The following is a 118,576-nucleotide window of genomic DNA, read 5'->3' on the forward strand; positions in this document are numbered from 1 at the left end:
CGGATTAGCACTACTATATCACTCCTGCAAGCGAACTATGATTCTTAGCACAATGAGAGAAGTCGCAAAATCAACTGGAATGTTCAAGCAAAGTATAAAAAAAAAAAAGATCTAAATCCATTAAGTAGTTCTCTCGTTCCCTAACTAAGCAGAGTTAAGGTTATGCCCTGAGGCAGACTCGTGAGTGAGGATTGTCCCATCCCCCCTCCCCACAGCTCGATGAGTTTCTCTAATGCTAATAAATCGTTACCGCAAGCAAACTATGATACTTAGCGCGATGAGAAAGTTGCAAAATCAACGGAATGTTCAAGCAAATTATAGAAAATAATACAATCTAAGTCCGTTAAGTAGTTCTATCGTGAAAAGTGGACCCAAATATAAATGGGTCTAAAAAACTATAAGAAATTTCGCGCTTGGACCTCAAACTTTTTAAAACTGTTTCTTAACGAGCAGCTATGGGCCAAAGGTAACCTACATTTCAAATTTCAAGTCCCAAGTCCTCATGATTCGGGAGATTTCGTGATGGGTGAGTCAGTGGTATTTAGCTTTTATATATATATATATATATATATATATATATATATATATATATATATATATATATATATTTAGTCGTACATGGCTGGGGGTCAGACCCGGCTGGGAAGCCTGGAAGGACTAGGTGGTGGCATATTTATTCTCCGGGCCACGAGGGGGCAACCGCCCTGGAGCAGAAGAGGCCCACGGAAGGAGAGCAGGGAGGCTGAAGACCGTTGGGGCCTCTGGTCACTGCCAGGGGGTGCCCCGAGCCTCATGGAGCCCGGGACTTATTTACTTCCGCCACAACCATGGAGGACGATCCTTCCAGGGTCACCTGGAGTGCTTCCGGGTGCTCTCCTGATGCTTCCGCCACACCAGGATGTGACGTCAGGTAGAGGTAAAGGGGGCCGCCTCCCTCCTGTCAGTGAGCTGGAGTCGGGAGCAGGAGCAGGACGAAGCTCCTGGAAAGAGAAACTCGGTGGCCCAGGGACAAGGAGAGAGAAGGCCCAGGAGAAGGGAGACTGGGGCTAGAAGCACTGTGGGAGTTGTGCGGGACTGACTTGTGTGTTGTGGAGAAGAGAAAATAAAGGTATTTGGATAAAGATGTGGTCTCCGACTGGTGGTGTCCGGGAAAATATCACAATATATATATATATATATATATATATATATAATATATATTGTTTTTGCTGTTGCTTCTTTTGGCTCATTTGGAGATTACATGGGTTTTTTGAGATCAAGGATTCAATTCCTGTCATTATTTGCTTGATTTTTCTGTAGTTCAGCAGTTGATTTTGTGCTTTCTCTTTTTTCTTTTTTTTAACATCTTGGATGCCATTTTAGGTCCTTCAAGTGCCGCTTTTCTGAGTACAAGTCATTAGGTCCGTGTCCCACGTTTCTAGGGGTGTGGCCTCAGAGGTTGTGAACTAATTGTAGTAGTCATGATAGGTTAAAAAAAATCAGCTATGGTTCTCTTCCTAGTCTGACCTGCCTATACCAAAAAACCTCAAAACCTTTGATAATATTCTTCTCGCAAGTTTTGTTTGGTTTTGACCGTTTAGCTTGATTACAAATTTTTGGCTTTGATTTCTATTTTTAATATTCCAGCTTTGACTTTTTCTTGCTGTCTTTACGCATATGTCCCACTTTTGTTCAAAAGTACCACAACTTGGTAGCTTGTCCTACTATATATATACTGTACATATATATATATATATATATATATATAGTGGAATTCATCCCTGCCAATACCCCCAGGCCGCCAGATGGAGCCCTCCCTGCAACATGGAGGTGCCCCAAATTCCAGCAGGACCTCATGGACAGTGGAGTTTTAATGCAGAGCCCTGCTGGATACCAATGGGGCCGCCAGGAGTCGCTGCAGGGAGGCCCAGTGATTTATATTGTCCATATAGCCCGGAAGTATTTCCAAGTCATGGGAATGGAAGAAATGATGTACTTCTGGGCTGAAGAAAAAAGAGAAGTTTTTACCTGACCCGGAAGTGCTGGATAATCACATGGACTGAGGGCTCAGAAGCACTTCCGGGTCGAGGACTATAAAAGACTGTAGGAAATCCCAGACGGACGAGCTGAGTTGGGAGGCAGGGTGGCTAAGCGTCTGGGAGATTGGAGGATTGTTTATTTGTTGTTGTTTATTGAGTATAGTGGAGTGGTGGTGCTTTGTGCACTTTATTTATAATAATAAATATTATTATTGGACTTTTATCTGGTGTCTGACATCTGGTCTGAGGGTTCAAGGGGTCGACAGTGCCTCTATGGTCACAATAAATATATATATATATATATATATATATATATATATATATATATATATATATATATATATATAGTGGTTAAAGAAAGAATCACCCCTTCGAAATATTCCCTTGTTTTTTACTTTACAACCTTAAATGTAAACACACAAACCAATATTTTTTCCAGTGGTACTTACTCAATGCAATTTATAACATCCAAGTGAAAGATATCACAGCTATAGTTCATAAGAATTAAAAAAAAATAAAAACAAGAAATACTGAGATTAATAAAGGATCACCCCCAACCAACAATATTTGTAAACTCAATCAGGTGTATGTAACCACCATTTCCATTGAAGACCATAGTTACTGGCTTCCACCTGTGATCAACTGTAATCAATATGATTAGTGAAGCATAAAAACAGCTGTCCCTGGAGCATTCCCTTGCTTGGTAGTGCAACTGACAGCAAACAACTGACTATGGGTGGCAAGCCACTTTCAAAAGACCTCAGGGATAGAGTTGTGGACAGACATAAGGCAGGAGATGGATACAAAAAAAATCTCAAAGGCTTTATCAATCCCAAAAATCACAGTAAAGTCCATAATAAAGAAGTGGCAGTGTTTGGTACTAGTAGGACACTCCCTGGATCCAGTCGTCCCTCCAAACTGGATGGAAGAGCAAGGAACAAACTGGTAACAGAGGCTACCAAAAGGCCAATGGCAACTTTGAAGGAGTTACAAGATTTTATGGTAAAGAATGGTCATTGTGTGCATGTGACACACGGGAGGGTCGCAAGGAAAAAGCCACTTCTCAAGAAAGGCCACATTAAGGCTCATTTGAGCTTTGTCAGAATGCAACTTGAAGACTCTGATGCCAGGTGGTCAGATGAGACCAAAATCAAACTATATTGCCTTAATACCAAACGGTACACCTGCCGGAAATCAAATGCAGCTCACCATCCACAACACACCATACCTACAGTAAAGCATGGAGGTGGCAGCATCCTGTTGTGGGGGTGTTTCTCTGCCGCAGGGCCTGGGGCTCTCGTTATGGCAGAAGGAAAAATGGATGGGGCAAAATACCATCAAATTCTTGAGGAAAACCTGCTACTCTCTACCAGAAAGTTGAAGATGGGCAGAATGTTCACTTTTCAACACGACAATGACCTGAAGAACACAGCAAAATTGACCACAGAGTGACTGAAGGAGAAATTAAGTGAATGTCTTCGTTTGGCCCAGTCAGAGCCCATACCTAAATCCCATTGAAAATCTGTGGAAAGATTTGAAGAGAGCAGTCCACCAACTCTCACCATCCAATTTGACTGAACCTGAACAGTTCTATAAAGAAGAGTGGATAATACTGCTCAATCTAGATGTGCAAAGCTGATAGAGAAGTATCCCAACAGATACAAGGCTGTTATTAAAGCAAAAGGTGGTTCAACAAAATATTGACACTGGGGAGTGATCCTTTATTAATCTGAGTATGTCTTCTCTGAGTATATCAATGAGTATGTATTGTTTTTGATGTTTTATAATTCTTCTGAACTGTAGCTGTGATATCTTTCACTTGGATGTTATAGGTTGTATTGAGTAAGTAAAGATGGGAAGAAATAATTTTTGTGTGTGTTTTCATTTAAGGCTGTAAAGAAAAAAAAAAATGGTAATATTTCGAAGGAGGTGATTCTTTTCTATACTCACTGTATGTACATATATATATATATATATATATATATATATATATATATATATATATATATATATATACTAGTTGTGTAAGCCCGTGCTGTAAAAAGCACAGGGTCCTAGAAACTATTGAAATTGTCACAAAAAAAATTGAAATGTAGAGATGTCAGGTAATTGAAAGGAACTGCGTACTCTGGGCATCTCTCTCCTAGGAGGTTTCGTGTTGCCAATGTGCTGGCATCGTTTGTGGCTAAGCGACTGTCCTTCTTTAGAGGTTTCCTTTTGCAGGCGTGCTCGCCTCGCTTGTGTATTAGCGGCGGGAGGAAAAGTAAAACAGATACCATTTTGCCAATGTGCTTGCCTCACTTCTGTATTAGCTGCTAAGTGAGTGATTCTTTCTTCAGAGGTTTCGCTTTGCCGACATGCTGGCCTCGCTTGTGTATCCTCATAGGTGGAACCCTTACCCCAGCTTCACCTCTTACTTCTGGGCCGGACAGACACACACACTTCCATATATGTGTATATGTATATATATGGAAGCGAAGGTCTGTGATATGGTTTGCATATTTGTTGCTAGAGATCCACATATCTTAAAATAGTTTTTTATTCCTAAGCTTTCAACAACATACCAGGTGTCATCATCAGATTAAAATGAATAGACATACAGGAATCAAAACAGGTGCAGGGTGGGGATGGAGGGAGAGGTTGTAAGGGGGGGTGGATTAATAAGGTTGGGTTCGGAAGGTGTTGGTCATGAAGTCCTTTTTATTATTTGAGTGTTCTTTTTTTATGCTGAGTTCATGTCCAAGTGTTTGTTAATGCCGTTTTTCATTACAGAGCCAAGATTCAGGAAGCTCTCTGGCACTCTTAGTATTGACCCTGAATTTTACTTTCACAGTGTCCGAATTAAAGTGTGTCTGGTGGAACTTACTGTATATGTATGTAAATCAGAGACCGTGGGTCTGTCCTTCTGATGACATTCTGATGTTCCTGTATACATGTTGTGAGTCTTTTAATTGTCTGTCCCATGTATACTGCTGAGTATGCATTGCGTGAAATGCTGTAAACTGCGTGTCTTGTCTCTGTGGTCAATTTTTTGCTTTTGGCATTGAAAAGGACAGTCCGTAAAGTGTTTGCCGGTTTGTGCGCTAAGGACGCGTACTGTACTTTCTGACACACCACACTGATAAGGGAAGGTGTGGTACATGCGGTGAGGGACCAGTTTGACGTTTGTTGTCCTAATTCTGTTTCTCAATATCCTCAGACCCATATCATTACTCTGAGCTCATTAGAAGTCCAACGTAATGTCAATTATGTCAAAGAGCCTAACCGTTAAAGAAACAAAACAAAATGAACTACATAGATATCTAATGCATTTCTAACATTCATTTTACAGCCAAAGAATGTCTAATTATCATCAAAGGTGGAAAGGGAAAGACTGAAGCATAGCATACATTATAAGGTGTACCAGCATAAAGGAAAATGGGCAAAGATATTCTTGTTGACAGGACTTCTCTGTCTACTGAAGAAGAGGCATAGTTCTTTACCTGAGTTAGAGTATATTTTATGTAAATAGAGGCAGTTTGTACATAAAATAATGCAGTCTGAATGTGTTACTGCTACAGAACATTAGCCACTGTTGTAGTTTATGCAGTTCCCTGCAGATTCTTTGTGGATTAAGCATGTTCAGACAATAGATAAATGGATGGGTGGTTACTTAAACCTAGTCGAACAGTGTGTACATACTGTATGACAATTTTAATCTAAGCCTTGAAAGCTTTAGTTGTGGCCTAATGAAGTCCCTTAATCTCTTAATCAACTTTTATTTTACACACAATTAATGATAGAAGCCTTCGTAGAGAATGCATAGCCCTTCTTAATCAATGTAGTCATATCATAATTCTGTCATCATACAGATCTATAAAACATAAAGCCTTAATGTACCCTTTCAGGAATAAGATCACACTGAGAAACTGACATTTTAGTATTTACTGACATTTAGGATAGAATAAACTGATATTTAGTAATAAATGTGTTACTTGTATGTCCACTTCCTCATGTGGACTAATTGAGCAGACAGGTTCACTTACCTGAACTAGATTGAAATTGCAGTCTAGCAGCTATGTGTTGTCCCTAAAATGAACACTGGAACCTTCAGAGCAATTCCATTCCCATCCAGACTCCATTGCTTCTCCATACCAGACAAATTGCAAAAGACGAATGTTCTGTAGACTTTTCCCACAGACAAAGAAGTCTGCTAAACTTAGTCATTTTTTAAGGAATTGTTATGTTGTTATGACAAATCTTAAGAATTTTGATTTTCTAAAATTATTTATAAAGCACCACTTAAAGATAATACACACTATTAAATGTGCTGTTCTGTGTCGTGCAGGATGAGTCAGCCCAATTGTTTCATTTACAGAAGATGTGTAAACATTAAACTGGACAATAATCCACATATACGGAAACAGCCAGGAATCTTCTCTCTCTTTGTCTGCCACTTCTTTTCCTTGCCTTGTTTTATGTCCTCAGTGTTTTAATATTTTGTGCTTGTTGATCTTACTTTTGTCCTTTTTCCTTATTTCTTCAGCATTTTTATTTTTCTTGTTGCTTCTGCATGGATTTGAAATGCGTCCCTCTAAAGTGATGGCTGTGAAATCTGACTGATGTTCAAACAAAAAGCTGAAGTTGCCCAATGAAAGAACTGAGGAGATGACTCCTGAGAATGTTGATTGATTCAGGTTAAAATATAATATAAAAAGTTAAAAAATCATATTGTGACAAAAGAAGGTCATGAACTGCAATGCCACTTTTTCAAAGGAGAAAAAAAGTAATTTTAAAAATGTCTGTTGAAGAAATAAAAGACTAGAAGGATAGTGGTGAGAAACTATAAAGAGTGAGAACAAGGGGAAAGCAAGGTGCTCTTTTTGATCTAAAAGACATAAAGCTCAGGAAGTGCGGTTCACAGGTTAGGCTACATTGGTCTTCTCAGTGCATACAGGAACAAACAAGGTGTAATGTGGCCTCAGGGAGATGGCAACTCATTAACCAGTTGCCCCCCTTAAGAATAGTTACTACCGGTTCATTGTGATTGCACCTTCACTACAGGAAAGGACAATCCTGGCCAAAACTAGACTGGGGGTTGGGGGGCCTTGGGTGGAAAAAAAGCACAATTTGGAAATGTGCCTAGCAAACAGAAGCATGTAATCTTCTGTCACCTGCAAACCAACAAATGTACAAACACATACACAGACACGCACACACACACACACGTATATATAAAAAGAGAGAGGGAGAGAAACCAGCAGTAACACATCCACACAAGCTACTGTATTTATGCAGTTCCTCATACTTATGACATTTGGCTGAATAGAAAGTAGGAATTTAAAACTGAAAAAGTGATTATTTTAATAAGTCATATTTTTGCATATTTTTAAAATTAATTCTATTTTAATCTGTTTATATGAAGTCAGTGAGACATCCATTCATTCATTAGTTTTCTAAAACGTGCTTATCCAGAGGAGGGTTGTGGCAAAGCTGAAGACTACCCCAGCAAATACCCAGTGCAAGTCAGGAAGAATCCCTGGGAGAGCTGAAAGCCCATTGCTGGGTGAACACACACACGTATTAGTGTTGTGTAGTATACCTGTAGAAAAAAAGTAACAAACTACCACATTTTTAAAAAGGAACTATACCAGCATTAGAATAAATTCAGTTATCTTACTACATGAAAATGTAACTAAAATTGCTTTATGCTGTCTTTATTGAAAAGTAATTGCTGTGTGTTAAAAAAAAAAAGCCTCACCAGTGATTTTCAATGTGTAACTGTATTATTCTTTCCTACATGGTTGTGGTTGTTATGTAAAATAATAAAATGCACCACTATTCTTATACCACACTAGGTGTACAGATTTGTGAATACCTTTTTTGGGTAAAAAAACATTCATTTTGCATTTTATTTTATGAAAAAGACAAATTTATCAGTTATTTGCTTCAGTATCATTTTAGTATCATTACTGAGGTGCCAAAGTGAAACTTTTAGCATCAATCCAAGATTAACACACATGCATCAGAGGTCAGTTTAGCAAAGCCAGTTCACCTGACCTTCAACTGACCTGCATGTAGCAGAATAAAACAAGAAGTGGTGGTGCTGAAACTTCAATCTCTCTCACTCTCTGTTCTCAGCCTGTTGGAAAAAAACTGGGTAACTTATATTTTTTAAAACAATTTAATTTTTATTAAACCTGTTTTAATTTGTAAGCTTAGAGCATTTAACAGATTTTCAAATATAGCATAATTAAAATAAAACTCCAGAAATCATACAATAAAAACACAATGCTGAAAACAAAAAATCCTTGCAATACTTATAATAAAAAATACAGAAAAGGCCCAGTAAAAGTGGCTCAAAACGTTTGCTACAGTTATTATGCAAACAATCTTAGTAGTGGTTAAGTTAGAAACATGATATTCATGTGCCAAAAAAGCATGATATTAACTTTTAGATCAGTTCCTAATTTACACAAGAAAAAATCTGAATAAGAGATATGCTAGCAAAAGATACTGATATTTATCACGTAAACTAATCATGCAAGTATTAACATCCATGCCAAAAATAATTTCAATTGTAAACTTTATTTGAAAAAAATGTTTTATACTGGGTTTGGAAATAAACATGATATAACCCCGTCCCTCTTAATTATGTAATGCAAAGTAGACCTCTTAAATTTATCAGATTTCTCCATTATTCTATCCTTGATGTTGTTTCTCAGAATTAGCGAATGATGAAGAAGCAACAAAACATAAGCTATTAGAAAGTCTTGATACATCCTTATTTAAAAATTTCTTGTAGGAATGCAATATCAAATATCTTGCGTCACAGATATTCAAGAACCCTGACCCTGTTAACGTTTGATTTTGTTGTGATTCAGGGCATGCAACTACAAAAATGCCTAAATCCTTCTTAGAGGACTAGGCCTAAAATGCAAACAGGCCTACAGCCTACACTTAAAGGAGTATAAATAAATTAATAAAGAAAAATCCAAAAAACAATCAGGAATCCAAGGAATGTTCATTGTAATGATATTCAAAATTAATACAATAATTCCAAAACAAAGAATGCAAATCAAAAGAAACTGAAAGTAAATACTAACACTAAATAAACAAAGAAGGGTAACCCAAATAAAGACCAAGGACAAATCAATTAATCAAAAATCTAATAAGTTATAGAAAATTTCAAAATCCATAAAAATCCAAGATAAAATGGTCAAAGCCAACAATTGAAAATTACAGGAAAGCACAAAAAATGTTGGGGCAGAACGGTATGAGAAGAAAATGCTAATGCCTCTGTCTCATCCTGAGAACCCGCCCCTTATGCCTATTATAAAATCAGCAAGAATCTTAAACAATGGGATTAACATAAAATTGAAACAAAAAGAAAATTTCAAAATGATTAATAAAGATTGACAAGTACAAAAATACATTACAAAAAGAGAGAAATCAGAAACTTTTTCAAAAAAATTAGTGATGAGTGAACATTGCTGAGTTCTCTTTGCCATGAGTTCAATGAAACTATGGAAATGTATGTGAACTTTGCTGAGCTCGCCGAAATGTATTAAAGTCAATGGGGAAGAAGGAACTGAACTAGGTTTTTTTGGAATATGATGGTGCAATATTCTTTTAAATGTCCCTGGAGGCTAGGGAAAAGTCTACCAATTATGCTGGACCAATTATTGTGACCAAATATGCAATCTGAGCAGTAAGGCAGCAGTGCTAAACGTGAATGAATGAAACAAACAAAATATAACAAATGGTCACAAACTAGTAATAAGTAAATAAAATATAGATTATTGCACTCACAGAGTTCCACTGTTGGGTCATACATTGGCCATGTCACAAAGCGGCTGTATGGGACTGACTTGTTCCATTGTCTGAAATCATGGCTCCAGGTGCAATGCAAAGTCTCTTTTGTTGCCATTTGCCCGTGTAGATGCTTCTTCCATCAAGAACTAAGGAATACCTTGTAAATATTAATATTTTTGTTTTGTTTTTATTATTTCACAGCGTGTCTTGTGTTTTCTATTGAGGAGGAAGGGGTGGCCTTCTTTAAGGCTTGTTTTGGGGATTTTTTTGCATGTATAATTAGCCATGCGGTGCTCTGCTGCCAGTGGACAGAAATCAGTGTTATGTGTCTGGTGGCAATACACCTAATATTCTCATTATAGTTAACTAATGTGTCCCTCAGATGAGAGAGAGAGAGAGAGAGAGAGGCTAGAAGCATGCACTGATCCACACAACGAACCACCTGGATTGGGACCCAAGTGCAGCAGGTGACACCTCAGCCTCAAATTACAAAAAAGTTTTTTTTTTTTTTTTTATAACACATGTGGGATGGAAATTCACCAGTGTTTCTCAATCTTTGTTGCTTCAGGGCTTATTTTTAACTTTTTAAGTTCACTGGTGACCCATGTGTAGCAATCAATGTCTAAAAGCGGGATTGGGAGGAAGAGCAAGTGGAAGAGCAAGGTTTCGCCTTAGTGAAACGAGTGTGATTAGTGATGGGAAAAATATCTCTCTCCTCTACAAAATAGACAGACCGTATATTCTGTGCCTCAACCATTAGTACGTCCAGTTAGTGTGTCCTGAAAATGTAACAACAGTTGCGTAAAGTGCGACAGGAGCTTCCACCTGCAGCTAAAGTCATTCACGTACTGAAGTAGCATTGCACATGTACTTTGTCAACATGTCTGTGTCGATCAAACACAGGAAGCTCTGCACTCTACTTGTGACTTCACACTGTAGGAAGATCAGTAAATAAATCAAGGTAAATAGGGAAATTACATTCAATGTGACTTTTACATAAGTAGCATATAAATGTTTTTCATATAAAGACTATCACAAAACGTAATCACAAACAGAACTTTGCACGATACCTTCACAACCTCGGCATGCCCTGCTGTTTTATTGAAGGACATGCGTGGCAGATTGACCAATAATATCTACTGGCAGGACAATTCCCGACCTCTTGCTGCATCCAAACAATGCCATCTTTCACCTTTACGCCTAGTGCAGCTGCGTTGTTCTTATATGTGAGTGGACATTTCTTGAGGGGGAGGGCTTCTGTTCTCTTTCTCCAATGTAGAACCCTCATCCTCATCTAAGTTCACCTCTGTTATAGAATGTCTTTATTTGAAAACAGCAGTGTCAGATCGGGGGGAGTGTGAATGTGACTGAGAGAATAAAACTGAAAAAAAAATGCTAAGCTTTACAAATACCATAGATTTACACCGGTTGTTACAGACTGAAATCAAATCTATGTTTTTATTGTATAATAGTAACAATAAAAGCAGCTCACTATTCAAAAAGGTAATTGTGGGAAGTTGCCGGGCTCAAACCCACAACCTCTTGATTATGAGTCAGCAGTTCTTGCCGATGCCCTACGCAAATGATCATGTCAATGTTGTACCCTATCACAATTTATTTTTCTTCGGATATATAATAAAAGCGCACTTGTTTTGTTATATGTGTACCTTTTGCGAAAGTGTGTATTTGGGACAGCAACCTGCGTGCTGCTTGTGCCGATTAACACATTTACAAAACAAAAAATGTTGATGGAGAGGTACGAAGGAATATAAGGTGGCCCGGGATTACGAGTATTTTCATGGGCTTCAGGGATTCTAATGTTAAAGTGCAGAAGGACAAACAAACTATAATTGCCTTTACCTCACTATTAGCACATTGACTTATCTTGCTCAAGAAGAATCCCACCCCACCACTTTTTTAAGTTAGTCAGTAACTGATGTCCTATACTATTTGAAATTGGAAACATTCAAATTCTCACTTAGAGAATTTGTTCAAAACTTTTTTAAAATATGGGAGGATGTAATCAATAACATTTTAGAATATGCTTCTATATTGGGAAAAAAGGATACTCTTCCTTCCTTGCTACATTTAAAGATTTGTTGGCTGACTCTCCTCTCTCTCTTGGGTGGGTGTTGAATTTTGGTATATTAAGTTTGACTTGATTGTATGGAATGTTATTTGCTTTTAATTAAAAGAAAAAAAAAGAAAAAATGTTACACTGTGTGCATATTTATGTCTTTTCACATGGTTTTGTAGTAAATTAGCATAGAGAAATTGTGATTTATATAATTATTGCATATTATTTGTAAAATTATTTCAAGCTTATTTTATTTTATTTATATCTCTACAGTTTCACAATATTGGTGATTCTATACAGAGCAAGACATTCAAGTAATGTTTGTTCATTTTGTTTCAGTGTTTGACTCTTCATTAATTTCCTGTGGAGCCTTCCAAGCTACCCATTGTAGGGGCAGAATTTTCAATAAGTATGATGTTAAGAATCTTTCTGTGGTCTTATGTTTTAAGCATCTTGTAATGGTGAATGGCATTCATCAGGGCTCCAAACTGTAGCAAGGTCTGCTTTTGCTTTTAATTCACCTTGCATGGAAATAAGCTAGATATGAAAACCTTTCATTGTGGAGTCACACATGAGTTATGAAGCAATAATATGAATCATAGTATCATGTAACCATTCCATATTTAATCCAGCACCCTGTCCTTATATATTTGCATCTATCTATCTATCTATCTATCTATCTATCTATCTATCTATCTATCTATCTATCTATCTATCTATCTATCTATCTATCTATCTATCTATCTGGAAACACTGCTTTACTAGGCTGGAGACATTAGGATGGGACTCTAGAAGGTAAGCAACAGTTCAAGATAATTTAAATATCAAATTCAGGAAGCATTATTTATAAAGGGTAAAAATCTGAGTGGTGGCAAAATGTTGCCTCATTATACCTCCATTCGTAGTTCTCTGTGCTCTAAGGGAAATAAACATAATTAACTGAACCCTGAAAAAAAATCCACTTATTTCTTGACCTATGTAATCCAAGTATAGGTGTTTCAGGGAAATATGCTTATATCCCTCCACTGAGTCAACATCTTAATGAGACTGAATGGTATTGTGTGTTCAGTGATTTCCTGAGTAAACTCATTTGGAGAAGTGTACTCCTGGTATGGCCACCCATGGTAGTGTTTTGAAAGTAAGGTCCCGACCAAGACTGACTCAACCATCCCACTGTACCACCTAGGTTCTATGCAAAGTGGTGCAACTTCCTTCCTCCCTCGTCATCCTGAACACAGCTTGCCACGTGGAGATTAAACAGGATGTAAGCGGTGTGATTGAGGATTGCAAACACTCACTACCAACGATATCAAGAACTCCTTTGTACAGATTCCTCCATCCATTGGCCCATCATGCCCTTGGGTCTATCTTTCCCGGTTACAATTCTAAGATTAAAGGTAGACAGAGCAGAATGGTGCAGTCATGAAGTGGAGTGATAGATAGATAGATAGATAGATAGATAGATAGATAGATAGATAGATAGATAGATAGATAGATAGATAGATAGATAGATAGATAGATAGATAGATAGATAGATAGATAGATAGATAGATAGATAGATAGATAGATAGATAGATAGATAGATAGATAGAATTTTCCACAGGAGCAAAATGGCATGTCAAGAATCTTAATAAACTGAAGATTTGTTTATCAAAAATAGAAAAATGCAAAGAAAAGCTCAAATGAAGCAAAGATCAATCTACAGCAAACTGGTCCTAATACACAATCCAGAAGAAGAATACAAGAACAAAACAGAAAAAGAATGGAAAAGAAAAACAGTACATTCAAATACACAACAATACTCACACACTCCACAATAAACAAATGATCTCCCACTTCTGTGTCTCCTTAGCGAACTTATAACACCAGAGGGTGGGCTTAGGACTGATGGTGTCAGAGTGGCACCACCTCCTGGGGAACCACCCACAAAGTACATGGAATATTAGCACATTTAAAGGGACAGTAGACAATTACAGAATTACAAATGAAATCAACAGAAATAACATTAATACGTGAAAAATAATATATAATAGTTTAACAAAACAACAATGAAATATACATAAATTCACTCTGATACATAACAGGTGTAATACATAAAATAACACCTAAATAACTGAATACATATGAAACAGTGCCAAAAAAAAAGCAAAGAAACCAATGTGTAATTTGGATTAGTCCTTTTATTTATTTTTGGCTTTATGAAAACATCATCAAAACCAGGTACTATCACAAAGGAATTTATAGAGCAAACAAATTTATGATTCATTGTCAAATGCAAATAACCAAAGGGCAAATCCAAATATATATTAAAAAAACATTCACATATACGGGTTTGCCTTAATAATGGGCAAAGAAGATAGCACAGCCAAATAAAATATTGAAAATATGTGGAGCACATGATAGTAGTAGAGAAATGCTAGGATCCATTGCTGAACTTACCAGAATTTATGCTGTAGTGAGAGGCACCTTTGTGGGCTCTTAGCCAATAAAATGATGACACAGCAATCATATGACTCATGGAAAAAAATCTAACAGCAGTCCAGTCTATTTCAACACATCTGGATGTGTTTCCCAGCAATATGTCTCTGTGGTTGCTTGTCTTCAAGTAACTTGCATGATTAATAATGCTGTTTAAACAGACTTTGATTGTTTTGAATGATATATATCATTTATCATATATTGTGCAATTAGTAGGGTGTAATGAATATTTACAGATTTTTTTAATGGAAAATATCACACATTATCTAAAAAGATTTATTGCAGCTTAATTTCATCTCTGTAACTTAACTTGTCTTTCCTGGTGCAGATCATATTTCTTTCTTACTGACTACACATTCACCAAAAGTCCGTCAGAACACAGTGAAAGTAACCACTTGAAAGGATAACAAGTACTATAAGGTCTCCATGGACTGAGCCTAATGCTCTTTATTGCATGTTTACATGGGTCAGACCCATTGAAATGTGGTGCTGATGTTTATTTAAGTTGAAACAATGAAATAAGAAATGTAAACAGTTTTAAATTATATATCCTTACTCTTTTCTTTCTGTGGCTCTAATACATACAACATTCTTAGTTTGATATTTCTTTTGTCACACGCATGCACATGGGAGGCAGCTAAAGGGCCTCATTGAGAGTAATTCCGTGGCAGACCAAGGGGGTGGCGGAGTGCACTGACTTTTTCTCTCACTTCTTTGCAGACCAGTTATGGAAAATTCCACCTGGCCCCAATGACGCCATGTCTGGCCTCAATGACACCACTTCCGGTTCCACCCCCACTGATGATATCACTTCCAGTTCCATCCTCAGTGATGCCACATCCGGTTCCAGCCCTACTAATGAAGTAATTTCCTCTGTTCTCCCTTAAAGCCCCCATCTTTGTGCTATCAAATGAGTTCTGCTGTGGACTCCAGTCTGTACACATCTACACCTTGACAATATCTATTTTGCAGCCAGGAATAATATACGGGTGGCTGCCCCAAACCTTTTTGTGGCTCTTTTGTCATTCTTATAACACTTTCTAATGCCACCTTTCCTTCCGGGTGCTGGGTGTTTTACAACATATATAGTAAATCTATATTGAATCTATAGAATTTACTCTATTTTATATGATGTTTCAAGAACATTGTCAGCTTCCCCTCAAAACAGAATTTTAATACTGAAATCCAACTTATTTTGATATAGATTGTAAGATGGCGCTATATAGCACCCGACCCGACACATACTGGACACGGGAGGCACGTGTAAAATAAACAAATACTTTTTATTTTCTTCGTCTGTGGGCTACACCTTCCTCATACCCACAGACACAATACACAGTCCCAAATAAAGTACACCAAGCACTCTTCTTCTCTCACTGGCACCACCACTCCTCCCAGGCAACCTTGTTCTCTTCCACCCGACTCTGGCCACTGAGTGGTGGTCGCTGGCTTCTTTTATAGTTCACCCGGAAGTGCTCCAGGTGCGTCATCACCGAGTTCCGGCTGCAGTTCTGGGTGTGATGAATATGCTGCCCACACGGGCTCAGGAGTCCCAAACACAGCACCCCCTGGCGGTACCTGCGGGACCCAACAGGGCTGCACCCAACTACAATTCCCAGGGATCCCTCTGGGAAACCAAGGCACTGCTCCACCCCAGTGGGGCAGCCATCTAGCGTCCAGGGGGAGTTATTGCAGTGTCCAAGGCTGCTCCCCCTGAATATAGTGTGCAGGGGCGTCCCGGCTGGGCATGGACGCCAGCCGCCTGCCACAAGAGGTTAAGGCCCATGTAATATCTCTTTGTCACAGTGTCTATCACAAAACATAGTGTTTAGACACAAGTGTAGTTAAATGTCATGAAAAGTACACAATCTTGTTGTTCTCTCTTCTGCTGCTAACTGGACATTGTAAATAAACTGGTATAGCAAGGTTATGCTAATTTGAAATGCCAGGTTAAGGCATGTTTCTTGTCCTTGGTAACACAAAGAAGTGCTTGTGATTGTTAAAAAAGGCAGTCTCATGGAGTGTTTCAGGGACCATCCTCTCTCTGTGATGTCATGACACCCATTCATATAAGATCGATTCACCATTTATTTAACATTGACTGTTTATTTATTTATTTTTAAGTATGGGTTCTCAGTACAAATAGATATTGCTTTTTGAGAAATCAACTCTGTTTTGCTTAGTAAATTTTGAATCTTTATATATTTTGTTAATCTGTTTTCTTCTGATTTTGACCTTGCCTGTTAGGGCTTCTGGTTTGGATCTCCATTAATGGACAATAAAAATACTATATTTAGAAAAGAATCTTAATGTAATCTTTGTCTCTTACTTTTCTTCACACCTCTTATCAGGGCAGAATAACGGAATGTAAATCAAACATTCTACTTCTACTGTTTAAACAGGTTTTGAACTCCTTTCTACCCAGAGGAGTGACATTTGCCAACCTCTTATATATCACCAAAAGCACACACACACAGTTGTGGCTTTCTTCCTATCTCATGCTCTGGAATTACTTTAGAAACTACTAGCCGTTCCCCGTGGTTTAGTAGTAGTGAAACAGGACAGTGAGGAGGAACCAGCCCGGCTCCCTACTCCTGACGTCACGCTTCCTCCTCCACTATCTTGGATTAGCATGAATATATCGCTCCTGCAAGTGAACTATGATTCTTAGTGCGATGAGATAAGTCACAAAATATACCGGAATATTCAAGCAAATTATAGAAAAAAACCCGATCTAAATCCGTTAAGTATTTCTCTCGTTCACCAGCTAAGCAGAGGTAAATACACGCCCCGAGGCTGTAAGTGAGGAGGTTAGTTGGCCCACTGCATATCTCTCAGATTCGTGCAAACAAATTGGTATAACAAGTGAACTATGTTACATAGCGCAATGAGAGAAGTCGCAAAATCAACCGGAATGTTCAAGCAAATTATAGAAAAAACCCGATCTAAATCCGTTCACTAGTTCTCTCGTGAAAAGCAGACAGACATACAGACAGACAGATGTTGGATTTTATATATATAGAAATGGGCTGCCAGGATTCAGTAACCCTTGAAAGTCCATCAACTTCATTTTATGAAACAAAAGACACATTTCATCTTACCTAATGTTCATTTAAATAAAATTTTGAAGAAAAGTTTGAGAAAACTACTAGAAGCAATTGGGTGAAAATGTAAAAAATGGTCAATCAAAATAATTCTGACAGTTTAACACAGACTTGTTGATATCAATTGCTTACTTACTTTGCAGTTTCACTTGTCTCATGTTTAAACAGTCATATGTTGTAGCTAGTATCATTTCTTTTAATTTCTATGGTTTATTGTTCTTTATAATTTTTGTTTCTATAATGTATCTATCTTCCACCTTTTTTTTATTTCTTTAGCTTTTATGTATTTACGATTGTGTCTTTGATTGATATTATGTATTATATTTGTTATCCTCTATATCAGGGGTGTCGAGCTCCGGGCCTGGAGGGCCGCAGTGGCTACAGGTTTTCATTCTAATCCTTTTCCTAATCAGCGAGCAGTTTTCACTGCTAATTAACTCCTTTTCCCTTCATTTTAATAGCCCTGTTTTTAAGGAATCAGTCCTCAAATTGATTCCTTTCTTCAGCAGCCAAAGAGAAATGAGACGTGAAACGAGCCAACAGATGACCAGCTAAACTGGGATTTCAAACTCCAACCAATTTCACTCCAAACAGTCTCTTAATGAGAAGCTGATTCTTGCTGTTAATTAAGCCCGTTATTTAATTCCATGGCTTGTTGCTGCTTTCATTCTGCCACAGCAGACATTTCCAAATCTGTTGATTTTTCTGTTTTTTCTAAGAACATTTTCAAAATGTTTTGGTGACCTGAGAGATCAACTTTACTGAGACCTTCACCTTTATTTATTTTCAGATATTGCGTGATGGGCACAGGTGAGCTGGTCATATGGTGGCTTGTTTGATGTCATTATTGTTTGGCTACTAATTAAGGAAAAAGAGACAATTAAGGGACCTGAGTCAAGTTGATCAAAACTAAAGCAAAAGAAGTTAATTAGCAGTAAAAACGGCTCACTAATGAAGAAGAAGGTTAGAATGAAAACATGCAGCCACTGCGGCCCTCGAGGACTGGAGTTCGACACCTGTGCTCTATATGTTGTGCCTAAGGTAGAGGGGGCCCTAACATTATAACTGAGACTACCCCAGGCCTTAATAAGGCCAGAGGAAACACTGAAGTATTTGCATACACAGATACCTGGCAGAATTTTGTCTTCTTTGTTATTACTGTGAATTTCTTTTTGACATACTGGTCTATGAATATGGCTTTGAATGTTTCATTGTGATTTTGGCATAGACTTTTAGTTTTGTTTGCATTCTGGTTAAGCTTTTTGGAAAACCGCCATACTTTCTTTCATTTTTGTAATTAATTCTTTAAATATATTAAAAGAACTCTGTTTTTTAAGTTTTGGGGAAAGGGCTTTATGGTTGAATATACAGGATCTGTTTTAATAATGTGGCATGGATAATGTCACAGGTTGCAACTGCCAGGAGCACGGACCTAGCAATGGGACTGTACTGTGAGGCAGTAAGAAACATTTTTTAATGACCAGAAGAATTAAACATACATCAAAAACCATCCTGAAATCAAAACCATCTATCCAGTTTCTGAAATCAGAAAATGTAGTGTAGCATTTATAACATACAAGGTTTTTGCCTAAAATCTCTATATGTAATATGTATGACTTCAGAGTTACAGTAACATTTTAACAGTGAATGTCACCAAACATTTGTTACAAGGAGAACTTCTTTGTGAACCTGAGCATAACCTGCACATACAGTAACTACATCATAAGAATACAAGCAACAGTAAGCACAACTAGTCTTTAGCAACTAAAGGCCAACCCATGGCAAGAGAATTGACAGATCTGGCTCTTGTGGCTTTTTGGTGTGGTAGAGTAGAGTAAAGATTAACGACATACTGTATCTTCTTCCTCTTATTTTGGCTGCTCGTATTAGGCGTCACTACAGCAGATCATCTGTGTCCATATCTTTCTGTCCTCTTTCTCTGTCACACTCACTGCCTTCATATCCTCTCTCACCACATCCATAAAACTAATCTTAGGCCTTCCTCTTTTCCTCTTGCCTGTCAGCTCCATTCCTAGCCTCCTTCCCCCAATACACCCAGCATCTCTCCTCTGCACATGTCTAAACTTATGCAATCTCGCCTCTCTGGCTATGTCTCCAAACCATCTAACCTGAGCTGACCCTCTAATGTACTCATTTCTAATCCTGTCCATCCTTGCCACATGCGCTGCAAATCTTAACATCTTTAATTCTGCCACTTCCATCTCTCACCCCTGTCTTTTCGTCAGTGCCACCATCTCTAACCCATGACATAGCTGGTTTCATTACCATCTTGTAGACCTTCCCTTTCACTCTTTCTGGTACTAATCTGTCCCAAATCACTCCCAATACTCTTCTCCACCTGCTCCACTCTGCCTGCACTCTCTTCTTCACCTCACTTCCACACTCCCTTACTTGGGATCAACAGTACTTACTCTGTATTGTCGATCCCAAATGCAGTATTTAAACTCACCCACCATCGCCTGAATTAAATATTGTAGGTTAAAAGAAACCACTCCACCATACAGTCAGCACAAAATTTTAATTAACTGCTTGTTGAGACCCATTTTCCTTTTTTATGTTATCAGTTGCATGTTGAGCTACACAAGCCACTTATAATAAAGATAAGCAATGGTGGAAGGCATGAAAAGTTCATCATAAAGAGTAATATTCATGCATGGTGAGTTGTGCAACAGATATCTATGCAGAAAACAGTTCTTGTGGGCAGCTGTCATGGTTTTGGTAGCCCAGCTGTGTGGGTTTCAGTGAAAATGAGAATATGACATGCATTTCATTCAAAGGCAAGGCATGCCATTTTTTACACTTAGCGTGACCTACCTGCTACAGAGCAGATCTCCTATTTTTGCAAATCTTTGAGCACACAAAGCTTATCTAAGTGTATGTAGCGTGAATAATGTGCCTATTCAGAAGTGATGAACATGCTAATGTTTATCTGTCAAAAAGCGCGTCATTTACGTCCTCTTCGACAGCACACAGACAAGATTAATGTACTGTTGAAAACAAAGGCTGGGCCTGTATTCAACAAAAAGCAGGAAACTGAACAGCTTGGCCCACTCACTGCAAGAAAGCTGCTCACCTATAGCCCAAACCAGTGCAGCCAAGCCTGACTTCTAAAATGCCACTGCAAATCTAGAATCATCTTTTATGAAAAGATAAACATGAGATAGTGCAAAGTCTTCCAGGGAGTTGTGCGGCAGCAGGTGCTGTATGTAAACTTTTACAGCCCTAACTCAGAAAAAGTTGGGACACTGTGGAAAATGCAACTAAAAACAGAAACCAGTTATTTCAAAATTCCATATGACTTGTGGGCAACTTGTAGGTAATGTCCTTTGGAATAGCTTATGTCAAAGATTAGCTATCAACATGGACTTTGAATTATTCCAAAATGGTCTGTGTTTTTTATATATGTTCATTGTTTTTATTACTTATATGAGAAATACTCTCATGTTGCCTTGATACATTCCAAATGTTGAAAATTCATGTTTGTAACACAAGAGTATATTTTCACAATTTTATTGTGGTAGGGTTTATTTATGATAGGATGACCCTATTTCCCTTTTCGGATTCTTTACTACGTAGACCTGAACTGTTGTTGTTGTTGGGTGCTGTCAAGTCGATTCCGACTCATAGTGACCCTGTGTACGAGAGAGTGAAACATTGTTTGATCCTGAGCCATCCTCGCCATTTCTTCCATGTTTGAACCCATTTATCCAGCCACTGTGTCAATCCACCTTGTGCAGGGCTTTCCTCTCTTCTGAATTCCTTCTACTTTACCAAACATGATGTCCTTTTCCAGTGATTGCTCCCTTCTGACATGTCCAGAGAATATGAGCTGTAGTTTCACCATCCTCGCCTCTAATGAGCATTCTGGTTGAACTTCCTCCAACACAGATCTGTTTGTTCTTTGGCGGTCCATGGTATGTCCAACATTTTTCACCAGCACCATAACTTGAAAGCGTCAATTCTTCATCGATCTTCCTTATTCATCATCCAACTTTCTCACCCATACGAAGTGCTTGAAAATGCCATTGCTTGGATTAGATGCACTGTAGTCCTTAAAGACACGTCTTTGCTTTTTAACACTTTGGAGAGGTTGTTCACAGCAGATTTTTCCCAGTGCAACACATCATATTTCACGGACATTGATTGTGGATCCAAGTAGAATAAAATCGTTCACAACTTTGTAACGGCCGCCCCCTTACCCAGCAGGCAGCTACACCTCCAAAACCTGTGGCCTGGATAATTTACTGAGGTTAAATCTAACTATCAAGCCGTACCTCTAACAAATTAAACTTTTTCCCCACAATCGACGGTGTAAATATAAGCACACAAAAGCAGATATGTAAAATTAAACTGTTTGTATTAAATGAAATAAATATGCAAAATAAATAAATAGAAAAAATATATATAAATATCCCTGCACCGCAGCAACAACGAGACACCACCATATATACAGTAAATACAACAAACCCTCCCTTGCCCCTGTAACATATAACAGACAACGAACAACAACAATGAATGATATACGGAATGAAAGTTCGTGAATTTGAGTTCGGTTTTAAAAACTATCCTGAATGCAGATGACTGAATTAGAGATAAATGAGTTGTTTGATTTTCCCGACAATTGGAGCAACCTCACCGTGATTCCTCGGCGTGTGGTGGATGACGTTCTGATGAAGACAGTCCGGAAAAATGAAAAACAAACTGGTGTGAAGGCGCGATGTGAAAAAACAGCAGGTAAGTTGAATCCGTGGTTGAAAAAAATGGTCTCCTTTCTTCTCTCCTTCTCTTCTCTCTCCTGGCTATTCCCTCCTGATTACTTAAATAGTCCTGTGACAACTGTAATTGATTAATAGTGAACAGGTGTTTTCCAGGTTTGGGGTTGTGGTCTCCTTCCATCATCTGTCCCCCTTTACGAGGACGGCATTCACTGACACACACCTAAACAGCAAACGGGACAATGGAAACAAGATGCACTCAGTACTAACATTTGACACCACTATAAACTATGTAGCCCCGCTACAACTTCAATCTGCTCACTGTCTATCGTGATGTTGCATGCTGATTCAGTTGTGAGGTTTTTGTCTTCTTTATGTTCAGATTTAATCCATATTGCAGACTGTGGTTGTTGATCTTCATCAGTAAATGCTTCAAGTCCTCTTCATTCTCAGCAAGCAAGGTTGTATCATCTGCATATCTCAGGTTGTTGATCAGTCTTCCTCCAGTCCTGACACAATGCTCTTCTTCGTATAGATGGCTTCTCAAATGAATTGCTCAGCATACAAATTGAATAAGTATGGTGAAAGAGTACAGCCTTGATGCACACTCCTCCCAACTTTAAACCATTCAGTATTCCCTCATTCTGTCCAAACAACTGCCTCTTGGTTGACGTACAGATTCCACATGAGGATGATTAGATGTTCTGGGATTCCCATTCTTTGCAAAGTTATCCATAATTTGTTGTGATCCATGCTGTTGAATGCCTTTGCATAGTCGATGAAGCACAGTTAGACATCCTTCCGGTATTCTCTGTTTTCAATGGGACAGGAGAGATAAAGCATGGTTAGCTTTGAATTTAAGCCAATCCTGTAGACCTTGGCACCCATCTTGGAACTGCAGAGGTGTAAGGAATTTTCCAATGATTCAGCTTTTCAGTCCAGCCTCAGCCTCCATTCCATCACTGGCCAGATCAGTCTTGATTGTTCTAACATCTTCTGCAGAAATCATATTATCTACAGTATCTGATTTGGAAAATTGTAACTATGCCCTGAAAAAGAACTGGCTTATCTGGCTTTCTCTTAATTATTATTATTTTTTAATTAAAATAAAAATATGGCTAATACGTGTTCAATAATGCCAGTCTACAAATGATTACTACAAAATATTCTAGATATTCCCATATTTCTTTACTCTTCAAATGTCCATTTGACCCGATAAAGTTCTAAAAAGAAGTCTGAAGCACATTTCAATGATCTGTCTTTGCACGGAGTATGGTGACATTCTTACTTTAGTTACTTTTACAGTTAAAACAGTTACTTTTAGTTGTTCCCCTCAGGAAATATTCAGATAACATTTGCACAAATTGTGTACTTTATTTCACACAGTAGTCACACAGTTTAATTAGTCTTGCAGTTATCTCAGACACATACAGAAAAGCACAATACAATTTTCATTGCTAGGCTGTAATCTGTTTAAGTCCATCCTGCTTATGTCTGCCAGTGACTCCATTTTCTACAAGCCCAGCCAGACTAGGCTCTTTTATGGCCTCTGTCTGTGACCAGAGTTTGTTAGATTTATTTAGCAAACTTGTACAGTAGTAAGTGAAGAGGAAAGATGATTGATGGATATTTTGCTTACTGGATTGAAATTCCAATGACATTGTCAGTGTTGTGATTGTACGGCATATGCAATAGCAAATAGGAATGAGGGCCTACAGTCCCAGAATACTACACCTGGACCATCAGTCTGTACTGCCCCAAAATGAGTTCAGGTTGTTAAAGTCCAAAACACTGATTTTAAATATCCATAATTTGGAAACCCAACAAAAAAAAAACTCACTCACAAAACAAAGTAGCTTAATATTATTAGTAAATATTATTAAAGACAAGATGAAAAATAGCTTGAAAGGTAAAAACGTGACACAAACAAATCCACATGCAGCAAATAGAGGCAGTACTTTAATTAAAAAGCAGGGGTTTAAAAATCCAGAAATCCAACCAAAATTCAAAAGAACACAATAATCCACCAAACACAATTCACTATCCAACGATACTAAAGTTGCTGTGATAGCAGCAAAATCGTCTTAAATACTCACTTAACTGCCTAATGTGGTGGCTTCATCTATTGTGATTCCACCCACAATTCACAAAGGAAAAAGGAGAAAAAAGAACAATAACAAAAACAGACATAAAAAATAAAACACAATTTAAAAAATCATATTGCATAAATATAATGACAAAACAAAAACAAAACAAAAAATAACAACATAATATGAATGATTATATTTAAACAAAAAATGACTAAACACAAAAGAAACAAACTTGAATCAGAGAGACAACTCTGGCTGTACCATAACAGTCAGAGGATGACAGGAAAAAAGAGAAGAGAAAATGTACAAAGAAATTGATGTAGTATTTAGTACATATGAAACAAATATGCTTACTTTACAGAAAATATCAATATAAAAAAACATACAAACTAATTCATAAATCAAAGGAGTTCCAAAATCAATTCCAGTAATTGCATAATATGCATTGAATTAAATATACTTAACAGAAGGCAGTATGGTGGTGCAGTGGTTAGTGGTGCTGCCTCACAGAACTTGGATCAAATCCTGCATCTGATTGTTTTCTGTGTGATATGGATTTATTAAACTGGGTGAAAGAGAAGAAATTTCTAGAATCAAATGAATTTCAATTGTGGGATCTGGACAGAATAAAGTGTTAAGCAGATTTGTGGAAGATGAAAATAAGTAAGTAAGTAAGTAAGGTTAGTAAGGTAAGGTAAGGTATAAGTAAGGTAGTTACATGTAGGAAATAAAAAAATGAATACAGGAAGGTTGAGATTCAAAAGTACAAATTGTAAGAAAGACTTACAAGTCATATTGATTTATCATTTTCGACACCCAGACAGTGTACAGAAGTGATCAGGAATCCTAAAAGGATATTACATTATATAGCATAATGTGTAGACTACAAAGTGTGGAAAGTTACGATTAAACTTTGTAATACTCTGATGAGGCCTCACCTGGATTGTTGCATACATGTTCAAGCTCTAGATTACAAAAATGAATTTGCAGCACCACAGATTACAGAGAGAAATTAAATTAGGCTGTTTCCAAACAGTCTGTATCAGTCCCTTTTTCTTCAGTTTTATCAAACAAGGATTAAGAGAATGACAAGGCTGAAATGTTCACAAATAAAAATGGAATTAATACTTTGGATTCCAGCAGTAACATTAAAATTCATTTTTCAACAGGAACACAGTAACATAGTGTTAGACAACTTTTGCACAAACTTATAAGGTTTTTCCTCACACAAAGGACCAAAGGCATAGGTAATATATTACCAGGTGGTGTGGTGTAAACAAGCATTTTAGGGACCTTCAAATCTTGATTCAAAGATATGTTCAATCTGTCAGTCCTTTTAAATATATAAGTTGTAGAGAGTAAAGCTTCTCATAAAATGAGTTGCACTAGAATAAAAAAAGTGAGTGACATATTCTTAAAGCCAAGGTCTCTTCATCACTACTGTTCAATGTGTGCCAATGATAAAATTCAAAGTCATTAACTAGTAGAAGACATAATTGTAGGGTAATCAAAGTTCAGAAAATGTCTTGACATATTACACAAAAACAAAAACAGCCAATCTCAACTAAAATAAAATAACAAGATGGGCCCTCACCTAACCACTGGTGCATATGCACAAGAAACTAAAATCAAGTGAGAAAGCAGATTTAAAATTAAAACAACAGCATGGATAAGAATTTGTGGGAAACAAACCTAATCATATAACTTCATCCAGCTCAAGTGGGTACATATAATATAGGTGGTTCTGTTTGGATTAGTGCATTCTTGACATCTCCTCTTTGCAGCATGTCTGTTTTGCCATGTAGTGAGACAAGTAAAGAAGAAGAACGGTTTGGAGATCCACCCCAATATTCAGAAAATATCTAAATGTTTTCAGCAACAAAATACAGAGCCAGAGTAGTTTTTACAGACTGAGTCCAGCACAAGACTGTGTTGATACAGACGTATATCAACAGGCAGGTTTATAGATGGCAGAGAAAAAGAGGCATGCCTCGTGAGCTGCACCGAGAACTGAGGTTAGGAGTGGGACTGGATGGGAGGTCTTTTGAGCTAAAACCACAAGTGGAGTCTGTGAAGGAACAGGAAGTGAGGTTCGGCAAGTTTTCCTTCTGATGATCTGTAGGGGAAGGAGAAAAAGTGTTAGAACACACTACCAACCTTTGGTCCAGCGTAACAGCACATTTAGTCCATGCGCACATGTGTGACAGCCAATAATGCCTTTAATAGAAAAGTCAGCATCTCTTTTGTGCATCTATTGTTCATCTCTATTTATCAAACTCACACTGATTATTGTGACTACTATTGAAAGTAGTATAACAAACTCATTCATTGATCCAGCTAATGTTTATCCTGTCTCCTACCAGACAATTATCAGTTCCATTCTGTCATCCTTCACATGGACAGTATTTCTCTTTCCTTTACCCTTTAGTCCAGGACTTGACAAACTATGGCCCATGTCATTGGTGTGAGTGGCCTACAAGCTACTTACAGAAATATGTAATACTCTGGCTGTCAGGAGATTTTCTTAACAAGATGATTGCACAGTTGTCTGGTGTAAGCATAGTATATTGCCATGCGATGTCATCTAAAATATGATTAAATAACCCAAAGGTTCACTATTTAAATTGAGAGACTCTGTTGTGATGTCACGTAGATAGTGTATTTGTTTTTAGATACTTGCTTGCCTTTGTCTTTTGAGTACATTTTTAAAGATGTGAGTTTATGCATGGCTGATTTTACAAGAAATGAATTTAGAAGACAGCGGCACCCCTGAAAACTGGTATTTTGGGTGTGACTCCAGGTTTGCGTAATTAGTATTATGAGCACCATTTACAAATGTGAAAGAAGCAATCAGAAACAGAAAAGTTTTACAGATCAACCAAAACAGATTTAAGGTGACAAGAAGTGAAATGCAGTTACTGGCAGAGGCATCCCAAGCAGGCTTTCAAGCAGGTTGTGTGTTTTCCAAATGCTTTATTGTTAAGTCAGAAGAAGAAATAGTTATGGCTTTCCATGTGTGCTCATTCCAGTTTTAGTATAAAAGAGAAGCAGGTTAGTTCATGATTGATTCAGTCCCCAAATAAAAAAGTCTGCCAATCCCTGCCCTAGTCTGAAGTTTTCTGTTCCCTACATCTGAAATCTGTCTTGTATAACTTTGTTCTTAGTGTAGAATTAAACTTCTATTTGAACTTTTTCATCATTTTAAAGTGTTTGATATTAAAGGAAAAGGCACACAATATCTAACCCACCAGAATACTGAAGAAATTATTTCTGGTCACTAGTTTTTTTTTTCCTGACCTGTTTCCTTATGCATACCTAATTTTCTGTATGAATCACGTCTTCATTAAGTGAATTCTTATTACCCTGACCTTTTTCTTTTGTACTTATAGCATAAAACGTATTTTTGTGTGTTTCTGGGGGACTGATGGTGAAGTCTATTCCCCAACATGGCACCACTAGTAACTGATAACTACAAACACTTAAACCACAGTAATGAATAGTTAACTAGGTTACTTAACAACACCTACGCTTCTTTCAGTATGCCATTTACATAATGTTCCATAATGATTGCTGGGGAATTCCCTTCACTTAAATCAATGGCTGTTGCTAAATTTAGGCTATAGTGAAAGACTTTTTACCTTTCAGTAGGCTAGTCAGTAAAACACAGTGTGACTTATTTATTCACTGGAGGTGCCAGTAATTTGTTGCATTAGTCAAACCTGTCCCCACCAAAAATTCAATACAATATAGAAGTGGAAGCAATTCTTAATCATCAACTAGTTAATAACAGTTGATTAGCAACATCTCATTGTTAAACTTAGGGTATATTTACTTATAAGTATAAACATAAGTACCAAGTGGCCTGTGTAAAAATGACAAACTTCTTATCTCCAGGAAAGATCTGACTATTCCTATGACTTGGTTGCAAAGGGTTGGTTTAAGTGGAATCATTCAACTTCAATTAGGGTTTGTCCTGGAGTAAAGCTCTTGAAAAGCATGCGGGACACACACAATATTAGATAAGACTAGGTTTCAGCTACAACTATCAACGATTAGTTTTTTTCTTGCAGACCACAATGTCTTTGCATCCAACCATCCATCCATCTATCCATCCCTGGAATATTATATGAATGAGGCACAAAAGCATACTCTTGCACAATTCCAATTTAGAGCCTTGAATTAACCTAATGAATACCAGAGTACCTTGAGGAAAAACCTATATGGACACCATGCTTCAGAACCTCCCATAAACCCTCTGTGATGTTTAAAATCTGTTGACTGGAGAAGGCATGAAAGATATTTGAGTTCATTCGGGTGTTCATGAAACCATTGTTGGCAGTATGCATCTTCCTTGTTTATTATATGTTTTGAGATTATTAACGTTATGTTGTCTAAATCAGGAGTCGGCTTCTTTACTCGCAGCGTGTGCTGCACAGATGGAAAGAGGCTGCTCATCTCATTTAGAATATCTGACAATTAATTCCAAAGCATTTTATTTTCCTAGACAGTCTGTATCAGTCCTTTTGACAGGAGTTCTTGTGCCTCCCCCCATCACTGCATAACCACAGCCCCCAATTAAATGTTGCTTTTGCGATGGAACTTTCAGCTTCTGAGAATAAATACCTGGTTTCCACATTTTTAGCTTGGACATTTTTAATAATTCCAAATTGGTATCTGGCCTCCCCAAATGCAAGCTGTTGGTGAAATGTGATATTATAAAGGGAAAAACTCTAGACCACTGGTACATCACTATCTCAGATGCTCATCGTGCCATTCCACGGGACCCATTGTGGCTATTGTGACAATGTCATAATACTTCTTGTTTCCCTTTTTTAGACAGAAGTTTAGTAAAACCAAAAATTGAAACAGTGCAAAAGTGGACCAGTGTGACTGTGGAGTGACTATAAGATGGCCTGAACTTCAATCTCAGGGAAGAGTTTATAGAAACGTGTGATGAATTAAATTACTATAGAGACACAGTTACTTCAAATGTAAAAATGTTTGCCCAGGACAACTCTGTTCCAACAAAAGCAATAATCAAACACAATAGTGACAAACCATCGATATCTAAAAAGCTGAAAATGTTACACTTATAAAGGAATTTTACAAAAGTGGAGATAAGGTTTTTGTTTTACAAAACAGAAAAATATCAGCTAAACCAGGCAATTGATCATATATTTGCTTTTCCCATTCTCAAGTTATAACAGAATTTTTCCATTTGTTTCTCATCTGCCTGGAATTCTCTACAAATGACTACTGGTTAGAAATGGATAATCCTTCTGACTAGTGATGAGTCAAATAATTCACACAAAATCGAATTCACAGCAAAAAAAAAAAACCTGGGATGTGTCTAAAAGAGAAATACTCTATTCCAACTTGTAAAAATTGTAAAACAATTAGTAGAGAAAAGCCAAGCAAAATGACACCTTTTATTGGCTAACTAAAAAGATTACAATATGCAAGCTTTCGAGGCAACTCAGGCCCCTTCTTCAGGCAAGATGTAGAAAGCTTGCATATTGTAATCTTTTTAGTTAGCCAATAAAAGGTGTCATTTTGCTTGGCTTTTCTCTACATTCATAATGGCTAACACGGTACAACACCCTAGTACTAAAACAATTAGTGAAATGAATTTTGTTTTGCTAAGAGCAAAATATGTGCCATTAACACAAAAAGAAAAATGTTTAGTTCCGTCTGGAAACATTTAGATATGTTACTTACACATGCATTTGCCTATCATTTAGTACTTAAATAAAATAAAAGTATATCTAGGATAAGGCAGTTGTTAAAAAACGGCTTTTGCTTGGTTGGCAGTAGCGACCTTCCATGTAGTGAGAATTTCCTGTGAAAAAAACAAAGAAATGTACGTGATGGTATGTTTCAGTTTGTCTTCATGTAGAAAATCTGCAGCACATCACATTTAAAAATGTGAACGAGAAGCACGGATAGAATTGATTGAACCTGTGTGTTACGGATTACGTGCTTTACAGAGCTTCAGAAAAGGACATCGGTAAACATGGAAGTGCGAATGAGGCTTTAGAGAGTAGTATTTATTGTATTTAAATGAAAAAGAAAAACTTTAAAATTTCCAAAAAATCTCTTTAGTGTGAGTTGTGCATTTTGCAATTTTACAAAATCAGCTGTGAAATGAATTGGTGTTAGTTTCACAATGCTGTATAAGATTAGAAACTTGCCCCTTTCGTTCCTCACTACTTCTGACAGATTCCTTCTCTTTGAAATCTACTAGACAATTTCTATTACAGGTTTAAGAAACAATCCCTCCACTACTCAGGTCCCTGTGTTTGGCCCTGGACTATCTGAGTTACCTCTTGGAGTCCAACCCCATTCCCCCTAGCTCATCACATGGATTTTTCCATTAACCTGTCTTAGTTAGCTTAACCTGTCTGAATTAGTACTGGCCCAGTTTTAAAGAGCGGTCATCTAAAGCATCCTCACGTTCTCCATAACTCTCTGGTATGGCAATGCATCTGCTCATTCAAAATTTGAAGTAAACTGCAGGGTGTTATTAGGACAGCAGAAAGGATTGTGGGCATATCAGGAAACTTGGAGGAAATAAAATCAAAGACTACACTCGCATGAGTAACCATCTCTTTCAAAACCACATGCTTCAGTGATTGTCATCACAGAAACATTGCTGGTCATTAACAGCAGCAACTACTATGAACTTAAATAATTTCTTTTCTACTACAGTTATTCAGGTTAAAAACAGCCTCTAACACATCTCAGTCTCTTCCAAAACTACAATCACCTCCATCCAACTAAAATTGTGCTTATGTTATAAAGACATCCACTATGTATTATTGGACATTGTAAGTGCAATTGTTCATTGTCAAATTGTTGTATTGTGCAATAAATTACTATTCACTACTGCTGCAGTAATTCACCAAAATTAATTCACATTTTTGTTTTTAGTTGGCTAAATTACTGTAATGCCCTCCTAACTTCTCTACCTAAGAAATACATCATCCATCCATTGTCCAACCCGATGAATCCGAACACACGGTCACGGGGGTCTGCTGGAGCCAATCCGAGCCAACACAGGGCACAAGGCAGGAACCAATCCCGGGCAGGGTGCCAACCCACCGCAGGACACACACAAGCACACCCACACACCCAATTTAGAATCGCCAGTCCACCTAACCTGCATGTCTTTGGACTGTGGGAGGAAACCCACGCAGACACGGGGAGAACATGCAAACTCCACGCAGGGAGGACCCGGGAAGTGAACTCAGGTCCCCAGGTCTCCCAACTGCGAGGCAGCAGTGCTACCCACTGCGCCACCGTGCCACCCAAGAAATACATCAATCGATTGCAATTAGTTCAGAGCATAGCAGCACAAATCTTAACCAGAAAAAGTAAATTTGCGCACATCTGACCAGGTTTGATTATATTTGTTACCATTGTCCTTTAGAATAAACTTTAAACAACTACTAAAGGAATAAAGATGTATAACAAATCTGGCTCCTTCCTATATTTTGGAATGCCTGTCTCCCTACAGTCCAGGTCGTAATCTTAGATCTTCAAATTGTGTTCTGCTTTCTAGTCCATGAGTTATGCATAAAAGAAATGGTGACATGACCTTTTGCTGTTATACACCAAAGATCATTTAAAAAAAAACTCCTAAAACCCCACTTTTTATTTGGCTTTTTAAAATATACATTTTAGTTACACTTCTAATAAGACCATTTAGATGTACAGATTTAACATATTTGGCACTGATTTGCAATCATTACTAATTGCTGCTTTCTGTTCCTGTTTTTCTTTGATGGTGTTCTGCATCACCACCACCACCTGACTGAGGCAATGCCCTGCTTCCTCTGATACTCAGATGAAATGAAGGTGGATGTCCCAGATATCCACGAGATCCATTGCATTGAATAAAAGCCTGGAAATAATGAGGAGCAACTTAAGAACATTTATGTCAAGTAGAATGCCCAATGTGGGCTGGGTGGTCTTTTGGCCTTGGCACCTCTGCAGATTTAGCATTTTTTCTCTTGCTTAACTAAGTTTTTTATTATTTTTTTTCTGTCCTCCCAGCTATCTGATTATATCATTGGACTCATCTTTAGAGACTTAGAATACAATACTCTATATAAGAACTTTACTTGTTTTAATGTAAACCTCCATCCATCCATTATCCAACCTGCTATATCTTAACAACAGGGTCACGGGGGTCTGCTGGAGCAAATCCCAGCCAACACAGGGCACAAGGCAGGAAACAAACCCCGGACAGGGTGACAGCCCACCGCAGGGTGCGCACACTCACACACACGCACATACACGCGCACACACACACACACACACACACACACACACACACACCATGCACACACACTAGGGACAATTTAGAATCACCAATGCACCTAACCTGCATGTCTTTGGACTGTGGGAGGAAACCGGAGTAACCGGAGGAAACCCACGCAGACACGAGGAGAACATGCAAACTCCACGCAGGGAGGACCCAGGAAGCGAACCTGTGCCGCCCTTAATGTAAACCTTTATTGATTTATTTTTTGTTATTTATTCCTACTTATTTTTAACAAATTTAATGTTTCTTTTCTTGTAACTTTTCCTTTGGACATCTTCTAAGACACTTTGTGCTACATGCTATGTATGAAAAGGTGCTATAGAGATACATCTTGTTGTTTTTGTATATAATGTTACAATGCTGTCACATATTATAAATTGTGCAGTTACTTACACTTCACTTTGCTATATTGATACATGTAACAACAAAAGAAAATCCTAGCAACTACTGTATGTTGAATGACAATAAAGATAAAGGGGAAACCTCGCCCAGGAGCAACATTGAACCACTGGGGGCTCCTGGTCATATATAATGGCCTCATATTTCTTTCCCATTATATGACCATGCAGATACTGAAAGACAGCAGCCCCTCATAGCTGTATAACAGAAGATCTCAAACTGGAAAAAGAATGAAAAGGATGAAGTAATAAAGTGAATACTTACAAAGTGTTGGTGGAGTTAGGGGCTGCGTAAAAGGTTTCCTCTTCAATATTGACAAATATGTGCATTTTGTTTAACTGCAGCCATAGTATTTCTCTGTTAGACACATCCCAGGTGCAGTCAAGCTATATTGGTTATAATTACAATACCATACACAAAAAAGGAAATTAAATACATCATACACTGAATGTAATGTGTGCAGTATATGTGCCAACTGTACTGGAGTTTTTCCAAAGGTTTTTCCTGTAAGGCTTCAAGAAATGGGAGCAAAGACAGAGGTGTGAAAAGCACATCAGGCAAACTGATTTGTGTGTTTTATTTATTAAACTAAAGTTAGATACTTTTTTATAACTCTAGTTTGTCATGACAGTGGTGAGCTGTTGTATGTTGCTCGAATTTCCCAGTATTCTGTACATGTGACTTGTACTCCTGCTTTGCTTGTATTAAAATAATGACATGTGCCGTACAAGGTATTCCTGGATGCCTGGATGTTAAAAATTGAATTCTGCATTTTCAATAATGCTAGGGTGGTCAGGTGACAAAGTTATAATTTAGAGGACAACCTGAGTTCAAACATGTTATGACATCCTAGAGGTTCTCAGTGAAGTGAATGCTCTTTCATCCATCTGACACGTTCTTACAAACAACCTCATGTCACACTGTGCCAATGTTTTTTTATTTATAAATAAAATGCTCAAATCAAGCACTGATGGAAATAACAACTACAATAAAGATGCAAACAATTTAAAAGTTTAAACCATTTAATATTAATGGTCTTTGCCTCTCACAAACATCCAATTCCCTGCAGAGAGTCATAGAGATGATAATAAGCCTTGATAAAAACTAAAGCATTCTGATAAACATCTGTGATGGCAAACAAAACAAGAAACTGGGGAGAGACAGCTGCCAAAGTTCATCCACACAATGAGATGTTCCTGGCACTGATGAACCATGAAGCTTTATCAGCATATCCAGCTTTATAATCCTCACAGTCTATTTTCATTTAAAATGAAAATATCATCTGTGAACATGTCTCAGATAATCCACTCGTACTGGAGAACACTGATAGCGTGACTTCCAGTCATTCCAAGTGCTGTATTATCAGGGAGTCTTTGAAATGGAAGAAGCTCCTAGAGGACACGCTTCATGTAGGAAATTCCGATATGGACAGTCTTGTTTACTGATGGAAAACTACTTTCCTTTGGCTTAACCACAGTCTTGACAGGGGAACGTTCTCCATTTAAAGCACCATAAGGAGAGTGTCTTATTGAACATCATGCTTTCATCCAGTTACTCACAGGGTGCTATGGAAAAAAAGAAAGAGAAATGAGTTATATTTTCGACTTACTGTGTATTTTGGAAGCAGTCGAAGAAACCTCCTTAAGGTCACTGGGTTTCAAGAAGCTCATGACTCAATTTTCCGATTAAAATTTTCATCAAGGAACCCAACCCTGGGTGGGGTGCCTATTCATTGCAAATCACTCTTATTCACCTACCTGTAGTCACTCATATTGAAATATTATAAATTCACTAATTAGGACATGGAAGAAAGACTGAAACATGCAAAAAAAAAAATACACACAAATACAGTATGAACAGAATGCATAGACTGTGTGCAGACAGCCGCAGAGCTGGGATTGGAGCCAGGTCTTATGGAGCCAAATTACTAGCTATTGTGCTTTGTTTCTGTTTATCTCAATGTTGAATATTTATGTGAATTTCACAGGAAAACTGGAAAATTTGTGTAGAATGTGCAGATTTCATATGGACAAACTCCAGTTGCTTCACACTACATTGCCAGGAACCCCAGTAATACTCCTAATAACATTATTTCTTTGCTTTACTGTTAAATCAGTCAATCCTCCCAATATTTTAATTTCCATTATTTTTGTACAAGGGTGAGGAACCAACCATGCTAGTGTATTATTCACATTGTGTCACTTCAGAGCCACCCCTAAAAGTATTGTACGTATCTTTGGGAAGTGGGAAGGAATTTCAAAACCCATCTAGAGGGGTGAATATCCAAACTCCATACAGACTGATATTAGCCTGGGGTCGCAACTCAGGTCATTAGAACTGTGAAGAAATAACACTAACCACTGTACCACCATGCTTCCCTTTATCTGAGGACTGGGCAGCATATCCATATTACTAACCGAGAATGGTAAACCGGATGGCATGGACGCAGGTATACGGCGATGGGACCATGAGACGTATTGCGCAGGCGCGTACAGCGCACGTCTCATACACCGCAAGCGAAGTCGTATCCACCGCGCACGAAGGAGTCACGGCCCAAAAACGAAAGAGCTCAACTGACGTGAATGAGAAATGAAGCAACAACGCACCCATAGCTAACGACTACCGACACAGCCACACAAAAAAGAGGATTCTGTGCTGCAGCCCAGATTCAAACGGAAGAGGCTACGGAGGCCCCACAGGTCCACAAAGATAGTACGGAAGGCGCGGGAAAGTACGAAAGGCAAAGGCGCCTACACAGCATAGTGAAACCCAACATAGTACGGAAGGCGCAAGCGTCACCGCCATATTGTGAGTGGCACTACTGCGAAGTGAAGGCGCAGGCGTCACCGCCATATTGTGAGTGGCACTACTGCGGAGTAAAGTTAGGAATAATGTGCTGCTTGGGATTGTACAAACTGCTGAACGCTTTACACCAAATTCAAACACAATACAGCTCAACGATACAAACACGAGCCCACCTGGATAAGATCAATGTACGCAGGCGCCTACAACGCGCATCTGAGACTGCGGAAGCAAAGCAGGCACGGGTTCAAAATGAATGAGGAAGCAAAGCAGGCATGGGTTCAAAACAAACGAGCTCGAATGACGGATATACAAACACGAGTCCGCCTGGATAAAATCAATGAATGCAGGTGCCTACAACGCGCGTCTGAAATGCCGCGGGCAAGCGGGCACGGCTCCAAAACGAATGAGCTCGACTAATGTATTTCGGGATACCCAACGCCGGGGGTAGGCGAGCGAAGCGAGCAGGGGGCGGAGCCCCCTTGTGCTCTACAGAAAATGTAAACGTGCTTTTCTTTTCAAAAGACTGGGTAATGGTATGGTAGCATAGTGGTGTCATGGTTAGCACTTTTATAAGCCTCTCTAGTAAATTGGGTTCATTTCTCGGTCTTGGTGCAGTTTGTGTGTAGTTTTATGTTCTTCCTATGTCAGTATGATTTCCAATAAATGACCCATAGGTTATGTTAATTTGTGATAGATTGATTTGTATCTAAGAGTACATCTACATTGTAGAGATGATTCCACCTTGTGCTCAATGACATTATCTCTCTATTATAAAAAAAAATCTTGGAAGGGAGGCCAGGGAGACGACACATGAACTTCTCGGAAGACACCCGGAGGATCCGTGAGATGAAAGAGAATAGCCACGGAGCATCTCGCGGGGACCTTAAACATGTGACTTGGTACCAAGAGATTGTCCCAGGACCGTCTCGTGGGGATATGGAACAAGAGATTCTTGCAAGTCATGCATTACTTACAACCAATCCATATTACTAACCGATATGGACGCAGGGACATGGCGATGGGACCATGAGACGTACTGCACAGTTGCGTACAGCTCAACTAACAGAAATAGCAAATAAAACAACCGCCATATTGTGAGTGGCACTACTGTGGAGTGAAGTTAGGAATAATGTGCTGCTTGGGATTGTACAAACCGCTGAGTGCTTTACACCAAATTCAAACACAATTACAGCTCAACGATACACACACGAGCCCACCTGGATAAGATCAATGAACGCAGGCGCCTACAACGCGCGTCTGAAACTGCAAAAGCAAAGCAGGCACGGGTTAAGACACTACGGGGTCCGCAAAGGTCCACAAAGATAGTACGGAATATATAAGAGCACACCGATCAAAAAAAAATCAATCGTGTAAAAGCACATAGTACACACAAATCATGTGCTCTCAGTGCATAGAAAGCGTATAAGGACAATATGGAGAATAGAGACCCAAAGGCATTGGAGAGAAAAAAAGGCAGATAAGAGATTATGAAAGCAGTGGAATTTGAAAGGCTCAAACAAACGATGGCGCGATACACATGCAGACAAAGGTACAGAATATGAAAGCAGTGAAATTCGAAAGTATTGTAGCGTCCCACCCAGGTTGAGGGCTTTTTGGTTTTAAGTGACTGTTAGGTCCGATTGAGGGAAGGCGGAGTACAGCACGGAGGACTGATAGCGGGGTATTGATTTCATGCAGTAAGGGGGGGGCGTTGGAAAGGGTGCTAGAAAGTTGTGTTTGGGGTTAGGAAGTCAGCGATTGTTCAGGTAAAACTTTTGTGACACTGTATCATGTCAGTCACTACAGTATCAAAGAAAAGATAGAAACGATTACATTACCGCAAACAAAATGTGATTAATCATCAGAACCAGGTGTAATTGAAAAAACACCAGGACAAATTGAGGTCTGAAAAAAAGAGTAGACAACAAAGTCTTTTCGCATTCGCATCATTCAATGGACAAAACGTGGATTTACACAATAATGGACCATATGCTATGAGAATCTGTGGTCCCACAACAGTTAACAGGCAAAAAGAAAGGTGATGTATATATTCCGTGAGTAACCTTACACACCAAATGATATCGTGATATGCCATTCGTAGTAAAATGTTTACAGTTTACCGTGAGAATAACTTTTGCTATGACAATCAATAAATCACAGGGCAAACAGAAACACTCGGATTATTTATTACAAAAACAGAAACAATATTCACTCACGGGCACTTATACGTTGTGTTATCACAATGTGTCTCCAAAAAAATATTGTTTTTAATGAAACTTTAGAGTAAAAGTCAAAATAATGAAATTGAAACAATTCCAAAAATAAACATGTAAAATTGTATATCCAATTAACCAAACACGGGGGTTGGCGAGCGAAGCGAGCAGGGGGCAAAGCCCCCTAGTATCAAATAAGACCACGGGCAGCAAAACACTCAGTCGTGTAAAGTCTTTCAGCAGACACAGATCCTCCGCTCTCAGTTCATATAAAGCGTATAAGGACAATACGTTCTAGATGAAATGTCAACGACTAAGCGAAGAAGAAAGAGCAACGCGGAGAAAAGAGACCCAAAAGCGATGGAGAGAAAAAAATGCAGATAAAAGATTATGAATGCAGTAGAATTCGAAAGGCTCAAAAAAAAGCCAATGGTGCGATACACATGCAGAGAAAGCTGAAGAATATGAAAACAGTAAAATTTGAAAGTATCAAAGAAAAGAAAGATCGCATTAGCACAAACAAATGGAAGTTATTACTCCAAAAAAGGCAAAATTATCATCACGAACCAGGTGTAATTGAAAAAACAGCAGGACAAAGTGAGGTCACAAATAAAAGACAAAGAGTAGAAAACAAAGTAAAATGTCATAAAGAGGTTCAAAAACACATGCAGAGCTGGTTAGAGATAATGAAAACAGTGGAATTCAAAAGACACAAAAAAAACGTAGGTGCGCTATACATGCAGAGCAAGTTACAGAATATAAAAGCAGAAAAATTGGAAAGTATCAAAAAATAAAAATCGCTTTAGCGCAAACAAAGAGAAATTATTACTCTGTGAAATAACATAAAGGCGAATAAAGTTCGAATATATGGACATAGGTGATATGTCAGAAGTATGGAAATATTGTAAGGCTTTGAAGTTTAAGTCAGAGATTTGTAGATTGTCTAATTCGTGTTGCCATCAGGGAAAAGTAGTGTTTGGGAAAGTGAAATCCACAAACAGTCAGTCAGTTATTTCACAACCCGCTATATCCGAATTCAGGATCACGGGAGTCTACTGGAGCCAATCACAGCCAGCACAGGGCGCAAGTCAGCAACAAACCCCGGGCAGGGTGCCAGCCCATCGCAGAATCCACAAACACTACAGGCAAAATATACGAGTCTACAATAATCTTTTCGCCTTCGCATCATTCAATGCTCAAAATGTAGATTTACACAATAATGGACCATACACTATGAGAATCTGTGGTCCCACAACAATTAAAGCAACGACAAGTTTAATTTCAAAGAAGCCACAATTCAGTCAGGTGTACTTTTATGATCACGGAGAAGCAATGCAAATTTTAACAGGCGAAAAGAAAGGTAATGTAGTATATATTCCGCGAATAACATAAGACACCAAAGGAGACCTTGATATGCCATTCGTATTTAAATGCTTACAGTTTCCCTTGAGAATAGATTTTGCTATGACAATTAACAAATCACAGGGACAAACAGGGATTATTTATTAGAGAAAAAGAAACGATATTCACTTATGGGAAGTTATACGTTGCGTTGTCACGATGTAAGTCCAAAAACAGAATCAAAATTCAAAGCGATCTTAAAGAAAAGGTAATTCCAAATATTGTTTTTACTGAAGCTTTAAGACAAAAGTGCAAATAATGAAATTGAAACAATTCCAAAGAAAAAAACAAGCTTTTAAAATTGTATATCTGATTAACCAAACACGGGGGTTGGTGAACAAAGTGAGCAGGTGGCAAAGCCCCCTAGTCATACAAAAAAATAGGTGTAGAAAATTGGTTGATTCCTTTGAGGGAAACCATACTCACAATGTGTCTTCAGAGGCATCAATCCCCCTAATTCTGTGCAATTCACTTATTGTCAGTCTTCTTTGAACACCTTCCCGACCCCCAAGAATGTTGTCCTCTCCTTCTTCATCATCATCGTCTGCCTGCGAGACATATTGGAAGACCATGTTGTCACTCTCCAAGTGATCTGAAGACCTGTACTCATTCCAGGGTGTATCAGTGGAGTCCAGAAAGACCGGGGAACATTGCTCTCTGCAAGGCAAAAAAAGATGTTTAGCAGTTGACTTTATATAAACAATACAAAAGACCTGTGAAAAGACAACAGAGACCTTCTCATTAGGAACTGGGAATCATTCTACAGTTTAATATTAATATTACTTTCAGATTTTTAAAAGCTTAAAATTAAAAGCCTTACATTGGGCCAGCTGCCCAGTCATTTCTGTGTCCTACCAGAAATTGACCAGAAAAAAGTTTGCATTGATGAACAGATTAAAATTAATATTTTACGTGAGTGTCTTTGTGCACTAAATGTGTGTGACTGTGAATGCAATTTTTACCTTGCCAGGTCCATCCTCAATATGACCCGTGATCACTTGCGTCCCCTTCAATGACTGGAACAATTTGGTTTTATGCCTAAGAAGTCTACCATCGACTGCATCCCGGTATTGAGATTTCTGATCGAGCACAAACACAAATATCAGCAGTTTCTTTGCAGCTTCTATTGATTTTCTTAAAAGTTTCGAATCAGTTGATCAAGCTGCCCTGTAGGACATCCTGAGACTTCACAGGATCCCACCAAAGTTGCAGGATATCATGGTCGTCCTGTACATTGGTACTGTAAGTGCTGTGCAAAGTGGAGGCAGAACCTCTACATTTTTCCCAATTAATTCTGGGATTTGTGAGGGGTGTGTGCCTACTCCTTTCAGTGCTTACATGGACTGGGTGTTGGGCAGGGTTGTGGGGTCCAGCGGCTGTGAGGTATCTGTTGGCGAAGAGAGATTCACTGATCTTTAATTTGCCAATGATTCTGTTATCTTCCGGGAGTCAATGGAGACTGATCAGGGATCTCAAGAAACTTAGCAAGAAGTCTGAGTGTCTGGGATTGTGAGTGTCCTGGATAAAAACTAAGGTTGAGGCCTTTAATGCCACAGCAATTAGCAGTGTGTCTGTCTGCAGAGAGAGTGTTGACCTTGTCAAGAGGTTTACTTGCCTTGGCAGTGACATTCATGTCTCTACCTATTAAGTTAGTAGAAGGATTGGGAGAGCATGGGGTCATGAGGTCACTGGAAAGGGGTTTGTGACACTCCCTTGGACACTATCCAGTAATCTGACACGAAGACTGGACTCCTTCAGTACTGTGTCTCTTTGGAGAATCCTTGGGTAGTGCTGGTTTGACTTTATATCCAACAAGCAGTGCTTGTTCACAGAGTCCGGAATGAGATACATTACCTGCATTGTGAGGAAACATCAGTTACAACACTACAGTGCGATTCCCTGAGGGTGATCCGGCTTGCATTGAAGTGAGTGGCTGGACCAGGCCAAGGGGATGTCAACATAACACCTGGCTGCAGCACATAGATGGTCAGATGTGACTGAACTGCATGTGTGCCTGAGGGGTTGCAAACAAGGAACTGTTTGGTAATGTGGTGGGTGTGACAACACACTGTACCAGTGCATACTCCGCAACCTCACCTGACCTGACCGGTCTGTGTGTGCTACTGGATATGGTCCCGTTTTGTACTACAATAATTATACTTTAAAGAAATGTGCATTCTTTTATATTGGCTTGTTATTGACAATATGGTTGCACAGTAATCAGCAGTGCAGCCTCAAAGTTCAGTGAATCTCAATTCTTTTTCTGCCTGGCCATTGTTTGCATGCTCTCTCCAATTTCTTGTAGGTTTTGTGCAGGTACTCCATTCAATTTAGATTGATGCGACACTCCAAATTGGCACTGGCTGGAGTGAAAGTATGAATATGTTCACCATGCATTGGACTTGCATTCCATCTAGTGCCTCTTCCTACACTGTGCTGAAGGATTGGTTTTACTCCACCACAGGCTTGTCATCGAAAAAAAAAACAGGAAAATGAATGGAGGGATATTTACTCTTTTTAAGAAACTGTGGAAATATATTTCTGTTTTTACATCACCTCATTTTTTGTCTGGTTTAATGTAAAATACTTTTCTTATCTTCGACTATGTTTTCAACAGTTTTACTTCTGTTCTGTTATCTAATAATGCAGAAAACAGCTATTAGAAGGAATTTTGGTTATCAGAATTTGGCTATTTGCTTTGCTGTTTGCTGCCTCATTAGTTTTACTGGAATGGCAATTAGAGGAAATCCTACAAACGTTTTATCAAAACATGGAAAAAGCCTTGTGGGAATGAAAGATTAATGAGTTGCCATTGCCAACATTCTTGCTTCCTGGGCATACAGATTATTCCAGATTGCACCATATTTGTCCATTAAACTGGTCCTTATTTTTAGTGTCAGAATTCAAAATTTCTTTAGCTTCCGTGATGATTTATTTATCTCCCACAAAACCATGCATGTTTTGGCTTCATCAGTATGGCAAAGGGCTGGCAAGAGTCCCACAGACAGACTCTGTGAAAGAGAATGAGTCATGCTGGTAACAGGAAAGGGGTTGCTCATATCGTTGAGGAAATGCAAGAAGCATTTGGAGGCTTTATGCCCTGTATGAAACAGTGCCTGTCACAGCATGGAAAAGGTATGAGACAGAGATGGCCTCAGTAAAAGCATGTATTGCTGCTCTGGAATGCTACAAGTAGGTGGCCCACTAGTAGACAGAGATGTCTGACTCCCCAATTGAAAAAGAAAAAAGGAAATGCCACAGGTCTCCCACTTGCAAGAAGGCACACAGTTTCAGAAAGGAATGTATATGACTTTGTTGCCCTTCTGGCGAAGCAAGCAGAGACCTGCTTTGCTATAGGTTATGTTGTTATAAAAGCAAATTTTTGTTAATTTCTAGCCTACTTGGTGCATTTCTGGGAATGAGTACTTCCATAAGTACCTCATCCTATTAAACTATTTCCAAAGTCTATTAATCCAGATCAAGGCAGCAGAGGGTGCAAGAGAAGATACATTATTGGGCCATGTTTACACAACCGTGTCTCATTCCTGAACGTGAATTGTTGTCTGTGGTGTTTACAACACTAGATGTGAGCAGAGCGGCTCCACACACTTTCAATTTATATACCATCTATGTGCTACACAAACATTGTAACATACAGTGCAGGTAAGGCATAAACATGGATCATCACTTAATGCTCTTCATCTTCAGTACAGTAAGTTTTCAAAATATGGTGAGTTATAAAAGAGGGCCATTGCATTATAGGCCTTAACATTTAATGTTGTTATTTCATTTAAGTCTACTCAGAAAATAATTTGGATACACAATAGTAGTTAACAGCGATGATATAATATTGTTAGCCACTTTGATGACTCTCAATAGCTAGAGAATTTGGTTTCCTCACTGCTCTACTAACCATTTATTTTGTCCACCATGACTGCTTTAAGGTTTGCATCATGCACAACAATTATCCTACATCCTTGAGCTGAAGTCCACATCTGTTTAAGCTCAGCTTGAATTATGATCAGAACTGAAAAGAACTTCCGTACCACATATGATCTCAGAAATTCAGAAACTGTGAGGGTTTGGGATGTATACACATGTTTAAAATGGAAGCGGGTCATATAAGAATGATACTTTATAAACAAGACCAACAAACTTTTGTGAATATATTTTTCAAAATTGGGTAGAGTTAGTTACTTTCTCATGGCCAAATATTGGTATGAAATGATTATCAAGGGTTATGAATGCAGTATGTAAACTCTTTCTCTTTGTAGTTTTTCCATCTGAAACTCACCACGCTCATTCAGGTTGAGTCAGTCTACAGATGTTAATCTCCTCAACCTGCACATCTCTGGGATGTGTGGAAAAAACCCTAAATGGCCTATGAAAACTTGCACAGGAACAAAAGGGCCATGCAAACTCCATAAAAATAATGTCTGGGCCACCTTCAGAACCCATGACCCTGGAGCTGTGTGGCTACTGTAAGAGCCATTTAGCATTATTCAAAGAAGTCTGTGGTCAATTATCATGCTCTCTTCTTTTTCATTCTCTTAGCATGTCTTTTGTTTGTTGTCCTCTGATGTTCCCAAATTATTGTTCATGATTGCTTCATATGCTTCAGCTAACTGAAGTGTGAAAATGGATCTTTTTATTTGCTTTTTGCATGAGGTAGATGAAACGGAAAAGGATGTTTCTAGTAGAAGCCACTTCTGATAATGTGTGAAGTAAGATATTACATGACAGACAAGTAAGGCAACACAAATAAAACTAAGGACATTTGTACCTTTTTGTGTTTATATTAGACTTTTACATAAAAGTACAGTGTACATGCTTTGCTAAAATATATGTGAACAGTCCCACCAGCTCCAGACATCTGAGCACAGAGGTGTCTGTGTTAATCAGCATGTGCATCACCTACATGCCTGACTGTAACTCTTAACAACAAAGAATTACATTGTCTTCAAAAAATATGTTTCTTCTATAGTTTAATTTTTGAGTGCTTTGTCAACTTTGCTGGTAATCTTTTACAAAATGATGCAAGTCTTTCCTTTAAACCTCTACTTGTCCAACCTATTGTTTCTAGTTTTTCTTTTTTAAAAAAAAACACTTGATCTGCCATTAATTTGCATTTGAGTCGATAGTCTGATGATCAGCTTTGTAGTCTGTCAGTCAAACCGAGGAAGATTTGTAAGCCTCCGTATATTTTGATAAAAATACAGACATTATCCTTTGGGGTTTTTTTTTTTTGCAGCCTTTAGAGGTGGTAGCCAACCTACACAAATGCATATTATCACTTTGAAGAGAAGTCTGTGTTCTTACCAACTAGTGAGTCACCAGGGCTTGCTTTCTTTTTTTAATTTTTTTTCAGTTAGCTGCAGGCACAAGATGAGAAAATTAAGCTACTGCAAGGAGGAGTGAAATAATCATAACATGTCACAGTTTTCTGAAGTCTTTTAGGAGAAAGCCTGCCCAAGGTCACCAAAGGTAATCCATGGTGTTCTGGCTAACATGTAAGAAAAAGAAGCCATACTGTTCATAGGATGTGGGTACATGGATTATGGGGTGTAGGTTTTAAGGAACTGAGGAGGCAGATTGGCTCTGTCCAATGATAACCCTACTGCCCTACATGGGACTTGCAATATAACACAAAAAGCACCTATTGCGATAGTCATGTCTGTCTGTCCGCATGAAACATTTTGACCCTGCGTGGGCCAGTTTTATAGAAATTTGGCACACTTACTCTTCAAAAAAAAATTGTCCAGACACTTTAATTTTCATTGGGATATCTGAAACAGATTGAAATGTACAAGGTTTTGTCATTTCAAAATTTACCACTGAAATTCATTGATGAGTCTGCAAACTCTTATTTTGTACAACTTCAGCTATAAATTAGTTTACCATTTCAAATTTACCTTGAGAGCTGTTGCAATAGCATGTATATTTTGTATGTTTTCCTAATACATATGCAGACACCTAATACAGCAATACCATTTCTGCTGCTGTTTTAGGTAAAAAAAAAAAGATAGTCACATCTGGAAATTAGGAAATTAGGGCGGAGTGGTGGCTCTGAGGCTAAGGATCTGCGCTGGTAGCCCGAAGGTTGTCAGTTCGAATCCCCGTCACTGGCAAAAGAGATCCTACTCTACTGAGCCCTTGAGCAAGGCCCTTAACCTTCAATTGCTCCAGGGGCACTGTACAATGGCTGACCCTGCGCTCTGACCCCATGGGGTATGCGAAAACTAACAAATTCCTAATACAAGAAATTGTATAAGGCAAAATAAAGAACAAAAAAAAAAAAATTAATGGAAGAGGACAGCACTCATGTAAGCATATACAGTGTACGATTGAACTGACTGAATCAATACCATATGCAGATTATTTTTGTTAACAACGTTATCGACATGCACCTAAGTAGTGTTTACAGTAAAAAATCACATGAAAAAGGTGCAGCCCTAAGAGATATCAACATAGCACGGGTTTAGAGACAGTTGATAGGCAGACAGAAGGTCAGAGCCACTAGGACCAAATTCTAGTATGCAGTTTTAGTGGTTTTTGTGGTGTCCGAAGAGGCTGATTATGCCCTAAATAGCAATTAGAGGGCAGGATTGCAGTTTGCTTGGTGGTAAAGAAACAACTGATTACAAATTAGCAGAGCCTGTAGAGCCACTTTTGCTTTTGTGTATCTTCAGACTGGAAATAAAACCTTTAACCTTTTGCAATCGTGTTATACAATAAATCCATCCCTTTACAAGTTCTCAATTAATTATATCATTTTAATGAATTACTGCATTTTAACTAACATTGAAAGTTAGATGGGAAAATTATTTCAGTAGCCTTTCTCTTCTCTAGAGTATTATTGATGCTTATTTTAAGTATTGTTCATTTTGTATTAGTGTTTATTTTTCTTTTGGTAATTATTTGGTACATCTCTATAGGGCATATTTTTAAAAATGTTATGTTTAATAAAAATGGACAATGGTTAGTTACAAGCCATCCAGCCCTAACACACATCCATCAATACCATTTTTACATCACTTGAACTGGAATCTTCTGTGTGTGAAAACCATTGAGCTACCTCAGCCCTATTTAGTTAAATGTTTAACTACGTGACATTATAAAGTTCTGTTAAAAGGCATTGCTCAATGTCACCTACTAACACATGCAGCTGTTATATCATTGTTATATTTGAATATGACTTATTGTTACAAAAATATTTAATAAACATAAATGTCATAACTAAATGTTGAATGAAGTAACTCAACAAAATGTAAAATGCTCCAACCTAGTCTCTGACAACAGCTAAATGTTATGCCATGCATACACTTTCTAAGTTGTTTAGAATATGACATGGGCCCTTTCCTGTGTGATGTAAATAGGCCACCTAGGAAGACAATGGAGTGAAGCAAGTATCTCGTATGAGGTCTGAGACTTTATAGTGAAAAGGCCCTCTTTCAAAATAATTAGGAATGGGTCTTCTTCCAAGAGTAGGTGATCAAGCAAACTGCTTGTTAGCAAAGAAGAATACTCAGGTAAGTGAAAGGACAGAAGAAGAGGAAGATGAGGAACCAAGAAGATTGCCTTATGGAAGACAAAACTCAGCTTGATGATCTGCATTCAATTGAAGCAACTGATTTTTTGTTATTCACAAATAACAAATTCTACATGTACTATAGATTATATGTATTGAAAAGTCTTATTTCATTCTAATTTTAATTTTGAATAACACAATCCATATTATTTAACAATTGTTAAGATAAAAAAGGACAAATGCTGAGTGGAAGACGGCAGACTCAACATTACGCTGGACATGAAGCCGAATTTCAAAATAAATGATGTAACAAATGATGGATAAGTTTCATATTCTCTCCTGTTGTACGCAACTTCCAAACAGGTGATGAAATTGCTTTAGAATGACAGAGCAGGGTAGGATGTTGCCAAAGCCATTCCTGGAATGCAATTCAGAATTTCTTGTAAATGAAATGTTTTTAAGTGTCATAGAACTACTTAATTAAGCCTGAGGCAGCTGAATATCTGAAACTATAAAAGTGTGCTGGGAAATATCCTTTATAACAAAAATATTTTGGTTTTATTTGTTGCTGTTTTTACAATTTGCAATTATTTTTGCTTGAAGCACCTAAAAAATAACTAAGTTGGCCATGTTACATTCTAGTGGCTCTATGGGCTTAGCTGAAGAAAAGTTAACACACATCAAAGAACAAAATCAGTCATCTGCCACTGTTGATCTTTATGACACTAGCCTCTTAACTCCTAAACTTAATAAGCAGACTCAGAAAACGGCTATTTGCATGTCTAAATTTAATCTATTTCCTAATTTCATAAATAAATCTACTCCATATATAAGTGCAGTCAACCTCACAAGTCTGGTCTATCTCATACATAAATACAGTGTATCTTTTAAGTCTACTCTATTTCACAGATAATTCCATATTATTTTATAAATCCCAAGTATTTCAGTTAAGTTCATCTCTTATGTCTGTTCTTGTCTCTTACACATATTTATAAATCCAATGCATTTTATAAGTGCAGTCTACATCATGTATAAAACCAGTCTTCTTCATGTGTCTAATCCATTATAGAAGTCCAGATATTCCATATATAAATCCAAAGTAATTCATAAGCTCAGCCTACTCCATCTGTTAGTCTATGCTTCATCCATTCAACTGATCCAATTATTCTGAAAAGTTAAGTCTAGCATCTGGGTAGGGGTGGGCGGTATGACCAAAATTCTATATCACGGTATTTTTCTAAATTATCCCGGTTTCACGGTATTTGACGGCATTTTTTCCCCATGCATGAGTGGATGTTAACCACATTTTCCACTGCAATTACTGGCTACGAATAACCTATTCCACTGTCAAGGGTATTGTACATTGTACGAAAAAAACATTTTAATGTGCACACAAGTATTAATACAGGTTTGCATTGCCCCATAAAGTGATAGTTTTCAAGGGGGGTGGCACTAGTGGAGAAGGTATCACATTGCATGACAGATGCAGTCAAAATATAGAACCTGTTTTATTGAACAAATTTTGCAAACAACTTAAACTATAATTTTGACACATATTTTCAACCATACAAGAGGCATTTAGACTTAGTAAAATATCCAGAGTTGCTTGTCAAAAGTTGTATTGCACTTAATATGTCTTAGAAAAGGAATAAATAGTAAATATTTTTTGTAAACCAACTGCACTTTCTGTTAATTTTAACAATCTCTGTCCACTGACACGTTAAAGTGACTTTTTAAACAACTTTATCATCATTAAACTGCATAATATTTAAACTAATAAATAATAACCAATAAAATAAATAATAGTATTATTACTGATAGTTGCACTATTACTTCAAGGCTTCAAGCCCAGGTGCATTACACAGTATTTACCAAATTAAAATAAAATAAAACAAGTGCAACTTGGTGATGACATCTTTACCAACTGAACCATCATTTAGGCAAACTGCATTAATATGGACCTTGCTTCAAGCTAAGCTATATGCATAAATAATAAACCTGCAACTTGCACCCACTGCACGCCCAACCTACCTGGAAAGGGGTCTCTCTTTGAACTGCCTTTCCCAAGGTTTCTTCCATTTTCCCTACTAGGTTTTTTTGGGAGTTTTTCCTTGTCTTCTTAGAGAGTCAAGGGGCCGGGCCTGTTAAAGCCCATTGCGGCACTTCCTGTGTGATTTTGGGTTATACAAAAATAAACTGTATTGTATTGTATTTATAATGCTATTTGTGGTATAGCCCTACGGAATCGTATTAGGGCCACGGTGAAGAAAAAAACAATATGGACACAAGGAAGAAAAAAAACTATATGTCAAGAATAAAGTCAACATTTCCACTTTATTCTCGCCATTTATGTCGAGAATAAAGTCAACATTTCCACTTTATTCTCACCGTTTATGTCGACATTAAAGTCGACATTTCCACTTTATTCTCATAGTTTTACTTCATAATTAAAGTAGAATGTCGTAAACTAAACTTCTTCCTAAAATCAAGGAGTGTTAAGTGTTCCCCGACCCAGTTGTTACTCACTACGCTTCTTAAACTGACTTCCTCCGCACTAAGAGGAGGCAGCGATCACCATACAGAATCCATTCACTTCATGATATTCCTGCTTTCTGAAAATTTAGAATGCTAAGATAAATACTTGATATCATTTTCATGATGAAATGCATTAAAGCAGGTATTACACATGCACGGTAGTGAGGCGGTAGTGCTGCTCCCTCGCAGTAAGGGGTCCACAGGTGTATGTTCAGTGTAGAGAACTTTATGGCAGGTGTGACGAGGCTCCAAAAACTGGATGTATGAATGGGTATCGCACAGGTTTAACTTAAATATTGTGTAAATGTTGGGTTTCTGATCTGGTGGTCGGAGACACGAACACAGAATTCAATGCATGTTCTTCTGAGCGGGCTTTCTTTATTGCATGCATGCTGTCTCTATCTGACGTACCAAAACCCCAGTTCCTATCCTTCCCTTTTCTTTCACCACATAACCAATCACCACAAGATAAACGTCTTTGTGAAATTAAAACTAGTTATAAACCCACGGAGTGTTCAGAACTTTAAAAATATCTTCGTTATACATGTTTAATTATGCCATCCATTCAGAGTTGCACCCATCTCTGAACGAGTCGCCAGCACATCGCAGGATGAATACAAGCAAAACATACACTAGCAGGGTCAATATAACATAACAAAACCCCACATCCTACATGACAGGAAACTGAAGCATGCTGAGTAAACCCACCAGAAAAACATGCAAATGCAAGGCAGGCACGCCGCCGTGCCCCCATATGATTAATGCATGCTTTAATGCATTTCACCATGAAAATTATATTAAGCATTTATCTTAGCATTCTAAATGTTCAGAGAGCAGGAAGATCATGAAGTGAATGTATTCTGTGCGGCGATCGCTGCCGGCACCTCCTCTTAGTGCAAGAAGAAGTCAGTTTAAGAATCTCGGAGAACACTTAACACAAAGCATTTAATGTGCTATATAACTTATGACGGGGTTTGAGAAAATCTAGTAAATTAAATATTCATTTTACGATGAAGTTTAGTTTACGATGTTCTACTTTAATGACAAATTATGAGAATAAAGTCAACATGTCGACTTTATTCTCGTCATAGGCGTCAAGATTAAAGTGGAAATGTTGAGAATAAAGTCAACATGTCATCACACTATTACACAGTACCCAGATACATTACACTGTATTGAAAACAAATAAAACAAGTACAACTTGGCTTGCAGTATTATCCAGTAGTATAGAAACAGTATTTACACATCTGACCTTTTAAAACTAAAGTATCTTCAGGCGACGGACGTGACTCATTTTTTTCGGCAAAAGTTCTTCTGTGTCATCATGTTCAACTTTATCGTCGGCTTCAGTTTCGGAATGTTCTCTGTCCATTTTCACCACGCAATACCTACGCTACCGTTACCTATTTGATGGTGTAGCAATGAAAAAGAGCCCCCGCGCAACAAATCTGTGTTTAGCGGTGTAGCAGTGAAAAAGGTCCCCACTTGAACAGTTTCCCGCTGCACCACGTTCCAAACGTCGTTTAGGCAATTTAAACCGGTGTTGCGGTATAAGAAAAATCCATATCATAAAAAAAATAAAAAACGGTTTTCGGTATGAACCGGTATACCGCCCAGCACTACATCTGGGTCCTATCAATTTTATGCAATCTAACTATTCTATGCCCTGTTTACTTAGTACAAATGTGTCCAATCAAATTTATAGATTTTGATAATTCTTACATTTATAAATCTCATCCATTTTACATGTATAATCAATTTCATACGTTTAACCAGTTTGCTTGGTGCCACATTGTGATTGCTAATTTTTCTCACAAAGGATCTAATATAAGAATTCAATGCAAATTACAATAATCACAAAAACAATAACAATAGCTGAAGACACTAAACAGAAATTTTCCACAGCTCACTGGCACAAATTTTTGCAGCTGGTGGTATCTGTGGTGCAGAACCATCCCTTGTTTTTGCAGCCTCTATCTACTAACGATGAACTGGGCAAGGGGATTCATTACGGTGCATTAGTACAGGATGGGATGGTACTAGGTTCACTATTTCATGATGTCATTTGCCGTCTGGCGACAGTCTGTGTGGAGTTTGCAGATTACCTCAATGTCTTATTGGTTTATATTTGGGTGCTACTGTTTCCTTTTTAACATCCTGGAGGCAGTTTAGGCAATGCTAGATGTGTCCACCATGCTTACATATGCATGATCTCTATGATAGACTGGCACAGTTTCCAGTGTCTGATGCTGTCTAGAGAGGATCCACCCATTCCACCCCTTAGAATAATTTGTTCATAAATAGATAGATGGAGGAGTATACATACAGTGGTGCTAGTAAGTTTGTGAACTCTTTACAATTTTCTCTTTTCCTGCATATGAAATAAAATGTGACCAGACTTTTCTAAGTCATAAAACTAGATAAAGAGAATCCAATTAAATAAATGACAAACAAAATATTACACTTGTTCCTTTATTTCCTGAGGAAAATTATCAATTGTTATATATTCTTTTTGTGTGAAAAAGTATGTGAACTTCTAAATTAATTATTAATTCATTTGAGGGGAACATGTAAGTCAGGTGTTTCCATCAATGGGATGTCAATGAGCTGTGAGTGTGGCAGGCCCTTCCATTATTTGAAGACTATAAATTTGGATCTTCACTGTCAAAGACTAACCTTCACTACACAGGTTTGTGGAAGTGTGTAATGCCTCAATCAAAGAAGATTTTTAGTGACCTCAAACAAAAAGTTGTTGATGCCCACAAAGCTGGAAAATGTTACAAAACTATTTGTAAAGAATTTGGATTCCATCAGTCCACTATCGGGGCGATTGTGTATAAATGGAGAAAATTCAACACCATTGGTAATCTCACCCAGGAGTGGTTGACCGATAAAGATCACCCCAAGAGCAAAGTGTGTAACATTCCAGGAGGTAACAAAAGACCCCAGGGTAGTATTTAAAGATGTAAAGGTCTCTTACATTGGCTAATGTCATTGTTTTTGAGTTCACCATCATTAGAAAACTGAACAACAAAGGTGTACAATGGCAAGGTAGCAACAAGAAAGGGAGAACTCTCCAAGAAGAACATTGCTGCCTAACTAAAGTTTGCTAACGAGCATGGGGATGAACCAGAAACCTATTAGAAGAATACTCTGTGGACAGATGATTCAAAAACAGAATAATTTTTTTGGCTTGAATGAGAGGCATTATGTTTGGTGAAAAGCAAACACTTCATTCCAGTATTAGCACACTATATCATATGTGAAACATGGTGGTGACAGTATAATAGTTTAGGCCTGTTTTGCTGCCTCTGGACCAACATGGATGGAACTATGAATTCTGAACTGATCCAGAAAATTCCTTAGAAGAATGTTACGGTCATGTCAGGGTCCATTGGTCACAGCAAAACAATGACCTTAAACGCCCAAGTCTTTCAACCAAAGAATAGCTAAAGCAGAAGAAATGTAATGTTTTTGGAATGGTTGAGTCAAAGTCCTGACCATAACCCAATAGAAATGTTGTGGATGGATATGAAACAAGCAGTCAATGCAAGGAAGCTCTTCAGCATCCCTGAGTTGAAGCAGTTTTTGCAAGGAGGAATGAGTTAGAATTCCTCCAAGCTGCTGTGCAGGGCTGTTTAGTTGGAAGTTATTGCTGCACAACAGGGTCACACCAATTACTGAAAGCAAACATTCACAAACTTTTTGTTGTACACAAGTATGTAACATTGGACCATTCTCCTCAATAAATCAGTAAACAATTACAATGTTTTTGTGTCATTTGTTTAATTGGATTTTCTTTATCTAGCTTTTGGACTTACAATAATCTGTTCACATTTTAGGTCATATATATACAGAAACACAGACAAATCTAAAGCATTCACATATTTTCTAGTACTGCTGCATAGAGAAAATTTCTCTGTAACAATGTAATTTGGTCAGAATGATTCAAATTATCTTCAAAATTACAATTACAGACAAAATGTTCCTGCTATAGTGATAATATTAAAACACATTTCTATAAAATACTATCAACTGAATATGCTTTGCTGTTACCAGTTTATCACGCAAGTAAGGTATAACTTTTATTAAACCAATTACTTTATTTAGCTACAGAGAAGTGTCAAATGTGGAGTTTTATACTAGATAGGGAAGGAAACAGCCTAAAGTATGCCACAACCCTATAGAAATATAAATAAATAAGCACTGATAAGGAAACTTTCAGACTATTGACTGCACAAAAACCACACTGCACTTGTTCACGTCATACATCTAATGCTATAACCACTTATCCTCCCCGCCCACCTCCACCTTAATGAACAAAGAACTTAATAGCAGGCGAGCATTCATCAATCCCCACCCATTAAGAAAGAAAAAGTCTGAAGAGTATCGATCTACTTCGTATAAGTATAAAAAACAACTTTAATCGCCAACTGTACTAGAGAATAAGACTCAACATCAAGAAAAAGAGAGTAAATTGTTTGTGGTTAATAAATCAGATGATATATCCTGTGTCTCTACAGCATTTTTTACAACACTTCCTAATGTGTGATGACTAAACAGTTTTATACTCGCAAGTTGTTTAAAAACACAAGAATGGAAACTCGTGGTGTTCTGAAACTTTACAAGGAGTTCCAACTGAAAAAAAATTTCTAATTTGAGTATCACTTATTTCTTTTGAATGGAAACACTGGGCTTCTCTATGTAGGATTAGCACATTTGAAAGTTTCCTAACCCTCTGCTGACCAATACAATGTGCCCATAGTTTCTCTGATATTTTCTAGTAAAAGACTATATAATCAATTTAATTTTACGTTGTGCTTCTTGAGGGAACACATTAGTTATTGAAGACATTTGACTAAAGTGGAGTGTATGTTTAAATGTCTTTTGGAATAAATGTATTCACTGATTGAGTTTTACACACACACACACACACGCAACCCCCCCCCCCTCCCCACACAAACATATACTGGTCATGGCTGACAACCCTGAAACTGTCCTAATGTATACATAAAGAATGCACTGTAAAGCAAGATCTATCAGTGTAATAGTGTAATAATGGTCATGGTTATAACATGACACCACATTCAAGCAAAAAAAAAAAAGATTTATGATTGCTGTCATAAAAAAACTTTTCTGTCATACCTTATACGACTATGCAGTTTCTCTATGTGTGCCAACTCTTCAGCATCAAATGGTGCTTCATCTTCCTCGTTATCTTCTAGCCCAACATCCATGGATTGTGCTTTGAAAGCTGTGCCAGAATGGGCATGACCTTTGACAAATTCAAGTTCTTCCCCATCTGAGAAAAATTCATCCTCACTCCATCCTTTGTCTGAGGCTGACATAGCTATGCTGAATGAAAAGTCCTTTTCTGAGCCATGCCGGCTTTCCCAGTCTTTCTCCATGGCCTCAGCTCTAAGCAGTGTGTCTGCTAAAGACTTAGTGCGTGGGTAAGAATTAAGTTTGCTCTCCAGCTCTGAAGCAGACAAAGATTTTTGTCCGAGGGAAAAATCAGGAATTGAAAGCATTGCCTCTTGAGAACCTGAAATGGTGTTTTGCTGCTGAGTCCTTAAAAATAAGTCTGAAGATGAATGGCCTAGACCAGAGCTGGACAACCACTTTTGTGTCCTCAGCATCCTATCAGGCATTGAAAGGTAAGTTCCAGATGATGGCAGGTCAGGATTAGAGGTAGACAATGCATGTAAAGTCCTTGAATTCAACTGAGGACATAATAATGAAGGATTAGAATGGTCAGAATTTGCAATTGTGAGAATATCCTGCTGAGAGGTACCTGTGGTACTTGGCAACTCAGTTGAAGCTTCACTGCTACTTAGAAGAGCCATCTTTCTATTAGGTCTTTTCAAAGGTTTTTGACGGCGAATACGGTGATTTACTATTCGAGGGAAAGCTCCCGGTTCTGTTTCTGCTGACCCAGGTTCATCTGCATCATCTGATTGGTTGCGGATTACAGTGTTTCCATTCTTCACTGCCAGTTGTTCCTCATCATTATTTGTAACCAGGAGCTGTGGGATGATGAGGCTGTCGCTTCTTCCTTGTTGACTTGTGCTGTAAGTTAAATAATTATTGATCAGTTTGTGCATTTCATTTGGAGGCTGGTTTTTGCATGTTAACATTGTAAATCATGACAGTAAATCCTCCCTCAGCCAAAATCTTACCTCTCAGATGATTTGTGGACTTGTCTATATAGAGAAATGCTTTCTTCAGAGTCTCTTGCTTGAGCCTCCTGCTCCTTTACAACCAAACGCTGCTCTGCCTCTTTCCGGCGAGATTCTTCCCCTTTCATCTTGATCAATTCCCTCTAGAAAAATGCAAGTGACACTTGATGAAAACAGAACAACTTTTTGTAGATCCTTAAGAGTGCTGAGGCTTAAGATACCTGTGCATTGTGAATAGCTTCAATCCACTGTTTGCAGATTTTTGAATCTTGTGCTTGAATTACATAGGCAGCAACAGCGCAGCAAAAATCATTGAGGTAAATAAGAAGAAAGCTCGCTGGTAAAGAGTGAACACAAAAAGTACATTCAAACTGACTGTTGGCATGTGTCACAATACTACTACTCCAACTCTTACAATAGGACAATTCTAGAAAAGTATAGGCAAATTAGGAACAAGTGGGAAATACCTGGGTCTTTCATTTGGCGACATACAACTTGATCAATCATTAAGGGCGGCCTTGTTACCTTGGCTGTATCAGTCTTCTTCTGATGTTTGGTAAAGAGTATAAGGTCAGAGAACAGGAAAGTGCACATCTCTGTCTGCAAGAGAACAAATATTAAGAAAGCATAATAAGCATAGGGAGTAACCATTCTGATTTTAAACTTGGTTGGACAACCCTATCTCAGGTCTTATTTCATTACATTTTCATTTTCTTTGCTTAATCCAGACTTATGGAGGTTAAAGGCCATGTCAATAGCCTTGAGCATAAGATAGGAACTAACCCAGGATAATCATCTATTTATCTCAGAGCACACTTACACTTACACCTACTCAGTTTTAAATTAAAGTTTGTTTATTAAAACCCACGAGTACACTCAAGAGAATGTGCAAATAAAAAACACAGAAAATGACTGATGCAGGATTCAAACTCAAGCAGGAAATGCTAACCACTAAGGAAACTTGAATACCTATATTACATTACTAGCAGGAGTACCCGGTGTTGCCCGTAAATCTATAACTGGTGAATTGCCAAAATGAAAGAAACAGAACATAGAAATCGAACAAACATTTTTCTGATTGATATTTTATTGTAATAGTTAATATAAGTGGTCATTTTAGAGGCTCTGGATACACCATATTTTTGTTTTGTCTTGGGGTGCAGAAAATGAACAAATTATGAGGATTACCCACTATAGAACATGCTACGTACAGTTGTCCATGGGAAAAGTATGGATTTTCCAAATTGATGCCTTTAACTTTGAGTGATTGCCCTTCAGCATTATTGCAGACGTTTGAAATCAAAGGGTAAATCATTTGGAATTAGTGGAATTCTTGGTATGAAAACATGTTGACGTCTTGCACAATGTTTGAGATGGCCTTGAAATAGACTTTTTTGAACACAAAATTGTAGACGTTTGAAATCAAAGGTTAAATAATTCGGAATGGTATGAAAACATGTTGACGTTTTGCGCAATGTTTGAGACGGCCTAGAAATAGACTTTTTTGTGGCAGCGGAAGTGGACTTTCTAATGCTATGTCTTTTTTTTGGTGACATGGGTATATTAGCGAAATGCAGGACAATTATAATGTGTCACATGGTATAACGTACGGAATAAGCACCACAGTGAGATGAATGAACGGTATTTATAATACGTCGGAAAGTGAACAAATAGCACCAGTCAGCCAGAAAGAATAAGACTGAAATCTTACTGTGAGTCGGAAAGTGAGCAAATAGCACCACGAATATGGAAAGCCAGTCACGCGCATTGGGTCGTTCACGTTTTACATCCATACGGCAGTTCCCCTTCACGCGATGAAAGCAGTCGACTTTCTCATACTTGAGAAACATTGGTAAAGAGGGATGCACAGAGACCAAACGTGCCTCTAGATGGCGCCGCCGTTAACTTCTGTTACAACGTGCGGCCATCTTGTCGATGATAAGCATGGGGATGTGTGGCGAACATTGTGTCGGTCAAAAGGTGTCCTGCGCTTCACCAAGGTCATTTTTCCCAACCAAACATACCCCATGACCTCCTCCTGGTCACAAAGCAGCCCCATGCCCAGTTTGGTGGCGATCGGATGCCCGGTGCAGATTTGTATGGAGGACAAACAAATTGGTAAAGAAGGATGCACACAGACCAAACGTGCCGCTAGATGGCGCTGCCGTTAATGTCTGTTACAATGTGCGGCCATCTTGTTGGTGATAAGCACGGGGACGTGTGGCGAATGTTGTGTCGGTCAAAAGGTGTCCTGTGCTTCACCAAGGTCATTTTTTCCCAACCAAACATACCCCACCCCATGACCTCCTCCTGGTCACAAAGCAGCCCCATGCCCAGTTTGGTGGCGATTGGCCGCCCGGTGTAGATTTGTACGGAGGACAACCAAACATCGACTCTGCTTTATATATTATATTATATTATATTATATTATATTATATTATATTATATTATATTATATTATATTATATTATATTATATTATATTATATTATACAAACATTTTTCCAGTTCAGGGTTATGAGGGCCTAAGGTTTATCATTATGCATAAAGACAGTAGCTAACCATGGGTGAGGCATTAGTCCATCAGACATATACATGCATACACTTACCTCACAAAATAATATATTATGAATTTGTCCTTTAAGCCAAAAATATTTAATTTCCCATCCAACCATCCATCTATTATAAAAAAAATTCTGGGAGGGAGACTAGGGAGGCGAGACATGATCTTCTCGGAAGACAATGTGACGTCCCATGAGGGACACTTTAACATCACGCGAAACAAGGCAGTGAGACAACATTTAAAACAAGTTTACGGACATCTAACCAAGCAGTTGATGGAATGCTTTTGGCAGACAGACATTGTGACATTGTGGTCAGCAACACAGGAGCGCCGCAGGGGACTGTACTTTCTCCGGTCCTGTTCAGCCTATATACATTGGACTTCCAATACAACTCGGGGTCCTGCCACGTGCAAAAGTTCGCTGACGACACTGCTATCGTGGGCTGCATCAGGTGTGGGCAGGTGGAGGAGTATAGGAAACTAATCTTTTAAAGACTTTTTTAAATAGGAAACTAATCTTTTAAAGACTTTTTTAAATGGTGCGACTCAAACCACCTACATCTGAACACCAGCAAAACCAAGGAGCTGGTGGTGGATTTTAGGAGGACCAGGCCCCACATGGACCCAGTGATCATCAGAGATGACTGTGTGCAGAGGGTGTAGACCTATAAATACCTGGGAGTGCAGCTGGATGATAAATTGGACTGGACTGCCAATACTGATGCTCTGTGTAAGAAAGGACAGAGCAGACTATACTTCCTTAGAAGGCTGGCGTCCTTCAACATCTACAATAAGATGCTGCAGATGTTCTATCAGACGGTTGTGGTGAGCGCCCTCTTCTACACGGTGGTGTGCTGGGGAGGCAGCATAAAGAAGAAGGGCGCCTCATGCCTGGACAAACTGGTGAGGAAGACAGGCTCTATTGTAGGCATGGAACTGGACAGCTTAACATCCGTGGCAGAGCGACGGGCACTGAGCAGGCTCCTGTCAATCATTGAGAATCCACTGCATCCACTAAACAGTATCATCTCCAGACAGAGGAGCAGCTTCAGCGGCAGACTGCTGTCACTGTCCTGCTCCACTGACAGACTGAGGAGATCGTTCCTTCCCCACACTATGCGACTCTTCAATTCCACCCTGGGGGGTAAACGTTAACATTATCAAAGTTATTGTATGTCTGTATACCTGCATTGTTATCACTCTTAATTTAATATTTTCTTTAACAGTATGCTGCTGCTGGAGTATGTGAATTTCCCCTTGGGATTAATAAAGTGTCTGTCTGTCTGTCTGTCCGTCCGTCCGTCCGTCCGTCCGTCCATCCAGCATGTGCTCCCAGCTCTTAAAACAATGACAAGTGACAAGCAGAACATGCAGCTTGCCAGCAGATGATTTGACCGCTTCTCCTTAATGTGTTTAAACTCCCCCACCACCCCCTTTCACAACGCGAGACGCAGAGGCGCAAAGTGGCAAAAGAACAACTGCTGTACAGGCTTTGAAATAATCAATGCAAAGCACGACAATAAGAAAATACAGCTCGCCAGCGGCAACAAACCGGCAGATGATCCAACTGCAACTCCTTAGCATGCGTTCAACCCCCCACTCACAACGTGAGCAGCAGAGACACGAAGTGGCAAAAGGACAGCTGCTGTACAGGCTTTTAAATGATTGATGTGCAGTGTGACAAAAAGGACATGCAGCTCGCCAGCAGCATCAGCAGAAAGACAGCAGATGATCCGACGGCATCTCCTTAGCGTGCCTTCACAACACGAGCAGTGTTATACGTCCTGCGAGAAAGAGATTTAACCACGCCCGGGGCCGGAAATAAAGGACAAGTATTGTTTTTACAAAAGTTTTAAAGTAAAAGTGAAAATAATGCATATGTAACAATTCCCATGAAAATAACAATCTCTTTAAATTGTATATCTGGTAAACCAAACCCGGGGGGTGGGCGAGTGAAGCGAGCAGGGGGCGGAGCCCCCTAGTTTTCTAAAATTTCATATTCTAGTACAAGGTCTTGGAGAACTGAAACCTATCCCTGCATCATCCAACAAAAGGTTGAAAACCCATGCTAGACGAATTTACAATCCACACTCATGCACATGTAGATACATCTACTCCTAGTCAAATTATGGTCAACAATCAAACCTACCTACATGTTTGGTTTGGATAAATTCTGTGACTGCCTCTGGTCTCATTTCACTTCCAGTAAAAATCTCCAGTGGGCATTTTTATGAGATATCTGAAAAATCTCTTTGGTCCCTTTCATGTAGAAATAGTCCTACTTATATTGTCTAAGATTGCCTCCATCTCCCATTCCAAATGTTATTCCCTGAAACCCTGAATTTAATTTGCTTTTCTATTGGTTCTAAGAACTACCCTGGGGCAGGTTCACTGTCTACATGTTGTTGTTATTTTTTCTGTGTTTCCTTGGGGTTATAGGTAAATTATATATGTAATTTCTAGTGTTTGATATCCAAGGAATTCAAATCCAACACCTGTTAGTTTTGAGTTAGTTTTAAGTTCATCATATTATTTTATATGTGTTTTCCAGTGACATTTTCTTTTTCATGGGTACCGTCATTTTTGCCATGATGCAAGATTCTGATCTTTGACTCACCAATGTGATGGTTGGTGTAGTGCACTTTCTAGCAATTCAAGACTGCAGATAAAACCTGACAGTGAGTGCATTTCCTTGGTTTTTTAGTATACTGATCATGTGCTTTGACTATTGACAACAAATCTGTTTTTTATTTCGGCTTAGGTGAAAGATGGGATGGGTCTCTCATTTATAATTGTGGCCTGGTTTTTTCACTGCATTTAATCTTTTGCCGTTATAATATTCTCACCTGCCTTCTGGTTCTTTCTAGGCAGGGAAGTTGTAGTGTGATGTTATGAATATGTCATGCTCACCTTGCTATCCTTGCCCTCCCGAATCTTCAGGTATCCCTCCAGAAGCAGTTGCCGAACATGCTGTGATCCCACTGCTTGCATTGGTGCTGTCAGGTCCAGTGTGCTGAACTCTCTGAGGTGCTAAATTCATCAACAAAGAAGCTGTTGTGTTAGGCGGTACAAAAATAATGCATTCTTGATATCAAGTGTGTCATATCTTCTATCTTATACATAGTCCTCAATCAAATTTTTCAGTTGCCTTTTTGAGGTCTCAGAAGCTGTTGTGTTAGGCGGTACAAAAATAATGCATTCTTGATATCAAGTGTGTCATATCTTCTATCTTATACAGAGTCCTCAATCAAATTTTTCAGTTGCCTTTTTGAGGTCTCATAGTCACTATGCAGAGGAAATGCTGTAAGCCTAACATGTCCAAGAGATTCACAAGTAGTACTACATCTATATTTAGGTAATTGAAAAAAATCTTTTCATGAGGACTGCTCAATATCAGTGATCATGTTTTCTTTTTTCTTGTAATATTAAAATACAAATACACCAGAGTTTCACACACCCCCATGTCATTAATAAAATACCCCATTGCAGAACAGCTAATAGTTGAGCCTTCAGAAATTCAAGGGCACAATTCAAGTGGTGGTGTCCATATTTAGAGAATGTATGTTGTAATCAGCACAATTGTCACATATGCTTCTATGTTCAGATATCTATTCTGTATATTGAGATTGCAGAGTACACCTCCGGTTGCTATAGTATCCATCCCTCTGTAGCTAATAATTGATAATGAAAAATAATAACGTGGCAGAAAATCAGGAAATTAAAAGATAGCCATGGGTGCTTTCATTCATACAACCCTGTTGTTTCCCCTTGACTAAGTTTGAAAAATAAATGCAACTGTAATTAATCATGTTTATAGAAACATTTATGACCAATACCTTGTCCACCTCCTCCCCAATGGTTTCCACTACATCGTAGCTGTCAATTCTCTGTGCCACAGCAGCCAATTTCTGGTGCTCTTCGTGGAGCTGCATCTTGGAGTTGATGTGATGCAAGAATTCCTCAACTTTATTGATCTGAAAAGAAGGAGAAGAGACAATTTACTTTCTAATTCAGTTTTGGGATTGTAGGGATTCAAAGCTTATCATTACATAATTTAAAATACAGGTAGTTGTTTGAGCCATGTAACATAATGCACTGCTCTTCACAACAACCTTGTTTGTTGGAAAGATTGTGCTTCATATATACATAAAACCAAACAAACCAAGCTGTCTTTATTTTACATTCAGAAGTGTCACTGTCAGCCAACACCAAAATTAAACCTTTTACTTTTAACACTGACATATACAAAAAAGGTCATTTTAGAAAACAGGCCAATAAGTTGCTTGCTGGGATTATGCAGGGAGAGAGAAATGAGTCAGCAGTCCTCCACTTTAACAGCTAAGCCACAGTAACTGTTGCAATTCTAAAAGCACTCAGTCGGGCTGAAGAATGAGAAGGCAGGGAAAATAAAGGATTATTGAATTTTTTTAAAAAGCTTAGAGGATAATTGAATTACTTGGTAACCTAAGTGACAGGTTAGGTACACTGGATGGATCAACAGACAAATCGATCCATCGGTTGACTGACTGAACTCACTGAATGGCTTAGCAGATGAATGCATTGATAATTCATTTTTGATCTGATTGATTTATTAGTTGAGTAGATGGATGCATGGGTTTATACATGCATTATTGATGTGTTTATTTAAATAGAGGATGAACTGATTAACTTACTGATTAGTTAAATGCGTGTATTGAATAAATTAACTGTTTAGCTAATTACATACATTGGTTGGATCAGTTTATCGCCACATAATCAGTTTTCTTTACCATGGTTTGTAAGGCATCCCTGGTCTCGGTTTCTTCCACCCTCTTTAAAATGGACTTTAGCAGCAGTGGATATTTGGTGATGCGCTGGTGTGGGCGGGCAAGCATGTCACTCAGGCGCATTCGATTGCACTGTTTGTGTGTTTCCACCCACTGAAGGCAAAGAATAAAGCACAATGTTCACAGTGTAACAGTGTTCTTCCAAAATTATTAAAATAGCAAAAAAATAAATAAATAAAACAAAACATACCCATCACTCATAATACAAATAAACTATATTACATTTGGGAAAATAAAAATTTTGTACAAATTTTTGGAAAAGATCAGGCAATAAAGCAATGATACAGAGTAACTCCAAACAATGTCCTAATCCTTGTAATGAATTTCATGAATTAGAACTCAGAAGTATGGAGGCAATGTACCTGTACTGAAGAATAAAATCTTTATTTTTTTCAAACTGCAGACTATTTTTAAGTTTAAATTTTGCTCATACATACCAGTATGAATGAAAAAGAATTAATTTACAAAGAAATTTACAGGCCTGTTAAAGCAGATTAACTACAGGGGAAATTTAAATTAAAAGCATCTAATACACAGTACATTCTTCCTGTACTGTGCATCTGTTTCATTCAGCTTACAACTTGATGATAAAAGACATATGCACAGGATCAAAGCTTTTCAGCAAGAGTTATCAATCACCAGGACAACTAGCCAATCACATGTGTGTAATGTCACATGTCCCCACTGCATGGGATCTCAACATAAATAATGCCCAGTCTTAAAAACCAAAAAAGTTTGACATAGGAAGTGATGGCCGAAAACAAAACACGCCAGAAAGAGAGAGTGATCATTTCATTTAGACGTAAGAATGTAAAGAGAGAGACATCTGGAGATGAAGTGAGGAGCAACAGCATGTGGAAAATCTAAAACTGGAGCCACCTACTGAAAGTTATATTTTTGTCCAGATTTACAAGTGAGACACTTCTCAAAAGATGAACTCTTTTGTTTTCAAACTACTTTTCCTGATAGGACAGACAGAATGTTTATATTATTTGTGTCATCTGGTTGGGTATTACTTCCTGCTTCCAGTTATTTTTTGGTGAAACGGTTAATAATTGCAGTTGCACAGAACATCCTACTTTGTTCATTTATAGCTTTGCTTTGGCAGTGTATCTGTCGTTTGGGGGGATTGCATTGTAAGATATTTGTTTTGTCTGTAAATATAAAATACACATTTTCTTTTCTTTACTGTTATTCCCTGCATGCAGATCAGGGATTTGTGGTGAGTGAGTTGAACAAAGATGAGTGTTGGTCACTGAACTCAAAACAGATTTTATTAATATTGCTGCTGGTAACAGATTTTATTAATATTGCTGCTGGTATGACAGCGGTTTTCTGATCATGTGGCTGCGTGGGGCTTATTCAGACTCCCACGGTATCAGAACAAACTTTACTCCGGTTGCCGAGTTAAAAAGCCAGCCAGAACAACATCCACTGCTGACATCGCTGATTTACAGTAAGCTTTATATATATAAACAACAACAACCTAAAAAGGCTTGCGTGAGTGTAATTTGCTGCCAAGACATGAGGGGGCATTAAGTAATAACATTCTCTCTTCTCCTTCCCCTCCTACAGAAAGGAAGACAGTAACATTATTTCTGGGGTCAGACCACCTGGAACTGCCTCTTTCTCCCAGAATCAAAGTTAAGAGGAAACAACGCCATCTTGGGTGGAACGATGAATTGTTTTCACAAGATATCTCAACTTTACGCTATACCACTCATTTTATTTTAAGCCTTTTGCGTACCTTCAAAATATAGAGTTTACACTGGGTGCAGAAGCCCCTTTATCCTGTGCTTTTGTCTCTTTTCTATATATATATAAAATCAATTTTCTTTTCTATTATACCTTCTTGGTATTATTATTCTTTAACAAATTCCACATTGCTTTCAATTTTCTATACTTTGTCCTTATATCTAAAGAGATTAAAGTGAACATTAGGGTACCTGATGTAAGGGAAAATGCCATTTTGGCTGAGACGTCATGTTTCAATAGAAGAACAAGTGCAGTAGATTGCAGACCCAGCTGGCACATAACCAAAGGGTGTTGAACCTTTGCGTGTCTCAGGGACACCTGTACATTTCTTATAGCTAGTGATATTGAATCTCTATGTGGAGTACTCAAGTGTGACAGACATGAGGCATCACTCTTGTGCACTCACGTTAATGGGATCCTATTTATATTATTACAGAGTGACTGGCAGTTAGGCATCATTTATACATAATTGATGAAATAAGATTTCTGTGTGTTTTCCTATGTGAAATACTACAGAGTGAATAGCAGTTAGGCATCACTCATACATAGTTTTATGAATAGGATCTATGTGTTTGTGTATCTGTGTTTATGTTAATTTTAAAGTACAACAGTAGTTCAGCTTAGTAACAAACTTGGTTAGTCTCCCAAATCCCTCAGTAATATAGTAATATATATGTAGCATTCTTTTCTGCTACAATTGAGGGAGGCAGACTCAAAAATAACTACTACAAGGATCAGAAGATGAAAGACAGAAATGCAGACTGGGGTAAGCAAAGGGCAAAAAGAAAAGAAATCAACATATCTCCATCCCTGGAGCTCAGTAGAGGAAAGGCCAGAAGTCTTCAAAGAAGAGTTGGGAGAAAAGAAAACGTAGCTTTTTGAAATAATACATTCAAAGTAACCTGAAAGCTTTTTGCTTTCAGAGTCTTCTTGTCTAGAAGTTGTTGGAATTTATTCTGATTTACTGCTTTGTTTTAAAGCAAAGTTTACTTTTGTTTACTTATTAAACATAATACTGGAATATATACAATAATTCAATGAGTATTTGATTTTTCTACTGTAGCTGTTAATACGAATAGTACTGCCATCCTCAGAGAACAATTTTAAGACCATTGAATGCTTTTGTTCACCCCTGTGAAATCTTTGATGCAAATGAACTCTCAAAAGACATATATTTTAGCCACTACCTCTTTATACTCACTGCCACATAAATCCGAAACAGCTCATTCTGCTCCATTTCTTGCCTTGCGTATTCCATGCATTTCTCTTGTGCAGCACAGTATTGAATATAGGGGGAAAACCTATCAGAGAACTGCAAAAAAACAAAACAAAAACAAATTAGTCCCAAATGTCACTTTTCTATCTTCCTGTAATTGCTGCTTGTTCCACTCACTGTCATGAAGCCAGGCTGTAGACATCGGGGGTCAAAAGGCTTTCGGCTCTGCCTTGCTTCAAGCAGTACTGGCAAAATGATTTGCTCCCAGAAGGCTCTGTGAGCACGAATGATCTCCGGGAGATTGCTGAAGAGTCTATGTGGTTGAACCTGTGGCCAAGTAAGGTAGTATTAGATTTTCATACATTACAGATGCAGAAAAACAACACAGCAAGAAACAACCAACACTGGCAAACTGCATCCTAGGTGATTGCTGCAGCCCACTTGACTCAGCTTACCTCTGTCAAAATTTCACATGTATGGAGGTTTAGAATCCCATTAATAAAAAGCTGAAAAATAAGCAAAGTAATTTATAAATTCAATATTTTTCACTAAAACAAGCACCTTTACTAAAGACTGCTGAGTAACACTTTATTTTCTTCAACAATATTGCTTAATACAAAGATTTGGCAAAACAAAAAAATAAAAGAAATTAATTTAAAAGTTTTTTAAATAGTCACTTTTATTGAAAAATGTATGAATTGCCTTTGCCTATAATCAATATCACAAATTTTAAAAAATGCATTTATTCATTACTGAACGTACTTCAGTACTATTATGACATTTATCCTTTGATTTTCTTATCCTTTGATTGATTATATGATTGCAGGCAGCCGGTGGCTACTTGAGAATCAACTCTAGACATGTTGTTAGTATTATTAACACATCCTTCCATTGATTTTCTAGCCCTCTTATTACACTGGTTATGGGGAGCTGGCTGCTTACCCTGGCAGAGTTTGAAATGAGGCGAATTATCGTTCCTGGACAGAGCACCAGTCCTCTGTGGGGTACATTCATGCACACCCACCTACAGTGGGCCAATTTAGAATTGCCAAACTTCATAGCTTTGGGATTTGGGAGGAATACCTGAGTACCTGAAGAAAAACCTACAGAGATAAATGATCATACTCCAAAATGGATTGTGACTAGGCTGGATTTGATCCTAGGGATCAAGAGCTGTGAGAAAGCTATGCTCAACATTGTACCGGCATGTTGACTTATAAAAACTGTACCAAAAGATTTTGAGTATTATTATATAGTGCCGGCGGCACGGTGGCGCAGTGGATAGCGCTGCTGCCTCGCAGTTGGGTGATCTGGGGACCTGGGTTTGCTTCCCGGGTCCTCCCTGTGTGGAGTTTGCATGTTCTCCCCGTGTCTGCGTGAGTTTCCTCCGGGCGCTCCGGTTTCCTCCCACAGTCCAAAGACATGCAGGTTAGGTGGATTGGCGATTCTAAATTGGCCCTAGTGTGTGCTTGGTGTGTGGGTGTGTTTGTGTGTGTCCTGCGGTGGGTTGGCACCCTGCCCAGGATTGTTTCCTGCCTTGTGCCCTGTGTTGGCTGGGATTGGCTCCAGCAGACCCCCGTGACCCTGTGTTTGGATTCAGCGGGTTGGAAAATGGATGGATGGATTATATAGTGCCTTTCTGAGAATAAAAGTAAGAAACTGTGCTAATCAACAATTCTGTAGCAATTATTATTTTACAAAAGGCTTTATGCAGAGTGCTTTACAAAAGAGGATTAAATATTAGTGTGTTTCATATAGCTCCTTTAATAGGAAGCATGGAAGTTAGGAGCATCACCTGAAGCAAAATATGTATTTTTATCATGAATGTTTTAAAACAAAATTTATTAAAAGCAGTAGGGTCCATTTACATTGTGATTTTAATAATAATTAAGTGTAATCTGGTAACTTATATATTAGTATGAGAATTCACAATGATCATTCTTTTTTTAGTGCATTCCTTTTAATTATGTTTCAATCATTTTCACTATTTAATAATGCATATATAAAATACTAAATACCAACAAGGTTGCATAGTGGCTTTCAAGAGAAATAAAATCACACAATGTATGAGCCATCATATTATGCATTGCCTTTCATATATGACATAACAAGTTATTTTACAAAACTCAAGCAGTATCTAAAGAAAAACATTCATCATGGGAACTACAATAACAACATGCTTTAATAAAAAACAAAATGTCTTCGCAGAAATTGGCTTGAAATTGAAACATATTTTGTTTCCTTACATCTGTGACAATACGTAGCTTCTTGAGGTAAGCTGCTTCTGTGTAGATTAATTCCCACATTGCTTCCTGTAAATGGGACTGTTTGCGGCTCATATTCTAGAAGGAAAAGAGAAAGAACAAGCCATCAATCTGCTTTCATTAGTTCTTTCCTCCTATGTCCAGTAAGATCAAGAACCAAATGCCTAGTGCTAACCTCGTGACCGTGCACAATGTCTTTCCAAGAAGGTTCCAGCTTTACATTGGTATCATCATTCCTCCGCACTTCCCATGCGGTGCTTAGATTTGCAGATAGTTTCGGCATTCCAAGCATGCTGTAAGAACTCAGCTTGTTATGAAGCTGTTGAAGACGACCCGGATCCTGAAGTGGTTAAATAAAAGGAAGGTGTTCAGGCACATAATACATTTATGAGATTTGGAGGAATATCATGTTTAATATGTTAGTATTGTTAGATTTATGTGATTATAAAAAAAAGACAGACACCTTATCAGTTGATCCTTGGTTAAACAGGCCACTCCGCAGGGCTGTGCGGTTGTATTTGGAAGCAAGAGACATTGCTTTGGAAATTGTGGCATATTCTGGGACCTTCTTTGTCTTATCCCTTCCTGAAATCTGCAGAGATGAGAGACAGGCATTAAGAAGACTCTAAACTGGTGAAACACTGAGAAACACAGTGCTATGCATAATCAGTCCCAACCACCTCATTTAATTGCTATTTCTCAAGCCAGTAGTTTGAATGAGTATATCAGTGAGATGTGATAAACTCACAACCTATTGAGGGTAACCAAAAAAGATCACTATCTGGTATAGTTCAGGATGTACAGCAAATTGCATCATGTGCACTGTCTGAAGACTTTAGCAGTTGGAGTACAAGCCAAAGTTAGCTTAGATGGTGTGGTTAAATTCTCAAAAGGATGAATGATTTAACTAAACAGAATTTTTTATTGACCTGTATCATCAGATTGCCGTGGTCATTAAAAGAAGTCATCAACAACAGCTGAGGTTTCCTATTTTGAGAAATTTGGTGCAGCACGCCTGATCTTTGTAGCATCAAGATGCTCTTACCATCCATGAACAAACAAACGGCATTCCTCACAAACGTCAGACAGCCACATTCCATTTACAAAAAGCCAGTCAGACAGGTTTGCTAGACAAAGTGTATGCAGACAGCAGCCCTGCAACATTCCATCAAAGATACGACTTTATTGAAAAAATTCCAGATTTTTTAACTTTGGCAGAATCAACAGGGCACACTTCCTGTAAACAAATGCTTCAGTTGATACCAAAATCATGAACTAAGAAGAAAACCAAAATCTCATTCTAGGCAGGACTCATGAGGGAATGAGACACCTAATTGCTAAGGGTTGTATTTCCTGTTTGCTCCCATGAAGACAGAAATGTTCTTTTAGTAAGGACAGTTTATAGAGAACATTTACCCAACTACAGGCTGATTCTCTTCTTTATTTTTAAGTAATTGTCACTTATTCTAACACTTCAAGTGTAGAATGGGTAAAAGCCTGTTGTTCATGTTTCTAGTTATTCTTCGCATCTTTATCTTGTATTTGGCAATATTTTGTCATTATACTTAAAAATAAAAGTAAGTGACATGACAGGAACAGAAGACAGGAAAACTACTCCTCTCCTTCAGAACAGGATGCAAATTAGGGAAAACAGAGAGGAGCCAGCAAACTGGCTTGTCACTAAATCTATTTTCCCATCCCCTAGGCAGCACCAGAAATGGCTACTATTGTACTGAGGTGAAAGTGGCACATCCAAAATAGCATTTCATTTTTTAAATAATCACAGATGTGAGCCAAAAATCAAAATCAAAATAGGTAACGTCCACCATTTGAAATGGGTCCCCTCATTAGACATTCACAAAGCCAGCCACAACAATAAATATTACTTTTCTGAAAACACAAAGATACATTTTGCACATTTTTAGACTGAAAAACACTGAGAAACTCATGTGTGGTGATAATACTGAAAATCTGCATAAGCTATCATGATAAGAAAAATACTTAAACAGTGCTCAAAAATGCACTAGCAAGCACTTGACACATCAAATCCTAGCTGAACTACACCAAGGGCAACATCTATGTTTAAATAATCAGTTGCAAGATGGCGCTGGTGAAAAGCTACGAGTGACAATAAAGGAGCACATCACAGCAAGCAAATCTACCATCTAGGCAAGCTCAACTGAAGTTCTCTTTGCCCTTCCACGAGTCCTTTAATAACAACGTGGGCAGTGAGTGGCTTGCCAGTTCCACATCCAGGTAGAATAATGATATGCATCATTTGAAAAGAGTGTAAGCAATGAAGTAAAAAAATTTTTTTTTTTTATATATTAACACCATAGCACAGGCTTAATTTAATTTGGCCTCCAATAAACTCTTTAATTGAATAATTTCTGACTTCAGTGGGGTGGCAGGTGCTTTGAAAAGGAGAACCATTTTTCTAGAGGCCGACAAGAGTAAAAAGTGATGGAGTAATTGTCACTAATTCTTGTCAGGATCCCATTCTGGGTTTTCTTTTTTTAGGTTTTTTATATTTATTTTTATGAACATTAGTTATGATCTATTTTGAATGTATCCTAATTTTTTTCATTTATTTTGTGGAATTATTCTTGTCTTTTTTGCTGTTTCAGATTGTTAATCCTGTGCTTTTGATTGAAATTTCCCCATTGGATCCTGAAGCCTGATTGCAGTGTGGTGTGTATAATCTTGAGTTTTGATATTTGAGAACTAAAAAAAGGCTATGTTCACACTGCCGCTTGATTAATATTTTTCTAGTTGTATGTGACATAGATCTGATTTTTAGAGAATGAAACAGGATTTACATGCCTTTTGTAACAAAACTTTTGTATCCAAACCTTCCACATCCAGCCCTCAACAATCATGACTCCTCTCATTTTCACAGATTTCTACATACAGATCCAGCAGTGGTAACAGCACTCAAACCAACAGCTACAATGTTCTGTTTGATGCTTCTCTTCTTTGCCACAACAAGCTGGTAAAAGCAGAAACGCCCTGCACTGAAACCATGTGAAGTAGTATAGAGCCAGTTTCTGTCTGACATAATTGTTTTTACACATTTTGGGCATGCAGGGAATACTCAGGATAGATACTTGTGCACACTCATATGCAAAATTTAAAAAATGAAATTATTATTATAAATTATTGTTAAATTACACATTAAAAATTAAAAAACAAAATCAGGTAAAAACACAAAATCTGAACAGAGTCAATTTTAGCTGCACACCTACATTGTCAACATGGCCTTAAAAGACTCACACATTTTCAAGTGTTTCATTGTGGAATCACACCATGATCCATCCTAGATTGCACATTTTGCACTGTGGTAACTACCGGTGGTTAGCCGCAAACACATGACATCTGGATTACAAAGGCCTTCAGAAGCAGCTTCTTAGTTCATTAGCTAAACGAAGAACTCCCTTTGCAGTTTGTGCAGGGGCTGCCTGTAGGCAAAGAAAACCAGAGCACTTTCTGATGATGTCTGCTGTGCTTTCTCTCTCTTACGCAGCCCCAGCCTTACCATGTACCACTGGCACTACATTAAGCAAGAGCTGTGTCAGGTCAATAAGAGCATCCAAAAAACTGTTATGTGGAAAAATCCTAAATATGGGAACACTTAATCAAGGTTCTACTGTAAATCTCTACTATTGCATGGTACAGATTTTGTGCTATGCCAGGGGTCACTCCTGAAACAAGATGTCAAATTTATAGACTGTGATTTTAAACACTGAAGCCTACACATTCCCATCTTATATAGAAAAGAGGAAATGATTAACCACCACCATATCACGTCAGTGGTAAATGACAGCAATTGTTACAAAAATGGAATCCAGTAAAAATAACAAATACAGAGAATCCAATCACCTAACTTTAATTACTATTGGGAATTGACCTTCTGTTCTGGTGTATACAAGCTATAAACAATTCTAATGTGGAGCTGAAAAAGTAAGTAGTGGTTAGTGACTAAAGTGCAAAAGCTCCAGAGCTGATAGGTAGTGCTGTGGCCCTATAGTCCTACAACATTACTGTGTAGAGTGTTAAACTTCAGTAGACTCCATGGAAACATTTTTGAGAATATTTTTCCATCATTCATACTAGTAAATTCAATAAATCTTTATTGTAGAGTGTTAAACTTCAGTAGACTCCATGGAAACATTTTTGAGAATATTTTTCCATCATTCATACTTGTAAATTCAATAAATCTTTATTGTAGAGTGTTAAACTTCAGTAGACTCCATGGAAACATTTTTGAGAATATTTTCCATCATTCATACTTGTAAATTCAATAAATCTTTATTATATAAGTATACGATTAAACTTTTGCTATATTATAATTGAGTACACGATGAGCTATAATGATGCCTTGTAATGTCAGCCTATTACGATGAATACACCATGTTACTTTTCCACTCTCACTAGGAACCAAGTTGAACTAGGATAAATCTGTTTTCTATTTTATTTTTACTGCCTTTTTCCCTCTGAGATTTCTCATTTGCTTTCAACCTTGTTAGGGTTCCAAACACCAACAGAAACTCCTTCAACTTGAATGTTGCAGTAACAGCACATCTCTTTGTGTAGATGAAAGGATTGTTTAAAATTGTTATTTTAGTTGCTTGCATTGATTGTTCTGTGCAGTACTTGCTTTTAATGCAAAATAGATATACAAAAGTGTTTGACCACAGACAGAGTGCATGTACATGTTACAGAAGCAGCTTGATGTGTAACAAGGATATATATGTTTGTTTTTTATGCCTGGTAAACAGCTTAGGCCTATCAAGAATATGAGTACCAAGTTTTTTCTAAAATAAAAAAAATAATAATTGTGGCATGTAGTATCTTAGTATTGTGACTATATCTATTATTGTTCCCCCTGCTTGTGTTTTAATTTTGTCACACAACTTCAAAGTTGTGCCTTATAGTTTAATACACATGCTTTTCTGGTTGTTTAAAGATTGTCTGAAAGTAATGACAATGGTTGTGCCAATCATGTATAATTACATTGACACTTTATTTGCTACATAAACAGCTAAGGAAATAAATATATGTATATGAATATATCAGTGAGCACCCAAAAACATGATCGTATAAAGAGCACAGCAGCATCCGGCAGCTCTGCTATAGTTTGATGAGATCAGTGCTCAAGTGTTACCTACTTTAGCATTGCTATTTATAATGGAAAAACACTGGGAGGAAGACCAAGACTCTGGTTTAGCTATTAACTGATGAAAAAGTAACAATGTGTTGTAATGCTAACTGTATGGGCAACAAGGTCCAAAAGGAAAGAATCAAAATCTGCTCTCCTTTGAGTGAACTCATCTACACATGATATGGCAAAGTATCCTGTGCTTCACATTGGCAAGCTGTGCATTTGCATGTTTGCTGTTCTAATGATTGAATTGATCCATTAATCTATCCATTTTCTACACTACTTTATTCCATTACAGCACGGGAAGGAGGCAGGAACCAACCCTGGAAGAGTCGCTAGTTCACAGTAGAGTACACTCAAACACGTTCTCACTCTCTGATACCAGGCCAGCGTGCAGTGTGCAATAAGCTCAAATCTTAAGGAAGCCAATAGTGTCCCACAGGAAAATGTGCAAACTTCATACATAAAGTAAGCAGACAAGAATCTGAACCAATATCCGGTACAGCCCTTATTTAGTGACATAAATAAAAAAAATTCCTCACCTATCTTAAGCAATTTGGTTTAGTCAGGTACATCCACTACTGTATGTAGGGTGTTCACTGCAAGCAAGAAAGCCTCAAGGGTCGCCTAAGATTATGTTTAATTTTTAAAATCCTGAATCAAGCCTGGTTAAAAAAATCCAGTGCTTTAACATTCACTCTACAGTACTGCATATAGGAAAGCCCCGGGGCTGAGTGTGCTGTTGTATGGTTTGCGCAAGGCCAAGTTGAAGATTTCACAAAGTACGAGTCTGAACCCCTACCTGATTGTTGGAAATAGTGAACCATTTCCCTTTATTTTCCTCCAGCTTTGAAAGCAGAGATGTCCCCTGGTTGCTCAGTTGTCTTTGTACAGCAGGGAACTCTCTGTAAGCCTTGAGTGTAACTCCATCACCTGATGCTCCAGCCCAGTGCTCTTTGCTTATCTCACTGGAAAGCAGACTTGATGGCCTGTTACCCAGCATGCTGTGGTCCCAGCTCCTGTTGGGCTGGTTGACTGGTTTTGTCACTCCTTTCCACGGTCGTGAAAATTCCAGCATTTTTCTCACAGAAAAAAAATGACAGCTAAAGGTAATTCAATTCATCAAATAAAAGGTTAAAGTAAAGTCATCAGCAAGAATGGTGGAATATTGTCCAGGACTGGTGCTCCCTGCAAATGTAACCAGTTTAGACAGCCCTTTCTTTAGCAGATAGTCAGCAGCTGCTAACAGAAGGGTCCTGTACACATCCAACTGCTTCACATGGCCCTCACTGCAGAAAGTTGAACAAATTCCATCCATCATCGAATCCCTTCCTTTTTCATCCCAAGGTAATATTTAGGGAACATCCTGTTTCCTGTCACGTTGCAGGCTCTTTTTTGTGCTGTTTCCCCTGCTGTAACCTTAAGGAGAACACACAAAGTCATGGTCATTTCTGAAGTTTTTTTCCCCCAGTTTGCTAGAAATACCCGGACTGTTATAATGAGAAAATGTATTTACTACCACATTTCACCCTGTTTGCAATGGAGACAGCTGGCATACAACTCAATCTAAGGTTGTTTCTTGCCTTGTTTCGAGAAGCACGTGTCTTTGTTTTGTCCACCTTAATTAAGCCCCCTGCGGTATACAGAAAAGTAAATTATGGATTTTTAAAGACCAGAAAATTTGGATCTTCTCATGAGATTTAAGGTGTTTTACTGGTGTTTTTGATGTTCATATCCAACTCAAAATGTAACACATATTTTCCAATTTTGAGCCATTTTATATGCTCACTTTTCAATATCACATAGGCTACACTTAAGTGCATACAAAGTGGGCATGACAAAGGACAAGTGACCATGTAATATTTCTTTGTAATGGAAGGGTTGTGGATATGAAAACACATTCAAATTAAGAGTGTTAATAGGGTTGTTTGTGTTCTTTCATTGTTTTTAGTAAATGCATTATTTTGTGAAAGAATAACAAATAGCATCATTTCTTCTGAGTGCATTCATGGTTGGGAGGTGGATGAATTCCTTGAGCACCTCTGGCAATTCTGTGCTTTGCTTTATTATGTATTTTGCTACACATTGGACAGCCTGGAAAACATCTAATTGACACACACACACACACACACACACACATATATATATATATATATATATATGAATAAATTAATAATAATAATATATATACTGTGTATATATATTTGTGGGTGGCGCAGTTAGGAGACCTAGGTTCGCTTCCCAAGTCCTCCCTGCATGTAGCTTGCATGTTTTCCCTGTGTCTGCGTGGGTTTCCTCTAGGTACTCCAGTTTCCTCCCACAGTCCAAAGACATGCAGGTTAGGTGCACTGGCAATTCTAAATTGTCTTTAGTGTGTGCTTGGTGTGTGTGTGTGTGTGCCCTGCGGTGGGCTGGTGCCCTGCCCGGGGTTTGTTTCTTGCCTTGCGCCCTGTGTTGGCTGGGGTTGGCTCCAGCAGACCCTCGTGACCCTGTAGTTAGGATATAGTGGGTTGGATAATGGATGGATGATCCATGATCCATGTAGATCCATCCATATTTAGCCAAGGATTAAAAATCTCTTAAGATACGTGACTCATTCTCTCCCTTTGTGGATCTCTAGCTACAAATATGCAAACGGTATCACAGACCTTTGCTTCCAAATATATATATATATATATATATATATATTCAGTACTAGATTTGATAATAAAGGGCACAGAAAAAGTGCCTAGACGCAGAGGGGGTGGGATAGAGAAAGCCTGTATTGGCTAATAGAGCTTTACTTTCCATTGTTAACATACAGAAAGTAGCAGGATTGATTAGCCATACTGTACATTTCCTAGTGACACAGATGAAAGCAGATTTTGATAGAGGACTGGTACATGTGTGAACCTGAAGTCCTCCAGATGAACCTAAGGGATCCTGAGATCAGGATAGGGGGTCTAGCAGGCCAGAAGATACCATTGTGGTGGCCCAGACTGAAACAGTACATGGAGTACCAATGAGGGGGTTTGAGATACGTGGGACTGGCAGATGATTCTAAGGACAGATAGTTTCAGAAATTTCAAGAATAAAGTTAGCTCAGTGTGATCAAAGGATACCTTGGAATGTCTGTATAGAACCAACCAAATAAGAAAGAGAGTGAGGTGGAACAACATAACCAGTGTGTAGTAAGCTTAGAAAGGTAATTGGGTATAGGTAGTCCAACAGATAACCAGGGTTTTTGTAGGGTGGCAGACACTAAGTAGTATTGTACTCTTCTAACCCCAGATCACATTTAACCAGGCTTTTTGGATGATTATAGGTGTTATGTCAGTGTGCAGTGCAGTGCAGGACACTGTTTTGTAACTAATAGGTGTTATGTCAGTGTGCAGTGCAGTGCAGGACACTGTTTTGTAACTAAAACTGCCTGTCCCTCAGAAGCGTAAATTGAGTTAAGCTTGTTCAAAATGACTGAGTGGTTGGATAGAAGAATGGATTGACAGTTTATTTATTAAGAACCCGGGCAAAGAGCAATATTAAAAGGTTTAATATATGTACTTCATGTGGACTATAAGGGAAATACTCACCAACAGCCCACAACCCTGATTACTAAATTAATAACACAATGGGTTTATTAAAAGGGCAGGAATAATTACAAAAATCAGCAAGGGAAAAGAACAAGAAAGGGTAAAGTAAATAAGCCTTTGAGACACATCTATACAACTAGCAATCTCTGACTACCATGTGGGGTAAATACAACTAGCAATCTCTGACTACCATGTGGGGTAATCACTTACCCAAAGTACCAATGTACTCCCTGTCCACCTTCTTAAATCACACATCAACATTGGTCTGTTCTTTTCCTCGGCAGTGGAGCCCTTGACCAAATTAATCTATAAAGCTCACGTTCACCAATCAATGGTAAGATAGCACTTTTAGACTCTGGCCTAATACTGCTTCTGTGTATGCCTAAATATTCACTTCTGGACGTCAGGATGACATCACAAACCCCGTCATGAGAGTATACCTCCCCTAGATATCCCAGGTCCTCCTAGTAGTGCCTTGGAGGAAGCATAAAATATTATACAGAGGTTACATACCACACTTTATCTTGAGAAACTCCCCATGTACAAAATGGAAGTTTCCATCCATTCTTCATTGTTAGACTGAATAGTCACCAATATTATTAACACCCTTCTGTATTTCACAGATGATATATGGTTGTAATTAATTTTAATTACAAAATGGCATAAAATACCAAAAACATAATCTTCACTGAAAATGAGTCTACAATGTTAAATCCAAGCACCTCCACTGAAGAGAAATTCCAGCTTCTGCAAAATGCAAGCAAATGTGTCTGATATTTAAAACTTTTGTGGTAACTTGAACCATTTTATATTTGAAAACCAACAATGTACTTTACAGGTTTTTATAGGATTTTACCTTTGTAGTAGTTTTATGAATGCAAACTAAATTTTGTTATGGTGTTGAAAACAATGAATAGCCAGGTGTACAAAATATAAACATTGTAGTTATACCAAAAATGTGACTAATGTGAATCATTGGGGGGAATTGTTGTGAGGTATAGTGTATTGCAGTTCAGGTACAAAAAAGATGATGTAAAAGTTTATTTAAGAATGCTTAACTAAAACTGTGATCTAGAGAGTCACTGTAGTTTTTATGTAAATTAAAATATTAGTGATTATAACATTTGTTTCTATTTTACAGAAAACAGACGGCTGCAGAATATAATGCTGTGTTAGTGTGTACTGCATTTGCTTCATGCCTTAAGGGGAATGAGTCCAGATCTTACCCTGGTGGTCACATGAGCTGGAGAAGCAGATACTCGCTGTGCGGAAGCAGGGAGTTGGACAGACCTGTTTCACAGACCACTAGTCTAAGCAAAAATCTCATTTAAGAAATATCATACTAAGGACTTTGTGTAAAGTTATGCAAATATACATAACTTTATGAAAAGAAGCAAGCTACTTAAGTAAGAAATTATTATTAATTACGCAAAGATTTCTAATAATCTGAGATATATTTGATGGACATGAATCTTCAGGTAAGGAAGATAAACGTTAATCATGGTTCCACTGTCTGACAACGTGGTGTTTGTTATTTAGCAAGTAAGAATTTCACTGAAATCTACAGTATATACATGACAACAATGACCCTATAAAACTGCAAAACTGTGTGAAGTTTAAACATGCATTCATTATCTGTGAAGATGTGCCATTGAAACTCACAACCAATCCAAAAGGTGCATGAGGTTAATTGGTTACTGTAAACTGGCAACATTATGAGTTGGAGTGAGTGGAACCCTCTATTGGACTGGCCTGTGGCTGCTAGGAGAGACTTTGAGTGCCAACACCCTAGAACGGGATTAAATCTGATACAGAGATTCTTATGTTTTATTACACAATGAAGGCTTGGTATAGATTTACAAATTTGCCAATTTACTTGAACTGCAAGTTTCAAGTGGTTTTTCAAATGACCATAAAATCATGAAAAAGTCATTGAAAACCATAATCTTGCTACTCGCAAGTTATGAGATGCATTCTGACCTGATGCAAGTGCGTAACAGTATGGGTTAAATATATTTAGGCACATTTAACTTCAGTTCAGCGGGTGTGAGAGGTCATGACAGACAATTACGTGTTTCACATTCTATTAATCTTATCAGGAAGAAACCACATGTTGATGTGAACATTTTATGGATGCATGAGGAGAACCAAGACTGGTTGATTTGTGGCAAGAAAACTATCTTGCTGTATGATATTTCTTCCAAGAAAAATGATTATTAGGATTTCAAGAAGAAATGCTTAGGAATATTGCATGTTGGTATTTTAATAGATTAGCATACATAATGGAGTCTGCTAATCATAACATACTGTATAGGCTAATGAAGTGGATATTGATTGCTCAGCTATCGTGAGCTTACTGTAACTTTAGTGAAATATCTGTGAGTGTCCTTGGCTTTGACTGTCACTGAGTAGCTGTGCAATGGCAACTTACTTATTGGCTAAACTGGAATATGGGTCAGGGCAAGGATCCTCAAAAAAGTAGATTTGACCTTACCCAGCATTCGTACTTCTCAACTCACATATTTTTTCCAATATAATTGTGAAGAGGGAAAGAAAAAGAAAAATAAAGACCAAAGAGAAGTGAGCAAGCCTGAAAGGTTAGAATCTAGGATTTTTCAGGTACTGATCATCAGTAACACTGCATGGAATTGAAACTAATAAAAAGCATGCTTCTGAGGACTGGTGGACAATTCTGACCTGAATGGGCAGTGTAGGAGTGTACATTGGGGTTTACCCCGGTGGACGAGAGGGTAGCCTCCCTCCGCCTTCGGGTGGGGGGACGGGTCATAACTGTTGTTTGTGCATATGCACCGAACAGCAGTTTGGAGTACCCACCCTTTTTGGAGTCCCTAGAGGGGGTGCTAGAGGACATACCTTCTGGGGACTCCCTCGTACTGCTGGGAGACTTCAATGCTCACGTGGGCAATGACAATGAAACCTGGAAGGGCGTGATTGGGAGGAATGGCCCCCCCGATCTGAACCAGAGTGGTGTTTTGTTATTGGACTTCTGTGCTCGTCACGGATTGTCCATAACAAACACCATGTTCAAGCATAGGGGTGTTCATATGTTCACTTGGCACCAGGACACCCTAGGCCTCAGTTCGATGATCGACTTTGTGGTCGTGTGGTCAGACTTGCGGCCACATGTCTTGGACACTCGGGTGAAGAGAGGGGCGGAGCTGTCAACTGATCACCACCTGGTGGTGAGTTGGCTTCGATGGTGGGGGAGGATGCCGGTCAGGCCTGGTAGGCCCAAACGTGTTGTGAGGGTCTGCTGGGAACGTCTGGAACAGCCCCCTGTCAGAAGTAGCTTCAACTCCCACCTCCGGCAGAACTTCGACCATGTCCTGAGGGAGGTGGGGGACATTGAGTCCGAATGGGCCATGTTCCGTGCCTCTATTGTTGAGGCGGCTGACCGGAGCTGTGGCCGTACGGTGGTCGGTGTCTGTCGTGGCGGCAATTCCTGAACCTGTTGGTGGACACCGGCGGTGAGGGATGCTGTCAAGCTGAAGAAGGAGTCCTACCGGTCCCTTTTGTCCTGTGGGACCCTGGAGGCAGCTGATAGGTACTGGCAGGCCAAGCGGAATGTGGCTTTTGTGGTTGCTGAGGCAAAAACTCGGGCATGGGAGGAGTTTGGGGAGGCCATGGAGAACGACTTTCAGATGGCTTCGAGGAAATTCTGGTCCACCATCTGGCGTCTCAGGAGGGGGAAGCAGTGCAGTGTCAACACTGTATATGGTGGGGATGGCGCGCTGCTGACCTCGACTCGGGACGTTGTGGGTCGGTGGGGGGAGTACTTCGAAGACCTCCTCAATCCCATTAACATGCCTTCCGATGAGGAAGCAGAGCCTGGGGACTCGGAGGTGGACTCCCCCATCTCTGGGACTGAGGTCACCGAGGTGGTCAAAAAACTCCTTGATGGCAGGGCCCCGGGGGTGGATGAGATACGCCCGGAGATCCTCAAGGCTCTGGATGTTGTAGGGCTGTCTTGGTTGACACATCTCTGCAACATCGCGTGGACATCAGGGACAGTGCCTCTGGATTGGCAGACCGGGGTGGTGGTCCCCCTCTTTAAGAAAGGGGACCGGAGGGTGTGTTCCAACTACAGAGGGATCACACTCCTCAGCCTCCCTGGAAAAGTCTATTCAGGGGTTCTGGAGAGGAGGGTTCGTCGGATAGTTGAACCTCGGATTCAGGAGGAACAGTGTGGTTTTCGTCCTGGTCGCGGAACAGTGGACCAGCTCTACACCCTTAGCAGAATCCTGGAGGGTGCATGGGAGTTTGCCCAACCAGTCTACATGTGTTTTGTGGACTTGGAAAAGGTGCTCGACCATGTCCCTCGGGGAATCCTGTGGGGGATGCTCCGGGAGTATGGGGTACCGGACCCCCTGATAAGGACTGTTCGGTCCCTGTACAACCGGTGTCAGAGCTTGGTCTGCATTGCCGGCAGTAAGTCGAACCCGTTTCCAGTGAGAGTTGGACTCCGCCAGGGCTGCCCTTTGTCACCGATTCTGTTCATAACTTTTGTGGACAGAATTTCTAGGCGCAGCCAGGGTGTTGGGGGGGTCTGGTTTGGTGGACTCAGGATTGGGTCACTGCTTTTTGCAGATGATGTTGTCCTGTTTGCTTCATCAGGCCGTGATCTTCAGCTCTCTCTGGATCGGTTCGCAGCTGAGTGTGAAGCGGCTGGGATGGGAATCAGCACCTCCAAATCCGAGACCATGGTCTTCAGCCGGAAAAGGGTGGAGTGCCCTCTCAGGGTTGGGAGCGAGATCCTGCCTCAAGTGGAGGAGTTCAAGTATCAAGGGGTCTTGTTCACGAGTGAGGGAAGAATGGAGCGTGAGATCGACAGGCGGATCGGTGGGGCGTCAGCAGTGATGCGGGCTCTGCATCGGTCTGTCGTGGTGAAAAAGGAGCTGAGCCGCAAGGCAAAGCTCTCAATTTACCAGTCGATCTATGTTCCTACCCTCACCTATGATCATGAGCTATGGGTAGTGACCGAAAGAACGAGATCACGAATACAAGCGGCTGAAATGAGTTTCCTCCGCAGGGTGTCTGGGCTTTCCCTTAAAGATAGGGTGAGAAGCTCAGTCATCCGGGAGGGGCTCAGAGTAGAGCCGCTGCTCCTCCGCATCAAGAGGAGTCAGATGAAGTGGCTCGGGCATCTGATCAGGATGCCTCCTGGACGCCTCCCTGGTGAGGTGTTCCGGGCACGTCCAACCGGGAGGAGGCCCCGGGGAAGACCCAGGACACGCTGGAGGGACTATGTCTCCCGGCTGGCCTGGGAACGCCTCGGGATTCTCCTGGAAGAGCTAGAAGAAGTGGCCGGGGAGAGGGAAGTCTGGGTATCTCTGCTCAAGCTGCTGCCCCCGTGACCCGACCTCAGATAAGCGGAAGAGGATGGATGGATGGATGGGCAGTGGATTGCTTTTATTTCATGAATTAGTACGACTGACAAAATTAGTCTAATTTTAGGAAGCCAATCCTCTCTTCTACATTTGGATGTAATACTATATATTTCTGGGACATGGCACTGGACTTATAAATGTGATCATGACATGTGTTCTTTGTATATGTATGTTAAATGTTCATGTCTGTGAAATGTCTGTAATCTTTATCGTTGTGTTATGGTCTCATTCAATTTATTATAAACTTCGGTCTAGATTTTCCTAATATTAACATTTCATTATTTCTTTCATCGATTTTGCAGTTACACCATTTATATTTGGTGTGTTTTACATCAGTGTTCTTGGGGCTGCACAGTGTAACAGTGACATTTGAGGTTGGACTTGATTCTGTAGCTGTAATCTGCCCTTAAGATCCAGGAGTTGACAAGGGTCCTGTGGGAAACTTCACCTTTAGTGATGGATTTAATATGTAACAAAAGAGACAGAGTGAAACATCACATCACAGTATCAAATTGAGCAAGTACCATGGGTCTCACAACATAATCTTGAACATGTGTGTTCATAAGGTCTCCAAAATTTTGTGAGCCCATATCAATAAAAATGAGGCATTTAGTGTAAGAGGCTACTCAAACTGAAGATAATGTAACATGTGAGAAAATCGCATTGTGTATGCCCACCGCAAGAAAACTTTCCATCCACTATTAAGCCTGCTTAAGTCTTTTCAGGGTGATGAGGAGCTGTACCAATCCCAACAGCATGTTTTATGTCCATCGGAGGACACACTCATGCATACATCCACACTCAAACAAAAAGGGTTATTAAAAGACCCCAATTATTTTAACAGACTTAATTTTTAGATCTGAGAAGACAGCAAAAATATCCAGAAATAATTCTACATATTCACAGGAAGAAGTCAAACCCAGTTATCCAAGAGCTGTAAGGTAGCAGCATGTACCAATTCACCACCAAGCTGTTAACAAAAACCATCAACGGGAAATTTCCTCCATTGTCCTACTTGATTTTAAATGTTAATTACATTTATCTCACTTCCAGTGACCCTGATTGTGATAAACTGGTTCATAAAATGAATGGGTGGACTTTTACCACACTATTTCATGGAGCTTCAAAGAGTTCTAATGACATCTAATCAAGTTCCTCTCCAATGTGACATAGCCTTAGGGCTAAAGTGACTAAAAGACCTGGTAACTACAAGACTTGCAAGAGTGAACTCGGATCTTAAGTAAAAGAAGACCAAGGTGCCTGAGTCAACCAAGATAAACAAAAAGCAAAGATTTCAAAAGGGTGCATCCCACAATGAACAATAGTCCTACCCAGTCCTGCCTTGTGGCAGTCACACCCTGAGAAAACTAACAAAAAACAGCATTAAATGCAATGTTCCCAGAAGGCAAGACAAGAAAGTCAGACAAGTGTTTCTATAGGAACAGCTACTTAGCTGACACTGCCATTATCGACGCCCAACCTTCAAGTACTAAATAGCTTCCAACCTTTTCTAATAATAACAATGACTGCTTGACTCGATTGGCTGGTTGTCTCCCAAATTTCTCACATGTACTTGTATTGATCTTTTCCATTTATATTGCCATTTTTCTCAGGTTGTTCTCCATTTGGACCCTTCTTAGCTTTTGTCTTGGTATCACTCTTTCCACTTCTGTTAGGGTGCACCTCTTTTCCTTCCATGTGATTACTTGCATTTCACACCACATCCCCCAAGTACAGTCCATTCTTCCCCATAATCCAGTCAATTCCTTAATGCTTGTCTACTATTTCTGCTGTCATACACAGCATATTCTATTTACTTTCCAATTTTTCTTGTAGTTAAGTCTCATCATCAGCCACTCCTCAGTCACATAAGCTGTTTTCTCAAACATTTACCTGTAGTAGTAGGGTGTTGTACTGTGTTAGCCATTATGGATGCAATGAGAAGTCAAGCAAGATAGCCAATAAAGGTGCCATCTTGTTTGACTTCTCATTGCACACAGTCTGCCTAAATTTTTACTACAGTACTACTGAGGCTCTGTCACAAGGGCTTCTTCCATTGACATCCCACTTTTGCACATCCATCAATGTATAACATGTTACCCAAACAGACAAAGATCTTTACTTACTAAAAAATAACTTCAATGCTGATTTCAGTGTAGACACTTACTACATAATCAAATATAGCACCCACATGCATACATAAAAAGGTGACATTTCCTGCCTGAAGACAAGCCCTCTCACACAACTAAATATTTAACATATTTTCCTGCTGAAAATTGAAGAGAATTTCCACTAACACCCCTATTGGAAAAAAGCACATGGCCAAGTGCTCACAATGGATTGGAAAGGACTGAAGGTGAATGTTAAAATGCTCAAGGTAAAAGTGGATTTTAAATGGCTGGGGGGGTTGCACTTCCTCATGCCCTGCACTGTCACAATTCACCAATACCTTGAACTTCATAATATCCATCTTCAGGCCTTTTCCATCCATAACAGTTTCTTTTAAAGCACCTGGATTTGCCTTCATTACCCTGTAACATCCTCGAGGTAGAATAACTGCCATGGCAGTGCCTCACACACACTTCTGCTCAAACAGCCAACATTACCATTGCGAAAAATCTGTTGGATTCAGAAGACACCCCTGGTGTTTCTTCACCTTCACCTCATGACTTTCGCTATCTCTGGGTACCATTAATGCTTCCTTATACATCATACTGCAGACACTAAACATTCACATATTTGAATATTTCATTGGCTCACCAGCTCTTAAAACACCCATTAAAAAATCTTCAGATTTTGACATCTTTTAACCATTTTGATTTCCGTTTCCAAAAGCACAACCACTTAATGAAACCTACAATCCTTTTAATCAGCCTTTCCTACTGTATCTTTTCCCACCATATCGCACAGGCCTGTAGCTTATTCAAAACCTTAAACTGCTTTGAGAGTTTCTGATCATAGAGCTTTTTTTGGCATTCCTCCTCCGACAAACTTACATCACCTTCTTCTTATTCCAGAAACTACAGGTGTGCCATCTTGTTTTCCAGATGAGAAAACCTAACCTCATTTTGTAACTTTACTACAGTATATGCTTCTTGTAGGCATTCTTTTACTTCTTAAATTAATCTTGACACTCATTTTGGCATGCCTTAAACATATTCTTTTTTAAGATCTGTCTTACAATCCTAAGCGTGTTCTCTCTTCTTCCTCACACTGCACTTTACTTTATGACTCCTTCTTCCTGGGTTTGTGTGTCTGTTTCGAAAATAATAGAGATATCAGATTGTATATATCTTTCTTTAACTTTTATAAACTAATCATTTTTTCATCCATGCATTTTATGAACCTCATTTTTCTAATGCAGGGTCACGAGAAGATGGAGCTTATCCAAACAGCATTGGGCAAAAAGTCTGGACCAGAGTTGGGCAAAATGCCAGTCCACTGCACATACAATGAATCATTAATCAACCTAATATACACACCTTTGAGCTGTATGAAAGATACTGTACCTAGAAAAAAAACTCTCTCGTACAAGTAGGAAAAGTACAAACTACAAGCTGACAATGGCCAGGCTACTAACTGAAGCCAGTGTCTGTATTAATCAAACGTCTCAGAATTACTCCTAGGAACTGAAGTAAAAGTCTGACTAGGGTAAGAATTTGTCCTTCCCCAGAGTAGGCATTAGAAGTAGTTATGAAGCATTCTGTACCCTCTGCCAGCAAGGAGTAGGAGCTCATATATGAAAATGTTTTAGAGCACCTTGAGCAACCAAATGGAACACATGAGGATGTTTTGTAGTTGCATGGGAAATCATGATGATGTTTTGTAGTTTTTTTAATACTAAAGTTAAGGCTTCACCACAAAAGGTAATAATAATAATAATAATAATAATAATAATCAAAGTAGTAGAAGAAGAGTAATGAGGAAAAAAAAGTAAGAATATTGTGCTAAGCTACACATCTAATTGTCCCCACTTTGCAACAACATCAAGAATAATACAGTTTGCATCCATTACCACCTATTTAGTGATACTGTGATATTGCTTGCATTTTATATATGCGTCCTCATCCACATGTGGGGCAATGATCTTTGACTGTGTGCTGTCAACCACAACACAACTTCAGGAAATCCAGCAATTTGCATAAAAGCAGTTTGCTTTAGCAATACCTCACACATTGTAAGGGCATGCAAAGTTTGGTGAGAAATTCGAGAAATGATTAGTTGTGACATACCCAAATCATTGTTATTGCAAAGCTACATTTTACACATGATCAAAAAAAGCAACTTTACAAACACTATTATTTTGGCTGAGAGGACATGGATTCTCTGTGTAGGTTGAGTGATCACATGACATACAAAATTTGTTACAAATATTATTCCATCTCTGTCAAATTGGTATATTTTTATGAATTCATTGTTGTTCAGCATTTCCAAAAGATTTTGCCTTTCATGAAATGTGTGTGCTGATCTTTGCCTGAATGCCACCTTCTTGTCTTAAGTAGTGAGTTAGGCCTGCTCACAAGTTCATCTAAATCTTGATAAAGTTAAGAGCAGGTTCCGAAATTTGGTAAATTGATAAAACTACTATTACTCCTACTCCTAAGAGCGGAACCAAATTTCCATCACTCTTAGATTTTTGAGTCACACAGTTGCCCTACTCTGAGACGTTTGATAAATACTGGTACATTTCTCTAGAGCTTTAAAGCCACATCATTTATCATATCAATGCTATAACTGGTCGAATGCCATGCCTCAGGCTTTTATGAGTTGGAATTGCCCTGTGTTGATGATCAATATTGCAACTGGGGCTGAGGTTCATTAGTAATTGTAGAGTCTGGGGCAGCAACTATACACTATAGTGAAACTGTCAAGAAAAAGGCAGTTGAAAGGAAGCATCCACCAAGAAACAAATGTTAATTCTTTAAAAATGAGCTTAGACTCAAGGAAAAAGTGTATCCAGTTACAAATCTAACAACTACCCTAGTTTCAAAGACTACTTAAAATGACTGAAACGTGTCTGCTGTCTTAGGCTGCAGTGCCACTTTACAGGGCTGAAGTCCATTAATGGATATGAAAACAAAAACTAAAATGTAACCAAACCCAGTAAAGTCAATACTGTCTGCCTTCTCTTTGTATAATGCCAGCCACTCTGCAACATGTCAGACTTACCAGAACATCATACACGGATACCAAGCTTTTCAAGTGTTCTTGTCAATTTTAAGACATTTAATACTTACGATATCAGGCCTCTAGATGCGCGTTACACTTAACTGAGGTTGTGATGTCAGAGCTGACAAATCCAGGTGATCAATTACCAGAGACCAAATCTGATTAATCTGCCTACCTCCGGTGCCTTCATTAGCGCTGAGCCTCGCTCTTCTCTGGAGCAGGTCAAACTGATTGCGGCAAAAGGCGTATGGCAATCTCGGTTCAACCCGAAACGGGCGTAGCCAGCTTGTTCAACTGGATCAGCCAGCTCCGTAGCGAAACGAAGAAACGAGAAAAATGGAAAGCACGATTGACTCTCCCTGTGTTTACAAAGTAAGTTACGCCTCCCCGTGCCGAAGCAGGCTTTTCACCTGAGCCTAACTGGCAGCGCTCACACTGCCCCAAGGTGCCAAGCGAGGTCACACTATAAACTGCTGGGACGCTCGTTGTAACAGAATTAGTCAACGCAACAAGCGTGATCGGGCAAAAAGAAAAGTTAGTTGGAATAATGCATTTTAACATTATCGGCACTGTGGACGGAGATGGCATTGTAACAGTAAGTAAGATGGCTCACTCTCATCTGGCAGTGCGCAAAGAATGAATGGCTCGCATCGGGAAAACGTACGTCAAAACAGTGACCGCAACAACCGCCATCGTCCATAGCTTCACTCCTGGCATCACTCCCAGAGACCCGAGTCACAGTTGCCTGCCGTATGACTTATATGTTCATCCTCTTTAGTTAACAACGTCATAAAACAGTGTGCACGACTTTGACTACCACTGTCTATCACGGAGTTTCTGCAGTTTATTTCGAGTGCAGTAATCCGTCGACAGTGCAAATGCATTGGACAGCAACACCTTGTTCTAAAACACGCTTAATCCAATTCAAAGTTGAGGGGGCCGGACAATGCTATTTTATTTATTATAGTTATATTGAGCCATACTCTAAAACAAGGCAAATAGGTTTATTGGATTATGGGGCCGTTATTTTCACTTGTGCTTACTACAGTGAAATTCTTATTTTTGTGTGTTAATGAACGTCTTCACGTCGCCGCACTCCGTAGTCAGTGTGATTACGTTTCATCACCAGAAAAGAACATTTTTTCCATGATATTAATAATAAAGATGAGCGCTCCAATCCCTCAATGAGCCCGGTGAATTAACTCGATCGAAGATGGCTCGAACTAACAAAACGTTTATTTTAAACGATTTCTTCACCTTACGAGGTCTGGATTTTTTCTTTGTGACCGAAACATGACTGTTAGTGAATTAACCCCTTGCACTGAATTAGTGGCCTCCGACTGTAAGTTTTTTAGTTCCCCAAGGTCTGCTGGTCACTTACTCCAGCTTTGAAGTACATTTGTTTGAAATGGACCGATTTTATCTTGTGTTGTGTGCAGTGATGTGTCGGCCACCAAAATTTAACAAGGCGTTTATACGTGAGTTCTCTGAATTTCTGGCAGAAATTACACCGACCTGTCACAGACTTTAAATTCTCAGATATTTTAATATTCATGTGTGCTGCTTCTGGTTAAAGACTTTTCAACCTCATGCGCATGGACATATATTGGACCTTGTTTCATCATATGATTTGCCAGTCTGTAGCAGTGAAATTGTTGATTCTTGCTTTTCCGATCACATACCTGTTATAAGTTAACTTATTCTTCCATACATTGCCACACAGTCAACATTTGTAGCGAGACTCACTTCTTCTCTCACAAAATGAACTCCACCACTACTAGCAAGTACTCCACAGCTTATATGGATGCTGAGTGTTTCCCCCACCTCAGCTGAGCACTGACAGTTTAGTCACTTTGTTTAATGATACTTGCCCTAACATTTTAGACTCTGTTGCTTTTTTTAAGGTCAAGCGCTAAACCTGAGCCATGGTTAAATGATGCCACTTGTACCCTGAAGCAGATATGTAGGTGGGCAATGCACAAGTTGAAAAAAAGACAAAGGTGTCCTTTGATATTTTAAGTGATACTTTGTCCAATTACCAGAAAGCTGTAAAATCTGCAAGGACAAAGCATTTTTCAGATATTATATAAAATAATTGTTCTAGACCTACAGATTTATTTAACACTGTAAACACTTATTCTTCACCTGTCTGTTCCTAGATCTCCTGACATGACAGACAGATAGATAGATAGATAGATAGATAGATAGATAGATAGATAGATAGATAGATAGATACTTTATTAATCCCAGGGGGAAATTCACATACTCCAGCAGCAGCATACTGATAAAAAAACAATATTAAAGAGTGATAAAAATGCAGGTATAACAGACAGTAACTTTGTATAATGTTAACGTTTATCCCAACCCCCCCACCCGGGTGGAATTGAAGAGTCGCATAGTGTGGGGGAGGAACGATCTCCTCAGTTTGTCAGTGGAGCAGGACAGTGACAGCAGTCTGTCGCTGAAGCTGCTCCTCTGTCTGGAGATAATACTGTTCAGTGGATGCAGTGGATTCTCCATGATTGGCAGGAGCCTGCTCAGCGCCCGTCACTCTGCCACGGATGTCAAACTGTCCAGCTCCATGCCTACAATAGAGTCTGCCTTCCTCACCAGTTTGTCCTTGCGTGAGGTGTCACTCTTCTTTATGCTGCCTCCCCAGCACAAATAAATCTTTATTGTCATTGTCACTTTTACAAAGGAACAATGAAATTGAAGGTGCAGTTGACTCAGTGTGAGGCATAAGAGTTAAAAAGACAAGAACAGAGAAAATAATAACAAACCGAATAGTAATAAAAGTACTTTACAAAATATACAAATTATGCTTGTCATATATACAAATTGCACTAATGTATAAATTGCACTGGTTGACTTAAGGTCTATATTGCACATTTAGTGAATGATATGGAGCAGTTTAATTTGAGTTCAGGGCCATGATTACTTTTGGAAAAAAACTTGTTTTTAAGGCGATTTGTCCTAGTTTTCATTGCTCTGTATCTCTTGCCCGATGGCAAAAGCTGGAAAAGGCAATGACTGGGATGTGATGAATCCTGTGAAATGTCTATTGTTTTTTTGCGGCATCGGGAGGTGTAGATTTGTTCCAGAGTGGGGAGGGTACAACCAATTGTTCTCTCCGCTGTCCTGACGACCCTGTGGAGCGCTTTGCTTTCTGAGGAAGTGCAGCTGCCGTACCACACACACGGTCCGTACGTAAGCACACTCTCGATGGAACAGTGATAAAAGGCAAGGAGCAGATTTTTGGGGAGATGGTTCCTTCTGAGGATTCTCAGAAAGTACAGTCTCTGCTGCGACTTCTTCAGCAGCTCCTTGGTGTTGGCACTCCAGGTCAGGTCATTCTCCAAGTCAATAACAAGCTCCTTCATTTTTGTGGTGTTGGGAAGCAGGTTATTGACTCTGCACCACTCTGACAGCCGCTTCACCTCATCCCTGTATGCCAGCTCACCCTCCTTGCTCGAGATGAGTTCGACCACCATCATGTCTGCGAACTTTATGATCTTGTTGCTGTGGTGTGTGAGAACACAGTCATATGTGTAGAGGGCGTAAAGGAGTGGGCTGAGCACACAACCCTGCGGTGTCCCAGTGTTGAGGCTGACAGCAGTGGAGGTGTGGGGACCCAGCCCGGCACCAATAGTCTGCAAGGATTTTCTCAACAATTTTTTGTTCAAAAAATTGCTAACATTGAATCCCTCATTACATTCTCTGTTGATGACCTATCTGACCCTCCTACGTTTACAGCTGTTTTTCTTCAGTTTGAGCCTGTATCTCTCATAATTAGTCATCTTAAACCTACAACTTGTCTGCTAGATATTGTTCCTGCTCATCTTCTTAAAAATGTTTTTGAACTGGTTGGGCCTTGTGTTTTGGACATTATTAGCAGTTGTCTTGAGACTCGTTCAGTCCCAGCCTCTTTTAAACATAATGTGGTGCAGTCTTTAATTAATAAATCAAATCTGAATTTTGTAGACTTTTCAAACTTCAGACCCATCTCCAAGTTGCCATTTCTTTCTATTATTCTGGAGAAGGTCGTCTTTCTACAGCTGCAAACCTTTTTAAATAAAAATGGAATTTTTTAAGTATTTCAGACTGGTTTTAAGACACACCACAGCACATAGTCTTAACTTTTAAGGGTTCTAAATGATCTCTTATTAATAAGTGACTCTGGGGATACTGGCTGTCTTGCTGCTTTTAGATCTAACTGTAGAATTTGATGAAGTTAACTATGACATCCTTATCACTCATCTTGAGCAGCCTGTAGGTATACAAGAGACTGTTTTGAAATGACTTACGTCATACCTCACAGGCAGCAGCTTTTCAGTCAGCCTGGGCAATCTCTCCGATCCATTGCCCCTATCACCTGTGGTGTCCCTCAAAGATCAGTTCTGGGGCTTGTCCTATTTTCACTATACATGTTGAATTTAGGATCCATTAAAAAAAAAACCACTGTTTTTCCATTGTTACACAGATTATGCACAGATATGTTTTCCACTGAAACAGCTCAATACAAATTCTCTTAAACCTTTATTGGAATGTCTGGAAGACATTAAAATATAGATGTGACTAAATTTTCTTAGTTTAATTGACAAAAAACAGAGTTTGTGTGTTTTGGACCTTCTGATCTTACTTATGTTTCTGCAGTTAATCCTGGCCCTTTGACAACCTACTGTAAACCCTTCTCAAAAACTCTTGGTGTGATTTTACATAATGCCTTCAAATTTGATAAACAAATTAACTCCATTATGAAAGCTTATTTCTGTCACCTCAGGGTGCTAAGGTCAAAACCTTTGTTTCTGAACATGATTCTTAAACACTAATTCACGACTTTGTCTCTTATCAGCTTGACTATTGCAACTCATTAAAAATTTGGATATAATCAGTCATCCATTGCTTGTCTTCAGTTGGTCCTGAATGCTGCTGTCAGGCTTCTAACATGCTCATGGACACAGAATCACTTAACACCAGTCTTAGTTTCTCTTCACTGGCTTCCTGTTTGCTATAGGATTAAGTTTAAAATGTTACTGCTTGTTTTTAAGTCCCTGAATGGTTTACCCGCCTTTAATCTTACTGACCTCTTACACCCTTACTCTCCTTCATTATCACTGGGGTTCTCTGACCAGAAGTTATTGGTTGTGCAGAGTTGTAGACTTCAGCTTACAGGGGACCGTGCATTTGCAGGAGCTGCTCCTTGGAACAGTCTACCATTTTATATTAGACCAGCAACAACTTTGGTCTCTTTTAAATCCTGTGTATTTATTTACAATATATATATATATATATATATATATATATATATATATATATATATATATAAGCATTTCCAAACCAGCACTGGGCCAATGATTAACTTTCTGAACTTGGGTCCCCATGCAGCAGCTTCCACATTGAGCCAATGCAGTATTTAATTTGGTTTTCACAAGCCCACGCTACCCAATGCTCTGCCCACAGAGGGCTAACTTGTGCATGCATGCTAGGAAGTTTTTTCTTTGAAATGTCTCATCATACATGCCTTATAATATTCATGTTGTTACAATGTGATTTTCCATACATTCATATTCCTTATATATTAAGGTATTATGTATTGTCTACATCATCAGTCACTATAATGCCCCTTCCCCTTCCCAAACCAACTCTACAGGTTAGATGTCACTCATTATCTTACAGTGACCACTTGAGATTCTAAAATATTTGTCTTTTAATAAGTTTAATCTAATTAAATCAATCTGTTGCCATTAATAATGTGAAATGAAATGTGTAAAATACATTGATAGAATGGATATTATTTTAGCTAGAAGTGGTGCAGGGATCAAAGTGACAGTGTTTCTATATGACGCGCAAAGTGGGCATTTTATTATTTCAATATTGTAAGATATTTTTGAAGTATCAGGAGTACAAGAGAGGTAGACAGAAAGTGAAAGAGAAGGCATTGAGACAACATGCAACCTTCACACAGTAATTAGTCAGACAATGCATCTCTGGAGTTATGTGTCTTTAGCACTAACCCCTGTGCCACCTAATAGCAATGATCCATCCAGTGTTTATCCAGTTTATTAAATGCAGACTACAGAAATGGATTCCATTCTATTGTACTGCACAATCGTATGCATGCCTGCACTCAGTCACATTTGCCCCTGGGGAACTGTGACTGGATGAAGAATATGGAAGGACAGATGTATCTTGTGATATTTAATACATTTTGTTCTTGATTATTTTGTGACCAAGTTCACGACATCCATCCAACCATCCATCCATCTATTCATCCACCCAATTTTTACATTTTTTCGTACTTATCCAGTTCAGGTCAGGGACAGCACAAGCATATACCAAATATTCTCATTACTCAGTTAAGACTCCTTCCTTCAAAGAAAAAACAGTAATATGTGACCATGTTCAGCAACTGTAGTCTACTTTGGAAGTTCTGCAATAAACTTCATTTTCACCTTTGTTGCAGAGGGCATAAGGCACTGAAGATACAGACACAAGTAAAATCAAATGTGCTTTCTGTTTGTGATAGCAAATCCTTTCATTGCTAATTCTCATGATTATATAGCATTTGGTGAAAACATTAACTAAACATGGTTTGTTCACTAACTGGCCTATTCTTGCAACATCTGGAACAAGGTAAGAACTAACCCTGAAAGGGATGCCAGCCAAAGGTACTTTCAAGATATAGCCAAAGTGACTCTCACCAGGTAAATATAGAGTTGATAACTAAATTAAAGGAAACAGATGTTGTAGAAGACCAAAATGTAACAGATAGAAAAGTAAGTAATATGCAGTAACTATGCTGAGAATCGAACTCAATTGCACGCATCTGTGAGGCAGCAGTACTGAGTGTTTTGTGCCACTTTGCCTCAGTAACTATTTATGTTGATTAAAATAAATACAAGGGGGTAAACTAACAGAACAAAAAACATATGACAAATAACTCAGTAAGAAACTCAATTAAATAGTGGTCCAATCTAGTCTTCAAACACAGGTCTGTGGAGATTGGAAGTTAAATGCTTTGTCACCATGTCATGCTGAAAATGTTCTAACAAATGTAATTACAAAAATAAAATGCATTGCCATGCTCAAAGCCCTTAACAAGATCAACATTAATTTTTCACTTTCAGATATTTTACATTTAGATTTAGATTAAGTTACTTGTACTGTGAGTAGGAAGTACGAACTGAAATGGCAGGCTTGTGGTTTACAATGGCTTAGCCACTACACCAGATTATTTAAAACTCATAATAGCAAAGAGTTTAATATTAATAATTTAGGTGTTGATGAAAATTAGTATATGTATTAGACAAAATTATTAAATACAACAGCTTTATAAAAAGTGTAACTATTTTAAATAAATGTGTGTATATATATATATATATATATATATATATATATATATATATATATATAGGGAGTATAGGGACCTAATCAAGGACTTTGTTAAATGGTGCGACTCAAACCACCTACACCTGAACACCAGCAAAACCAAGGAGCTGGTGGTGGATTTTAGGAGGCCCAGACCCCTCATGGACCCCGAGATCATCAGAGGTGACTGTGTGCAGATGGTGCAGACCTATAAATATCTGGGAGTGCAGCTGGATGATAAATTAGACTGGACTGCCAATACTGATGCTCTGTGTAAGAAAGGACAGAGCCAATTATACTTCCTTAGAAGGCTGGCGTCCTTCAACATCTACAATAAGATGCTGCAGATGTTCTATCAGATGGTTGTGGTGAGCGCCCTCTTCTACGCGGTGGTGTGTTGGGGAAGCAGCATTAAGAAGAAGGACGCCTCACGCCTGGACAAACTGGTGAGGAAGGCAGGCTCTATTGTTGGCATGGAGCTGGACAGCATGACATCTGTGGCAGAGCGACGAGCGCTCAGCAGGCTCCTATCAATTATGGAGAATCCACTGCATCCACTAAACAAGATCATCTCCAGACAGAAGAGCAGCTTCAGCGACAGACTGCTGTCACTGTCCTGCTCCACTGAGACTGAGAAGATCATTCCTCCCCCTAACTATGCGACTCTTCAATTCCACCCGGGGGGGTAAACATTAACATTACTCAAAGTTATTGTCTGTTTTTACCTGCATTTTTATTACTCTTTAATTTAATATTGTTTTTTGTATCAGTACGCTGTTGCTGGAGTATGTGAATTTCCCCTTTGGATTAATAAAGTATCTATCTATCTATCTATCTATCTATCTATCTATCTATCTATCTATCTATCTATCTATCTATCTATCTATCTATCTATCGAATGACTTCAGAATATAAGAAAGTATTCTTTTTATCTTATAAAAAATAAGTATACACAGTATTTCTAATGGCTAGTGCTGCTGCTGTACAGATCCAGTGTCCTGGGTTCAAATGTTACATTTGGTCTGATCACTGCCCATGAAAGTAGGCTCTGTGGTAGACTACTGACCTGGGCTGCATTGTTTCCTAACCTACCACCAAGTGCTGCTGGGGTAAACTCTGGAATGCCTCAATGGGCTTTAACATGCCCTGTTTTTTGACAGTCCCCTCAGCCTTGACTCTTTTAAGAAGACAAGAAAAAAACTCCCAAAAAAAACTTGTAGGTAAAAAAAAAGGAAGATATCTTGAGAAAGGCAATTCACAGAGAACTTAGGTTGGGCATGCAATGGGTGTCAAAAATGGCGTCAATACAACACACAAAACAGAATACAAGTAATCCTCTTCACAGAGCTAGAGGGCCAATCTATCATTGCTACCTTAGAAATACAACATAATAGCACAAAATGCTTTGTTCTTGCATAGCACTCCTCATCGAGTGCAGGCACAGAGAGCCACAATAACTCTCAAGGCATATAGCAGACATACATAGTGTCAAAGAGCTAGAACAGGGGCCCTCTTCAAATTTGGAGCACAATGGTCGAGTTTTAGATGATCAGGTGCTTGTATGTAACCATTTACCGCAGGTACTCAGCTGCTGAGAAATAAATCTATGCAATTCAAATAACTTGAGTATGTTTACAAGGTATGCAGTTACAATGTACTGTATTTCCCAATGGGCAGAGCTTGTATATTTCTTGATGGATTGAAGTGCTCACAAAACCTACATGCTTCACATGAAGAGAGCTACATTACATAAGCTGTCAGTACTTTAGATTTCATGCAAGAATCACAATGTCTAATATTTACAGCCATAAAAGCTTGAGTGCACATACACTGTATATTCTTGGCACAAAATGATAAAATGACAATCTGTGGATGAAACAAATACTTCCAATATCCAAAAGCTGTTTTATACTATAAATGTAAAATTCACTGCCTAGAGATTGAGAGAACCTATATGTGTGCCCTGAGGCTCAGATATATAATTCAGGGCTCCAGACGTGACTTTTCTAATGAATCCCATTGTCAGCCTTAGAATGAATTTTTCCATTTATGATAATGGAACAGTTACAAACAAAACATTACAAATGTCTATTTTATAATACTTGAACATATTTCAAACCGAATGCAAAAGATTCCCACAAAATCCACTGCAGAGTCTTTGTAATGAATGCAAAATTCACTTGACACTTAAGCATCTATTATAATGGCAAAGATTAAAACTACTCATTCTTGATACACTGTTGAGAGTAAGTGAATTTTCATCAATTTCAGTTTACTTAAACAACACTCTTTCTCGGCCACATCAAAATATCAAAAATACACACACACATCTGGGTAATTTATCTGAAGCTTCATTCCATTTATGGTACTGAGAAATTCAAGAGGTGTCTGTTCATTTTTATAAGTGCCATAGCATGCGTTTCTGGAGAAATTCATTTAATACCCAATGCAGTGGTCAAATCACCCGATATTGCTGCTTATCGCATCTCACAGAAAAATCAATGAATTTGAGCATTGGTCATCCTGTTGCATTTCTAATCCCACCACAAGTCAGCGCCCCAACATATTCACATAGCTTTTTGAATACAATGTTGAAACTCATGCATGTACCGCTCAATCCGTGGGGACCTGCTAGCGACTCGCGGCTAGTTTTGTTTTTTGATGGTTCACATTATCCTTAAATTCCAGAACAAGAGTACCGTGACAATTATCAAGCGGCCGGAGATTTTTTAGTGTTATATAGTTTATGACTGTACTGCAGACACTTCTAGAGGACTTTTAAATCACTCGTCAAGCAACTCGCCATGCGGTTTTGGTAGTGAGCAAGGAGCTGCAACATGTACTTTATAAAACCGTTTAAGCATTAGCATGTTTTAATCTGTTTCACTATGCATGGGGTGCTCCCTTTACTGTAATTTTAAATCATTATGTATCAACATTCTCATATGAGTTTCTGGTGAGTATCGCGCTGACTGATGCTTTCAAAATGAACCCCGCATTCGCCCGTTCACTGACACGCACTAAACCTGAACAGGACTGTAGTCCATCATATAGCGCATCGCTTCAAATCAGGCTTTAGGAAAGCCTCGCCTCAGCCGAGTGTGCACTGCCCTCAACTTTAACATCTGGAAACTGCATTTCTTAGCTTAAGTCAAGCAATCTAAAAAAACAGATATGCGCTAATGCACTCTATGAAAGTTTAAAAAAAAATTAATTAATAAAAATGAAAAGTTAATTAAATATTTTGCCCCTTTTTCCAAATAATTGGGCTGTTGAGTTTGCACATTGTGTAATTTTCCTTGCCTTATCTGCCCTTCGATACACAATCAGAAAAAAACGTGCAGGCAGCACTTACATAATACAGATATGTAGTCAGAAAACACATCTTAAATCAAGGCGGGACCATCCCTGGACGGAGCGCCATTTCAGCGTAAGGCACGTTTACGCCCACGCCCACGCAAATGAATCAATTTAACACACACGCACTTGTAGATATACATTTAAGCACACACTCAAATTTCCCAGTAAAACCAGCATTTGTAGCGTCACACTCCGTACACCACCCACGCGCACAGGTTCAGTCTGGGTACGTCACGCTTGTGCGTCTTTATCACGGACACGAGGGGTGCTACGGCGTTTGGCACGCAAGCGTTGCTCTGAGGCTAATCTCGCTTTGAAGATCAGAGAGTTGTACTGAAGAGTTTCGGTTAACCTCCTTCCGTTTCCAGACGTTCTGCGGTTGAAGTCCTACCTGCTTTTTTGCGCTTCCTCTCGGGTGTTCCCAGCCGTTTAGGTGCCGCGAAGGTAGCGCGACTTTGCGCTGGTGATGATCGAATGTGTGCGCGATTGAACACAGGCAGCAGCGATTGTTTTAGCGTTAAACAGTGCAGAAACGTGCCTAATGAAGTGTACTGTATGCGCCTTTGTCGCCACCCTTGTTTGCATGCCCCTTTTGTCTTCCGACAGCACGGAAACCAACTCGGGCTCTCATTATTTTCGGCCTGCAGCACCGTGTCAGTCAATGGTTAACGCACCTTGACACGGCCGTTTACTGCAGTTCGTGCGCACCATGTCAACAAACTGGACCAGCAGTGAGGGCAGCTGCCCCTTTCTCATAAATACAGAATTAAAGAAATTAAGGTCAAACAAGCAAGTGGGTAATGTCTTAAAGGATAATGGATATAAAGGATGATGCACAAGGGAATTTATGCTGCTTTTTGGCTGATCACAAAGGATTAGCTGGGGACCATAGGGTTTTCTTCTTCCAACTACCCCCAATTCCCGACCCAAGTACCTGAGCTGGGACCAGAATGTCATCATCTTAGAAGTAAGCAAATTGCTTCCAATTACATACTGTATATGTAAATTTCCCTTAGTGAATATACAAAAGGTTTTCAAGGTGCTTTGACATTTGCGGAAATTGTGTCCCACTAAAATTACATGGTGTCTAGTGTAGTTACTAGATTATGTTGCTTGGTTACAGAGTAAGGAACGATCTAGTTAGACAGCACAGTTTGAGAAGGGAGTTGTCTTTCTGGGGACAGAGAACTTGCCACTTCTTGACTTTGTCTTTTCAAAATACTTTGAGGACACTTATTCCATATAATAGCCTAGTGGTAGCACTGCAGCCTTGTACTAAGGAGACCAAGGTTCACATCCTGGGTTCTTGTTGCATAGATTTTGCATGTTTTCCCTGTGTCTGTGTGGGTGTTCCCTGGTTGATCCAGTTTCCTCCCACTGTCTGAAGACATGCAGGTTGAATGAATTGGTGATGCTAAAATGGCACTATTGTATAATTGGTGTGAGTGTGTTTGCCCTGTGATGGACTGTGTTTAGGGGTTTGTTCCTGCCTTGTGGCCTCTGCTAGCTGGGATAGACTCCAGGCCCCAGTTGTAACCCTGGTCTGGATTAAGCAACTTACATCCTATTTTGCTTCAAATTGTAGACAGGCTTTTCAGAAATTTAGTTGCTGCAAAGCTTAGAGTTCTTGGCAGTCCAGACAGAAGCAGACTGTGAAAGTGGACAACAAACAATAAAGTGGAATAAGCCCTAAAAAGAACAGCAAGTCCATTTCAAAATAAAACATTACCTTGTAACGGCTGACCCCTTACCCAGCCGGCAGCTACACCTCCAAGACCTGTGGCCTGGATAATTTACTGAGGTTAAATCTAACTATCAAGCCGTACCTCTAACAAATTAAACTTTTCCCCCACAATCGACGGTGTAATTATAAGTACAACAGAAAAGCAGATATGTAAAATTAAACTGATTGACTGTATTAAATGAAATATGCAAAATAAATAAATAGAAAAGATATATATAAATATCCCTCCACCTCAGCAATGACGTGACACCACCATATATAAATACAACAAACCCTCCCTTGCCCCTGTAACATATAACAATCAACGAACAACAACAATGAATGATATACGGAATGAATGATCGTTAATTTGAGTCTGGTTATAAAAACTGTCCTGAATACGGATGACTGAACTAGAGATAAATGAGTTGTTTCATTTTCCCGGCAATTGGAGCAACCTCACCGTGATTCCTCGGCAGGTGGTGGATGACGTTCCGACCCCAGGGTCTCTGCAGATGAGGGATGAAAGACAGTCCGGCAAAATGAAAAACAAACTGGTGCAAAGGCGCGATGTGAAAAAACAGCAGGTAAGTTGAATCCATGGTTGAAAAAATGGTCTCCTTTCTTCTCTCCTTCTCTTCTCCTTCTCTTCCCCCTTTGGCTATTCCCTCCTGATTGCTAAAATAGTCCTGTGACGGCTGTAATTGATTAATAGTGAACATGTGTTTTCCAGGTTTGTTGTTGCGGTCTCCTTCCATTATCCGCCCCCGTAACATTCACTGAAACACACATAAACAGCAAACGGGACAATGGAAACAAGACGCACTCAGTACTAACATTTGACAACACTATAAACTATGTAGTCCCGCTACAACCTGCCTTCTCCCAGTATGTGGACTGTAACACCTGGGGAAATAGGACTATTGACTGCTGTATGCAAATGTTAAAGATGCATACAGCGCCACCCCGCTGCCTGCGCTTGGGAAAGCAGATCATAACCTGATTCTGCTTCAGCCTCACTACAAACCAAGAGTGAGGGAGCTACCTACAACCACACACTCATTCAGGAAGTGGACCCCTGAGGCAGAGCAGGCTCTGAGAGACTGCTTTGGAACTACGGACTGGGATATCCTGCAGGGATCTTATAGTGAGAGGAGGTTATTGACTGCACTACTGACTACATCACCTTCTGTATGGACATTGTAGTTCCAGTAAGAACAGTACGCTGCTATGCTAACAACAAGCCATGGATTACAAGTGACATCAAGGGCCTTTTGAACCAGAAGAAAAGGGCTTTTAAAGGCGGTGATCAGCATGAGCTCAAGCGCGTGCAGAAGGAACTCTGAGTCCAGCTCAGGGCAGCGAAGGAGCAGAACAGGAGAAAGCTGGAGCAGAAGTTACAGAATAACAGCATGAAGGAAGTGTGGGATGGAATGAAGATCATCACTGGCTGCAGCTCGAAGCGGGGTGCCACCATCAAGAGAGACATGGAGAGAGCAAACCTGATGAACAACTTCTTTAACAGGTTTGACCACCCTAACCCACTCTCACCTCAGAGTACTGCACCCTCCACCCATCCTTCTGCTGATACCAGCATAGGAGAGAGTTTCCCCCCCACCCACAATTATAGCAGCCCAGGTAAGTAGACAGCTGAGGAGACTTCGTGCCAGGAAAGCAGTGGGTCTAGATGGAGTATCGCCATGACTGCTGTAGGCCTGTGCATTGGTGCTGGGGAGTCCTCTACAGCGCATCTTCAACCTGAGCCTGGAACAGGGGAGAGTTCCGAGGCTTTGGAAAACATCTTGCATCACCCCAGTCCCAAAGGTATCACGTCCTAGTGAGCTGAATGACTTCCGGCCTGTCGCTCTGATGTCACATGTGATGAAGACCATGGAGCGGCTGCTGCTTCACCACCTGAGGCCACAGGTCCGCCACGCCCTCGACACTCTGCAGTTCGCATACCAGGAGAAGGTGGGAGTGGAGGATGCCATCATCTACATGCTATACCGATCCCTCTCCCACTTGGACAGAGGCAGTGGTGTTGTAAGAATTATGTTTCTGGACTTCTCTAGCGCCTTCAACACCACCCAACCTCTGCTCCTTAGGGACAAGCTGATAGAGACAGACTGAGGAGATCGTTCCTCCCCCACACTATGCGACTCTTCAATTGCACCATGGCGGGGGTAAACGTTAACATTATACAAAGTTACTTTCTGTTATAACTGCATTTTTATCACTATTTAATATTGTTTCTTGTATCAGGATGCTGCTGCTGGAGTATGCGAATTTCCCCTTGGGATTAATAAAGTATCTATCTATCTATCTATCTATCTATCTATCTATCTATCTATCTATCTATCTATCTATCTATCTATCTATCTATCTATCTATCTATCTATCTATCTATCTATCTATCTATCTATCTATCTATCTAAGGGTGCATACTCCCACACTTTCTCTCACTGTTCATTTTTTTGTAGATGTCTAATAATATTAGAATATTGTGGGAGAACATGCAAACCAGTTGCATAGTTTACATACTAAAACCACTCCCAAAGTGACTTATGTGTTAAATGTAACTTAATTGCAAAGACTCATTCTCTTCCTGCCAAATTGGTTTCTTGGGCCCCAAAATCAGGAAGAAGTATAAATACAATATGATTGTCTATATGAAGCTACACCTTGGAAGAAAGGTGAAACAAGCACACAAAACATCTAACAAGCTCAGGCGAGATTACTGTGGGGATTCAAATCATTCTAGCTCATGGCTGCACGGCAAAAAAAAAAAAAATAGACTCTTTGGTATGGCTAGAGTTAACACTTACTAGTAATAAATGATAAATTTATAAACAAGTGATAAACAGTATAATGGATCTTTTGAAAAACTGGCGGACAGTGTGGCTTAGCAGATATTGCACACATGATAGGCAGCATAGCAGGTTTTTGTCTCCAGCACTGATCCGGTGTGAATTCTAAACTGTCACTTAAATAGCCTGTGCTCCTGATGTGAAGTACATTATGTACTGCATCTCTGCCAACATTATATTTTAAAGTAGATGCTTTGGAAGGGCGTTTTCAATAAAAGCCCCAGAATGGCAGCATGTAAAGTAAAACTTGTTTTCCTGATTACATTTCCCTGATTGGAACTGTTCTTATTTGGTGTAATGTAGTGATTAAACAGTTGGTTTGGGTTCATAGCCAATATCTAGTTTAGCTGTGATCAAATCACATTCTATATTTGCTCTATGAAAAATGCCAGCCATATAAAATCACTTTAGATAAGGGCTGTATAAAAACTAAACACAAGGAAAAGGAAGGAGATAACTGTATTCAGTTCACAGTTCCAGTAGCTAAGCTGAAAACAAAACAAAAATAAAATCGCAGTCCATAATCAAAAAAGGTCCTTATCATAAAGCAAAACCCCATCCTTTATTTTTTCTTTTTTAATTGAAAATGAAACTAATTAGAACTGATTCTGTTCTTTAAAGGACCAATGTAAAACCGTGAATAGCATTCACCAAGAGTCAATTGAAAAACAGACACCAAGACAAAAGCTCAAAACTAACAAGAAACAATTGTCTGATAAGTTAAATAGTACATTAAAAGGATCAGAATAATACAAAGAAATTGGTTCATATATTTCATAAATTGCATTGAATGCTTCAGGTACTCATTAATAAAGAACTTATGATTTGTAAATCAGTGGGTAATTTGCCAGTATTTTATAAAAAAAGTGCAAATTGTAACTTTGATAACAGATGACCGGTCAAAAACCAGTTTTCTGCAAGGTAGTAAAGAGTGATGCTGTGTCCATAAGCTGTGTATTTACTCAAGTGATCTTGTATACGGGAACAGGAACTATTAATTTTTATATGTTGCCTAAGCCACAGAATGTAACATTATATAAAAATGTCTATTGAAAGGAGCTTCTGAGAGTATATATGACAGACATATGTGTGGAATGTAAAAGAGAGTTGTGAATAGCAGTCTTTCGTGTTTGCTGAGTGGATCCACCCACAATTATCCGGTGTTACTGTGCTGAAACAATGAAGGAAGTGAAACAATAGTTGTGGTCTGCAGGCTGTAGGAAGTTACAAAAATATGTTGTCAGTTCTGCTTGAAAGAGAGCAAAGCTCTGTCCCCATGGACTTGGATTAAGTTTGTGTATTGGGGTGTGACCATTCACTTGAGGATGAAGATTGAGTGGTTATTAGGTTTTCATTAGCTCCCCCAGCTCTTCTGTATACAAGAATATTTTTAGAGTGGATAAATCATCTCTCACCTTGTTCACTGCATACTGTTTGAGGGCAGATAACAGTATGTGGTCATGGGTTCAAAGGATCTATCAAATGGGTACATGTTTGGGTATACTGCTTCATGGTAAAACACAACTGGATGTTCCTGAACCTGTTTTCAAACAGGCATGCATTTCTGTCCCATCCCGTGTTCATCTAGTGTTCATCTATCTATCTATCTATCTATCTATCTATCTATCTATCTATCTATCTATCTATCTATCTATCTATCTATCTATCTGTCTGTCTGTCTGTCTGTCTGTCTGTCTGTCTGTCTGTCTGTCTGTCTGTCTGTCTGTCTGTCTGTCTGTCTGTCTTTAGAAACCTTGGTGTTTAAGGTAGTTGGGAAGCCTTTGGCACGGGCTGTGTCTCATGGAATCAAAGAAATACAGTAAGTCTGTTATTTTATCATTTGACTTGAAGTGTCAGCCTATTCACTTTTTAGGTGCTTTCCAGCTGAATCACTGTTTTCTGAGAGAATTAATTAACAGCCATATGACAAACGTCATACCAAAGAAAAACACGAGGTTAAGGGCAGATTGACATTTAATGTATCTGTACACTTCCGAAATTTAGAGTACCTGTACTGTTCCAGAATTTTATATCTGATGCATTTTGGACATAACTGGGACAAACTAGACAGATTTTTTTTTTTTGGAGGAAGACAATCCAGTGTGGCTGCCTTTTTATTACAAACAATTAACGCAATAATGCATGCAAGACTTGAAAAAGGAATTAGTTGCACAAGCAACATACTGTCGAGCTATAGAAACCAGGATCCTGAACATTATGGCTAATTTTAAACTGTTAACAAGTATTGTCTAAATAAATTATTGGAAGTGTGTTGCTATTTTCATTTATTTTTTATAATTCAGCATAGAGAATCTGAAGTGAGTCATCACATGGAAATCCACTTTTAAAAATGTGTTTATCTGTTAATTGTGGGCAGTGTGCATTTTGCATATCTTCTGAAAAGAACATGTGTGGGATTCATGCAAAGGAGATTAAAAGCCATGTTAGAGCAGCACCTCCTAGGGGTCACTTCAGCCCATGGTAAAAATGATAGGAATATTTTAAAAATAAGTTTTTATGAATCAAAACACATCTTACCAAAATAAAATTAATTCTTAATGCCCCTCTGGGCCTTACATCATAAGGTGTTTAATTTTTTTCTTTTCAAGTGGCTTGCCCACTTATGCACTTCTATTCATGGCCACTGCTATTCATTTGTCTCTCTGAGAGATGTGATTTTTATTTGGTTCAACTTCTGACTGCAGGGAGCACATTTCAGATACACAGGCCATATCAGAATCACTTCTAAGAACAGTTACAACCTGCAAATGCTTATGACAGGTAGACTACAATGCTCACTAGCAGTTTCTGAAGTACCACAATGCTGAATTCTCTTTTACTTAAACGGCAAAGTGTCTCATTTCATCAGCTGCTGCATCCTTCCTGACCCTTTTCATCTGTACCTGCTGTTTCTGGTGTTCTCTGAAATTAACGACAGTTTCCGCCCAGTCCTCCATGATCTTTCTTTAAATCTGGTACCATTGAACAATACACGTACAGATGATCCAGTCCTGTTTATCTTCACAGGCAAGTAGACATTCTTTCTGATTGTTAGGGTAGACCTTGACAGGCCAGGTTCCTTGTCTTACTCCCGGTGGCAGCTGATGACAAGCATTCTATGTGTGTTTTTTTATGCCATATTCAGTCAGTGTCAGTAGACTTCAATGCAAACTGCAGGATACCAGTGCTCTGTGATATAATCTGTGATTTAATTGGCATTTTAAAAAATCAGCAGATTAATAACAATAAATAATTCATTACATTTATATAGTGCTTTTTTCACTACTCAAAGTGCACCACTCAGGGAGGACCTGGGACACAAACAATGATCTTGTTACCATTGTTCCATTAAATAATGAAACATATAGCCTACAGTATACAGCAAAATTAGCAAACACACTATTGAGACAAAGTATTAGGGATTTCTAGAGTGCCATATATTGCTGGATGATGTCATATACTAAGGTCAACTATATACAAAGAAAAATGGAATCAGGGGAATTTGTGTGTGTGTATGCCCTTCTGTCTTTTCTTAATGTCAAATCTCTCAATGGCTCTATTATTAAAGTCACTACACTCATGTTTTTTAATCTTTTTGGGTAAAACTTTCATGTCCCTAACTCTGGAAACATTCTGTGTTGTATCTGTCCCAGCCGTTTTAAAAAGTAAGCATGAGAAGCAAAATATGGCATTTACATGACTGCATCCAGATATCCAAGCCTTTGTGTTGGACCAATTAGGGGAGAAGCCTCAAATGTAAGTTTTAACTTTTTTCCTGGCCTGTTGTGTGATTTTGATGTCCGGTTGATCTGGACCAAGCACTTTGACTTGCAGTTTCTCCACCAAAGTTCTCCTCTCAAATGGATTTTGAAGAAGAGATATTGTTAAATCTGGAGGTGACTGAAATCCCATATCTTTACCCACGCTCATCATGGTCAATAATGGTTTGTGTGTATTTTGGCAAATGTCAGATGTCCCTGCTCCACCAACAGACTCTGCTTGGGGCGATAAATTAAACGTTCTTTAGGTATCGGATTTAAGGACACTGATTGGCTAAATTTATGTTGCTATGTTGATATCTTTTGTCAGTGATTGGCTGCAATGACTGGGCAATTTTTCTAGCGCCCACAGTGCCCCAGAGGGGATGTATATGAAGTTCCATCCATCCATCCATCCATATTCCAACCCGCTGAATCCGAACACAGGGTCACGGGTGTCTGCTGGAGCCAATCCCAGCCAACACAGGGCACAAGGCAGGAAACAATCCCGGGCAGGGTGCCAACCTACCGCAGTATATGAAGTTCCCCCAGACATAATTAATTATTATTTATATATTAAACATTATTATCCATTTTAAACACACACATTCTTAAAATGAGTAATTATTGTTTATTTTACAAATGTTTATTTTAGAAACAAAACTCAAAAACACTTTCCAGTAGGGAGGGTGGAACCCTAGTGCCCTCTATTGGCCAGCTGGCACTGCCTATTCCTACGAAACGTCCCATGTTCGCCTGGCAACTTTCTTGTCCACAAGGCAAACCTTTATTCATATCCTTTCTTTATAGAGTTTTTCTTCTTTCTGCATTTGTTATAGATTTCTGCAAGGTAGAATGTGAGGTGTAAGCTGTTCACAACAAACATTCTGTGCTATTCTAAGTTGTTAGACCTTGATTATTGGTTTAAGCAATCATAAAAATGGTGCCGCCCATGATTCAATCCATAAATAGGAAAGCACAGTTAATAAATGATGCCATGGTGATCCCCGAGAGAACAATAAAATATATTAAAACAAAAAAGGAAAATAAATAAAATGTTAAAACAATTTAAAATTTACAAAAACTATAAATAATGAGAAAATCTATGCAAATCTCCTAGGATCTGACAGCACATGAATGCTACATAAATTAACAGTATATACATCATTTATGCATTTGGTACTTAGATGTTGTTGCAGTGCCTATTCTAAACATTATCAATTGTTCATTATTGCATGGCACAGTACCTGATGCACTAAAATTGTCAGTCATTAAACCATTACTTAGAAAGTCAGACCTAGACCCACACATTTCTTAAAAACTATACATCCATTTCAAATTTACCCTTTCTCTCTAAAATACTAGAAAAAGTAGTCGCCAATCGGCTTCAGTCACACCTTACGCATCACAATTTATGTGAGAAATTGTAGTCTGGTTTCCGCACTGATCATAGTACAGAAACTGCACCAACGCGGGTTGTAAACGACATTCTGATATCCTCTAATGAAGGACGCTCCACTGTAATTATGTTGTTAGATTTAAGCGCAACATTTGACACCATTGACCATTCTATTTTACTGCACAAGCTAGAAAATGATGTTGGGCTTACAGGCACCATGCTCGCTTGGTTTAGTTCTAATTTATCAAATTGATTTCAATCTGTACAGAAATGTGCTGCCTAAGGTAAAGTCATCCTTGATGGAGGATCACAGGAATCGTGGGGTAGAGGGGTCCTTTCATCGGATTGGCTGGCCCAGCGCTGTTTCAGCTGTGGAATGGCCAAATGGGGCAGGCAGCTTGATGGCTGAGGTCTCCAGGACTCTAAACAAATCCAAATCATATTATGTGTTATCATCTACTGTTAAATTCTGCTCCGTACTTGTAAAATTTTTATTTTTATACTGTGTAACAAAGGTGCTATATACAGTATGCGCCCGACCCGACACAGATTCACACGTAGGCACATGTAAAATAAATAAACTTTTTATTTTTCATCAGCTGGAGGTGGTGTCTTCCCTGTGTCCCCCAGCCACAACACAGTCCCAAACGACCAACACACAAAAAGCAAATCACTCTTCTCTCTGGTACCACCACTCCTCCTAGGCAACCTTGCCCTCCTCCACCCGACGTTGGCTGCCGAGTCGTGGTTGCTTGCTCCATTTACAGTCCACCCAGAAGTGCTCCAGGTGCTTGATTGCTGACATCCGGCTGCACTTCTAGGTGTGGCAAATATGCTGCCCAAACGGGCTCAGGAGTCCCAGCTGCAGCATCCCCTGGCGGTGCCTGCAGAACCCAACAGTGCTGCACAAAACTCCAACCCCCATGAAAACCAGGGAGTCTGCCATCTAGCATCCAGGGGGAGATACTGGGTTTCCCATCCTTGCTTTCCCGGAAGATATGCTGCAGGGGCATCCCAGCCACTTGCCAGAACTGTATTGAGGATTTGTTCTGTTCTGTGTATTGTATTGTATTGTATTGTATTGACCCCCTTCTTTTTGACACCCACTGCACGCCCAACCTACCTGGAAAGAGGTCTCTCTTTGAACTGCCTTTCCCAAGGTTTCATCCATTTTTTTACCCTGCAAGGGTTTTTTTGAGAGTTTTTCTTTGTCTTCTTAGAGAGTCAAGGCTGGGGGGCTGTCAAAAGGCAGGGCCTGTTAATGCCCATTGCAGCACTTCTTGTGTGATTTTGGGCTATATAAAAATAAATTGTATTGTATTTTATATACTTGTATGTAGCACAAACCAACTAAGAGACAGGAAAAGTCAAAAACCATTTCCATCCATCCATCCATTACCCAACCCATTATATCCTAACTTCAGGGTCACGGGGGTCTGCTGGAGCCAATCCCAGCCAACACAGGGCACAAAGCAGGAAACAAACCCCGGGCAGGGCACCAGCCCACCACAAGGCACAAACACACACACACACACACACACGCACACCCACACACACCAAGCACACACTAGGGACAATTTAGAATCACCAATGCACCTGACCTGCATGTCTTTAGACTGTGGAAGGAAACTGGAGTGCCCGGAGGAAACCCACGCAGACACGGGGAGAACATGCCAGCCAAGTACCATTTGCTCACCTAAAAAAAAGTATATATATAAGAAATGCAATAAAATATATATATATATATATATATATATATATAGACAATGTGATTTTCTGGATTTTTTTTTCTCATTTTGTCTCTCATAGTTGAGGTATACCTATGGTGAAAATTACAAGCCTCTCTAATCTTTTTAAGTGGGAGAACTTGCACAATTGGTGGCTGACTAAATACTTTCTTGCCCCACTGTGTGTGTATATATATATATATATATATATATATATATATATATATATATATATATGGCCTTGTAGTGTCCAGCTAACACTTAACAGCATGGTTGTTAGAGCTTCTAATGGACAGCCCCATAGTCTTGAGTTTGAGTTGCGTAGTGTGTGTTGTTTGGGTTTCCTTTCAGCATTGTTGTGGCTTGCCCTTTTTTCACCTCAAAGAATTTCATTTGTAAATGTAAGGTGTTACTTTTTCAATTTAGTCATTTCAAAGTTAATTTATTTTCCAGGGAAGTGGGTGGTTGCAATGATTTCAATTTACATAATGTGTAAATCTATATTGCTGCATTTTGTCAAATGATGACAATGATTCACAATGATCTGGTGCCAACCAAAACAGACCAGGGACCAGCTTACCATTTTTTCATAGATTTTTTTGCAATGCAAATAGGACTGTCAAAATATAAACATTCAAATACAATTAATCATAAAATCTCACACATTTAACTTCAGTGTTTAACCAAGATATTTCAGCAATGTCCAGTAGCCCCCTGTGAATGTGACTGCTGTGCAACTTCTTGGCTGGTCAAAGTGCAAATTCTTGTTATCTGACAGAACTGTCCCATGAGAAGGTAATGTGTAAGAATTGTCAGGCCTCACTGAACGATGTGTCCCAGTTCTTTATCTTCAACTATATTTAGAGATCTGCACTCTGATATGATCCATTTTGCAATAATGCATACATTAATTACCAGCATCGGTGCATACTTGACCACTTCGGTCACTGGTTACTTGTATGTTTATTTAAAAATTAGACAATTTAAAAACAATCTTTAAAACTGGTATTGTTTCTTTAAAATAATGTTCACCCTTTCAGGGCTGCAGCACTGAGTTTGAAAAACACTGGCTTAGACAGCAAGGAGTGTCACACAACACTTGCATTAAATGCAATTAAGGAAAACATGTTAACTAGCTCTAGATGTAAATGGTGCATTAATTTGCTCATCTTGATATTTATCAACAAAAGATGGGGAGATATTATTAGGTAAGTTAACATTAGAGATCTCAGAACACTTAAAAGAAGATTCTGGTATGGCCCTATTAGAATGTTCATGCCAAAATGCCAGAGGGTATGCTTAACCTTTTCTGTTGAAGGAAATGTCAGAGAAGCTGAATCTTACAATTTTATTCCTTACTTCCTCATTTTTTTTCTTACATATAGGACTTTTAAGGGAGGAGTTACTGAGTGTGTCTTGGACAAATGTCCACTTCCAGGGCTGGTTACTCCTTGAGTATTATTTTCTGAATGACTTTAGAGAAGGACACCAAAGTATGCAATGATTGGAAAAGGTGACTTTTTAGCATTGTGTAGTGATGGAAACAAGCCACACTAAATACTGATTTGCTTAAACAAGCTATACTGAACTGTTATCAGTAAAATAGGCCATAACATAACTTGTTTAACATAAGTGCTCAAACAAGTAAGTTTACCTTCTGTTGAAATCTTTATTTCATACAAAACGTTCTGTCTTTATAAACAAGCTTTTTTATAATCCTTAAAAAAGCCTCATTCATAATACATTTTCTTCTTTTTGTTAATGTTGGTTTTACTGTGTATTAATTTTGGTACATTGTGATGGCGAGTACATATTGTTTGGTTGATTAAAAGTATAGTGCTAAGAGAAGCTACAGCAGATCATTTCTATAGTCCTTCAGGGGTTAGCAGCTAAAAAGGGGTGTCTTTAATGGGAAAAAGCATGGTGTGAAGACACCTGCTTTAGTAAGTGGTACAAGTATTGAGTGATGTTCAAGTTTGAAGAGAACTGTTTGATCTGCTCCTGCCAAGCTAGTAAATCTCTTTGCTTAAGGCAAGCTCTGCATGTGCCAGTAAAACCATAAATGTGGAACGATGTTAAGCAGCTATACCAAAATCTCATTTTTGCTTAATGCAGATGTCCACATGCAGGTAAAGCAGTATGCTTAGGGTGCTATAAAGCAGCTACTCTGCAATTTGAGGCAGCTGTCCAAATGTGGTTAAAGCTGTACTCATGGGGTGCTAAAAAGCAGCTATATCCTTCTATACCTAGTTACCTATGTGATATAGATGAACCAAAATAACAAATAGGTTAACTTGATAGGTACATGATAATATAACAATGTTATAAACCTTAAAACCTCTGGAGTCTTCTTTTCTCATATGCAATTTTATCAATAAAACAGACAATGAAAAGTTAATATTATGCAATTTGTAAAATAAATAACCTTTAAACAAAAACTTTGAATGTGTTACCAGCAAAAGAGTTTAAAAGAATACACTATCTTATCCTGAAGTTCAGCCCCAGAGGGATGCAGTGAGTGCAAGTTTTTTCTCAACTTAATTGTATTTTGTGGCTTTGTTGTGTCTTCACTGTCCCATGTCAGGTCATTCCCATATAGTAGACTTTTCATTTCTAAGGCTATCTATCATTCAAAAGATGTGTACACCAGAGCAGATTAATCATTTTCAACCCTCTACTTTTTCTCTTCTATTTCATTCCAGATATTTTATTTAAACAGATAATTTGACAAACACACTTATAATCATGTGAAAAAGTAAGTGCATCCCATTGAAACTGTTGACCTTGTCAACATATTTGAACAAAGTTTAGATCTTCGTGCAGCCAGTGGCTACAGACAAAGGGGATATAATTGAACAGATGACACATAAAATTGACGTTGTGTATTCATTCTCATAACCTAAGATAACAAAAGTGCAGATTTGTTACAGGGAAAAAATAAATACACCCCTACATTTATCACCGCTTCAAATCGGTATCCGTCAATAAGGGCGCGCACATAAAGGCGACCTTCAAAAGGGCGATCTCAATTGGGCGCGGCGAATAAAAGCGCACATAAATAAAAGCGATCTTCAGTTCAAAAGGGTGACCTCAATTGAGCGCCAAATAAAGGCGCACATAAATAAAAGCGATCTTCAAAAGGGCGACCTCAATTGAGTGCCGAATAAATGCGCGCATAAATAAAGGAGTGCTTCAAAAGGGTGACGTCAATTGAGCGCAGCGAATAAAGGCAAACGCAACAAAATTATTACAGAAAATTAGATAAAGGCAATGATTGAACGTATAAAAAGGTGAAAGCAAGAATATTAAAACATCTAATTAATTAATGCATGAACTTCTAACGAACTATTTCTAAAGCTCTCTATATTTCGTTGTTTTCAAAATTACAGAAAATTAGATTAAGGCAATGACTGAATGTATAAAAAGGTGAAAGCAAGTTACACTTGAAGCTGTAGATTATGTGCAATGCCACGTAGATATTCGAGATGCTGATGACAGACCTTGGGTTGCTGTAGCCACGAGTTCCTGCAGTCCGTCAGTAGAAGAAGTTGCTGGTTGTATCATGTCCACTATTGCTTTCATTGTTTCGATCTTCGCCACATCTGGAACATGGTTGTGCGTAGATGGTCTCTTGACGAATAATCCATTTTTGGTATGACAGCGAGAGGAACATTTTCCAATCCTATATTCAGTGCATTTCCAGATGTGTTTCCCGTTGATAGTTTTCTCCTTTCTGAATGTATAGCCTTCGACTACGAGTAGATCTGCACCTTTGTTGCTCTTCACATACTCCAGAGCCATTTCAACTAAATTATCTACGAACGCCTTTATTTGCCGTGCTCAATTGAGGTCACCTTTTTGAAGTGCACCTTTATTTACGCGCGCATTTATTCGGCGCTCAATTGAGGTCGTCCTTTTGAAGCTCGCTTTTATTTATGTGCGCTTTTATTCAGCGCTCAATTGAGGTCGCCCTTTTGAAGATCACTTTTATTTATGTGCGCTTTTATTCTCTGTGCCCAATTGAGGTCGCCCTTTTGAAGGTCGCCTTTTTGTGCGCGTCCTTATTGAATAGAACCCTTCAAATCCGGTGCTCCAGGTCAGGTGACAATGATTAACCCTTCCTTAGGGAGTTTGTAGGTGAAAACCTGAGTTATGTAAAGCACAGATATCTAGGGTATGTTGTTCTCTTTGCTATTGACATGTGTGATGTCATCATGCCAAGATCAAAAGAGCCTTCAGAAAGAAGGTTGTGGAAGACTATGAGTCTGGCAAGGAATTTAAAAAGATCACAAAATTATTTGAAATCAATCATTCTACTGTAAGGGAAATCATCTACAAGTGGCATAGATTTCAAATGACTGCTAATTTGTCCAGGACTGGCCAGCCCAGTAAATTTTGCCAAAGAGTTTACCATTTGATCTTAAAAGAGATCTCCAAGACTCCCAAAATTTAACCATGGGATCTGCAGGTAACCCTTGCAAGAGTTGGTGTCAAAGTGGATGCATCTACAGTATATTACACAAATTTGACCTGCATGCAAGATGTGCCAGAAAAAGCCATTGTTGTCCAAAAAAGAACATTAGAGTAAGACTACAGTTTGACATTGAACATTAATGTAAAGCCCAAGCTCACTGGAACATTTTTTTTAAACAATGCTCCTTTCCTACGTGCTTTCTGAAATGTCACCCCAATGAGAATATTTTGCTGAGATAGTTTGGAAACAGATGTTGCAATAAATAATCAGATGTCCACTTGACCTTCTCAAATTGTAAATTAACTTTGTATTTAAACCCTTCATATTTCATTACTCTCAGTTCTTGCTCCTCTATTGTATATCAAGGTTTCTATGTACAGGTCTGTACAGGTCTGGAAGTGACGATTCCACTCAATGCAAAGAGGGTGGTAGGTGCCAATTACGGCATTGACTAGGACAGCAGAAATTTTAGAGCTGGCCCTGGTGAGGGTATCTGTTCAAAAGTTGGCTTTGAATCAGAAATACAACTTTCAACACAATAATGGTCCAAAGCACACTAGCTTATCTGCCAAGGAATGCCCCAAGAGAAGAAATGGAGGGTTACAGAGGGATTTGAAATGGGCAGTACCCACAAACATCTTGCAGCTGAAGGAATTTTGCATGGAGGAGTGGTCAAATATTTCACTGAACTGATGTCACAGACTGTGGATAGTTATGCAAAATGCCTACAGGAAATCGTGTCTGCTAAATGGGAGCAATACCCGCTTCTGAGGCCAAGGATGTACTCACTTTTTCCCCAGTAGACCATTTCATCTATTAATATTTGTGTTGAATAAAAGATTGAAAAGGAAAATTTTCCTTGTTTTTTTAATATATCTCCTTTTTTGGTATTTTTATTTTTGTGTGTGTTTTGCCTTTGGGGCGCCCCATACCTTTATTTGTGGGCACTGTTTGCATGAAGTTCTACTGTTTGGTTGTTCAAGTATGTTGACAAAATCAAACAGTTTCCCTGAGGTGTACTTACTTTTTCACAAGACTATTAAGTCTAAATGAAACCAAGATAAATGGTAAGCTTCTACTTCATTTGTCATTTGAATCATGGTATGATATTGACAGCTAGTTAAGCAAATAAAAAGCAATTACAATTAGTGAATGATGCTTTTAAAACAAGGCATTTAAAGTTTCAAAATCACAACAAGCAAAATAATCTGAAATGAAGCATAGCTTGAGTATAAATTGTGTCAGCAACAATAACTGGTTCTAAATAACAGCTTGATTTGAAACAAAAACCTGCAACTTATGCAGCCTTCCTGAACTGAACCTGAAACACTGTGGTCTACAGCATTAACACCACACCTACTTGCCTGTTTTACAAAGTAAATTACTCTAAGGAACGAGGCAGCACAAGTTTTGTTTACCGGATAGATTAACAGAGTATCTGACAAAGCTGCTTAGCTTACTGGCTGGGCAGTCTCGTCTGGAATAAATAAAAGCTTTTTCTACAATTTACAAGCCTGTTTGTTATGTTATTAGTAACAGACAGCTAGTAACCATTGTGTTTTTGTAAGTGTTTTGTGAATATATACTGCTTACTGTCAGCATTTGTTGACTGCAAGTGTTCAATGCACATCCAAATATTTATCCAAACATTCCAAACATAGAAACTCGAGATAATGTCAATGCATGCTTAAGCATGAAAACATTTGTAGCATAGCACCAGACTGTCCAGAAACTATATATACTGCAAAAGGATGCACAATGCTGCTCCATGTGTATCTCTGTCAAGTATTGGTTTAATATTCAAGGTTCAAGGTTCTTGGCATATGTCATCAAACTGGCAATCACCATGGCATCCAAAATTTTTCAAAAGGTGGCCCTTTATTATTAATTATATTGATTTTTATGTACAGTACACACACATAATCTCAAGGTGCACTTACAGTTCGCTTCACATATTCGGTTATTTTAAGATGATAGGCTCAGCCACAGGGCAGTCTGAAATTGGGAAATTAGGAGGTAGAACTTTTTAGAAGCTTGTGTGGGCTTGTAAATTACTGAAAAAAAGTGTACATTGTGATGATTACCAACAAGAACATGTCTTTATACAGAACCTTCTTGAATGTTCCATAAGTGTCAAGTGCTTCAGTATTTGAAGGGTTTACCAAGCTTTGAAAACATTACGTACTGTATCAACACCCATGTTTAGCAATGGCTGAAAAAGTTCTGTGGTTTAGTGTCATACATTCTCTTCTGGGAAAGAGAACATTGCTTGCTCACCTTCTGATTCTGAACTGATTTCCTGTCTTGGACTAACTGTAAATGGATTCCTGCCATTAAAATCATTAACAGAATGTATTCTCTAATTGTAAGAACAGCACACCTTTCCACTTTGTGCTATTTCGTGTACTTAGGTGTGACTTTAGAACAAGTGTGAGCTCAGTGACCAGCAGAGAGGTGTCATATAGCATGCCTTTACTGCCAGTAGCTGACTCCAGACAGCCAGGAAGTGAAATTATTTGAGCTGTGCAGAAAAGTGTTAACTGAAAGATATGCTCAAATAAAACTTACCAGATTAATTTTCTAAAGAACCTACATACGTTATCTAAAATGCTTTCATTGCAAGTAGCAGCCAATAATATACGTTATAGCGTTAGCTATAAATAGTTATGCACATAAAATAAAGGTCTTGTAATATTTGTTTTCATTAAGTTTTCTTCACAGTAGTTCACTTCACTGACATCCTATTATGCCATTCTATTTTTCCAAATGATTATATTATCATGACCGTGCTGTATGCTATGACAACTACTACCGCTTACGGGGGTGGCACAGGAAAAGCTGCTCCGCACATGGTAAAGATGTGAAGGAACCAGGAAGTCCCAGTGTATGATATTTAATTTGGTTAGTTCTGTAATCTTTATTGCCATGATCATTGGAACAGCAAGTTTCAGTTGTGGCTTACATACTCACTTATACCAGAACTTCACCCAGATATTAGTACAATTCCTCAAGCCTTTATCTGCGACGACTTAGTTACAGAGATATTTGGAACAGCAATCTCATTAGACCAAATGCCCCTTTTAACACAACGCGCTATATTATGTCCAAACAATATTAATGTGGAAAACATAAATACCCAAGTCATTGCATTACTTCCTGGAGAGACACAACTCTTTCTAAGCTCTGACAAAGTTGACTCTGATCACGACAATGGCCATCTTCATTGACCTTACAAGCTCTGACCTGAAATTACCTTTTACACTTAAAAGGCGTGTACAAAGACATTTTCCAATAGCCCTTTACACTGTGCCACACACTTTATTTTTGCTTTCTATTTGCATCATCTACACCTTCACACTATTCTATATCTCATTCATACATCACGCTCTTTGTCATTTCCCAACACCAGGGGTTGGCGAGCGAAGCGAGCAGGGGGCGGAGCCCCCTAGTACCAGATAACACATGAGGGATTCTTGGAACAATACCCCATTGTGTGTGCTTCTGTGAAATGCACAATTCAGCACTTGGTGAAAAGTGGCATGCTATTATTTCTCTTAGCAATGCACCAAAAAGCAAGAAACACTTCCACGCTTACCCGGAAGTTGTTGTTGACATTGCAGACTGTGTGAAAGTCCCCTTATCACAACAGATGGGGGTGTTATGAACGTCGTGTCAGTGTGAACATGGAAACTTTGTATTGCTGACAATTGGGGCCATTTTCAACACAGACTTTAAAATGGTCAGTAACATTCTTTAATTGCAGTCTCCAATACAAATAGTAGAATAACTTCACTTTTCACATTCTACTTTTAAGTAAAATATAACATTTGTTTATTCTTTCATTACTAATAACATTCTAAATAACATTGACACTAAGACTGGACTTCTTTTTATATGTTGTGCTATAGTGACCTGGGATGTCATTTATAAAGCTTGCGTTCTCATGAAAAGATGAGGCTCGAAATGTGCAGCGTACACAACTTCCCACACAAACATCGAGATTTATAAAAGAAAACTTGACTTGGGAACATGCTTATGTTTATGTCAACTGTGATCCATGCGTACACAACATTTTGTTGAAACTGGGAAATGAAGACACGATGAGGACACCCTCACCCTCAAAAGCAATGTAGCCAAACCGGCTTAATGGCAATTCGCACACACAATAAATTTTACATTAAGCTGTTATTATGTGGTTTGATATGACAAACATTATTATTATATGCCACCATATAAACAATGAACCTGATGCACTAACTATATTTTAGATTCCTTTTAAACATAACC

General features: G+C 38.8%; 2 protein-coding genes across 6 annotated transcripts in view; both read right to left on the reverse strand.

The window, feature by feature from the left end:
• The window catches only part of LOC114657587 (adenosine receptor A1-like), an 18,373-nt gene extending 12,178 nt beyond the window's left edge, over positions 1–6,195 (reverse strand). The window contains exon 1 of the mRNA XM_028809471.2: positions 6,044–6,195. The gene's annotated coding sequence lies outside the window, so the exon portion shown is untranslated. The remainder of the gene's footprint in view (positions 1–6,043) is intronic.
• Positions 6,196–33,937: 27,742 nt separating this feature from the next.
• LOC114657992 (pleckstrin homology domain-containing family G member 6-like) lies at positions 33,938–98,827 on the reverse strand. 5 transcript variants are annotated; one of them, XM_028810004.2, is made up of 17 exons: positions 87,789–87,962; positions 74,270–74,886; positions 68,770–68,898; positions 68,482–68,646; positions 68,289–68,384; positions 66,498–66,548; positions 66,220–66,369; positions 66,028–66,138; positions 63,015–63,164; positions 62,082–62,219; positions 61,156–61,275; positions 56,151–56,283; positions 55,905–56,020; positions 55,684–55,826; positions 54,650–55,573; positions 39,868–40,098; positions 33,938–34,587 (listed from the first exon to the last, which is right to left on the reverse strand). In XM_028810004.2, exons 2-17 carry the CDS (start codon positions 74,543–74,545, stop codon positions 34,578–34,580), a joined length of 2,943 nt encoding a protein of 980 aa, XP_028665837.1. In that variant the 5' UTR covers positions 74,546–74,886; positions 87,789–87,962; the 3' UTR covers positions 33,938–34,577. The 5 variants fall into 5 exon arrangements, with proteins under 5 accessions (XP_028665837.1, XP_028665836.1, XP_051787663.1 ...); XM_028810003.2 differs by having other exon boundaries at positions 87,682–87,962; XM_051931703.1 differs by lacking the exons at positions 74,270–74,886; positions 87,789–87,962 and adding an exon at positions 98,733–98,827.
• Between the last annotated feature and the right edge of the window lie 19,749 nt (positions 98,828–118,576).

This window comes from Erpetoichthys calabaricus, chromosome 9, assembly GCF_900747795.2.
Source record: "Erpetoichthys calabaricus chromosome 9, fErpCal1.3, whole genome shotgun sequence".
Classification (NCBI taxonomy): Eukaryota; Metazoa; Chordata; class Cladistia; order Polypteriformes; family Polypteridae; genus Erpetoichthys; species Erpetoichthys calabaricus.

What these genes read in the sequence shown, in the direction of transcription:
- LOC114657992 (XM_028810004.2), bottom strand. Translation starts at nt 74,545, where the DNA reads ATGCTGGAATTTTCACGACCGTGGAAAGGAGTGACAAAACCAGTCAAC. An exon ending in AAGCTATTCACAATGCACAG is followed by an intron (nt 55,827 to 55,904) that starts GTATCTTAAGCC and finishes GCATTTTTCTAG; the next exon opens with AGGGAATTGATCAAGATGAA. An exon ending in GTCCACAAATCATCTGAGAG is followed by an intron (nt 55,574 to 55,683) that starts GTAAGATTTTGG and finishes TTTAACTTACAG; the next exon opens with CACAAGTCAACAAGGAAGAA.